Source organism: Eumetopias jubatus, unplaced genomic scaffold, assembly GCF_037043125.1.
Source record: "Eumetopias jubatus isolate StellerSeaLion01/CBP00866 unplaced genomic scaffold, mEumJub1_p1.0 scaffold_11, whole genome shotgun sequence".
NCBI classification, from domain to species: Eukaryota; Metazoa; Chordata; class Mammalia; order Carnivora; family Otariidae; genus Eumetopias; species Eumetopias jubatus.
Window position 1 is genome coordinate 114,296,428 of NW_028274817.1, and position 144,179 is coordinate 114,440,606.

The 144,179-nt window shown below is 43.2% G+C and overlaps 3 protein-coding genes, 1 non-coding gene and 2 pseudogenes across 8 annotated transcripts; 1 reads left to right on the plus strand and 5 right to left on the minus strand.

The window, feature by feature from the left end:
- Window positions 1-4,734: 4,734 nt before the first annotated feature.
- CTPS2 (CTP synthase 2) lies at window positions 4,735-105,560 on the plus strand. Of its 5 annotated transcripts, none has more exons than XM_028092576.2 (19): window positions 4,735-5,085; window positions 10,088-10,293; window positions 15,236-15,406; window positions 17,368-17,468; window positions 28,928-29,044; window positions 29,287-29,370; window positions 30,222-30,302; window positions 32,967-33,118; window positions 37,362-37,494; window positions 39,299-39,387; window positions 40,548-40,642; window positions 42,959-43,021; window positions 43,127-43,170; window positions 70,924-71,020; window positions 84,966-85,021; window positions 88,211-88,307; window positions 92,849-92,993; window positions 104,226-104,336; window positions 105,342-105,560. In XM_028092576.2, the coding sequence occupies exons 2-18, from the start codon at window positions 10,128-10,130 to the stop codon at window positions 104,293-104,295; spliced, it is 1,761 nt and encodes a 586-aa protein (XP_027948377.1). In that variant the 5' UTR covers window positions 4,735-5,085; window positions 10,088-10,127; the 3' UTR covers window positions 104,296-104,336; window positions 105,342-105,560. The 5 variants fall into 5 exon arrangements, with proteins under 5 accessions (XP_027948377.1, XP_087884985.1, XP_027948378.1 ...); XM_028092577.2 differs by lacking the exon at window positions 4,735-5,085 and adding an exon at window positions 5,888-5,921; XM_028092580.2 differs by lacking the exon at window positions 4,735-5,085 and adding an exon at window positions 5,954-6,077.
- On the minus strand, window positions 22,332-22,837 carry LOC148163138 (multiple coagulation factor deficiency protein 2 homolog pseudogene; annotated as a pseudogene).
- On the minus strand, window positions 27,280-27,411 carry LOC114200458 (small nucleolar RNA SNORA63). Its single transcript, XR_003607463.1, has one exon. It is a non-coding gene; the product is annotated as a small nucleolar RNA SNORA63 (small nucleolar RNA).
- Window positions 49,180-49,983, minus strand: LOC114200450 (mitochondrial fission factor pseudogene; annotated as a pseudogene).
- S100G (S100 calcium binding protein G) lies at window positions 56,751-61,125 on the minus strand. Its single transcript, XM_028092581.2, has 2 exons — window positions 60,991-61,125; window positions 56,751-56,855 (listed from the first exon to the last, which is right to left on the minus strand). The coding sequence occupies exons 1-2, from the start codon at window positions 61,123-61,125 to the stop codon at window positions 56,751-56,753; spliced, it is 240 nt and encodes a 79-aa protein (XP_027948382.1).
- Window positions 105,561-137,730: 32,170 nt separating the features above from the next.
- On the minus strand, window positions 137,731-138,662 carry LOC114200444 (protein SET-like). The gene has a single exon (XM_028092566.2). The coding sequence runs from the start codon at window positions 138,645-138,647 to the stop codon at window positions 137,814-137,816; it is 834 nt and encodes a 277-aa protein (XP_027948367.1). The 5' UTR covers window positions 138,648-138,662; the 3' UTR covers window positions 137,731-137,813.
- Window positions 138,663-144,179: the final 5,517 nt, after the last annotated feature.

Consider the following 144,179-nt stretch of genomic DNA (forward strand, 5'->3'; position numbering starts at 1 on the left):
TCCAACAACTAATTCACAGGGAATACAGAGGACTAAGGAAAGTGTTACAGGACACCATGGGATGCGGGCAGCAGAATTTAAGCTGTGAGAAACCACAGGACAAACGACCTTGTTTCTTTAAATAAATTGTAAGGAAGAGAGGGGAAGGGAAACCTATAGGTCAGAAAAGTTTTAAGAGCCATAATCCGTGGCAATCCGTGGATTTTACTTGGATCCTGATTCAAACAAACATTGGGGGGAAAAGTATGACGTTTATATTTGAGTACCGGATAGTTCATGAAATTAAGAAATTATTAAATTAAAATTTTAATTGTGGTAGAATACCCATAAAATTTAACATCTTAACCACTTCTAAGTGTACAGTTTAGTAGCGTTAAGTACATTCACATCGTGCAACCAATCTCCAGAAGTCTTTTCAAGTTGCAAAAATGAAACTGTACCCATTAAACAACTCCCCATTCTCTCCTCCCACCAGCCCTTGGCACTCACCATTTTACTTTATGTCTCTATGTCTCTATGAGTGTGACTACTCCAGGAACCTCATATAAGTGGAATCATACCACATTTGTCTTTTTGTGACTGGCTTATTTCACTTAGCAAATGTCCTTGATGTTCATCCATTCGTAGCATGTGTCAGAATTTTCTTAAAATTCTGCCTTTAAAAGGCTGTTAAAAAAGGCTGAATGATATTCTATTGCATGTATATACCACTTTTTGTTTATCCATTTATGTGTTGATGGACATAGGGATTGTTAATTTTTAAATTGTGGTGATGGTGTTGTGTGTACTTAAAGGAGTTCTTATCTTTTAGAGAGTAGTACTGAGATATTTACCAAAGAAATGATAGGATGTCTGTCATTTGCTTCAAATTAATACAGGAAGGGGGGCAGAAATGGGTAGGGATATAGATGAAACAAGCTTGGCCATGGTTTGACAGTTGTCCAAGCTGGTGGTTATACTTTTATATCTGCTGCTCTGTACCTTTAACTTTTTCCATAATAACATGAAAATGAAAAAAACAAAACAAAACAAAACTGGTCAAGTGAACAACTACCCCTCCAGAGCCAGGAGTACATGAACGGATTTCACAAGCACAGTCTTAAGCAATCTGTTGGCGAAGGACGCCCATTATTCCTCCTCCTCTCACCTAGTTCCAGTGTCCTGTGGGAGTATGTGGGGACAGATTATGACAGATTCTGATTCTGATTTCCCTGCTCTCCAGTTTTCCAGCCTGAGGTATATTCACAGTTCAGGTCCAGGATTTTGGCTTAATAAGGCCAAACAACTTTATTGAGATATGATTCACATACCACATAATTAACCTATTTAAAGTGTACAATTCAATAGTTTTTGGTATGTTACACTATGAATCTTTTAAATTGTGGTAAAATATATATGACATAAATCTGTTCTTTTAACTTTTTTTTTGTTTTTAAAGTAGGCTGCACGTCTGGTGTGGACCCCAGTGCGGGGCTTGAATTCACGACCCTGAGATCAAGACCTGAGCTGAGCTAAGAGTTGGATGCTTAACCGAGCATCCAGGTGCCCCCCATTTTAACTATTTTTAAGTGTTCAGTTCAGTGGCATCAATGATATTCCAACCTGTTTTTAGAGTCTGGGTATTGATTCAGCTTTGAAAGTCAGGAGACATCTTAGGACCAATATTTTCTGGGATTTATGTCAGTAAGAATCTAAAAGTGGTCAACACTACTGAAAAGGGATATTTGTTTCAAGTATGATTGGATTGAGACCAGAATTTCAGTCAGAAGCCTAGAGGAATGAAGGTTCTTAATGAGTTTTTTTTTTTTTAAGATTTTATTTATTTATTTGAGAGAGAGAGCGAGCACATGAGAGGGGATAGGGTCGGAGGGAGAAGCAGACTCCCTGCTGAGCAGGGAGCCCGATGTGGGACTCGATCCCGGGACTCCAGGATCATGACCTGAGCTGAAGGCAGTGGCTTAACCAGCTGAGCCACCCAGGCGCCCGAGGAATGAAGGTTCTAACATCACCATCTAATAGATAACCTTGACCTGTTATTTGTCCTTTCTGCCCTTCAAGTTTCTTCACTTGCATAAATATAGTGCAGAGGTGGGGCCCAGCCCGTTCAGCTCTACTTTTGCCTTATCTCCAGGAACACCCAAAACCACAGTAAAGGCTGTGTTCCCCAGGGAACAAACAGTTTTACAATGGTTCTGAAAGGTAGAATCCTTCAAAATAAAAGATTATAAGAGAGCACGAGCAATCAACTTAATGACAGACTTTGTTTTTATCTCTTTTTTTATTCTTATTGCGATGCTGGTAGTGGGCCATGAATAAACACTTGTTTATTCACGAGGATATTCCCGTCCCACCCAAATCAGTCAATCTGAATCCTGTTATCAAATTTGTTTTTCTGTTCAATTTTTTCCCCATTTTGGATTAATAATACAATAGTTATCATAATAATTCCTTTGTATTCACAAAATATCTTCCATCTGTTAGCTACATAGAGGAATAGAATAAGATAAGGATAAGGCCCCACATCCTGTGGTGAAGAATCTGGCTTTGGGGACAAACAATTTACACTGATGTCCTGGCTTTGCCACTCGTAATGTACCTTTGGTCAGGACACTTCACATCTCTAAGCCTCAGGTTCTTCATTATAGAAAGGGGATTATAGTAATTGTCCTGGCTGTGAAAAGGGAATGAAGTATTGAAATGTGGAAGGAACCCTTATATATGTGGCAGGGGAATATCACCATTGATGTCAGGCCATTTCATGAGTGTCCTTTCCATAGGATGCTCTGGAAGACTTGTCTCATAACAAACCTCTCCATGCCTCCAGCCTTCAAAGGTGTTTCCTTTTTTTTTAATTTTTAAAGATTTTATTTATTTATTTGAGAGAGAGAGAGAGAGAGAGAGAGAGAGAGAACGAGCAGGGGGAGGGGCAGAGGGAGAGGGAGAAGCTGACTCCCTGCTGAGCAGGGAACCCGTTGTGGGACTTGATCCCAGGACCCCGAGATCATGACCTGAGCTGAAGTCACATGCTTAAACTGACTGAGCCATCCAGGCACCCCAAAGTTGTTTCCTCCTTTTCAAAAAATTTATTTATTGGCCTTCATGAGACCTGGGGCTTCCATACACTTCCTGCTGAGTGGAGCCTCTGTTTATTTTCCCAGAAATTGACATCACTAACCCTAGTGCCTTCCTTCTTCTTCCATGACATTACTGTTGGTGGGGAGAAACTCCCCTTTGCTTTGAAACTCACTGAATTTTTGCCGTACAACCTCCACCCATCCTTGTTGCCGTCATCTATTAGCTTCAGAGTCACTCCTCCACATTCACTGATGATTTGGTTCCTTGGCCTCAAGATTTGGTTCCTTGGACTCCTCCAAGTTCCAGGGACCTCAGTGCCCCACACACTGGCCTAGTGGATGCTCAACCCACTCATTTGACTCTGTTTCAGATGTCAGACCCTAAACTGAATCATCCCCTGGAATTACTTCCCCTTTGAGGTCTCCAATGCTAACACCACAGCTGGTAACAGCATGCCAGCTCCCTTATTCCCATAGGCCTTTGTCTTTAGTTCTGTCTCTTTTCTTCCTAGTCTATCAGCTCCACACTGCTCTCAGTTCTTTCCTGTGTGGACTAGACGCCCAGTTCAATACCACAGTCACATTCTCCCAGACCCTCAACTGCCTCACTCACCTCCTTCTACTCAGCCCACAAACTGCTTTTATCATAAATATCCATATTTAGGGCGCCTGGGTGGCTCAGTTGGTTGGGCGACTGCCTTTGGCTCAGGTCATGATCCTGGAGTCCCGGGATCAAGTCCCACATCGGGCTCCCTGCTCAGTGGGGAGTCTGCTTCTCCCTCTGACCCTCCCCTCTCTCATGTGCTCTCTCTCTCTCTCTCTCTTTCTCTCCCTCAAATAAATAAATAAAATCTTTAAAAAAATAAATAAATACCCATATTTATATATCTACCTATAGATAGCTGGCAAAATCATAGCTGGGCATCATTACACACTATGGTTTCTAAACTCCCCTAGGTCTTCGATGACACTTGTCTAACTTGGTACTCTAGTGACTCACACTGGTTATTCAAAATTTTCACGATTTTCCTAACTCTTCCATCTCAACTTCAAACCCTTCTATTGTCCAGTTAGAGTCTTTCTCCTTCAGTGGTTTGTGGATGTTCTTCCCTTCCCCGAATAACCTGTGACCTCTCCCAGCACCAGCCATCCTCCAAATACTCTTAAAAATTCAGTGGGTGAAGCCCTGACTGCCCCCCGCCCCACTTTTTTTGTTGTTGTTGTTACACTAGTACTGTTTGAGGAACTGTACTAATTTTTTCTTTTAAGATTTTAAGGTATCTCTACACCCAACACAGGGCTTGAACCTACAATCAGGAGATCGAACTCCACCAACTGAGCCAGCCAGGCACCTCTGGGAACTTTACTGATTTCAATAGACGTGTAGACCTGCCTCTGGACTGTGAGCCCCTCAAAGGCAGGAGTCGAGTTCTATTTGAGTCCTTTTAGCGTTTCTGCGGTTCCTGGAGCGCAGTAAGGGATCCACAAACGTTTGTGGACAGTGTGAAGCTCTTTACAGTGGTGAGAACTGGACAGGAGGACCCGAGTGAGGATCTCGCCTTGCCAAGAGGCGGGGGCTCGCCGGGAACGTGGCGTTCACCCGCGCCCCCGAAGTGCCTCTGCTAAGTGAGCCACGGAGGGGAGGAGCAGTCCCCGGGCTGACCGAGGCCTGGGGCCAAGTGCATCCAGGGCGGAGGGTGGCGGGAAGCTGTCTGTGCCTGAGGAGTGACTTTTTAGGCGCTTGTTTTGGAGCACTGCACAAACGCGGGTGCAAACCCCAAGCTCACCAGCGTGAGTCAGCGGGGCCCGACGCAGCAGGAGAGGGAAAGGTGGGCGAGGAGGGCGCCGCGCACCCCGAGGCCCGCGCGGGCGGCGGGAAGGACCTGGTGGCGACAAGGGACACCCCTAGCGGCGGCCCCTTCCCCAGCCCTACAGGTGAGCGCGGGCCCGCCGCGGGGCGGAGCGCGCTGTCCCCACCGGCCACTCTCCCGGCGCCACCACCACCGCGCAGGTAACCACCCGCCCGGACCTTCCCCGGACCCCCAGGGCCTCCGCGCTGTGGCCACCCCGCGTCCCCAGGGCCTCCGCGCCCCCAGTCCAGGCGCGCACGTGGGGCCGGGCGCCTTTGTCCCCTCGCCGATGGCGCCCGCGCCGGGTCGGAGAGGGGCCGGCAACCGGCGCGTCCCCGCACCCGGCGCACGTAAACCGCCGGCGGACGGCAGACGGGCGGGGGCCGGGGCTGCCCTGCCGGCGCCCAGTGCCGTCGGAGCCCGCCCTGCGGCGGCCCACGATCGGGGCTTCGGAGCGTCGCGTTCCCGGGGTGCGCTTCTCCCCGCACGGGCCTCGGAAGGGGGCGCCAGGGCCGGCTGCACCCCGCTTCCCATTTCTCCCTGGCCTCGGGAGCCCAGGGAGCCCCGAGATGGCGTTGGCGGAAGTGAAGCCCCGCGCGGAGTGAAATGGCCTTTCTGTCCCCTCCCCCGCCCAGTGCACTCGTTGAACAACGACCCTAGCATTTCCCCCAGAATAGCTGCTTAGGGCGCACTGGGGCTAAGTACGCTGCTGTTACAAAACAGCTTTCTTTCGGCAACGGTTTTTACAGATTCGATGTATAATTTACATACAACAAAATGCCCCCATTTTAAGGGTGCAGATCAGGGATTTGACGAATTATACACCCGTGTAACCACTACCCCAACGTGGACGTACACCATCTCGTTTCCAGTGTCTCCAGGAAGTTCCATCGTGCCCCTTTCCAGTCAGTCCACACCCCCCCCCCCCGCCACCTGCCTGCTTTCTATCATAGCTTAGTTTTGCCTGCTTTAGAACTTAGTAAAATGGGATCATTCAGTAAGTACTCTTGTTTTTGACTAATATTACTTTTTAAACGGCCGTCATTTGAGAAGATGTCTCTTGGTGCTTCTGATGTTTTCAGTTGCCCTTGGGCCTGCGCTGTCCAGTGTGGTAGCCACTGGCCACACGTGGCTCTTGAGCATTGGAAATGTGGTGAGTCTGAATTGAGATGTGCTGAAGTAGACACACCGAATTTTGAAGACCTAGTACAAAAAAGGGGGGGGGACGTAAAATACCTCACTAATGAATTCTTATATTGATTGTGTGTTAAAATGATGGTATTTTGGGTACATTGGGTTGAATAAGATATTATTAAAATTAACTTCCTGTTTCTCTTTACTTTTTAAATATGGCTACTAGAAAATTTAAAATTACACAGGTAGTTCCTGTAATGTTTTTATTGGACAGCAGACAGAAGCAGCTCTACACATTCCTGTTTTACAAACAGCCGGTTCTGCTCACTGCATATAGGAGTAAATGAAAAACCGGTTTTCACAGGGGGAAAAACAACTCAATTCAAGGAAGTAGCTTTTTCCTGCAGTTTTAAAACTTGCTTCAAACTTACTTGTTTGCTTACAAGGGGTAGAAAGGAGTAGGTGTCTCCTTGGTATTAAGTTACTTTTTTTTTTTTTGATTTTATTTATTTGTCAGAGAGAAAGAGAGAGCTCACAAGCAGGGGGAGCTGCAGGCAGAGGGAGAAACAGGCTCCCTGCCAAGCAAGGAGCCCGATGTGGGACTCCATCTGAGGACCCTGGGATCACGACCTGAGCTGAAGGCAGACACCTAACCGGCTGAGCCACCCAGGCATTCCTTAAGTTAACATTTTGAAGAAGGACATTGTAAAATACCTGATGTGCTTAAAAAGGCATCTGTCAAATAAATAAATAAAATCTTAAAAAAAAAAGTATTTTAAAAAAAGTCATCTTGTGCTTTTTGAAAATATAGAAAAGTAGTAATTACCTACAGCCCAACCACCTAAGTATTAAAATTTAGCTTTTTGATGTACTTTTGATTAATCTTAATTTAAAAACATAGTTGAGATAATATTATATTCAATTTTATATCCTTCTATATAGGGGGATTTTCTCTGAAAAATTCTTAGGCTTTTTGACGACCACATACTGTGACTTCACATGAATGCACTCCAGTTTTCAATGACATTTTTCAATTTTGCTAATTTTTACAAATAGGAAGTCATTTTAATAGTGTGACAATGACAGCAGTGCTCATTTTGTAACCGAACCAAACGAGAGTTTGTCCACCCGATGCTCAAAAAGCCAATAAAAAGTGACACTGAGTTTTTGCAGTGAAGGAAGATCGGCTATTTATTGGTGTGGTGCTACCTAGGAGAACAGGAAGGTAATGCTCTAAAGTCCCAAACTACCCAATGGCTTGCAAGTAGGGGTTTTTAAGGGCAAGATTTGGGGCAGGGTCTCCTGAGAAGGTGGATGCCATTTATTGGAGGCTCATGAAATCATGCTAGTTAGCAGGTGCTCTGCTGAAGCTTCGTCTGGTGCCCTGGAGGTCTTTTCTATCGCAAGAGACTTGGAATCTGAAAAATATCTTTGTTCTTTATGTTGGAGATTTCGTTAGGTACATCTGGTAATTATATCTTAAAAAAAATTTTTTTTAAAGATGTTATTTATTTATTTGAGAGAGAGAGAAAGAGAGAACACGAGGGGGGTGAGGGGCAAGGGGAGAAACAGACTCTGCTGAGCGAGCCTGACGCGGGACTCGATCCTGGGACTCCGGGATCATGACCTGAGCTGAAGGTGGACACCTAACCGATTGAGCCACCCAGGCACCCTGGTAATTTTATCTTTACTTGTAAGTGAATGGAGTTGCATTCCTACAGGTTCTTTGGCCAGTCCAACTGTGCCTGGGGGCGATATGACCTCTAGTATTCATTCTTTCACCTCAACTAACAAAATGGATGCTGGCTTCAAATTGCCTCTTAATTCCACAGGGAAGGTGAAGTCCAAGAGGGCAGGGACCTTGACTTTTTGTCTACCCCTGTGTCCCCAGGACGTGGGAACATGTTAAGCATAATAGACCTATAATAAACATTTGTGAGCTGATTGAATGATGAGTAGATCGCTGTGAAAAATGATAACGGCTTTCACTAAGCACTTGGGCACTCCCTTTGTAAATGCCCACACGCCTCTATAAGGCAGGCAATGTTATGATCTCTGCGTACTGCACAGGTAGAGAAGTTTGAGGTTTAGAAAAGTTGAAGTTGCCCAGGGTCATAGCTGTAAATAACAGAATCAGCATTTGCACCCAGGCTGTCTGACTCTAGAGGAGGGGCACTTACTAAAATAGAAGAAATCAGCAGGGGGAGGGTAAGGGAGAGCTGTGAAGAGATTACCCCTATAATGACCGACTGGGCCAGTAGGAGTGGAAAGAGGTGAATATTCAGATACATTTTAGATCTACAGGAGGAGGTTTCTGGGTTTGAATTGGTGGTTCATCTTTTGGGCTAAATCTAGCTGGAGTGAATGGAATGCCAGGTGGCTAGGGAATAGGAACAATGGCATTGAATGTGATCACCTGGAGCGTGTAGAGAAAGGTAGGTCCAGGGACTTAGGGAAGCCATTTGGGATGGGACGTGTATGTTTTGGATGGCTACAGTTTACTCGCCTTGACCATGGTCGACTAGTTTAAATTGAACTCAGAGCTCTGCAGTGAGATAACCTTACACACCTTCAAGTGCTGATCGTTTGTTTTGAAAGTGGAGGAGACTGCAAAATCAGAATGGGCATCAGCTGACCTCTCCTGTATTCCTTAGTTCATTTAATCCTCACAACCACCTATGAGATTTTTTAAATGTTGGCATATTTGAAGACTGATTTAAAAAGAAAAGATTTTATTTTTTTAGAGGAATTTTAGGTTCACAGCAAAAATGAGCAGAAAGCACCGAGTTCTCATACACTCCCTGCCCCTACATGCACAGCCTTCCCCACTATCAACATCTGGAACCATTTGTTACAAATGATGAACCTACACTGATATATCATTATCATCCAAGCTCCATCGGTTACATTGGAGTTTGCTCTTGGCCTTGTACAGTCTGTGGCTTTGGACAAATGCATAATGACATGTATCCACCATTATAGTATCATACAGAATAGTTTCACTGCCCTAAAAATCCTCTGTGCTCTGCATATTCATCCCTCCCTCCCCCGAACCCCAGGCACCCACTGATCCTTTTATCGTCTCCATAGTTTTGCCTTTTCCAGAATGTCAAATAGTTGGAATCACACAGTATGTATGTAGCCTTTTCAGATTGACTTCTTTCACTTAGTAATATGCACTGCAGTTTCCCGCATGTCTTTTCATGGCTTGATAGCTCATTTCTTTTAAAAAGCATTTTTTTAAAAGATTTTATTTAGGGGCACCTGGGTGGCTCAGTCGTTAAGCGTCTGCCTTTGGCTCGGGTCGTGATCCCGGGATCCTGGGTTCGAGCCCCACATCGGGCTCCCTGCTCAGCAGGAAGCCTGCTTCTCCCTCTCTCATTCTCCCAGCTTGTGTTCCCTCTCTTGCTGTGTCTCTCTCTGTCAAATATGAGAACACAAGCAGGGGGAGTGGGAGAGGGAGAAGCAGACCTCCCGTGGAGCAGGGAGCCTGATGCGGGGCTCGATCCCAGGACCCCGGGATCACGACCCGCGCCAAAGGCAGACGCTTAACGACTGAGCCACCCAGGTGCCCCAGCTCATTTCTTTTTAGTGCTGAGTAATATTCCAAGGGACCGGTATTTTTTATTCCATTTCACAGATGAAGAAACAGGAACAGAAAGGATTAGTAACTTGCCCAGGTACAGCTTGTATAGATCAGTCTGATTCCAGATCATTTTCTCTTAAAATTTTACCATGCTTCTGAATCCCAGGGAAATTTGGTTTCTCATGATGAAGTTTGTCACATGATACAGTTGGGGTAAATGGAAAATCAGGGCAATGGAGCCAGCCACTTTGCTTGCAGATAGTGTCCACCGATTTCTGCATAGAGCCAAAAATGGAAAACCTAGAAAATAAGACTTTGTTTCAAAAATTTACTTTATATGGAAAAATGCTGTGTGCTTTTGAAAATCTGGTTTAACTCACTCCTGCTTTACTGCTTTGAGAATATGATTCTCTTCCCTGACTCTTATTTTTATTACCTTTCAGAATATTTCTGGGTGCTGGCGCCCAGCCACCTCCTCCGCCAATGAAGTACATTCTGGTCACTGGAGGGGTCATCTCAGGCATTGGTAAAGGGATCATTGCAAGCAGCATTGGGACGATTCTAAAATCATGTGGACTCCGAGTTACTGCCATCAAAATTGACCCCTATATTAACATCGATGCCGGCACTTTTTCACCTTATGAGCATGGTATGAAAGAGAATAACTTCCCCCTCTTATAAGGCACTAGGTTAAATTGCAGTTCTTTCTTGTATTTGGGGTAATTTCTTTTTTTTTTAAGATTTTATTTATTTATTCATGAGAGACAGAGGGGGAGAGAGAGAGAGAGAGAGAGAGAAGCAGAGAGAGAAGCAGGCTCCCAAGGAGCAGGGAGCCTGATGCGGGACTCGATCCCAGGACCCTGGGATCATGACCTGAGCCGAAGGCAGACGCTTAACCATCTGAGCCACCCAGGCGCCCCTGGGGTAATTTCTTTAAGATAGAGTTCCAGAAGTAGAGTCGCTGGATCATTCATTATGACCATGTGAATGTTCTCATGGTTGTTGATACATTTTTCAGATTGCTGATGGCATTCCAAATTAGTCCACCCTTTTGGAAAACAATGTATAAGGATACCATTTTCATTGTACTTTGTACAGTACAAATTATGTTTTGTTTTATTTTATCATAAAGGTAATACACTTTTCTTAACATTTCATTGTTAAGAAAAAAAGTCAGACAATATGGTATATACTGACAGTTATACTGACAGTATACAATGGCATGAAGAAAATAAAAGTCCTCCATTTCCCAACACTTTGAGTAACTATTATTAATGTTGACATTTTAATGTACATGCTAATTATTTTTAAAAAGGCATTAGCACTTACATACTTTCTTTTTAAACTTTTTACATACAAGCAGGAAAGTGCACAGATCATAAGTGTACCACTCGATAAAGTGAGCATGCTGTGTAACCAGCCCCCAGATCAAGAAACAGAAACCCCCCCTTATGCCCCTTCTAGTTTTTCCCCACTGAAACCACCAAGGTAACTGCTATCCTGTCTCCTAACACTGTAAGTTACTTTTGCTTATTTTTTTACTTTTTCATTTTGTTTTTATTATGCACTACATAATACACTGCATGCTGCATAATACACTGCATAACCTACTAGCAGGGACAGATGAGCATAACTGAGTTGTTTTTCAGCAATCAGGAAAATGCTTCCTTAATTAATGTTTTCTAAACTCTTTGACATATATTAACCATTAGTTCCAGAGATTACTTCTGCTTATTTTTGGACTTTAAATGAATTGAATCTTTTTTTTTTTTTAAAGATTTTATTTATTTACTTGACAGAGAGAGAGAGAGCCCATGCAGGGGGAGCAGCAGAGGGAGAGGGAGAAGCAGGCTCTCTGCTGAGCAGGGAGCCTGATGTGAGGGTCGATCCCAGGACCTGGGATTGTGGCCTGAGCTAAAGGCGGACGCCCAACCGACTGAGCCACCCAGGTGCCGCATGAATTGAATCTTCTAGTCACGTCAGTTTTTAATCTAATTTTTTAAAGATTTTATTTATTTTTCATTAATTTTTAAAACAATGTACTGTGGACATTTATGTATTTTTATACTCTTTTTGTTTGTTTTAATTTTTTTAAAGATTTTATTCATTCATTTGAGAGAGCAAAAGCATGAGCAGGGGGAAGGGAGAAGCAGGCTTCCCGCTGAGCAAAGAGCCGGATGCAGGGCTCGATCCCAAGACCCTGGGATCATGACCTGAGCTGAAGGCAGATGCCCAACCGCCTGAGCCACCCAGACACCCCTATATTTTATACTCTTAAAGGCTGCACAGAATTTATACAATAATGGGAAATAATTTCCAATGTATTGATATTATAAACAACACTGTGATGGAAATCTTTAAAATTTATTTTTTTTAAACATAAATGCCTACATGCAGAATTTCTGATTTCACAGGTAGGTATGCTTTTCAGGCTTTTGATGTATAATGCATATTACCAAAGGGTTTTAGATTCATGATCTCTTACCTATAAGTGTAAAATCCAGAAAGTTCTGAAAATTTAAATCTTCATAAGTTTGTGGCTATTTATAGTCTTTTTTCAAAAGTTTTGAAAATTGAAAAATCTTCATAAAGTCATGACTATTTCTAGCCTTTATTCCATTTGGAAAGTGTTTGCATTTGGGGTGTTTTCTAATATATGGCAAGTGTTTCTATATTACCTTTTCCATAATCTGAAAAACTTCAGATTTCAACATCCATCTTTTTTCCCAAGAATTCTCTGATAAGGGCTGTGGATTTGCACCAATTTATATACAGATCAACAGTGTATAAGAAGGCCTGTTTTTTTTATACCCCTGCTGAATAGTATTCTTTTTTTTAAATTTTATTATTTTATGTTAATCGCCATACATTACATCATTAGTTTTTGATGTGGTGTTCCATGATTCCTTGTTTGTGCATAACACCCAGTGCTCCACGCAGAACGTGCCCTCTTTAATACCCATCACCAGGCTAACCCATCCCCCACCCTCCTCCCCGAACATTATTCTTTTTAAACTTTACTAACCTGAGAGAAAACCAAAAAACAACAAAAAGGGTATCTCATTGTTCTAATTTAGATTTCTTTGGTTTTCATTTTGTCTGTGGAATGACTTATTCAAGTCGATGGGTAGATTGTATTTTTGTTTGAAACTGTTACCCAACTTCCTTCTGTGGAGTAAATTTCCTTGTCCCATTGACTTTGGACTGTGGTCATGTACGATGGTTAACGCGTCCTGGTTTGTTTGGAATTTTCCGGTTTTGAAACTGAAAGTCCAAATCCTGGGAATCCTATTAGTCCTGGGCAAACCCAAGAGGTTGGTGACCTTATTTGGTCATGTGGTTTGTTTTTCCCTAGGAGACATTAGTGAATGTGACATCTGTCTTGTTGAAGCAGAAATTTTCAGTGCAGTGGCATGATTTGGCTCTGTCTCTGGTTCTTCTGTTCTCTGCCATGAGAACGGCCTGCCCTGTAAAGGGATTTCTCCTTCAGTCTGGGTCCTGGAATGAGACCAAGTAGACTCACAATTGACCCACGGCCCCCACATGACACGTAACCCGAGGGAGAAATCAATAAACGTTTTGTAAATTGCTAAGATTTTAGGGTGCTTTGGTATGCAGTAAAGTTGACTAATCCCATGTGTTATGCCAGTTTTCCTTTGGATATTTTTTTAAACATTTTTTAAAGATTTATTTATTTGAGAGAGCGAGAGCCGGTGTGCAAGTGGGGGGAGGGGCAGAAGGAGAGAGACTCTCAACCAGACTCCCCACTGAGTGCAGAGCCCAAGGCCTCTCAAAGATTTCATCCTTTACCTCCTGATTTGAAATGCCACCTTTCATTATATACTACATTTCTGTCTATACTCGGGTCTGTCTTTGTACTCTGTTCTCTTCTGGATGTCTATGTTTATTCCTGCCTATGATTTTAAAAGCTGCAGCTTTTTATTATTAAATAGGTCAGAGCTTTCCACATTCCTTTTCTTCTTCCTTTGTTTTCTCTCTCTCTCTCTTTTTTTTTCTTTTGGTGCAGAAAGGTGTTTTTATTATTCCTCTAGCAAAGCGTTAACCTTTTTTTGTTGTTCCTTTGTTTTTTCTTAACCTCAAAGTGTTTGTCGTCTTCAGAATTAACTTAGGAATAATTTTGTCCAACTTTACAAGAAATTACATTGGAGTTTTTGACAAAAAGTTCTTTAAATTTATTAATTAATTTGGGGAAGAATTAAACACTGGAAAATATTGACTGGCTCATTCAGGAACTTTAGAAGTGATTTTCCTTTTATTCATACCTTCTTTTATGTCTCTGAAGTAAGCTTTTTAAGTGTTGTAAATATAGGTCTTACATTTCTTTGAAGTTTATTTCTGAGTGTTTTATGTACTTTGATTTGTGATGATACCCTTGGGTTTTTGTTTTTTTTCAAGTGATATATTAAATTCTTTTATGTAATAGGGATCTTTTTGTTTTTTTTGTTTTTTTAAAGATTTTATTATTGGGCGCCTGGGTGGCTCAGTTGGTTAAGCGACTGCCTTCGGCTCAGGTCATGATCCTGGAATCCCAGAATCGAGTCCCACATCAGGCTCCCTGCTCAGCAGGGAGTCTGCTTCTCCCTCTGACCCTCTTCCCTCTCGTGCTCTCTATCTCTCATTCTCTCTCTCTCAAATAAAAGATTTTATTTATTTTTTTTAAGATTTTTATTTATTGATTATTCATTTGAGAGAGTGAGAGAGCACAAGCAGGAGCAGCAGAGGCAGAGGGAGAAGCAGGCTCCCTCATGCACAGGGAGCCCGATGCGGGACTTGATCCCAGGACCCCGAGATCATGACCCGAGCCAAAGGCAGACGTTGAACCGACTGAGCCACCCAGGCGCCCCTTGTTGATACTATCTTATTCCATCTTTATATATATTGAGATATATGTATGCATATGTATTTCAATCTTCCTTCACTCACTCTTATTTGTTATAAGGGCTTTTTAATTTATTTTTTTTGTGTTTGTTTTGGTAATCACACCTGTTTTTCTAACAAATTAACTTTAGTGTCATCCTCAAGTTGAAAAACATCTGTTGGAATTTTTATTATAACTACATTAGATCTAAGAACCTGTTTAAAGACTTGTCATCTACAGTTTTTCTTTCTCTTCGAGGAATATAATGCATACATACTTTTTTTTTTAAGATTTTATTTATTGGGGCACCTGGGTGGCTCAGTTAGGGAAGCCTCTGCCTTTGGCTCAGGTCATGGGATGGAGCCCCATGTCCGGCTCCCTGTTCAGCGGGGAGTCTGCTTCTCCCTCTACCTCTCCCACTACCCTTCCCCCTGCTCCCGCTCTCTCTCTCTCAAATAAATAAATAAATAAGATTTTATTTATTTATTTTTAGAGAGAGCGTACGTGCTTGCAGCGGGGAGGGGCAGAGGGAGAGGAAGTGGGAGAGAAGCAGACTCCCCGCTGAGTGCAGGGAGCCTGTCTCCGGGGCTCGATCTCAGGATCCTGAGATCATGGCCTGATCCGAAATTAAGAGTTGGACGCTCCACCGTCTGAGCCAGCCAGGTGCCCCTGAAAGCAAATATTTAATATTTACATTGCCTTTTTACCTCAGGTGAAGTGTTTGTCTTAAATGATGGTGGAGAAGTTGATTTAGACCTTGGAAATTATGAACGGTTCTTGGATATTAACCTTTATAAAGACAACAACATCACCACTGGGAAGATATATCAGCATGTGATCAATAAAGAGAGGCGTGGCGATTACCTGGGGAAAACAGTACAAGGTATTGTATTCCGCAAAGGTTAGCGAGTCCTGTGTGTTGAGCACCCACACCCTGCTCAAAATAGACGTGAAGTGAGGGGCTCCCTGAGCTCTACAAGTTCTAATCCTTTTCAAATCCTTGCTTTCTTTCCCTTTTCATTTTCTTCAGAGGTGTCTTCACCCTCCATGTTCTCGATTGTATTTTCTACAGTCTTTTTTTTTATTACTAATGTTACTGTTTTCTCTAGTCCATATATCTGTTTGTCTTTAGCTTTTATTTATAAAATCCATGCAGAACCATTCATTCATCATTTTTACCTGATTGAGGTGCAGACTTTTTTGGTTTGTTTTTTGTCTGTCTTTTATTTTGTCTGTCTCCTTTCTTCTTGTATCTTTGCATGGATGTGGATCACTCCCCTTTGAAGGACAGTGTCGGGAGGGACTGGGGGATTGAACTGCAGTGGCTGGTAGTACGGTCAGACCCTTTTTCATCAACTCTTTTCCTGAGTGGTATGATTCTCTTTTGTCTTGGGAGAAACCCCTGCCCTCCCATGTCTCTCCCCCACCCCCAGCAAGCCTTGTTTTCATGTGTTCCCTCCTGGTAGGGTAAAGGTGATAATTCCCCATCTCCTTTAAATCGCATGTTGGATCCCGCTGAGAGGTAGACATGGGGGTCGAACAGATGGAGATCAAAAGATCAGCTGTGTAATTACTGAAACTGGTTGTGTGGCTTAGATCTCAGCTACAGCTGTGCTTTCTAATAGTTTCCCCCTGAGTGTAGATCTTGGGAAGACCCACAGGAGGGAGAATTGCTGCCTCACACCTGCCACGTCCCTATGATGGAGAGAGGTCGGGGCCCCATACCTGGGCTCTGACTCCTGATCCCTGGGCTGCCCACGTGGAGGCAGAGCCCGGCCAACCGCCCCCCACCCCCACCCCACCCCGGCTGCCAAAAGGGGCCAAACAGCGCATGTAATGTGGGTTGTTCCAAATGCACCAGTGGGTGACCACTTCCTCCCACTTTGAGGGAGCAGCAGGTGCGAGGTAGAGCAGGCAGCAGATGTTCCTTCTCCTCAGCTTCCCAGAGGGCCACGTTCCTGCTTCGTGTATCACATTAGGTTAGTTGACTGCACTGTGAGGATGTCCCCGTGCACCCACAAGGATGTCACCTTTCTGTCCCTTCAGCAGAGATCTGTAGCTGCAGGCCTACTCACCACCAAGGGGCCTCCGGGCCTCTAATGCTTGTGGAGTTGTCACCTTTCGGCTTCTTCAGCCGACATTAGCAGCCACAGGCCCCTGGTCAGCATGCAGGGCTCAGCTACACCCTCTGAAGGGACCCCCCTTCACTGGCTGGTGGGCTGCACAGAGTCTGCAGCGCTGGGCCACTCTGCGTCTTTTTTCCCCCAGGGAATCCAGCATGCAGCACGCCTGACAGCCCTCCTTGTGGTTTTTAGTTGGCATTATAGGTGTTTCTAGATGCCTCAAAGATGGCATTTCTGCTTTTTTTAAAAATTAATTAATTAATTTTTATTTTTTTTAAAGATTTTATTTATTTATTTGAGAGGGAGAGAATGAGAGATAGAGAGCACGAGAAGGAAGAGGGTCAGAGGGAGAAGCAGACTCCCTGCTGAGCAGGGAGCCCAATGCGGGACTCGATCCTGAGACTCCAGGATCATGACCTGAGCCACAGGCAGTCGCTTAACCAACTGAGCCACCCAGGCGCCCGCGTTTCTGCTTTCTGTTTCTTGTTCTCTGTGGTCGGGCAGTTTCAAAAGAAATGGTGTAACATTTAAATGATTAAACCTATATTGTGCCTATAATATTAATTTCAGTGAAATGGATAATAACATGAGCACTGTAGTTTGTCTCATTTGCCAAGTGGCTTTCAGGTTTTTTGGGAGGTCTAAAGACATGAACACATTCCTTTCTCATGACTGTGACCATGAAATAAGCTTTTGTGCTAATTATTACTTCTTTCTACAGTTGTCCCTCACATTACTGATGCTGTCCAGGAATGGGTTATGAATCAAGCTATGGTGCCCGTGGACGGTCATAAGGAAGAGCCCCAAATATGCGTTATTGAGGCAAGCATGGAATTTTTCTTTACAAACTTATATCCTTCTGGGTTTTTAAGCATCTACTTTTCATTCATTCAACCCGTATATATAGATGGCCTCCTATGTACTAGACACTGGGCTAGGAGGTCGGATTATAGCAGGGAAGGACATAGACGGTCCCTGCCCTTGGGGGTCACAAGTCATTGGGCCAGATTGGCATTAAACAGGGTGAGTACTCCTGGGACTGTGTACAGCAACCCGTGTGTGGGGACAGATCAGTTGCAGAATGCTTTCTAGTGAGTGCTGTTCTAGGGTTAAGGACGCTGACTTCTCTCTCACCCCCCAGTCAAAAATCCACATAACTACTAGCAGCCTGCTGTTGACCAGAAGCCTTACCAATAACATAGAGAGTGAATTAACACATACTTTGTATGTTATGGGTGTTACAGACTGTATTCTTACAATAAAGCCAGCTAGAGAAAAGAAAATGTTGTTAAGAAAATCATAAGAAAGAGAAAATAAATTTACGGTACTGTACTGTGTTTATAAAAAAAAAATCCATATATAAGTGGACCCACACAGTCCAAACCCATGTTGTTCAAGGGTCAACTGTATTTGCAAAATGCTTTGGAAGTAGAGAGAGACTGAGTTAGGGAAATCTGATGGTGGAGGCGATTTGGAGGTGAGAAATGAGTTTTAGCTGCTTAAAGAAAGAACATAGTATTTGAACTTGTGACTTATTTACTGTTTCCCTTCCTCTCAATGAATGAGAATAACGTGCATGTACTCCTTGTCTAAATGTCAGTTGACCTAATTGCTGGGCAGGACTGCAGAATAATGAACAGTTTAGCTCCTAGGTACTGCCTGCCCAAGTTCAGGTTTCTGCTGTGACTTCTGAGTGGTGTAGAGCTCCCTGGTTAAGAATCTGGAGCCAGATGGCTTGGGTTCTTAGCCAAGCTGTGTTACTTACCAGCTGGGTGACCTTAGCCCAGCGTGCCTCAGTTTACTCATCTGCTAAATGGGGATAATATTTTGAGGATTAAATAAGTCAGTACACTTAGTGCTTAGAATGGTGTCAGATCTATAGTAAGTACTCAAAACTTATTAGCCATTATTAAGATGCCTGTGTGACTTTTGGCAAATTACTTCTCAAAGCTTCAAGAAGTACTCAACTATAACAATATGATAACCATGTAATATCGTAATAAAAGCCAGATGATATTAACAGGGTTGCTGGGAGGAATAAGTGCAATTATATAAAGCACTTGGCATGTCTGGTATTCAGGAAGTGTTCAAAAACATGTGAGCTGTTCTTATTGTCATCATTGTCAGGGTCAGCAGACAGGTGTTAGGCTATCTGCAAGATCCATTTTGTTAACAGAGCTGATAAACTTAACATAAATGTGCTGTGCTATCATATATTAACTATGTATTGTACTACTGTAATAGTATGGTTGATAATATAAATGCGTAAATGTGCTACGCAAAATTTTCTCTCCCCTGCTATTTCTTTCTTTTTTTTTTTTTAAAGATTTTATTTATTTATTTGACAGAGGGAGAACACAAGCAGAGGGAGAGGGAGAAGCAGGCTCCCTCCTGAGCAGGGAGCCTGATGTGGGGCTCGATCCCAGGACCCTGGGATCATGACTTGAGCTGAAGGCTGATGCTTAACTGACTGAGCCACCCAGGCGCCCCTCCCTTGCTATTTCTTCTTTCACAATTTACAAGGAAAAGAGAGGGTGCTTCCTTCAGAATTTTTAAAAATTGGAGTATAACATAAACACAGGAAAGAGCACATATCACAAGTATACAGCTTAATGAAGTTTTATAAACTGAACACACCTGCATAACTAAGCTGGCTTCCTTTGAAACATATCTATATCTCATACAGTGAATAGTTTGCAAACAGATTGAGGCTAGGATAAAGACAAATAATTTAAGAAAAGAGAAAGGCAGGTAAAAGCTCCAGGAAGAATAACATCTGATATGAGAACCGGGCATAGCTTGCCCCTACAGTGAGGGAGACTTACGTGGTCACTCTGTTTATTGATTTTCGAGTTTCAGAATCAATCCCCAAGATGCATCAGAGAAAGCTTCAAAGCAGGGTTGTAAGTGTCAGCTTTGAGGTGGAGGTGTGGAGGGATGTTGGAGAGGGAGAGAGGGGGATAAGAACTTCATTTTCCACTGTGAGGCAGCTACAGACATTGGTAGTAGTTGGCAGAAAAAGAGGGAAAACCGTCTCAGATTAGTAAAGTAACCAATACGACTAACAATTGAGATTGGGATCTGGGGATGGGGCAGCAGAGAGCGCCAGCCTCATCTGTTACAGTAGGAAGTCAACTTTTGTGTTATTGTAGAAGGTATCTGAAATGGGCAAGTCAAGAAAGAGTTGAGAGAGATGGTGTTTAGAGATGTGATAGAAACCAGCAGAAGAAATCGTGAACAGAGGAGTTAAAACGCTTACCTTGAGGAATCTGGATTTGGAAGCGGAAGACGTGGGATACAGGACTCCTGCTTTTTACTTTTTTGTTGGGGAGCGAGAATTCCTGTCCCCTTCAAGGTCCTTCTAGCCAGACTAAGAATCAAACTGACAGGAGAGGGATTAATTGAAATGTGCTGTGAATTTTTTTTTAAAGTTTTTTTAAATTTATTTAATTGACAGAGAGAGAGACAGCGAGAGAGGGAACACAAGCAGGGGGCAGTGGGAGAGGGAGAAGCAGGCTTCCCGCTGAGCATCATGACCTGAGCCGAAGGCAGTCACTTAACCGACTGAGCCACCCAGGAGCCCCAAGATTTGCTGTGAAATTTAAATACACACTGAGCTTCAAAGATAGCATGAAAAAAAACCCAGAATGTAAAATACCTAATACTTTTTAAAAAATTGGTGATATGTCAAAATAACATTTTGGATATATTGGGCTATATAAAATATAATGTTAAAATTAATTTCTCCTGTTTACTTTTGTTCTTTTAAATGTGGCAACTAAAAACGTTAAGATTATATTTTTATTTTTATTGGACAGTGCTGGTCTAGCACTTTCACTGGTTTTTGCTGTTCTAGCAATCGGAAAGGTAAGGGATCCAAAATGTGTCCATTTTCCCTGAAGAACCAGTCTCTGGCCCAAAAGTAATGACCAATTTTCTGAACCTGAACGTTTGTATGACTTTCCCAGTAGTTTATTTTCTTTCTTTTAAAGGTTTTTGTAGGTGAAAGAATAGCCCCCCCCTTTTTAAGACAACCTTAATCACAGGAAAATTTCCAAATGGTCATGTGTATGGATGTTTTTGCCTCTGCTCTTCTTTTAAAAAAAAATACATTAAAAAATAATTACAAAAAAGGAGAAGGGGGAAATCTATTTTTTTGTTTCATCATTTTTATTTTTCATATATCCAGGATTCGGTATATAAATCTTTCAAAATAACTGGATATTACAAGAATAGTTTACAATTCAGCTCTGATTGCACAAATACTGGACACACGAAACCATTTTTACAAATACATGTTTTCTTATAGGAATACTTTAATAAAGAAAGTAAGTCTCTATACATCTTACAGCAAATCCTATGCAGTTTTTTCCCCATTCAACCATCATTTTGGGTTTTCCATCCCAGCACGTTCATCACATCCAATAAACCAAATTACAATTTGCAGCTGCTTCTCATTTTCAACCATTATTGAGATTTGCACTGTTAAGCGTTTTGGGCTTCTTTTTCTAATCTTTCCTAATCTGAAAGAATTCATGTATTTAAGGTAGAAGAGGTCATTTAAACACCATTCCTTCTGAAAATAGCTTGCCACAGTTGGTGCTTGGTGATCTCACTCCTCACTTAGGCAAGACCAGCTCGCAGCTTTACCCCCCATGGCACCAAGCAGGAGGAATACAGTCCTTGCATTCCTAATGGTTTCTCAACCGCAAAAACAGACCCTAGAAACAAGGGTTAAATTTACAAATATCAAGAAAGCTAAAACATTTGCTAATGATAAGAACAAAGAACACTTTCAAATTCAAGGTCTCTCCTAAATTGAAGAAGACATAAAAGAAAGGATGAGGCAGTAGTTCTATAAAATATTGAAACACTAAAAAATGGGGGCACCTGGGTGGCTCAGTTGGTTAGGCGACTGCCTTTGGCTCGGGTCGTGATCTCAGGGTCCTGGGATCAAGCCCCGCATCGGGCTCCCTGCTCAGCAGGAAGCCTGCTTCTCCCTCTCCCACTCCCCCTGCTTGTGTTCCCTCTCTCACTGTGTTTCTCTGTCAAACAAATAAATAAAATCTTAAAAAAAAAAGAAACACTAAAAAATGTTAATCACTTAGGTCAATGGTGTATCATTTCCAAAGTGCCAGAAGATACAGAATCTTAGATTCTAAGGTTAGCTGAACTCAAGATCTCGCAGCCTTCTTATGCAGTGGCTTTGAAATAGCCTAATATTCCCCTGCCCAAGGGCATGTCATCATTCAGGCTGGGGGAACTTTGCGGAATACTGATCATGTTTACCTGAAGAGACAGGATCCACCAGGGGAAACATTTGACATTTATGCTACTCCGTCCCTGATACTGAAAAGTGTGTCCACTTGGCAAAGCTTGTGTTACTTTTCAGGTAGCATGAATGAAAACCTAGAGACTAGCGATATTCTACAGCCAAGTTCCTGAGTACTTGATGCTCCAATTATCCAATATTCTTAAAAGGATTCTTTAATCAAGCCCTTGTCCAGTAAGAGATTGAGCAGTACTTGGGGACTACAGTATGTCCCATTTCTCTTATATTTCTCTTGATTTCTCTTTCTCACCCCAGTGTAATAAACTGCTGCGGGTTTTTACCAAAAATACTGTCCCAGTAGTTGGAAATGAGTTATTCTGCATTACCCAAAGTGTTCGATCCCATTATAACGGTCACATGTACATATAACTAGATGGCCAAACAATGTCTGCTGCAGTAATTTGGCAAATTTCAGCACAGCCAACGTATCCATCATTGTTCTTGTCATCGGCTCTCAGAACATCATCTATTAAGTTGATCAGTTCAGCTTCACTCATTGGTGGGGCCTGTTCATTCCCCTCCTCCTTATGGATGTGAGTGATGGCTGTGGAGAGTTCTAGACCATCAGGGAAATTACTGCCGTCCTAATCATGCATTTTGAAATAATGGAGCTGCAGTTCTTGTGGGGACATCTCTGCTTCTGGTATGTTGATGACACCATCTAAGATGCTCCATGATACGCTCTTGGTTGTGCACTGTATTCTTATCCAGGCCCACACTGCCAGGATGGCAGAAGCTGGCCCCAGGTTCCTCAGCCCCGGCACCTGGAGCACAAAAGGCCCAGAGCAGGCCACACAGGAAGGGGGTTCTGAGCAGCCGCAGAGATCTCATGGTCGCCAGTACCCTCACTGCCCTGTTTCCAAGCTGTTTTCCTCAAACACGAAGCCTCCCAGCATGAGCCTCGCCAGCATCCCCCCGCCCCCAGACCACTTCTCCTTGGCTCCGTCCCCCCCACTTGAGGGAAATCTATTTTTTTAGTGTAATTGAGCTGCCTTTGAATGATATTAAAATATAAGCCCAATTTGACCTTAGGATGAGCCTTCTTAACACTTCTTTTTCATGTTCTCAGTTTTTTAGCTATTTTTTTTAAAAAGATTTTATTTATTTGACAGAGAGAGACAGCGAGAGAGGGAACACAAGCAGGGGGAGTGGGAGAGGGAGAAGCAGGCTTCCCGCGGAGCAGGGAGCCCGATGCGGGGCTTGATCCCAGGACCCTGGGACCATGACCTGAGCCGAAGGCAGACGCTTAACGACTGAGCCACCCAGGTGCCCCTTAGCTATTATTTTTTGAGGCTCATCCTTGAAGAAAGCTTTTATGTTTCTTTCTGGGGTCAGTGCATCTGATTCTCTTTGTCATCATTTTACAAAGATGTATACTATAGATTCAGACCCTGATTGTTGAAGATTCCACTTGTACAATAAAATCCAGAATTCTCAATGACATCTCAAAAATTTTTCTAAAGATTTTATTTATTTATTTGAGAGAGAGAGTGCACACAAGCAGGGGGAGTGGCAGGCAGAGGGAGAGGGAGAAGCAGGCTCCCTCCTGAGCAGGGAGCCCGATGCGGGGCTCGATCCCAGGACCCTGGGATCATGACCTGAGCTGAAGGCAGACGCTTAACCGACTGAGCCACCCAGGCACCCCAAGGACATCTCAAATTAAACTGAAATTTCCATCCCAAGAAACAACAGGCAAACATTTTAGGTCTGTACTTGCATATTATTCTTTTATGTCTATGCTCTTTATTATTATTTTTCCATCCTGCTCTTAAATTGACTTCTTTGGCTTAAAAAACATTAATTTAGTATTTAATATGCACTAGCCCCGTTGATAGCTGCTAGGCATATAAAGGCAAATGTGATATGACTCCTCTTCTCGGGGACTCATGGTCTTCATTTTTAATTTCATGGAAACAAACTGACAAGTTGTCCCCAGCATAACTCCTTCTTCATATAACCCTAATGTTTATATTGGCTTATTGGACACTAAGTCAGGCATCCTTCTGGGTTCGTTTTAAGTTCTGCTCAACATTTGTGTTCGTGCATGATTTAAGCTTTTGAAGAAGGACCACCAAGCTACTTTTCAGTTTTACCACATGGAAGTGGTTGAAATGTCTCCAAAGCCTTTTTGTGAGGCTCTTACTTTTCAGACTAGTGGAGCTAACAGGCTTTATTTGTTAAGTCCAGGTCATCTCCACATAAACCTGAAATAATTTATGCCTGGCTTAAAGAAATAAATTCTTTCTTTTTCTGTCTCTCTTTTTATTTCAAAAAAGAATCCTTTCCTTAAAGGCAAAGCAGACATTGCACATCTCATAAATTTGCTGTTGCTTTGATTTCAACTTTGGATAAATCTTAAAATATTGTTATAGGTGTTATTTTCTTTGTTGTGTGGGGAAATAATTAACTTAGGTGTATTCTAGTAATAATACTGAAGGTTTCTGATCCCGGTAATACGACCTTCCAAATTGGCTGAGAGAGTACAGTACCACTGTAAGCCATGTGAGGGCAGAAGTGGATAATGTTTAAAGTTTTTTGCCTCTTTTTCAGATTGCCTGTTGATTACCAGAGTACACCTATGAAAAAAACAGATGTCCCCATATGGTTTAGTTTAAGTGCAGACCTTTTTTTTCCTAAAAATTTTTCTCATTAGATTCTGGTATATTGTAGTTGGTGAGCACTTCAGCCCCTCACCCCCTGCCAATTTCCTGATTGCATGTGATATTTCTAGGATTTTCATAATTAAGTTTGTCATTCTCCTACAGAAAGGTCACATATTTCTATCTATTCCATACCCAGGAAGCTTGAATTTTTTTTTTTTAAAGATTTTATCTATTTATTTGACAGAAAGAGACACAGCGAGAGAGGGAACACAAGCAGGGGGAGTGGGAGAGGGAGAAGCAGGCTTCCCGCGGAGCAGGGAGCCCGATGTGGGGCTCGACCCCAGGACCCCGGGATCATGACCTGAGCCGAAGGCAGACGCTTAACGACTGAGCCACCCAGGTGCCCCTGGAAGCTTGAACTTTAATTATGTTTTGTTATCTGACTTAAAATTAATGAAGAATAATTTTTTTTTCTGTACCAATGTAGTCCCGAGATTTCTTAGTTTGATTCCATTGTAATTATGGTAACAGGTACTAGAATGCTGTTACCTAGGGCCTATAATTGAATTCTGAGACCCTTCTGTCTTGGGATGAGCACTAAGCTAAACCCTGTTGGAGAGGGAAAATTTTACTTTTACCCTTCAAGGTTCTTCTGGCTGGTCTAAGAATCAAACTAACCTGAAAGAGATTAATAGGAGAAAATCAAACAAAGGTTTAATTACATATGTACAGAAAGTCCGTATAAACATGAGAGATTCCAAAGCAGCCAGGCAAAATGAGGCTTATATGATATCCTGAAGCAAGGAGAGGGGTAGAGGCCTAGAGGATACAAAGGGGAGGAAGGCCATTTGCAGAGAGGCAGAGGAGATGTTTGGAAAACGAAGACTTCCCTGTTATGCAGCTAAGTTTCTTAGGTAAAGAGGAGCCTCTGGCCATGGCTCTCTTCCTGGTATGGGATTCCTCACTTTCCAATGTAAATATAGGCAGCTGAATCTGCTGGGTTTTGGTTGCTTTTAAGTCAAAACAATCTTCATGGCAAAGTGGCATATTTCTGTGAGACCTATCCTGAACCCCTTCAACTGCAGTGCCATGTACAGGGAGCTGGGCTTGTGCCAGCAATAGGGTGGGGAGCAGGGCAGGCATGTTCCTATTCTCATGGGGCTTATCACTTCACGCAGGAAATGAGAACACACAGGAAATAATGGCACCTGGTGCTGAGTTAGTAGGAAAGGCACAGACACAGGGCTGTGATAGGGAGCGGTCGGAGGGAGGCTGGCTTTCAGAGAAAGACCTAGCTTTTCAGGCTGAAGGATAAGGAGGAGATAGATATACATAAGAAGGAGGGTAGGAGGGCTTAAGGGGTAGGAAAGAAGAGAGCGGCCCATCTGAGGACCTGCAAAGCCAGTGGGGCTGAAGTACAGGGAGTGTGTGTGGGGAGTAGGGGGGGAGTGTGTGGTGAGCAGGGGCATGAGATGACATTAGAAACATATGCAAGGGGCACCTGGGTGGCTCAGTTGGTTAAGCGACTGCCTTCGGCTCAGGTCATGATCCTGGAGTCCCGGGATCGAGTCCCGCGTCGGGCTCCCTGCTCAGCGGGGAGTCTGCTTCTCCCTCTGACCTTCCCCCCTCTCCTGCGCTCTTTCTCTCATTCTCTCTCTCGAATAAATAAATAAAATCTTAAAAAAAAAAAAAAGAAACATATGCAAGGGCCAGATCCTCAAGGAATTTAGATTTCATTTTTAGTGAAGCAGTGAGCCACTGAGGGTAGAAACACAGGAGAGATATATTCTGAGGTTTTTGTTTTTTAATATTCTGAGTTTTCATAAGGTCACTCTGCTGGTGTGTGGCAAATGATTTGATGGTAGGACAGGAGAGGGTAGAAGCTCGGAGGCCATTTAGATGAGGGGGTCAGCCAACTTTTTCTGTAAAGGGCCAGATAGTAGATATGTCTAGCCTTGCGGGTCAGAGAGTCAACTCTGCCGTTGTAGTGTGAAAGCAGCCGTAGGCAATATGTAAGTGAATGCCATAGCTCTGTGCCAATCAGTACAACTTTATATAGAAAAACAAGCAGCAGGCCATTGTCACCACCCCCTGCTTTAGATTACTGCAATCATCCTGGCCAAAGGTGGTGTTGGCGTGGGTGTCTAAGGTGGTGGCACTGGATATAGAGAGCACTGGACTGGATCAGGTGACGAAAAGGGAGGGATCAAGGATGGTTTCCAGACTGCCAGCTTGAACTAGTTAGTGGGAAGAGATGCTTTTGCTAAGATGAGGGGCTACTCAGAGAAATGGGCCCAGGGAGAGTTCGGTTTGGGCCGTGCGAAGTTTGAGTAATTGTTGAGTCATCCAGGATGTCAAGGACATGTTGGCTCCAAAATCCAGTTGTGCTGGGAAGACAGGCTGGGGCTTGTAGTAGATTTTGGACCTACTTAGGTAGCTGAAGCCAAAGAATATTTTTTTAAGTTTTATTTATTTTATTTTTTTTTTAAAGATTTTATTTATTTGACAGAGAGAGACACAGCAAGAGAGGGAACACAAGCAGGGGGAGTGGGAGAGGGAGAAGTGGGCTTTCCGCCGAGCAGGGAGCCCAATGCGGGGCTCTATCCCAGGACCCTGGGATCATGACCTGAGCCGGAGGCAGACACTTAACGACTGAGCCACCCAGGTGCCCCTCAAGTCAGTGTTTTACTTGGTAAACATGTCTGAGACCGTGCATCCCTGGCTGCTAAGCACCATGACGGGACAGGGCTAGAAAGGTAACAGCTTTATTTTGAGCAGGGGGCAAAGACAAGGCAGCACTTTACAGCTACATTGTAACTAGATCCTGCATTAAGTTTTATTTATTTAAATACTGTCTACACCCAAAGTGGGGCTTGAACCCATGACCCCAACATCAAGAGTCTCACACTTTTCTGACCGAGCCAGCCGGGTGCCCCAAGTTTTATTCTTGATTATTGTTCTTTATCTCTGCCTAATTTTCCTAGATAAATTCTGAGCTCCTTAGGAGCACTGTTGTCTTAAATTCTTCTCAGCACCTCATTTATAGTGTTGAGCATGCGGTAGATCCTCAAATGCTAGAGAATTAATTTTAAAATCCATGTGATAGCCTTTAAGTATTTAGATATAGTGAGGATGAGTAGGTTAAGGCTAATTTTATCCTAAAGTAAATGCTTACTTTAAAATGCCTTACTTGTTGGAAGCACACTGTAAATTAACATTTATCAAAGGATTATGCTGTCAGGAATATTATAGGGGCTTTCGGTAGGACTCGTTTCAGAAAGCCAGCATGTTTTAATAGTAGTTAATTCTAGTAATACCACCATTGCAAAGAGACTGTTGAGAAGAATGCAGGAGTGTGTGTGTGTGTGTGTGTGTGTGTGTGTGTGTGTGTGTCTGTGTGTGTACATGGAGATGGGGAGAGAGAGAGAAAGAAGAGAGAGTGAGAGAGCACTATTGCTCACCAGGCAGAGCCAGGTGGCTCCCACCTTTCTCATATAGTCACTGGATTTGTGTTCTACCTTCCAAGTGGACCACTGGTGGAAACTACCTGATCTCACTCCTCAGTGGCCTATACTCCGGATCTTTTTGTCTGCTTATGAATTCCCTTCTATTAAAGCCTTCCTTTTGGGGCGCCTGGGTGGCTCAGTCAGTTAAGCGTCTGCCTTCGGCTCAGGTCATGATCCCGGGGTCTTGGGATGGAGCCCCGCATCAGGCTCCCTGCTCAGCGGGGAGCCTGCTTCTCCCTCTCCCACTCCCCCTGCTTGTGCTCTCTTACTCTCTGTCAAATAAATAAAATCTTAAAAAAAATAAAGATTGATTTATTTTGGGGGGCAGTGGCAGAGGGAGAGGGAGAGAGAATCTCAAGCAGACTCCCCGCTGAGCATGGAGACTGATGTGGGGCTCGATCCCACGACCCTGAGATCATGACTTGAGACAAAACCAGGAGTCGGACGCTTAACGGACTGAGCCACCCAGGCGCCCCTAGGCACCCCTTAAAGCCCTCCTTGACCTCTGTTTCTTTTCCCTTCTTGATGTTCCGCTTATTCCCTTACCTGCTTACCTGGCTACATTATCCTGCATCCTTTCTTCTTGGAATCCTTTCTAGCCTCCCATCTCTCTCTCCTTTGCTTCCTGCCATTCTTAAATGTACAGTGCTTTTCTGTTTCATGTCGAACAGCTTAGGAGGTTTAATGTATCTATCCTAAATTTCACCTGCTTTAAGTATACAATTCCATGATTTTTAGTATATTTATAAACTTCTGTTCTTGTGCTCTGTTTCTTAATAATGTTTCTATTAGTCTGTATACTGTGGAAGGTCACTTGTGTCTTTTTTTTTCCGTTCCCAGTTGGGTGGTACCATTGGAGACATTGAAGGGATGCCATTTGTGGAAGCATTCAGACAATTCCAGTTTAAAGCAAAAAAAGAGAATTTCTGTAATATCCATGTTAGCCTTGTGCCACAGGTGAGCTTTCCAGATAAGTATGTAGACAGCAACTTCTATAAATCTTCCTGTGATATTCTGTTTATTCCACATTTTTTAAAAAGGAGATAGAAGTTTATTGAATACACTGCAAGGGCGCAGCAGACAGGACAGCAGAGGAGAGACTGTCTGCCTGTTTTTTTCCACATTTTAAACTAGGGAGCCCTTCATTATCCGGAAGAGCTAAATATCCAATATACTGACAGTGACCCATTTCTTTTCAGCCCAGTGCTACCGGAGAACAAAAAACCAAGCCCACACAGAACAGTGTCCGTGCGCTGAGGGGGTTAGGCCTGTCTCCTGATCTGGTGAGTTACGGAGAATGGGTAAATTTCTTGGAATAGGACCTCCATTTCTTGATCTATAACATCATCTAAGTCTTTTCTATCTCTCAAGTGGTTCCTATGACATTGAGCTCTTTGTATCCGGGGGCCAGGGAAGGCTTATTCCCATATCCTCAAGGGCAACTTCATACATTTCTAAACTGACCATCTGTTCTCCTCCAGGTCCTCATGTGATTGGCCACATTGACAGCTGGGCAAGTGCAATGTCCTATCACTTTTTTGGTCCCTGGGTCTTTTAGTGTGAGGTGGGACCTTGGGGATTTTCCTGATACCCACTAGGGTGGGCTGTCACTGCTCTTATTTATAACAGGTAATCCAGTTATCACTAACAGTCTAGATCAGAGGTTGGCAGATAAGGGCCTGCAGGCCTGCTGCCTATAAATAAAGTTTTATTAGAACATGGTACCGTCTATTGCTTACATTTGTCCACAGTTGCCTTTGTACTGCAGTGATACAATTGAGTAATTGAGCTTCCTGACTTGCAAAACCTACAATGTTTACTGTTTGGCCCTTTAGAGAAAAAGCGTGCCAAGCCTCTAAAGAGGGAACATTTGTGAGCCTTCACTCTTGTTTATTTGAGATGCCTTGACATTTTGAGCTCTTACTGGTAGATTTGTGTTGAGTTTGATTATACTTGCTTATATTAGCACTCAGGTGTTTCTAATAGTCCAGTGGCATGCCCAGAATGAACAGGTACCTAGTTGGTCAAGTCTCTGGTTGTAAGAAGAAATTAATATAGCCTCCTCCTGAAAATGAATGGTGGCATGAATAGCCGGATTCCTGCTTGCTGACCTGTGCACACCTGACTTTGACAGATTGTCTGCCGAAGTTCAACGCCCATCGAAATGGCTGTGAAGGAAAAGATTTCTATGTTTTGTCACGTGAAACCCGAACAGGTGAGTGCTGCTCTTTAGCTTTTAGTGCTTTGCGGGCAGGCACTTCTACGGATGCTGATGTTTGGCCTCTCTTAAATTACTGTATCACTTTTCATGGCATTTATGAAAGCTTTGGGAGATTCATATCCAGCCAGCCACGGCTTCCTTGCCTTGACGTGAACAATCTGAGACTCCTGATTCCTTAGGTAGATCACATATTTCTTTGCATCATCATTCCTTAAGTCACAGGGACAAAACTTAACAGTCGAACCTGCAGGGACAAACCTGTTTGTCTTGTCTTTCCAGGACACTGACTGCTTTCACTGCGATTTCTCCTTTGTACACGTTACAGCGTAACTTTGCCCAGACCCCATTCACACCATTGCTGCTGAGTGTATCAGTGGCCTCAGTTCAGTTCCTTGCTAAAGAAACTGTACTGTGATTTGGGCTCAAGTCCTCTGTACTGCAGGACTTTCCACCTGGGTATCTGAGAGCTTTTTCCTTTTTCTTTCATTCTGTTATCTGTCTCTTGTTTGTCCTAAGGCTTAGGTGTAAGGGATTGGAGTTGGCTGGAGTTGAAGAGGTGATATGAATGGTGCTCAGGAAAAGGGTGAAGTTTAGCAGAAACCCTTTGTTTTCTTCAGATTAGCCCTGGGTTCTTTGAAGCCTAAAAACCATCTCCTCGGATTTCTGTATCTCGGGAGGCAGCCTAGCACACAGCCTCCCACCTGATACGTTTTTCAGAGTTGGGTTACTGAGGGCTCTGAGAAGGGAAGAGTGCACATTTCCGACCATACAGAGCCTGTTTTCAATAGAACTATAGATTCTGAAGGATGTTCTATCCCAGCAGTCCACAGGCTAGCTTATTAGCTATTTTTCAGCATATCGTTTTTTCTGATGTGAGTTAACGCTCCCGTTTCTTGGTTCCTGGTGAACTGGCATTTAAAGATCCTCTCCTCTCATTTCCTGAGGAAGGGATGGAGGGTCAGAGGCATCTCTATGGATGTGGTCATTACCATGACACTTGAAAAAAATCTCTCTCTGGCCTGGAGGATAAATGAGTAAATAGTTCCGCATTCCACATCTTCCACTGTGGGAGTTTGGGCTGCCCAGAGATTTAGTTTTAATTAGTAGTTGGGCTGGAGCTCATATAGGTGACATCTTGGCACTTTGAATTGCTTTGGTGAATGAACAAGTGAGGCATAATAGTCATAGGTGTCAAGTTGGTGATGTCCAAACAGCTTAAGAACCTTTGAGTGGATTTGGCTATGGATTTGGGAAGACTGAACGCATAGAGTTAGCAGAACATTTCTTGGCATTGATTTAGAATGTGGCAGATCCTTAAATGCCTGCCGGTAGTCCCTTGGATGTACTTGACAGGGTGGTGAAAGCTCGTTAGAGTAAGTGTGAAAAACAACCATACCACCTGGCATTTAAAGGAGCCGTTCTCCTCTAACAGGTGTAATAATTAATTTGACTGGGTTCAGTGTGTGCTTGAAATTTTTCCACAAGAAGGGAGGAGACGAAAACACTCCAGCAGCAGCAACAGCAACAAATGAATACACACACACACACACACACACACACACACGAACCACACACCCATATTTAGAAGACACAGTGTACATATTCAATGTAGCCTGGACTTAGGTGATGCCTTGGGCCATGTGTCTTGGATATGGACACATAGACCATCCATGTTTCAACACCAATTCTCTGACACCAGCTGGGGTCCTGTAATTCAACTCTGACACTAACTACCTGGAATGAGCGTCAGATCCTGCAAATTTGAGGGCTGAGTTCTTTACAAGACTGCCCCCCACTTCAGTCACCAGCCACAAGTTTCCAGTGTCCCTGAGCCACTTATACTTCTGTCTGGCTGACTACAAATTTGGGGCTTCCCATAACCCCTTCAGGTTTGATAATTCTCTAGAATGACTCATGGAACTCAGGAAAATGTTATACTTACTATCACCATTTTATCATAAAGAGTGCAAATGAACAGCCAGATAAAGAGATACATAGGGCAAGGCCTGGGAGGATCCCAAGCTCAGGAGCTTTTGTCCCCATGGAGTCAGGTGTTGCCACCCTCCTAGTACATTTGTAGATTTACCAACCAGAATACTCCCCTGAGGCTTGGTGTCTAGAGATTTTTTTTAATGGGAGTTTCATTATATAGGGATGATTGAGTCAACCATTGGTCACTTAATTGAACTCATTCTCCAGCCCCCTTATTATCCTTGGAGGTCAGGTGGCTGAAAGTTCCAGTATAACTTCGTGGGTTTTCTAGTGACCAACTCCCGTCCTGAGGCCATCTAGGGGCCACCATAAGTCACCTCATAAGCATAATAAAGATACTCCTGTCACTCAGGAATTTCCAAAGGTTTTTGAAGCTTTGTACCAGGAATTGAGAACAAAGACCAGATATATATATATATGTATAATTATTCTACCATGGTATCCATGTTTCCAGAATTGGAATAATGAGTTCAAAGAGTTTTATAATTAGATCAAAGTAAGCTTGTGTTAATTCTGCCTCTTGTTTGGGTCACCGGGCTCTTGCTTTTCTTCAATCAGTATAAATGAACTGCCATATCTCTCGAATTTTGGCTCATTCTTGAGCTCATTCTTGTGACATATTTGAGGTGTTCCATTTAAATATGGTGTTTTATCATCATTAATCAGGTCATATGTATCCATGATGTTTCATCCACATACCGAGTGCCTGTGCTTCTGGAGGAACAAGGCATTGTTAAATATTTTAAAGAGAGGTTGGATCTGCCCATTGGTGATTCTGCAAGTAATTTGCTTTTCAAGTGGAGAAATATGGCTGACAGGTACGTGAAAGGAATTACTAATGTAATCTTTAATAATTCTTGGGTTTGGGGGTAGGATTGAGACATACCTTGAAGTATACCTATGTCACATTGACTTTCTGTATGTATATATTTTGGTCTGGATTTATCTGAAGCTTTAATACATTGGTCGAGTGTTTTGCTGTATTCTTTGAAGATTTCTGGAGCTTTTGATTTTGTTCTACTTAAATGAAAATGAGTTGAAGGAATTTGGATTCTGGAATGATTTTTTTTTTTAAATTCTGGAAGCATTTTGATTGATTGATTGATTTCTCAGTTTCCGAACATTTTAAACTTGCTTAAATGTCAGATTTTTGCTGTTTGTTTTGCTTGTTTTTTTTTAAGCTTATTTATTTTTTAGTAGTCTCTACACCCAATGTGGGGCTCAGACTCAACGACCCTGCGATCAAGAGTCGCATGCTCTTCCAACTGAGCCAGCCAGGAGCCCCTGTTTTGCTTGTCTTTAAAGACTTGGCTAGGGGCGCCTGGGTAGCTAAGTCTTAAGCATCTGCCTTCGGCGTAAGTCATGATTCCCTGGGATCGAGCCCCGCGTCGGGCTCCCTGCTCGGCATGAAGCTTGCTTCTCCTTCTCCCACTCCCCCTGCTTGTGTTCCTTCTCTCGCTGTGTCTCTGTCAAATAAATAAATAAAATCTTTAAAAAAAAAAAAAACGACGACTAACATTTCCTAAAGAAAATCCCCTTTGAATGAGAGGTTCAGGCTCTATCATTATTGCTCCATCCTGCGGTTATTAACTGGCAGCATTGTTATTAAAACCTCAGACAGGTTCTAGCTTTAAGACCACGATATTAATTTCAGCGAGGCTTGTCTCATTTGAAGTCATATGGAAATTAAATTCCTGTCACCTATTTTCTTTTACTACATTTAGTAAAAGAAAGGCATCACTCCATAAAGTCCTGACTGCCTGGCTTTTCACGCAGCTTAGGTAAGAGGCAGTGGTTACCAATGTCGGCTCTGGTGTTGCTAAGGAGTAGATCTTATTGTGGTGATCTTTTCGTGATACATACAAACATTGAATCATTATGTTGTATCCCTGAAACTAATACAATGTTATTTGTCACTTGTATTTCAATTAAAAAAAAAAGTAAGCTCTGGTATCAGGTGCTCTGGACTGAGATCCCAGCTTCTCCTCTCACTAGCTGTGTGAGTTTGGGTGGATTACTTAACCTCTCTGGACTTGTTCTCCCATCCATATGTAACAGGGAGATACTAGTACCCACATTGTGATAATTATGAGAGAAAACACTTAAGACCTTAATCTCACATTGGGCGCTGAGTATTGGTTACTGAGGTTGGTAACAATAATTAAAATGGTTTGAAGATGACAAAGTCACTGACCTTGGTAGATGATCAGTAGATTGATCACTTATAAGTCTGTCACTTAAAAATTTAAAAAGTGTCTTAGAATTTCTGGGACAAGTAAAATCAGGAACAAAGTGCAGTTTCTGAACTTAGGTACTTTCTTGCATGATGATACAGTTAAGCCCCTGCCCTCCAGAATGCTTAAGGAATCAGTCGCTTTGGGGGAACTTTCTGAGTAGCTTGGGGCTGATCCTCTTTAAACACTAGAAATTTTAATATATAACTCCTTTTACTGGAAATAGCTCTAAATTATACTCTGAGCTGCTGTGCTTTTAAAAGCCAGTGTTTGTTTGTCTGTTTTTTAAGATTTTATTTATTTATTTGAGAGAGTGAGTGAGCGAGCCAGAGAGAGAGCATAGAGGTAGAGTGGGAGGGAGAAGCACACTCCCTGCTGAGCGGAGAGCCCGACGCAGGGCTTGGTCCCAGGACCCCGGGATCATGACCCGAGCCGAAGGCAGACGCTTAACCGACTGAGCCACCCAGGCGCCCCCAGTGTTTGGTCTTCATGTTAGTTTCCTTGGCCGCTGTAACAAATGACTGCAAACTGAGTGGCAGAAAATATCAGAAATGTACTCTCTTGCAGTTGTGGAGGTCAGAAGTTCAAAATCAAGGCATCAGCAGGATTGGTTTCTTCCAGAGTCTCTGAGGGAGAGACCATTCCAGCTTCCGGGGCTGCCGGCAATCCTTGGTATCCTCAGTTTCTGCCTCTGTCATTGCATGGCCTTCTCTGTGTCTCTCCTCTTCTCTTCTTTTCTCTCTCTCTCTTTTTTTTCCTCCTCTTCTCTTTTTGTATAAGGATGCTTGTCTTTGGATTTAGGACCCATCCTAATACAGGATGACCTCATCTCGAGATCCTTAATTGTATCTGCAAAGACCCTTCTTCCAGATATGGTCACATCCACAGGTTCTGGGGGACATAGGTTTTTGGGGGCCACCATTCAGCTCACCACAGTCTTCAAGCAAAAGGGATATTGAGCATTGGTCCCTCGTGGTGATGTTGGTTTATTGGTAATGACGGTATGTACTGTCCCCTCAGTACAGCCTGTAGAGAGATGCAAGAAGGCAAGCAGAGGGAGAGAGAGAGAGAGGGAGAATCTCCAGCAGACTCCCTGCTGAGCAAGGAGCCAGATGTGGGGCTTGATCTCACAACCCTGAGATCATGACCTGAGCCGAAATCAAGAGCCTGACGCTTAACCAGGGTAGCCTTGCTCATGGAGATCCAGTGCTGTTCAGAGGCCAGGGGTCCCTGGTTGAACGGGATGACAGAGGTTGCCTGGGACCCCAGGCCAAAGTGGAGACGGCTCGCCTCCCTGGGGACCTGCGTGTGGGGTGGGCCTGCAAAGTGGCTCACAGCAGCCTCAGTGGCTGACCCCCTCAGCTGATGGCTAGGTGCAGAGCAGGTGAGAGCTCGGCTGGTCTGGACAGGGCCCCCTGAGCCTCGCCTGCAGGCCCGAGGGTGAAAAAGAGCACGAGGGGAGTGCACTCAGGATACATATCCTTCCTGGACGGCAGCCCCTTTCCCTGGGATGTGTGGCCTGTCTCCCCCGGCTGCTGAGTGACTCCTCCTCTCCCCTGGATAGATCAGACTGAGTGAGTAGGAGGAGCTGGTGGTGTTGACCCCAGTCCTTCTTCCTTCCTGGGAACAGAGTGGACATCCCTCCTTCAGTGGAGGAGTGAGAATAGGCGGGAAGGGCTCAGCCCAGGGGGTCAGCTCAGATGTGGTTGTGATCACCAGTTCTCCAGGCCCAAACCTGACATGGGAAGCATTTCCCTCTGACGTTGTATCGGAATCTTGCCTGGATACCAACTTGCTTTGTCACCTGTGTCCTTTGTGTAGGGATGGGGTGAAGTATGAGCAGCCATGCAATCTCCTGAGCGACGTAAAATTCAGTAGCGATCGAAAGGCTTAGCAGCTTTCTCTGAGGTTCTTCAGTCACCTTCGTAGAAAGTCTCCTTTCCTGTCAGTTTGAACTTCTTAGCTGCTTACGCATTTTTCGCCTCGCAGCCTGTGTGCAATCATTCTTGTCTGGCACCCTTTGCAGATGCTGGTATGAAAGAGGAGTGTTCCCACTCACGGTAACCTTTCTGTTCTAAGGTGTTTGGTGACGGGTTTGCTTTCAGGCCCTAAAACATCTTTAGCTCCAAGATGACGTTTCTACATACTTAGTACCAGACCAGACAATTCAGACAATTTTCATGTACAGGTTTCCTAACAAAGCAACAATAAACATTGTGTCTTTAGTGGTAAAATGTGATTGGGCATCTTATGTAGAATGGAATTTTCTCATAAAAATGATCCAAATGGCTTGTAATATTTTCTGTAGTTCTCTTAGTGCCATTCTTCAGGCATGCCATGAATAACCTGCCTTTGTGGGCCAGCTGGGACTGTAACCATTTTTAAGGTAGACAGTTTGATTGCATTTTCTTATATAATGTCACCTTACAAAGTTAATATTGAAGTGTTTCCTGTTGACATTCAGAATGCATTTTCTTATACAGTGTCACCTTATAAATGAATTTAAAGACAGCTCATGTTTATGAGACGGGGAGACCTTTTTTATTTTTAATGCTTTTAACTGTTTCTCTGATACACTTTCCTTGGATTTATGTCTGTGCCTGCTTATGTCAGCCAACATTGGGGTTGCTTATGATTTTGCAATCTGTCGACACACAGATTTTCATTCACTGGGGGTGGAGTGGGGATTTGAGTCAAGTACATCAGGTTCGAGGCTCATCTGCCCTTAAGGTTTTAAGAAGTGCCTTGGGATAAGAACAGTGGCTCTCATTATATTTGTGATGTTATATTACATGCATATAACCCTTAAACTTGTCTTTCATCTCAGGTATGAAAGGCTGCAGAAAACGTGCTCCATAGCCTTGGTTGGCAAATACACCAAGCTCAGGGACTGCTACGCCTCTGTGTTCAAAGCCCTGGAACATTCAGCCTTGGCCATCAACCACAAATTGAATCTGATGGTGAGCCCCTGCTGGTCTTCCGCATATTTCAGTCACTCACTGCGGTATCTCCTGTTGTGTTGAAGGGTCCCCAAGACTTCCGCCAGGATTGATGTCACCAGGAGGACTCACAGTACTCCGCATATTGCCTGCCTTGTGGCTAAGATTTAATACAGTGAGAGGATACAAAGCAAAGTCAGCAAAGGGAAAAAGTGTATGGGATGAAGTCTGGGGGACCTTATATATATAGCTTGAGTATATTCTTTGTCTTTGTTAGATATAGAAGTAGTACATGCTCAGTGTAGGAAATTTACACAAAGCATCGTGTAAGATGCAGAAAGCCAAAGATCCCTCCTCCCTGAAATCCTACTTCTCTGCTATACCTGTCGCTCCCAGTTTGATGCGTATCTTTCTAGACATACGTATATATGTTATGTTTAATGATATTCTATATAGGTATGCCATGGTTTAAGCCAGACTTATTATCTTGATTTAAATGTTGAAGTATTTATATAATGAGCAAAAGGATACATGTATGCATCTAAGAAATTTAGTAACTTCCAACTTAGGACCTATCTGAATTTTCTTTCACCTTTTCTAGCCTCCTCCCGTCCTAATTGCTTTTTTAAAAAAGATTTATTTTTGAGAGCTAGAGAGCACGAGGGAAGGGGCAGGGTGGGGGGAATCTCCAGCAGACTCCCTGCTGAGCAAGGAGCCAAATGCGGGGCTTGACTTCACAACCGTGAGATCATGACCTGAGCCAAAATCAAGAGCCTGACGCTTAACCAGCTGAGCCACCCAGGCGCCCCTGTAATCACTTTTTATTTGTGCCTTTCCAAGGAACACTTCACTTCCTGCTCTTCCTGCTCCTCCAAGTCCCCCAGCCCCTTGTAGAGAAAAGAAAAGAGGAATAGAAAAATTGTTAGATTACCAATTTCATAAAGCCTTAAAAGTCTGTATGTTAAGATGTATTCAGATAATAATTTTTACAAAATAAACACTAAAATAATACAGGTCAATAGGAACTGTTATGTACATAGGAGTCGTCATATATGATTTTTCAGTTGACAGAATTTGTTGACATTTGCTTCCACGAAGTACTATTTGAACATGGTCTCATCATATTCTTTTTAGACCACTTTGCTCCTGTGTTTACCTCGCCTGGCTTACTGCAGCAGCTTCCTGACTGGTTTGCTGTCTTCCCTCCATTTTCCACCTCATAGCACCGTGATCCTTCTAAAATCTTTCTCTGTTCTCTCTGTTCCTTAAGACCTTCCAGTGGCTTCAAGTGTAAACTTCTCCTCTCCTTTGGTGGAGTCTGCTTTGAGGGCCCCCGAGTGACCACCCCTTTGTCTCTTTCCTCTGAGGTTTCATACAAGCTGTTCCTTTGCTCCCCTCCTCCCTGTGTCTCCCACACGCCTTCCCGCCAGCCTCCCAACATGCACACACAGGCTCATCCTCGAGGGGCTGAGCTGCTCGGACATTACCTCCCTAGAGACCTTCCCCGATGGTGCTTCTTCCCATCTTTCCTGCCATGTCAAGGTCTAGATTAAGTGTGGCTCCTACTTATTTCCACAGCATTCTCTTTGCCCATCATAGCCACTACCGTGCTATGGTGTGTGTGCCTGTGTATTTGGTTCTGTAGTCTTCCTGGAAGATAAGAGCCCCAAGCCCGAGATTGTGCTTTTCTATCCTAAGTGACCAGTGCAGTGTTTGCAAAATGAGTAGTTATTGAATAGTTGGGTCAGAGTGTTAGATGCCTCGAGTATTTTTGAGTATCTACTTTTCTTAAATGTTCTTTTAATCTATTGGATATTTTTTTTAGTACATAGACTCCATTGATCTGGAGCAGACCACCGAAACTGAGGACCCTGTGAAATTCCATGAAGCTTGGCAGAAGCTGTGCAAAGCTGAGTGAGTGCCGAGGACTGTCCATGGCAATTAGGAGAATGCCATTGTGCTTTTCCCATAACGATTTGATTGACCCCAATTCCTAATTTTTGTGCATTTTTGAAAGGTAGTCTACCGTAGTCATGGTCATTAAGGGTGGACATGCTGCGTCCTCACCTCATTTACTTTGATACGTGCCACATTCATGTTCATGGCATGTGCAGTGGAAATGGGTTTTATTTCAGGGGACTATGGGGATCCTGTACGGGGAGAAAGTGGGTTGATTCTGCTGAAAGATAGAGAAATAGATCTTACAGATGCACAATTAAAGTACAAGGATGCAACACTTCCTTCTTGGTTATATTTTCTTTTTTACATCATTTGAGTCTAGGTTTTATTTTATAAGTAGTCAACAGAACTTTGGGGGGCAACACCATGTTGTGAGGGTAGAATGACCCTCCCAGTTAGTTCTTGAAGTCTTGTCTTTTTCAATGAGTGTTTGCCTAAAATGTCTCTAAAGTGTCTCCTAGCCAGGAGACTTTCATGTGCCACTATTTAATTAGCAATTGAAATCTTAGGCTGATTTTACCAGTTTACCTCTTTCTGATTATGCAAGAGATCTTAACGTTTTTCTAATAGTGCTTTTAAAAGAACCTTAACCTTTTTTTATTCAGATACTTCAGTGGCATTTGTAATCGAATTGAGTTTCTCAGTCACTATGCTCACATACCACAAAGACCTATCGGAAAATATATATATCGAAGTCAGTTGTGAAAAAGTATTGTCTCTTCTTCATAACATTGGGAGGATTTCAGGAAGAAAGTTCAGGATGTGAAATCATGTGGTCAATTCTGAAAATAGACCTCAAGCATATTCTCTAGCAAGCATGCCAAGTGTTGGGCTTGGGGTCAGTAAGCCTGACTGGCTGAAAATAAGAGTTGTTTTTTTTTAAGATTTTATTTATTTGAGAGAGAGACAGAGCATGAGGGGGGGAAGGGCCGGAGGGAGTAGCAGACTCCCTGCTGAGCTGGGAGCCCGACGTGGGACTCGATCCCGGGACTCCAGAATCACAGCCTGAGCTGAAGACAGCCGCCTAACCAACTGAACCACCCAGGCGCCCTGAAAATAAGAGTTTTAAAAAGAAAAACGATGTCAAATTCACCCTCGTCTTGTGTTGATTGCAGTGGTGTTCTTGTGCCGGGAGGCTTCGGAATCCGAGGAACGTTGGGAAAACTCCAGGCCATTTCTTGGGCACGGGCAAAGAAGATCCCTTTCCTGGGTAAAACTCATGTTTATGCATCCTAACTATGAGTTGATTGGATTGTTGATATGTAGTAGGGGTAACACTTCATAGGGTTTGTTAACATGAAAGGTGTGAACTCAGATTTGCATATTCAGGTGCCAAATAGTCCACCACAGGGGCCAGCAAACTCTGTCCTGTTTTTGTAAATAAGATTTTATTGGAGTGACACCAATCTGTTTACATATTGTCTGTGGCTGCTTTTATGGTGCAGTGGCAGAGTTCGAGGCCTACAGCCTGCAAAGCCTAAAATCTTTACTGTCTGGCCCTTTGTAGAAAAGGCTGTTGACCTGGGAGAACTTAGCACCGTTCTGGTTGGGTAGCAAGAGGCTGGGAGAAGTCGCTGTGTACACCTGCCCTTACCTTCTCCCATTTTCACCCGAATACATCTTTTCACCACTTCGAGCTAGAAGAGACCATCCTACATCACAGGAAGAGTTCTGCTAAAATTTGGTAGAGCCAGGTCTTTTTGTAATGTCTTTGTTCAAATTTTATTTATTTATGTGTGTATGTATTTATTTATTTATTTATAAAAGATTTTATTTATTTGTTCAAGGGAGAGAGAGCATGAGTGAGAGAGCAGTGCAGTGGGGAGGGGCAGGGGGAGAAGCAGACTCCCCACTGAACAGGGAGCCTGACGTGGGGCTCGATGTGGGGCTCGATCCCAGGACCCGGGGACCATAACCTGAGCTGAAGGCAGATGCTGAACGCACTGAGCCACTCAGGCGCCCCTTTCGTTCAAACTTTAAAGCATTGCTTCTGGACCAGTGAACCAGATGAAACGGCCCCTCAGTGGGGGAAAGGCAGCTCTGCAGCTGGGGATTCGGGCAGGGGTGGTGGTGTGGGAAGGGAAGTGGGGGAGAGGCTGTGTTTCTCACTGTGCTGGTGGGTTTATGACCGAATGGACTGGCTTCTGTGGCTTTTACAATATCAGCAGATTGTTCATTTTCCCCACTGCCTCCTGTCCTCTGAATAGCTTCCTACACGCTCTCCACTTGGGATCCATTTTCAAAAGAGAAGCGGGGAGTAGTTAGATACCTGGATACGTTGCTTTGTTTTACCCATGTAAGCTCCTCTGGGCCGCTGTTTTCTTCTGAAGTAATCTTGTTTGGTTTTTGTCTAAACGTGGTTAGTGTTCTTCAGATAGTTTTCGCCATATAGAATAGTTTGAAACTCTTCAGCTTTCTCTTATTTAACACAGCATCTCTTTATGTCTTAGCCATTTGGAACTTGCTGAAGTTCCTCCCCCAAAGCACTCAGCTGTTTCGTGCTCACCAACTTTTGCTCTAGTGTGCCAACTGTACTGATTGCCCTTTTCTGATGAGTCCCTTGTATACCTTAGCTATGTCTATAAAAACATCTGGAATGTTCCTTGGCATCTGTTGAGTGGAGAGAACGGGTGGATGTGGAGATGGGTGAAGGGCCCATCCCTGTGGCAGCAGCTGGGGGCTACACAGGTGTTTGTTTTCCTCCTTATTGAGTTCTCTGTTCCGTTCCATCTTGCACCCCCGTTCCCTGCTTGCCAGCATGCTCAAGCCCGCAGTGGAGATGCCAACTTCCCCCAGCTGCTGCCGTTCTCCTGCAGTGAGGTTGGAGGGCTGTCCTGCGCCTAGCAGCCTGGCACAGACTTCGCACTCCTTTGATCCCAGCCTGCTGGCTAGCCTCAGGCTGCCGTCTGAGAGGAGGGAGTATCAAGTCTCCCTCTTTTTTTTTTTTTAAGATTTTATTTATTTATTTGAGACAGAGAGAATGAGAGAGAGAGAGCACACGAGAGGGGGGAGGGTCAGAGGGAGAAGCAGACTCCCCGCTGAGCGGGGAGCCCGATGCGAGACTCGATCCAGGGACTCCAGGACCATGACCTGAGCCGAAGGCAGTCGCTTAACCAACTGAGCCACCCAGGCGCCCTCAAGTCTCCCTCTTGAGTCGGGGTGTTGGTAGACGTTCTTGGAAGGAATCACGTGCTCTGGGTCAGGCCTGCATCCCATGCATACGCCTCGAGTTAGAGGCAAATTTGGAAGGAGGCAGATTTGCCTTTGGGACCTTTGCCCTGTCTTCTCTTGCCCTTTTCTGACCTCGAATTCCTTCTTCCTCAAGTCCAGGTGGTCTAATCTCCCCTCCTGCCCCCGGCCACCGGTGTTCTGAGTGCAGAGGGCACAGCAGTGAACCCGGCAGGCAGTCTTGCTCTCTCCAAGCCTGCGTTCTAGAGGAAGGAGATGGGCAGTAAACAAATGAACAGGAAATACGAAGTCATACAAAATATGTTCATTTGCTTTATACATATGCTTTTTCAAACAGGAGTTTGCCTTGGGATGCAACTAGCTGTGATAGAATTTGCAAGAAACTGCCTTAACTTGAAAGGTAGGCCTGCTATTTGCTAATACCCTTTTATTTAAAAAATTCTTATTACTTAAACTATTTTTCAGCAATACTGGTGAATTATTGACCTCATTTCCTCATCCTCAGGTGCCGGTTCCACAGAATTTGAGCCAAATGCCCGTGTTCCTGTGGTAAGTGGCTTATCTTTCTGGGTTGGGTCATTGTCATTTTTTTTTTTAAAGATTTTATTTATTTATTTATTTGACAGAGAGAGACGCAGCAAGAGAGGGAACACAAGCAGGGGGCGTGGGAGAGGGAGAAGCAGACTCCGTGCTGAGCAGGGAGCCCGATGCGGGGCTCGATCCCAGGACCCTGGGATCATGACCTGAGCCAAAGGCAGACGCTTAACGACTGAGCCACCCAGGTGCCCCGGGTCATTGTCATTTTGTTTCTAGCTCTGGCCTAAACGCATAAGGGGAAATTATTGTTATGTTTTCCTTACCACATCAGGACATTTTAAATTGGATATGATTTTATTACTATTATTAATACTGCTACTATTATTTTTATATGAAACAGCTCTGCTCTCAATAGTCCCTCTTGTCAGCTGTGCCTTGAAGAAACACAGTCCCGGACTGATTCCTTTTTGCAGCAGTTCTCAAGCCTCATGTTTAGGAAAGGATTAACTGCACTGTGACAATACTTTATAACCAACCGCTCACGTAAATAAATGGGCTGTCCTGTCTCCAGACTCGTCTCCTGCCTGTCTAGTTTTCACATTGACGGTCATCTGCCTTTCTAAAACAAAGGTGACGACCTTTCTTGTGCTGCTCCTCATCTTTCACTGATTCTTTTTCCTAGAAAATATTCAGTCCAAGGTTCTTGGCTGGGACTGAAGGCCACTGTGCTCGGTCACCTGTGGCTTTGCTACAGTAGGTCCCCTTACCTGTGGGGAAGACGTGCCAAGACCCCCAGTGGATGCCCGAAAGTGTGGGTGGTACCCAACCATATATATACTCTATTTTTTCCTACCCGTCCATACCTATGATAGAGTTTAATTCATAAATGTGGCACAACAAGAGATGAACAACAATAAGTAATAATAAAATAGGGCAATTATAATTATACTCTATAATAAAAGTTATGTGAGTGTGGTCTCTCACTATCTCTCAGAATGTCTTACTGGGCTGCACTCACCCTTCTCGTGATGATGAGGGCTGTGTGGTGAGGTGAAGTGGGGGAGTGCCACAGGCACCGTGATGTAGTGGCATCAGGCTATCCTGACCCTCCGACAGTATGAAACCATGGATAAGGGGGGGCTACTGTAATTCAAGTTGAGGTGTCCCTGTCCCTCCCATGCTTAGGGTTTATATTTGCACAATCTGAACGGTATTTTTAGATGTATCCTGAGATTCCCTATACCTGACATATCCCCCTTCCTGCAGTCTCCCTTCCCCTGGAATGTCAATGAAACCAGTGAAGAATTTAATTAAAAAAGTAAACCAAACCGATGACTGACAACTTCCTATTCATCCTGGGAAGGCTGTCCTGATCTCCGGTCTTTCCTTGCCTCTGCCTTCTGTGCCTCGTGCCCACCTCTGTCAGAGTGCATACCTCTCCCTTGTGATCGTTTTTTTTTCTTAAGTTTATTTATTATTATTTTTTTTGTAATGTCAACACCCAGTGTGGGGCTCGAACTCACAACCCCGAGATCAACAGTCGCATGTTCTTCTTACTGAACCAGCTAGGTGCCGTGTGATCACTTTTTTTTTTTTTTAAAGATTTTATTTATTTGAGAGAGAGAGAGCATGAGCTGGGGCAGAGGGAGAGGGAGAAGCAGACTCCCCGCTGAGCAGGGAGCCCAATGCGGGGCTTGATCCAGGACCTTGGGATCATGACCTGAGCTGAGGGCAGACGTTCAACTGACTGAGTCACCCAGGTACCCCCCCCCCCGCCCCGTGATCACTTTTCTTTAAACAGTTTTATTGAGATATAATTTACATACCATAAAATTTAGCCATTTGGAAGTCCATAATTCAATGGCTTTTAGCATATTCACAGATCTCTGCCACCATCATCACAATCCATTTCGGACCATTCTCATTATGTCAGAAGAAACCTCACACCCCTTAGCTGACACCCCCAACCTACTCTCACCCCCAGCTCTAGGTAACCATTAATCTGTTCTGGGTCTCTATGGATTTGCCTATTCTGGGCATTTCATGTAAATGAAATCATACAATACGTGGCTTTTTGTGACTGACTTCTTTCACTTAGTATAATGGTGTCAAGGTTGTCTATGTTATAGCATCTATAAGTACTTTGTTTCTTTTCATTGCTGAATCATATTCCATTAGATGGAACACAACACATTTTATTAATTCCTTCATCCATTGATGGACATTTCAGTTATTTCTACTTTTTGACACTTATGAATAATGCTGCTATGATCACTGGTATACAAGTTGTGCTGTGGACATATCTTTATTTCATTTGGGTATATACACCTAGGAGTGGAATTGTAAGTCGTACGGTGACTGTATGTTTAAGCTTCTGAGGAACCGTCCCACTGTTTTCTACAGCGGCTGCAACAACTTATATTCCCACCAGCAGTATGTGAGGATCCCAGTTTCTTCACATCCTCAACACTTGTTTTGTCTCTCTCTCTCTCTCTCTTTTTTTAAGATTTTATTTTTAAGGGGCGCCTGGGTGGCTCAGTTGGTTAAGCGACTGCCTTGGGCTCAGGTCGTGATCCTGGAGTCCCGGGATCGAGTCCCGCGTCGGGCTCCCTGCTCGGCGGGGAGTCTGCTTCTCCCTCCGACCCTCTTCCCTCTCGTGCTCTCTGTCTCTCATTCTCTCTCTCTCTGAAATAAATAAATAAAATCTTAAAAAAAAAAAGATTTTATTTTTAAGTAATCTTTACACCCAACATGGAGCTCGAACTTACAACCCTGCGATCCAGAGTTGTGTGCTGTACTGACTGAGCCAGCCAAAGGCCCCATTACTATTTGACTTTTTGCTTATAGCCATCCCAGTGGGTGTGAAGTTGTGTCTCTCTGTGGCTTTGATTTGCATTTCCCTGATGGCTGAGGATATTGAGCATCTTTTCATGTGATTATTGGCCACTTGTATATCATCTTTGGGGAAATGTCTATTCAGGTCCTTTGCCTGTTTTTGAGCTGGGTTATTTGTCTTTGTATTATTAGGTTGTAAGAGTTCTTTATGTATTCTAAATACAAGTCCCCCATTAGATATACAGTTTGCACTATGGGCATCTGGGGCCGGATTATTTTTTGTGGTGGGGTGCTGTCCTGTGCACTGTAGAATATTCAGGAGCATCCTTGGCCTCTACCCACTAGGTGTCAGTAGTACACTCCTCCCAACCCCCCGTTGTGACACTAAAAATTCCAGCCAAACATCCCGTGGGGGTGCGGGCAAAACCGGAGAACCGCTGATTTTAAGAAACCCACTTCCGTTCTTCTCTCCTCCATCCTGTTCCTTCCCTTCCTTTATGGTAGTCATTAATTCTGTTTTTTAATAGGTTGTCTTTCTTTCTTTTTTTAACAGGTTATCTTTCCATTTAAAAAATATAAGCAAACCTATATATCTACTTGTAACCCGCTCTCCTTCTTAGATAAATGGTAGCATGCTCTGCACGCTTTTTTCTTTCTTGCTTTTTTAACTTAACATTATACGCTGGAGATCACTCCGTGGACGGATATAGAGATATTCCTCACTCTTTTTATAGCTTGCAATTCAGACCATAATGAACCATAACTTCCCAGCCAGATGGTACTTTTAAGTTCTATGCTCAGAAGACCTAATACTAGTGAAGAGTTCCTTATGAAGCTTTATTATAAACATATTTCTTGACTAATGGCTGAAATGGCTGTGCAGGCAAATCATGGGTTTTCTTTCCTAAGATAATACTTTGGGATAGGAAGTGATTTGGGGGGGCGGGGGTAGTGTGTGCTAGGAAGTGCTTTGACCAGTAGGTGCCACTGTTAGATAGCTTTGGCAAGGTTAATTCTTTGCGGACTATTCTTTGCACTGTGTGTGTGTGTGTGTGTGTGTGTGTGTGTGTTTGCCCGTGTGCGCGCGGGCACACGTATATGGATATCTGTTTCCTTTTTAACAAATACATTGGCTAGCATGCTTGAGACACTGTGCCCCCTGGCTTTTTTTTTTTTTTTTGCCCCCTTGCTTTTTGTGCGCATCACTCCCTGTCAGTGCACAGGGAACTTCCACATGCTTCCCTGCTGTATGCATCATTTATTTAACCAGTCTCACACTGATGAATACGTGTCCATTATTTTGCAACTTTAAATCATGTTGCAAATTAGTATCCCTGTGCATATGTCCTTGCGGCCCATGCATGCGCATTTCTACGGCATGCGTTCCTAGAAGGGGAATTACTAAGTCTGAGGATCTGTGCATTTTGCATTTTGATAGCTTCTATACTCATAAGTGAGATGGGAACAATAAAACCTAATTGCTACTGAACATCTTTATGGCCTGTGATCAGTTTGTTGGAGAAAAATAGCCTTAAGAGGCAGCATTTGTGCTGATTGTGAGAAGTCCTCTTAAGGAGAAGGGCTAAGCGAAGAGACTCATCAGGCAGCCGATACCAGGTAGCCTGGGGAAATCAGTTAAACTTGAGCAAGTAACAATGACTTACAGTGGGTAATGGTCATTCTGGCCTTTCCAGCTAAAAAAGTAAATGATTTGGAAACCAGGAGCCTCCTTTGGGTATATTTGCTGCTAAAATCTGTTTCATAGGTGTGGAGGAGGAAAAATAATTTTTACTCCCCCCCTTCTAGGTTCTTGGCTGAGACCCCTCCGTCATAAAAGATTAACAGGACAAAAACAAAGAAAGCTTAATAACCTGTTTACCTCCTGCGTACATGGGAGAAGCCCAGGAAAACCAAATGGCCCAAACCATCATGTTAAATAACCTCTCCAGCTAAAGACAAAAGATGATGTTGGGAGTGGGGAGCAAGTTTTGGGGGGGTTACCTGGAAAAACACAGGAAACAAGGGTATGATTGTGATGCAGATTTAAATCCTTGCTTTCTACATTCATGTGAGTTTCTAGAGATTTAGTCATCCTCTTCCTGGTACAGAGTGGGAGATAACCCTTACAGATGGAGATTTGCCTTTTACCATGTAAATGTCTCTTCCAGCAGTAGACACAAGGGCATCTGGGAGAGAGCTCTAAGAGGAGGTATCTCTTGTACACACAAAAGGAGAAATAGATTTTTTTTCTTTAGTTGACAGTTTATTAAATATACTACATTTGTACCTTATTCTGTAGTTTTTTAAATCATTCACACAGGGACTTAGTAAAAACATACTTTATAGAAAACCATCTGCAAAACTAAAATAAAAATAAGAACACACATTTTACACACATATTAGATAAACTGCTGGAAATGTTAGGAATTACTGTAATGAAGGTGACTGGAAAACATGAAGTGCCTTGACTTTATCAAATCTGACACCAGACCATGACTTCAGAAGTGTTAATGTTGAAACGTCGATGCAAAAGTGTCTATTAACAAAACTGTTCAATCTAATGGTGTTTGAGAAACAGGACAAAATAAAGTACCATTTTTCTTCTACAGATACTTTTCTTTTCTTTTCTTTTTTTTTTTAAGTTTTTATTTATTTATTTGAGAGAGAGAGAATGAGAGACAGAGAGCACAAGAGGAAAGAGGGTCAGAGGGAGAAGCAGACTCCCCGCCGAGCAGGGAGCCCGATACGGGGCTCGATCCTGGGGCTCCGGGATCATGACCTGAGCCGAAGGCAGTCGCTTAACCAACTGAGCCACCCAGGCGCCCTACAGATACTTTTCTAAATCCATTTCCTATGCACTCTCTCTCCCATTCAAAGAATTAATTGTGTGAGCTGATGAGGCAAAAATTGCTTTCAAAAAACAAACTAGAGCCTATTTACAAAACATGCAAAGGGAGAATTTTAAGGTGTTTGTTACTGCAGATCTGCTTAAAAGTGACTACAGCTGAGTGAGAGAAATATACCTTGACTTCTGCAAATATCAGTCCTTCCGCCCTCCTTTCTGGAAGAAATACATGTTCAGGGCATGGCCTATAAAACGGCATACAATGCAAAGACAGAAACAAGTTTGCAAATTCTTTATACTTGCAGCTGTTGAGACAATATTTTTGAGAGCTGAGGTTACCTCTAGCGGCGAAACCAGAGCCAGCTGTTAAGCAGCCAGAACGCTGCAGTAATCAAATACATGACCATTTCTCTTTTAGCACGCTCTTTGTTCTCCTCTTCTAGAAGCTGTAGACGTCTATTTAGTTTGATTATCTGCCGTCTTAACGAAGCTGCATCTACAACAGTCATGTCGTCTGAAGTTCCTTCAATTGTTGTATCTATATGTGACATGCCATGCATGGAGTCAGCTCTGACCAGCTGTCCGTTTTGGCGAACAGCATTTTCACTCATAGAGCGCGCTCTTTTTAGCCTGCCAACTGCACGGATTTCTTCATTTTGAGGGGTTGGAGGAGGTCTTTCTAAATCCAGAAAATCTAGTGGTCTTTCACTTAATGTAAGTACACGAGGTGGTGTTTTTAGTGCCAGAGGTTTAAAGGGAGTTGACTGAATAAGGTCAAGATCTGCTGGTCTTGAAAATGGAATGTCTTCACTATCTCCCGCTACAACAATCCTCTCTGGAACCTGCATAATGACACTAGCGTTTGGAACTCCTTCTTGGAATCCTTGTTCCAGGTCAGCATTTGGTGGTGCTACCTTTAATTTCTCCGGGACCCTCATTTGCTGACTAATACCTTCGGTGTATTCCATTTCATACTGAATTCGACTAATCTCCGCCATCTCAGCAGCAGTGGGAGAAGGAAATGCTGCCCCACTCACTAAATGTGTACCAACTACAGCTTGCTATTTGGCACTATCTATCTGCTTCTGTGCTTCATATTAAATCCTTTAACTTGCTTCAATGTGCCTGTGCTACATTTAGAGCCACTTTGTCCCCCTGGGCCCGCTGAAGGGTCCCCGGCGAGGGCCGCCACCCGCCGGCTTCCCGAGGCGTTTGGCTGGGCGCTCGTAGAGGCAGTTGGCCGATCGCACTGCGGCGCTGGGGCAAACCACCGGCCGGAGCGGCCGAGAAATAGATTTTTCTCTAAGAGTGAAGGTAGTAGACTCTGGGACTACCAGGAGAGAGTGAATAGAATTTATTTTATTGTGTCATTTCTCTGCTTAATCCACAAGGCGAAATAGAAGGCTCTGGGAATTTGCTGAATATTTAGGGTTCTATAGCGAGTCTGATTTTTTGGCTTGTGTTAAAGTAGGCTTACCTGCTTTCTGGACAAGGCTTACCAGGAGCACAGCTGTGGGTGACTTGCATTCTGACTCTTTATCAATCACGTGGCTGCTGCTGACACCCTTGACTTTGATTTTCAGATCTTTCCAGTTCGTGTGGAGGATAGTTCACGGCATTGTGTACTTTCTATTTAGAATATTTTTGGGTTTTGAGACATATATAGGAAGAATGATCTCAATCCAATATTTAGATATGTGGATATGCTTAATTTTTAGCATTTCTTTTCTGTTTATTGAGAATAGTAACTAAAAAAACCCTGGATTTCCATAAGACACAACACTTGGAAAACAAAATCTGTCTTCCACCTTCATACACATCAGTACACACATGTATACTTGGGTAAACGTATTGGTAAGGAAAAGTGAGGAATTTGAAGCATTTTAAGCAAATGCAAATGGACATTTGAGATTGTGGTATTTGATACTATTTCAATTTTAGTTATCATAGATATGACTTCTTTTATCCCTTTTTGATCCAGGGATTTTCAAAGTCAAAATTAATTTCACATTTGACACAGTGGATTTGTGGCATAGTTACATCTAATTAAAAGTCGATTCAGGTGAAGGGTAATTTCTGTTATACATTAAGCATAATTAATGCATGACATTTTCCTACCTCTAGATGAAGCTGTTTGAAATATTTTTTCTCCCATGTTATTTTTCAACAACTTTATATGGAAAGCAAATTAAGAGGCATTAAAACAAACCCGGACAGCCATTCAGCATAACCTTTCAGGTGACTTTTTATTACTTTGAAGACTGCTTTGCATTTAGGACATTGAGTGAGCATCTCCCAGCTAACAAAATGGTCTTATAGAAGTCCTTTGGAGCTTCGTTTGGGCTAAAGAACTTTTCTTCCCATCAAAGCAGCTGCCAAGAAGACAGCTAAGGCTAAAATAGCCTTTTATGGACCAGTTTGGGAGCCTAATAGTCATTTAGTCCTGTCTCCGTGGGGGCAGTAGGTTCAGAGTTGATATTAGGCTGTTGGCCATAGAAACTGCTTTCTATCTGGAGAAAGAACAATTCTTCAGGCATGATGGCTGCTGTCTAATGGCTAGGGCATGTTCTCCACCCAAACCTCCGCCTTATGCCGGCCTACTTTTTGGAAGGAGACGGCGCGCCATGCTTGGAATGAGCCTCCATTAGTGAATCACAAGGGTAGTCTATAATTTTAACAATAAATGACTAAATGAGTACTTCAAAGCTAATGTATTTGAAGGCTTTTGTACCTTGAGCTCAAAGGGAAATGCCTTAGGAATAGGTATTTCAACCACTTGAAAGATTTTTCTGCAGTAGAAATAACTGGATGCTAGTGGAAAGAGATTATTAAAAAGAAAAAAATCACTCTACATTTAGAGCTTGTCTCCTTAAGTGCAGTTCCAAATAGAGTGTATTACAAATGAACTGCTATGACAACCCTGCTTGCAGTTTAGTTGGGGATTTGAGACATACACTGGTGAAACATATAACCAAATATACAGGCAGTACGTGCGTTGTGCCCACATTAATGCTAGCAGGGTTGTCAACTAGGACTTCCTGCTGTGATAGAATGCTCTGTATTTGTGCCATCCAATATGATAGCCACTAGCCACGTGGGGCTGTGGAACGCTTGAAATGTTGCTAGTGTGGCCAAGAAACTGAACGTTAAATGTTATTTAATTTTAATTGATTTAAATGTCCATGACCACCTGATCTAATGGCCACAGTATTGCCCAGCGCAGGTAGACCTTAGATACTTAAGAATCCAGAATCTGGAAAAAATACTGTGGGTTAGAGTAAGAAGAGAAGGTTGTCAAAGCCTGGGAGACTTCATAGAGAGGAGGGGAGGCATCAGCTAGATCGGAATGTCCAAGATTTGCTCATAAAATACAGAGTGGCTTGGCTGAAGCATGCGGCTCCTGTAGAGAAGTGGAGGGAAATAAGGGAGATTGGTACGGATTTGTGGGGGGTCCTTGAGTATTAGTGTCAAAATTAATCCTGAAGGCCCTAGGGAACCAATAAGATAATACCTGTCAACTGTGATATATTATGCAAATACCGTACTCATTGCCAAAGACTTTGCAATAGAATGAGTGCTTTAGGAAGATTCAGCTGGCATGGGATCAAGAGAGCTGAGAGGGGAGAGAAGACTCCGGGCACAGCACTCGGTTGAGTCTTAAGGCAGCCTCAGTCTGCGATCTAAGGAGCTGGGTTGGAGCAGGAGTTAGAGTAGAAAGATCTGGCTGGCAGAGCAGCTTTATGGAATGATTCACTGACTGGATAGTCAAGAATCATTCATACAGCAAATAGCACTTGAACCTGTCTCATGTGCCAGGCTCTGAGCTAGACTTGGGGGTACATCAGTGAAAGACCAGAGATCTTTCAGAAACACACATACTACATTTTGGGTGGAAAGCCAGCTACAGGGAATAAAGAGGGCACACTGGCTTCAGATCATAAAAGTCCTTGGTTGCCATGATAAGCCAAGGTCAGAAAGGGAGTAGAGGGGTGCCTGGGTGGCTCAGTTGTTAAGCATCTGCCTTCGGCTCGGGTCATGATCCCAGGGTCCTTGCCCTGGCGGAGCCTGCAGTGTAGTGAGGATTGAAGTTTTGTGGTTGACAAAGTGCTGGTACTGTTGATTCTAGAGGAAATTCAGGCGAATCCTGTTGGATGTGGGAGATGAGATCAACGTTGGAAGCTAGGCCAAGAAAGCCAGCGAAGTAGACATGTACATACACCCCTACTACATACGACACTCCATACGTTTTCACCCTTCTTGAAGGTCCTCAAATGGTAATTTGTCCAAGTCAGTAAATCTTAGCCAGGTGGAGAAGGTATCTCTCCCATGGGTTTCCTGTGCATTGCCACCATTCCTTTGAGGCCTTCCCAGTTTGCCCCGCTTGCAGTGGAGGCCTCCTGCCTAGCCCCAGCCTCCACTCTGTGACCAGTCCCCACCCCTTGCAACCTCTTTATTGGTGCCACCTCATCTTCCCGCAACACATTCACATCACCTTATGACTCCTACACCTTTCTACTCCCTTTCTTTCTTTTTTTTTTTTTAAGATTTTATTTATTTATTTGACAGAGAGAGACACGGCGAGAGAGGGAACACAAGCAGGGGGGAGTGGGAGAGGGAGAAGCAGGGGGAGTGGGAGAGGGAGAAGCAGGGGGAGTGGGAGAGGGAGAAGCAGGCTTCCCGGGGCGCAGGGAGCCCGATGCAGGGCTCGATCCCAGGACCCTGGGATCATGACCTGAGCCAAAGGCAGACGCTTAACGACTGAGCCACCCAGGCGGCCCTCTACTCCCTTTCTGACCTTGGCTTATCATGGCAACCAAGGACTTTTATGATCTGAAGCCAGCGTGCCCTCTTTATTCCCTGTAGCTGCCTTTCCACCCAACATGTAGTATGTGTGTTTCTGAACTGCCTTGTACTTACACATGTGTTTACTTGGGGTGTTTTCTCTATCTTTTTAAAAAATATTTATTTATTTAGGTGATCTCTACACCCAACGTGGGGCTTAAACTCACAACCCCGAGATCAAGAATTGCATGCTCTTCTGACTGAGCCAGCCAGACATCCCGTGTTTTCTCTCTTTTAGATAGCCCAGTGCTGCCGCTTCCCGGCAGGTTCCCCTGAAGTCTCTTCCTACAAATCCCAGTTGGAAATACTACCTTTGCGATTAAGCCTTTCCCTGACCTGATCCCAGACTTGCTGACTTAGGATCTCAGAGGTCTAGAAATTTCTATTTCTTGTGGCATCTTTTCTTTTTTTTTAAAGATTTTATTTATTCATTTGAGACACACAGAGAGAGAGAGAGAGAGAGAGAGAGAGAGAAAGAGAGAGCATGAGCAGGGGGAGAGGCAGGCTCCCTGCCAAGCCAGGAGCCCGATGTGGGCCTCGATCCCAGGACCCTGGGATCATGACCTGAGCTAAAGGCAGACGCTTAACCATCTGAGCCACCCAGGCGCCCTCTCTTATGGCATCTTGTGTAAAGCCTTGCCCATAGTAGTTGCTTTATACATGGTGGAGTTGAAAGAGATAATGTATATTTATACTGCGAGGGGCCAATTGAGAGCCAGAACATAGGCTAAAATGGGAAGCTAGCATGACCTAGATATTAGAACTCAGCAAACACCCGCAAACAAAAAATAAAACCTAAAACTATAGACTAATATTGGTTATTAATAAAGATGTAAAAATCTTAAATTTAAAAAGATTTGATTTATTTATTTGACAGAGAGGAAGAGGGAGCACAAGCAAGGGGAGGAGCAGAGGGAGAGGGAGAAGCAGGCTCCCCACTGAGCAGGGAGCCCAATGTGGGGCTTGATCCCAGGAGCCTGGGATCATGACCTGAGTCAAAGGCAGATGCTTAACCAACTGAGCCGCCTAGGCACTCCAAAGATGTAAAAATCTTAAATAAAATATTAGAATGCCTAATTTAACAGCATTAAGGAATAATCGATCATGACTGGACAATGTGTTTGTCCTGGGGATTGAATCAATTGATGCATTATATTGATCAGACAAAAGAAAGAACCCCCATATCACCATAGATGCTCAGTAGGCAATCTACAGAACCTAAACCCTCCTGCTCACAATCTTATAACAAGCTAGGAAGAGAAGGGGAGTTTTTTTTTTTTTTTAAGATTTTATTTTATTTATGTATTTGAGAGAGAAAGAGAGAGCATGAGTGGGAGGAGGGGTGGAGGGAGAGGGACATGTGGACTCCGTACTGAGCACAGAGCTCTATGTGGGGCTCGATCTCATGACCCTGAGGTCATGACCTGAGCCAAAAACAAGAGTTGGATTTGGATGCTTAACCGACTGAGCCACCCAGGTGCCTGGAGAAGGGGAGTTCTTCTTCTTCTTATTTTTTTTAAAAGATTTTATTTATTTATTCATGAGAGACAAAGAGGCAGAGGCAGAGGGAGAAGCAGGCTCCCTGTGGAGCAGGGAGTCCGATGTGGGGCTCGATCCCAGGACCCTGGGATCATGACCCGAGCCGAAGGCAGACGCTTAACCAACTGAGCCACCCAGGCGCTCCTGAAGGGGACTTCTTAAACAAGAGAAAAATTACCTTTTATAAACCAATATCAGACAGTAAACTCAATGGGGAAATAGTGGGGGATTCCTATTAAGACTAGAAATGAATAAAAGATGTGCACTGTTTTGACTAATAAAGTTGTTAAAATGAGACCAACTAATGCTGTCTAGAGAGTGCAGCTGGTGTTCTCCTGCCTGTTTGTAGATTTTTGAATCAATACAATCTTTCAGAGAATCAGTTAGGTGGTCTCTTTCACAAACCCCATAAAATTACTCATACCCTCTGACCCAGACATTTACTTCTCAGAAATTCTCCTAAGGAAATGTGGTATGTTGACGGAGATATGAACAGGTACTCATTATAGCATTATTTAGAAGAATCAGAACTGGCAACAATCGAAATGTCTCACAATGGGCAAATAGTTAAGACTATTATGGGGTATCCGTGCAGTGGAGTAGAACTAGTCATTAGAAATGTTTAAGGTTTTTGACTCAATAAGAATGCTCTTGTATCGAATTAGAATGATACAGATTGCATTTAAACATTTCCTCACTGTGTATAAAAATTTCCTTTGTTTCTTGGTGGTGGGGTTCGAAGTAATTTTTCTTTTCTTTGGTTAAATTCCTCTCCAACACTCCCCCTCCCTCCTTCCCCCAAGCTGGACTCAGTAAGTGGAACTTGAGGGCTAGCTGTTTCTCAGATCCTGAGAGTCCCAGCAGCCCTAGATGCCAGAGCTGGGAGGGCTCTATGTCTTCCTGTCCCTTTTCTTTTAAATATTACTTGCCAGAACCAAGGCCACCCCCTCAGTGATGGAGAGAACTGACTCTTGGTCCCATAATGCTTTTACCTCCTGAGAGGGTCATTGATTCAAAAAACACAGTGAGTGCTGGAGGTGACTTTAAAGACAAGTATCTGTGCTTTGAAGTCCGCTCCTCACTAGCTGTTGACTAGTGTTGAAATTGGAAATGACGTGAGCACTGAGTGGCTGGGGAGGGGCAGCAGGAACAGGGCTATTTTGATGGAAGACCGGAGTAAGGACGTTGGTTGGGCAAGTCAGAATTCTTTCTAAGCCTCTGACACTATCTTTGCAGTCTTGGTGAAGATCATGGAACTATTCTCAGCCTTTCTTAAAAAAAAAAGGGTATACAATTAAATGCATTAACCAAGGTTACTTTCAAGTCTATTAAGCCATGGGGGTCAGACTTGACAAGGAGAGACATGTCTAAGAATTCCTTTATTAACAGTGATTGGACCTCACTGCCAGATCATTATAATTGCCAAGAATTAAACAGAGACATTAGCAGTTGCATATAGAATGGGGGCCACATCCCAGGCGCTCTTCTTTTGGTGCTTGGAATAATGATATGTTGTTTTGGTTTTTTTCCTTCACTGGGATATCTTCTTCACTAACACCTGGAATTCTTCAAAACTAACTTCTCCGTCTCCATTCTTGTCCAGTTCTTGAAAGAGTTCATCTAGGGTGCTGGGACCCTGGTTTTAGATGAGAAGGATGGGAAAGGGGAGAGGAGAGAAAAATGAATCAGTTACCGCTACCCATTTTCTGAAAGTAGAGACGCTGGGTCTGTGTTCCAACAAGGCAGCTGAGGTTTCAGTTACATGCCACTGATGGTTGAGGGTGGAAAGCCCAACTTTAGCTCCATGTCACCAAACTGGCTACCTGGTTTTTTCTGTATCATGCATTTATCTTTTTTTTAAAAAAAGATTTCATTTATTTCAAGAGAGAAAGAGAGAGAGTGTGTGCATGGGCAAGCAGGGACAGGGGCAGAGGCTGAGGGAGAGAGAGAATCTGAAGCAGACTCCCCGCTGAGCACGGAGTCCTAGAGGGGGCTGGATCCCAGGACCCTGAGATCATGACCTGAGCCAAAATCAAGAGTTAGATGCTCAACCAACTGAGCCACCCGGGCGCCCCACACATTTATCATTTTAATACTGCTAATGTGTATTTTAATATACAGTTGACCCTTGAACAGTGCAGGGGTTACAGGCACCCACCCCCCACAGAGTCGAAAATATGGGGACAACTTTTGCCTCCCCCCAAATGTAATGACTAAGAGCCTACTGTTGGCTGGAAGCCTTCCTGATGACACATACAGTTGATTAACACAGATTCTGTATGTTTTATGTATTAGATGCTGTATCTTACAATCAATCAAGCTAGAGAAAAGTGTTATTATGGAAATCATAAGGAAGAAAAAATACATTCATCGTACTGTAAAAAATCCGCATATAAGAGGACCCATGCAGTTCAAACCCATGTTATGTAAGGGTCAACTGTAATTGGTTTTCTGTGTAACCTTAAGTATTTTTCTTTTCTTTCTTTTTTTTTTTAAGATTTTATTTTTTTATTTGACAGAGAGAGCGAGAGACAGAGAACAAGCGCAAGCAGGGGGAATGGCAGGCAGGGGAGAAGCAGGCTTCCCACTGAACATGGAGCCTGATGTGGGGCTTGATCCCAGGACCCTGGGATCATGACCTGAGCCGAAGGCAGCCGATTAACCGACTGAGCCACCCAGGCGCCCCAGTATTTTTCTTTATGTCTCCAAAAACGGAGAAGGAATCTTGGGGCTTCACTGGACTGCCGAGGAGCCCATGGCTCACCAGTTGACAATGCTTGCCCCAAGGTTTTCCTGGGAGCTGGTTCTATGTAACCCAAGGCAGCACGGTGCCGTGGGCTCTCCGTAGCCTGCGCACTGCCCCCAACTGCCCTGTGGGGGGGAGATCCACTTCACAGAGGAGGGAACTGTGCTCTGGGACAGCTGCTAACTGGCTCCAGGGCCCACAGCTGGTATACAAAGGGTTCGAGGTTCAAACATTGACTCTAGAGCTCAAGCCCTTAACTAGGATCCACACCAGTTTTTCCCAAGCCCCTGGGTTGCAGCCCCCCTCTACACCCTGCAGGGTGACAGGATCAGTGGTTCTCACACTTTGGCGTGCAGCACGGTCACCAGATGGGCTTGCTGACCTTAGGAGATACAGAGTGACAGGTCCTACTCCCAGAATTTTTGAGTCACTAGGCCTGGGGCAGGGCCTGAGAATCTGTATTTCCAACAGGTTCCCAACAGGTTCCCAGGTGATGTTGATGCTGCTGGGCCAGGACCCATCACACTTGGAGAACCAAGAGATGTTGCAAGAGATCATGTTAGGCTTGACTCCCTTTTGACTATTACTACTCCTAAAGTGTCTTAAGCAGACTTAAGTTTTGCCTCTGGCCTAAGACTCAAATCTTAAAGCCGTTACAGCTCTGCCTTTCAGGTAGGAGTTTATCTGTGGCAAAATAGTACCTAGGAAACTCACTGAAATAATGGTTTAGTTTATAAGTCAGCGTCAATACTTAAAAAAAATTGTGGTAACATTTACCATCTTAACTATTTTTAAGTGTAGAGTTCAGTACTGTTAAGTATGTTGACATTGTTGTACAACTGATCTCCACATCAAGATATGTTTTAACCCTTAAGATTCCTCTAAAGACATTTGATACGTTGCTGTGATCAGAAGACAAAACTAAGTTAGTTACTCAGCGTTTGTTGTATAAATATCAAACACTTTTCCTGAAGCGTTTATGAGATTCTCAGCCATACAAGGCGATGATGGAAAACCTTAGTAATCCTTAAGAAAATATAATCCAGTACGTGATATGGTAAGTAGATTTTTCAAAACTTACCATCAGTATTCTTACCTTTATTCAAATTGTAAGTCATCATACCTGCTTTTTGTAGGAAATACCTAAACCATAGGAAAATATAGAAAAATTCCCCAGTCTTACCTTTTAAAACAACTTGTTTGAGTAGACTGCCTAGGCTTTCCTGTCAGATTATTATTTTTCTTTCTTTTATTATGATTATTCCTTCCTATTATTATTTTTCTTCCTTTTGAAAAAATCTCAGAGTGTTTTTTAGAATTTAATCTTTCTCAGAAAACTTTGTCTTAATTTTTAATTAAAAAAGTCTCTTTTTCTGGGGCGCCTGGCTGGCTCATTTGGTAGAGCACATGACTCTTGATCTCAGGGTCGTGAGTTCAAGTCCCACGTTGGGCTTAGGGCTTACTTAAAAGTAAGTAAATAAAATAAAAATCAGGAAAGGTGGTTTTTTTTTTTAAAGATTTTATTTATTTATTTGACAGAGAGACACAGTGAGAGAGGGAACACAAGCAGGAGGAGTGGGAGAGGGAGAAGCAGGCCCCCTGCCAAGCAGGGAGCCCAATGCAGGGCTCGATCCCAGGACCCTGGGATCACGACCTGAGCTGAAGGCAGACGCTTAACGACTGAGCCACCCAGTCGCCCCTAGTTTTTTTTTTTTTTTTAAGTCTCCTTTTCTGCTAGCGCCTTTAACTGTTTTTAAAAGTTATTTTATATTTTAACTGTAAGCAAATGAGGAGAGATTGGATTATATCATTGAATTCGGCCACTTCTTTTTAGTACTAAAACCAGAAACCTCAACAGCTATAACCAGAAACCTCCTCATGTGTCATACTGGCAGAAGGGACATTTCTGGTTAAAACCTGGGAAGCCAATGCTTTCTTCTGAAGTTACAGCTAAATAGTGACCAAGTTGGATGAAAGGGTTGCACAGTCACTTCCATTTTGAAAATGGCTTTTTTAGTTGTGAAGTAGAGAAAATGTATTGGAGCAAGGAGATCAGCCCGCCTCTCTTTCCCATGATTGCCTCAAGATGCACTTTGTTGGTTTTTTTTTTAAGATTTTATTTATTTATTTGACAGAGAGAGAGATAGCGAGAGCAGGGCACAAGCACGGGGAGCGGGAGAGGGAGAAGCAGGCTCCCCACCCACCAAGCAGGGAGCCTGATGCAGGGCTCGATCCCAGGACCCTGGGATCATGACCTGAGCTGAAGGCAGACGCTTAACGACTGAGCCACCCAGGCGCCCTCAAGATGCACTTTGATTTAGACAACTCTGGGATAGTTTTGAAGAGAAACTATCTGGCTAGAGATTTAATCCCTTCCTGGAAGTTGTTTAGAAATGCGGGGCTGCCTCATTAACACAGATTTAGGTGCTTAACACAAATTTAAATGCTTTTGAAATATAAATGGATGTCACCAGATGGCAATTTGTCAGCGCAAAGTGGGTTTTCTCTGCAGATTGCCTAGTAAGTCTTCTTGACTTGGTCTTCTTGACAGGTCCTACCTATAACGATGAAGCACGTCCAAGGTCAGCTAATATTATTTTGCACACCTCTTTGTTTTCCTAAGAGCCTGGCCCGGAGATGCTGAATCCAGGCTGAAGGCCTTAGCGTGTTGGCTTGGTGACCTATGGGTCTTCTAGACCTAGCTTCATTAAAAGGGCAATCATTGCTTCCTTTTACTCTGGCTGGTCATGGAGAGTTCTGTGCCCAGGCTGTGGGGCATAGAAGGCTTGGCCCCTGCTTTCTAGGTGCTTGCCATCTGAGATGTGGCCTGCCACCAGGGAAGAAAACACACGTTCAAGAGCCCTTAGTCAAGGAATGCCCTCGCCTTGGCTGCTGTGTGCTCTGCCCCAGAAGGAGCCCTGATCAGTACTGCATTCTTCCGCCTCCCCTGCATCCTCTCCTCTTCCCACCCCTCCCTCCTCACCCTCAGAGGCCCCGTTTATGGGCTCTGCGGTGGTGCACTCACTTTCAGTAAACTGGGGAATTCCATCTGAATCAATAGCTTCAGCTCCTCCTTCGACAGCTGGTCTGGATCACCTTCTTTGGCTGCGTATTTTTCAAAAATGCTCTTCAGTTCTTCAGGAGACTTTTTTACGCTCATCGTGGTGGCCTGTCAATTGGGAAAGAAATGAACTCACCAAAAAGCTGAAGCGGAGTTTTATATTGATGGTTTTGCCAGCAGTTCAGTGCCTTTGGGCTCTTTCCTTGGTGTAGTAAAAATAATCATCTTAGTATGTTAAATGTCTGTTCTCAGAGTCCATCTGTGAGGAGATGGTCCCTGGAGCCAAACCCCTTTTTTTAGTAATCATGACATTCTCCACTTTTTATGCACCTGGTCTGTGCTCTGTAGGCTGTGGTCTCCAAGAAAGCTGACTACAGCTTCTAGCTTCTAAATTACTGGAAATATATTTAGATGGCACCAATCCACTTTTTCTCCTGACCACTATCTTTCATACCGTTCTGGAAGGAAGCAGAAGAAGCACCAGGTTGTACTAAAATCACACTTACCTGGTTGCCCAGCAGCAAGACAGCTAGAGGAAATCAAGAAGTAGGAGTGTGAAGAGTTGAGCAGGATCATGACTTTTATAGTCTTCACAGACACACCACCCTGATTATAACATTTTCCTTTTGTTTGCCATTTAAGGGTAATTATTAATGGTTTTTGAAACCCAAGCTTAAGACTGCATGAACCTCATAACTAAGGGCAAGAGCCAATAAACGGCCACCTCAACAGTTGCTTAATGGTTCAGAGTCCCAAGAGTAAACTTGGATTTTTTTTTCCCCCTTACATTGTATTTTCCCTCCAATGTGGCATTACGATATTTGCTCACTGCTCACATTTTCAGAAAGCTTAACTATGGAGGGTTGGATATTTTTCAGTTTAATTGCATATTTAGGCTTGAAACAATAACTTTCTTCACATCCAGAAAAAAAAAGAATGCTATAATGGATGGTCAATCCTGTAGAGTTTAAGAAATTGCAATATGGCCGTTGAAGTCCCTCTGATGTTTTGTACAGATTAGGTGCTTAAATATTTGAATAATTGAATGAGTGAATGAACAGAAGTATCATTGAGAAGTAGGCTTAAGGAGTGGGGAGAAGATACATAATAATTTGTGATTTTATTTAGCAAAGCAAGATTACCAACTAGCGTGGTAATTTTTCAACTTTTTCATTATTTGTTGCTCCCATATCTGCTTTTTTATTTCTCATTACCCCTTTCCTTACCACATATATGTATATATAAATTTTTTTTATTGAAGTATAGTTGACACACAATTTTCTATTTTCAGGTGTACAACATCCCCCCATATATATATATTTAAGATTTTATTTATTTGACAGAGAGAGACACAGCGAGAGAGGGAACACAAGCAGGGGGAGTGGGAGAGGGAGAAGCAGGCCCCCCCCGCTGAGCAGGGAGCCCGATGTGGGGCTCGATCCCAGGACACCTGGGATCATGACCTGAGCCGAAGGCAGACGCTTAAAGACTGAGCCACCCAGGCGCCCCCCAAATATATTTTGTTAATCATTCTAAAAACTTGCAAAAACACTTGACTTACTTTTATTCTGTTGGAAATACTTCAAACTTATGGAACTGCCAGGATTTAAAGTTGGAGACTAAATTTATTTCTATTGGAAAGAGTTCCATGAAAGAACAAGGACATTTCCAGAGGACATTAATCTGATACTGATGTAACTCACAATAAAGGTTTCCAGATTGACTTTAAGAGATCTTATCAGCTTTTAAATACTTGCACGCTTCCACACTTGTATAATTTTTTCTGACCCTTCATTATATCATGTATAAATTGAGCGTTGTACTATTGAACTGTATTTTTCTGTGACACTTTTTAGTTCTAAACTTCTAGGGTCTTATTTACCTTGGAGAACAAATGTGAAATCTTATAGTTTCTTAAAAACTTCCCACCCATCCTGAGCATTTATCATTCCGTGTGCCTTCACTGTCCTTGTATATGTTATTCTTGCTTTTATTACAGATTCTTTGACTTTGCTATTCACCAATGTTGAATATATAGGAACTCACTTCTTGGAGTAAAGATAAGCATTTTGGGTTTAGCTTAAGATTTTATGCAAAAAGATTCTGATTTTGGCAATGCATTTTAATCAAGATTTTAGAGAATTTCTGGTGTTTTTATACATATGCTCTGTTTTACTTGGGAGGAAGTTAGCTTTTGTTGAACAACTGTAGCAAAAAATACCTTTTTCTTCCAAAACCTTTAAAAAATTTTTCCAATCTACAGAAAAGTTGCAATAGTGGGTGAATACAAACCTACCTTTGGCCCAGATTCATTTATGAATCAGTTGCCAACTGATTTTCCCCCTTAATACCTTAGCATCTTATGTCCTAAGGACAAGGACATTCTTCTATACAACCACAATGCCATTATCAGAGGCCAAATTCACATCTCTCCAAGTGTGGAAATAGCATCTTAAGTCGTCTGTTCTCTCGAATTACCACTTGTGAGCTAAACTCAACATGGCAGTTGTTGTATTTCTTGAGTCTATATTGAAGAAATGGTTTTAATAACTATATAATGTATAACTATAATTTTAATAACTGTATATTATAGGACAGATATATGTTATGTATAACACATGGCATATTTTGTATATATGGGGTGTGTGTGTGTGTGTGTGTGTGTGTGTGTGTATGTGTGTATGATATTAAGTCTAAGAGAAACATTTGGGACAGTTTTAGTTAACAGTCTTTCAAGCTACACATCTTTAGTTTCAAGGGAGGACCTCTGATTAAAAGAGGCCCAGTGCTGGGGCACCTGGCTGGCTCAGTTGGTAGAGCAAGCAACTTTTCATCTCGGGGTTGTAGTTGTCTACAGCCCCCGTTGGGTGTAGAGATTGCTTAAAAATAAAATCTTTTAAAAACATAAAAAATAAAAGAGGTCCAATGCTATTTGTTGTCAGAACTTAGGCTTGTAGTAAACACTGACAGAGCTTGAAAAACGACCCATGGGTTTTAAATGTTCCCTTGCTCTCCTGTGCCAGGCACATCTCTCATCTCTTATGTTTCTCTTTACCTATGGGCTCAAGTGTGAGGATAAAGCTGCAGTGGGAACCACGAAATCCACCAATAGATATTCTCATGAAACATTAACTAAAAATATATGGAGACAGGTGATAAACACAGGGTGTGTTCAAAAGAGTGCATTTTGAGACTAGAGAAGGGGGAAAATGACAGGCATAAGATTGGGCATGGAAAAATGGAGAGGCAAAGGTTATTTATCACCTCACCATTCAATTGCTTGATCTTTGGACAGGCTTAAGTTTTTCTCAGGGAAGCCGAGAGTAACTTATTTGCAAAGCTCCGATACCACAGGGTTCCATGGGGGTGTTATTCGATTTGAAGTCTACAGCGGGCAGTGCCTTGAAAAGCATCTTTGGAAGGGGGTCAGTGTCAGGCCCTGCAAAACGAAGTGGGCAGGCAGTGCTATCCTGGGTTCGTGTTGTCTTTGATCCTGAGGTTCAGAAAAGAGCCTGATCACTAAGGCACAGTTATCCCTAAATGCTGTGTGACAGCTTCCCTTTGCCTGCCTACTCTGTGCCCTACCACCGACTTCACCTTCTTCTGATCGAGGGCTGGCTCTTCCCATGGCTGAGTGCCGCCCTTGGCCACAGCACCGTCTGTGGAGTGGATACTGCTGTTATCCCCAGTCTACAGAGACGTTCAAAGACCAGCTCAAGGTCACAGCTCTGGGCAGTGCTAGAGCTGGGATTCTGGTCCAGGCCCAGGCTGCTCCCTCAGCCGCCATGCTGCCTGCCCCTCTCAGGAGGAGGGCTTCTGTGAGGAGGGCTACTCAAGGTTAGCGTGAGGCCCAGAGGTAGGACTTATGCGTTACATTCACACCTGAAGGCATAAGAATGTTCTTTTTCTGACGGAAGTAACTTAGGCCTTCTTTTATTGGTGGAAAATGAGTTGAAAAGATTGGAAAATACATACGTATTTATGGGCGTGCTCAGTGCCTTCACCATTGTGGATTCCATCATCCCACTGCTGGTGATGAGGCAGGCTGGGGAGACAGACAGGGAAGTAACAGTCCTGTATCAGGTGAGAGGCTCAGCGGGGCCCGTGCCTCAGAGCAGGGCCCGTGCCTCAGAGCGCAGCACTCTTCCCCCCCCCCCGCCGCCTCCATGCTGAAACGATCCGCCTGTTAGCTCAGGACAATCCACAGCCTCTCAAAGACCCCATCCATTGCTTCTCGGCTGTCCACCAGTCCCTTAGTCCGCTCTGCTCGTTTCTGATAAAAATCCAGGGAGATTTAATTATGGAGCACTTGATTGGAACCTGACATTGTGTTGAACTCTGATGGAAACAGAGAAGAAGATCCAGTCCTTGTGCTCGAGGAGCCCCCCCTTTAGGCAATGAGCCGAGGCATGTAAAGGAAATGATGGAGGGGGTTAAGGTTGTATACAGTGAAGGACTACATTAGTTTCCTGTGGCTTCTGTAACAAATTACCACAAACTTAGTGGCTTAAAACAACACAATTTTTTTTTTTTTCTTACAGTCCTGGAACTCAGAAGTGTAAAGTGGGTAGGCAGGGCTACCATTGCTTCTGGAAGCTTTAGGGGAGAATCTGTTTCTTTGCCTTTTCCAGCTTCTGGAGGCTGCCTGTTTAAGGCCCCTTCCTCCATCTTCAAAGCCAGCAAGGTAGCACCTTCCAATCTCTCTCTTTCTTTTCTCTCTGACCACCACTTTGTCATCTGTCTCCTTCTCTGATTCGTACTCACCTGCCTCTGTCTTATAAAGACCCTGTGGTTAAAAGGGCGTCTGGGTGGTTCAGTCGGTTAAGCGTCCGACTCTTGATTTCAGCTCAGGTCATGATCTCAGGGTTGTGAGATAGAGCCCCTCATCGGGCTTTGCGCTCTGTGGAGTCTGCTTGAGATTCTCTCTCTCACTCTCCCTCTGCCCCTCCCCACACTCACGTACTCTCTCGCTCTCTCTCAAATAAATAAATCAATCTTAAAAAAAATTTGAAATAAAGACCGTGTGGTTACATTGGGCCCACCCAGTTAACCCAGGATAGCCTTCCCGTCTCCAGAGCCTTAATTTACTCATGTCTGCAAAATCTCTTTTGCCATGTAAAGTAACCTTTTCACAGGTTTTGGGGACTAGGGCATGGATCTCTTTGTGGGGTCATTATTCAGCCTACCACAAGGACTAGTTCAAGATGAATTCACAGCATATAGGTGATTTATTTGGTAGGGTGAGCATACTAACACGGTGTTAATTATGGGTCAGTAAGGAGAACAAGAGGGTGCCCCGAAAACATGGGCCCATATGGAATGGTGGGGAGAAGCCATTTTAGAAAAAGTAGTGAAGAGGCAATATATATGTAGAGGGGCTGGGGGCGGCGGGGGGAGCAGAGGAGGCATCAGCAATGGACCTGTCTGGCCAAGGTGGAAACCACAGGTTAGAATACGTGAGGAGAGCATAGCCAGACTGGGTTCCTGAATGAGGTGTGGAACCTGAGTGCCACATGCGGAAGAGTGTCGAGTTGATCTGTAGTGATGGAGGCTACTAGAGCTAGCAGTGTAACACAGAATGAGTTCATACTTTATGGGCACCACTTGGTTCATACTTTGTGCACAACTGGAATATGACTCATCAAGAATTGAAATCAGAAGCAGGCTTGAAAAAAAATGAGCAGAAAAAACTAATGGACAGGAGGAAAGGAATGGGTTGGGGAAATCCTTGTAAAGAATACTTGAGGAATATACTAGAAAGTCTGAGAAAAATCACTGTGTGTTGCCTAAGAGACTGGAAACAGCCTGCTGCGGGGTAGGCTCCTTCAGCGTCCCCAAATGAAATGTCCAAAGGCAAGGGACGGGAGGGAAGCCGACATACCTCACACACTGGAATTTCATCTTTGATAAGAGAACCTAACTTCCCTAGACTTTGTTTTTAAGGCACGTGGGACGCATGAACCCAGGCTTGAACCCATTACACTTTCATCGTGGGCTGCAGAAACTTCAGTAAAGGTTAATTAGTGCTGTATTTATCCTTATGTGGTACTTTTACATCTAAAGCTTTATCACCACCAACATTTGTTACTCATTGATCCTTTTTTATTTTTCTTATGCTATATGGCTGGCTCCGTTCCAAGAAAGGACAGCTCTGTGGTGGGGATCAGACAACAGGCAAAATCAGAGCAGGCCAAGGCAATCCTTTTGTAATGGAAGAGGCATTTTCCTCCTACCTGCAAATCTAGGGTATTTTGGAAATGTCGGGATTAAAACTAAAGCACATTTGGGTTTTTTTTTTTTATTTTATTTATTTATTTGAGAGAGAGAATAAACGGGGGTGGGGAGGGGCAGCCCACCCTAAGGTGGGCTTCATCCCAGGACCCTGGGATCATGACCTGAGCCGAAGGCAGACGCTTAACCGACTGAGCCACCCAGGCGCCCCGAGGGTTTTTTTTTTAACTACCCCAGTAATGATAAAGTATATGTTTTGAAACTGACGTCTCTCAGGCTTTTCGTGGAAGGAATACCAGGCACAAAGATGTTTTCCTTGATTTTGTTGCTGAATCAGGTTGCTTATAACCCGAGAGGCAGTCGGTCGTACTGCCAACTTCAGAGGTCATGGGAGGTACCTGTAACTGGAGGCAGCTGATTGGGCCCGGCTCGGCCAGAAATGCACTGTGTTCTCTACCTTCCGCAACCTTCCCCTTCCAGTGTGTTTGGATTGCACCAGCTTGTGTCTGGTCTGGGGGGTCCTTTGACTGAGGGTCTGATGAGCATCCCCAGATGAGGCCTCCTGAGCCAGACCAGAGAGAACAGCAAGTCTCCTGCCAGTTCTCACTCTGCTTTTGGCCTTTCACTAACATCTGGGGCATCACTCAGCATCAGAAAGCCACTTGCCTCTGCTCCCTCATCTTTTCTCTAGCATTTTCTTTGCCTTCTCCACTGGTTTCTGTGCTAACACGTTTTAATCAGGGGATCACTGTGGCTGCCATTCCTTGGGATTTCATTCTGTCTTATCATTTCAGGAGAAGGTTATAGTTATTGCTTCTGAAAACAGCAGGGATAATGTGAACTAACAGCCTAGTGGAAGGTCGAAATAAGTTATTTCACTGTTTGGGCTTTAAATTTGTATTCTCATTAAAATAATACTGTGTACAAAGCTTACAAAGCCAACATGTTCCAAAAGGCCTATAATGAAAATATTTAGTAATCCTCACACCCTCTCTGCACCCTCAAGTCTTCTAGCTGTTTCTCCTGATATTTACCTCCACCTTTTTTTATTTTTATGTATGCATGTAAACTCTGCCCCCAACATGGGGCTCAAACTCACCACCCCAAGATCAAGAGTCACATGTTCTACTGACTGAGCCAGCCAGGTGCCTCCTACCTCCATGTGTTTAAGTAATATTCTCATCAGGCTCTCTCAGAGATTTCCAGATTTCCATTTATGTTAGAGGAGTACTTAATGCCCTCAGGCCACCCCTGTGCCCACTGCATTTTTCTTTCGGAAATATGTTCTAGTCTTGTGTTTGTCAAGTTCATCTCAAGTGAGCGGTAAGGCAGGTTTCCTGTCCTCAGGTGGGTCATTTGAGTTTTCTTAGTGGTTCATAGCAGAACATTTCTTAAACACCGAGCATGCCAATAACTGCACAAACTACGTTCAGAGACTCTTCCTGGGCAGAAGAACCCAACGCAGGAAGTAAGGATGGATTGAACAATCACAGAACTTCTAAGAAGCCAGGGGGGAGTTTATCATTGTGCTCTTCCTCCATGGTTCAGGTTGTCTTAAACTTAAGCGAAAATTGAGGCTGTGGTGGGTAGTGCAGTCTTATCTGCCCTTTCCTAGAAAATGCATAAGGGGCTGGGCATTTATAAGCAGCTCAGCTTTGAGAACTAGAAGCTAATGCCCTCTCTCACCTCACTCCAGTAATACTTAATCTAGCCATAATTAGCCAACCAAAGAAGATAGCAAATAGATGCCAAGGCCAAGAGCACTTCAGAACTGAGCACTCCATCAAACAAGCGGAGTAATCAAGCTTTTTCTCCACCCCTTCCCCTCAGTGACTCTTGGAGTGTACTTGGGACACAGGGTTCAGACGGCTCGGAAAGTTCTGGGGCGCTGATAAGATCATACAAGTTCTGGGAAAATTTTGACCTCAGGAAGTTCCAGTTGTCCAGGCTTCCTATAGAGTAATACGTGGCAGTTAAGATATGGGGGAAGAAACCGAACGAAAGGTTTTATGAGAGGGAAACCTGAGCAGTTCCATTAGAGCAGGTTACCTTGCCTAACTATGGTCTAACAGCTTAAAATAACAATAGATGAAACAAAACCATGAGATCATAGCGACTAGAGGTGGGAAAACAGAGCAATGACTTACGAGAATGGGCTTTTCATAAAAATCACGTGTTTCTGAATTTCTGTGAGGTAATCATAAAGATAAATCTGAAATTATTTGGTCTGAGTTCATTCCTTCCTTCCGTCGTGGATTCATTCAGTGTACACCCTGGGCCAGTTCCATAGGTGCAAGGGGCCGGGAATGCCATGTAAGGAAAAACAGCACTGGCTCAGCTCTCAAGGATGTACAGTCTGACACACAAAGCACTCTACAGACAGGAACTGAGGGAAGCACAGTGGGCGGGGGGAGGGCAGGGATAGGTGGTCCTGACTAGGCTATGGCGCCTGGGAGTATCCGCTCCCCATAGGAGTTCATATTGATTGTTGAGCTAAGATCTCAAGGTTGAGGCTGGTTTACTTTAGGAAAAGAAGGTAGGGGAATGGGAGATGTTCTGGGCCGAGGAAACAGCATGTGCAAAGTCCCCGTGTGGGGAGGAAAGAAGATGCCTTGGAGGAACGGAAGAAAGGCCACACTGACCAGAACTCAGGGGACAGTCATGGGATGTGAGGCTGGAGGGCTAGGCCAGGCTGATAACACTCAGTCAAATTTCAAGCTGGGGAAATACAGCTACTTTGCCTGCAGTGTGCAGGGTAGACTGGGACCATGTGAACGCGGGGCAGCCGTTTGGTAAGCTCTGGCTATAGCCCGGGTGAGGGGCTGTGGTTTGGGTGGTGGTTGGAGCCATGGACGGATGCCACAAGTCTGGAGGGGGGTGAGGACTGGACACATTGGAGATGAGGGATGAAGAAGAGGGAGAGATCCAGGGTGGCCCTTAAGTTTACAACATACAGAATGTGCTAGAATGGATGACATTACCCCCCTTTTTGTTTAAAGGAATCCTTCTAAGGTTTTCTACAAAAAAGTATCTTCGGTGTACTTTTCCACAAGGGTTGGCAGATTTGCTTATGGAAAATCTGTAGGGAGTGAAGTGGGCAGTCGGGGAGGGATGTGAATAGCAAAGTGAGAGGTCCCAGAAGGCCGGAACTTGAAGTGTGAACGTTGCCTGGAACTGACAGCTTGAGTAATGACAGGAGGAAGGTCATAAAGAAGCTCCTGATAAATTTTTTACAAGTGATCTGAATGAAAGATGAGAAGGAGACGAAAAGAAAGCATACCGTGAGGGCTGTGTAAAGCATGGCTGTATTTGAATAAGAAAATTGGAAGGAACGATCAGATTTTACTGTTTAGGGAACATCCTTACTCCAGTGATCATTACTCTAAAAGTAAAGCTTGGGGGCGCCTGGGTGGCTCAGTTGGTTGGGCATCTGCCTTCAGCTCCGGTCATGATCCCAGGGTCCAGGTCCTGGGATCGAACCGTGCATCGGGCTCCCTGCTCAGTGGGGAGTCTGCTTCTCCCTCTCCCTCTGCCTGCTGTGTGCTTGTGTGCTCTCTCCGTCAAATAAATAAATAAAATCTTAAAAAAAAAATAAAAGTAAAGCTTGAAATGTGGGAAATGACATTTGTATGAGATGGCAAAACCTGACTTGTTTTGTTTTCTAAGGTGATTGATATGCCCGAACACAATCCCGGCAATTTGGGAGGAACGATGAGGCTGGGAATCCGAAGAACTGTTTTCAAAACGGAAAATTCAATATTAAGTAAGTTTGTCCGATCATTGGTTTTACGACAGCGGGTGTGGTTAGCATGGCTCTGCGCAGCCCGAGCCTAACCCTACCCCCGCTTCCACCTCGCCAGCTTCCCCTTCCAGTAGCCCCTCGTGCTGCGCCTCTTCCTCCCACCTGCATCAGCCCCCACCCTCGCCAAGCCCTTGCTGGTCCTCCTGCTTCTGGATTCCTCTCCCTGGCAGGGTTGGGAACCTGTGAATGCCCCTTCTCATTCGATGTCCATGACACCCTGCCCAGGGAGCTGCTTTGTGATTTACCGCCGCTCCTGGAGATGACCTTGCCCCCGGGAGCAAGTTCTCTCCAACCCACCATTCTCTCCACTACACTGAAACCAGCTCCCTGTTTAATTGGTTCATGTCTGACTGGTTTTAGCCACTAATTTACGAACTTCGTGGAGGAGGAGAGCAGTTATGTCTGAGAAGTAGATTTCTCTGCTCCCCCAGTAGCTTGGGCGTAGGGAGAGCAAAATATGATGTGGCTTGCCGTCTGCTATTTGCCCATCTTCTACTCCCAATAAGGTTATTCGAATTTTTGTGGCACTTTTCTTTCATAGATGAACATTTTATTTTATTTTTTTAAAGATTTTATTTATTTGACAGAGAGAGACACAGTGAGAGAGGGAACACAAGGAGGGGGAGTGGGAGAGGGAGAGGCAGGCTTCCCGCGGAGCAGGGAGCCCGATGCGGGGCTCGATCCCAGGACCCTGGGACCATGACCTGAGCCGAAGGCAGACGCTTAACGACTGAGCCACCCAGGCGCCCCTTATAGATGAACATTTTATATGAGACTAACTTAAAGTGAGAAAACCCCCAAAGCCCTGAATTCAATTTAATAAATATATTTTGAGTGCCTACTCTGAGCCATAGGCACCGTGCTAGATGCTGCACATCCAGCTGTGCCTGGGACAGCTGTTAGCCCTGCCAGCCTCAAGGCAGGTGGAAAGAGTGTGATGAAAGGGAATGTGCGAGGTGCCGAAAAGCTGGAAGGGGAGAAAGGGAACCAGGTTTCTTGGGTGTCCAGCATCATTCCCGTGAAATTATAAGCATATCTTAGAAAAATGCCTTCTTGAAGAAGAATAAGACCAGGAATATGGGTTTCTCCTTTATGGGTGAGAAACAGCTTCTAAGGAATATAAAGCTTCCTAGTAAGAATGAAATTTATTTTTTTATTTTTTTATTTTTTTTTAAAGATTTTATTTATTTATTTGAGAGAGACTGAGAGATAGAGAGCACGAGAGGGAAGAGGGTCAGAGGGAGAAGCAGACTCCCTGCTGAGCAGGGAGCCGGATGTGGGACTCGATCCCGGGACTCCAGGATCATGACCTGAGCCGAAGGCAGTCGCTTAACCAACTGAGCCACCCAGGCGCCCAAGAATGAAATTTAAAAAGGAAAAGTTTCAAGGCACACACATGTCTCTACTTTCTCTGGATAAGAAACCATTGCTCTCTAAGTGACTTTTTTTTGTTAAGAATAGAAGAATTTTTTTCTCTTCTTGGATATTAGCAGTGATTCCGCAGCTTTCTGATGTTTTCAGATCCTTTGAAACTTGGTTTGAATAGTTGTCTAAGAGACAAAAAATGGTTAGTGAGAAATGTAATGTTTTAAAATTGTATCTTCTGTAAAGAGTTCAGTGCTTAACAAACTAAGCTTTTATAAAAGAGCATAGTGTTCAAAATATTGAAAATTTGCGTCTGTCTTGATAGAAATAAGACTGATTTAGGGTTTGTTTTTCTTTACGGTAGACATAAAAGTGATGTCGATTTTTATGAATCTTAAACACACTAAGAGCTTGTTGCTTAATTAATACCTTTGGCCTGCTTTGAAAAAACATTTTTAAATAGCTTTATTGCGATATAATTCATATACCATACAATTCATCTGTTAGAAGTATACAATTCACTGTTTTTTATTGTATCCAGAGTTGTGCAACTATCACCACAGTCACTTTTTGAACATTTTTGTCACTCCAAAAAGAATCTCTGTTTCCTTTAGCTTTCACTGCCCCCCTCAACCAGTTCTCAGCCACCATTAATCTACTGTCTCTGATTTGTCTGTTTTGAACATTTCATATAAATGGAACCATATGCTATATTTTGTGTTTGGCTTCTTTCCTTTAGCATCATGTTTCAAGGTATATGCACATTGTAGCATGTACCAGTACTTCATTCCTTTTTGTGGCTGAATAATAGTTCACTATATGGTTGGACTACATTTTGTTTATGCGTTCATTACTTGATGGGCATTTGGGTTATTTCCCGGCCTGCCTTAAATTTAAACTGTGCTTCCTACTTTGCAAAAGTCATGTGCATATATGAACCTATGATCCCCAGGAGGCATAAGTTTTGCCCTCCCATTTGCGCCAGATCTTCCACGGTTCTCCAAAAGGGTTGTGTTGGAGATAAGAGATAAGAATATGACCACTGTGCATGGCTCTATTGAGTGTCATAAAAATATAAAAACAAATAGCACCATAGTATTTTGTGGGTTTCTTCCCCTAGTTGGTGTATTTCTTCTGTAGGATTTTTTTTTCGCTAGTCAGCTCATTACTTTTGTAGGCTTTTTTTTTTTTCCCTATTCACATTTCTGCAAGATGCTAGGAACAAAATACATTTGCTTACATAGCTTCTGAAAATAATGTATAGTTTTGATGGAAAGCATTTGATGCTATTCATTATTTAAATTTGATTTATGGGCCGGTGATTGCAATGCTCTGGATTAAATGGAAAAACAGAAAAGTAAAGGGTTTTTTTTTTTTTTCTTTTAGTAAAAGAGAATACTTTGAAATAGGACCAAAGCCTAAAGATATTGGCAGACACAATGGCTGGATTACTAAAGTGATTCTAATTTTTATATTCATCAGGAACAAATTCCTCTTTTTTTCTTAGTCACCTGGTCGTTCCTTGAGGTTCATGAAAACTAGGCATTTGTTTTTTTCTTTTGTCTTCGTTTTCAACCACTTTACTGAGGCATCATTGACATATAGACGGCTATATATATTTCACGTATGCAATGAGATGAGCTGAATTTGAGTTTTCTAAAGTGGAGATTACAGGTATAAATTGAGTTGGACCAAAGTACTAATCATCATTTGCTCTGTTTGTAAGAAACATGTTCCCAGAGGCTTACTCCTGTCCTGCATTCTGGATGTATGTGCTGTCCTTGCCTACAGAGGCTTTTTCTTATTAAAGGACTAAGGGCAGTGTGTGGGGAATTGTCAAAGCTGGTTCACAGGTCTTCACCAATAAGATATTTTTTCTGTAACACTTCACCTTGGTATTAATTGCACATTCATGATGTTTTCGAAACTTTGTCTATCATGCTTAGTTTTTATATAGCCTTTTGTTGTAGAATAATGTTTTATGTACCTAGTCTTTGTGTTTATTACTTGGGCATAAAATATTTCATTGAATTAAGGAAGCATAATCTACTGATTCATTTCTTATTGCTAAACACTGCAGGTTGTTTCCAACATTTTTTTTTTTAAAGATTTTATTTATTTATTTGACAGAGAGAGACACAGTGAGAGAGGGAACACAAACAGGGGGAGTGGGAGAGGGAGAAGCAGGCTCCCCGCGGAGCAGGGAGCCCGATGCGGGGCTCCATCCCAGGACCCTGGAACCATGACCCGAGCCGAAGGCAGACGCTTACCCGACTGAGCCACCCAGGCGCCCCTGCAACCTTTTGTTAGAAAAATGCTGATGCAAACATCTTGACATCGTGTTTATATTCTTTTGATTGTTTCCTTAGGATAGATTTCCAGGAGTCAGACTATTCGGTCAAAGGGTATAAACACTTTTATGACTGATAATTCTGCCAGATTGTTTGAAGGAAGAGGTGAACCAGTTCATAGTGATGTTAACTCTACTGTACTTTTCTTGCTTTCTCTAGTCTTTTTATTATTTTTCTTTTTGCTCTCCTAGCAAAAACAAAAAGGGCCTCTATTAGAGTACTCTATTTTCCATTTCTTTTCATTACCACAAAGTGGAAGGTGCCCCCCACCCCAAAATGTTGGTTTACTTGTGTATATACTGCCCATGTTCCTACTGACACTTAAACATGTGAAGGGGGAGATCTACCAGCCCAGAGTCTATAACCTACATGGCCTAAACCAGGGCTTGGTAAACGTTTTCTGTAAAAGCCCACACAGTACATATTTTCAGCTTTGGGGGCCACACGGTCTTTGATGCCAACAGCTCAACTCTGCCATTGTAGTGTAAACAAGCAGCTGTAGGCAAATATGTAAGTGAACGAGTGTGGCTACGTTCCAATTTATGTTCCTTTATTTATGGACACTGAAATGTGAATTTCATGTAATTTTTGGGCGTCATGAAATATTATTCTTCTTTTGATTTTTTTTTCAACCATTTGAAAATGTAAAAATCATTCTAAGTTCAAGGGCTGAACAAAAACAGGGGAATCCTGTTTTGCCTCAGAGTTGCCATGGCTTGCTTGCCAAACCCTGGTCTACACAAAAGAAGCACAGGCTGAATGAAGGGTAAGGCCCAGGCAGTGAGGCTGTTACCCTCCTGGGGAGCGTTCAAGGACATCTCCCAGCTTGTCCACTTGCCGGCCTAAATATCCTATTTAGTGTCAGAATAAGGTCAAGAGGGCTTTCGGAAGCCATCTGACCCAATCAATATTTTTCAGCAAGGAAATGGGCACGGAGGGGAAGTGGCTTATGGTCAGTGGGGTGGTCAGAACAGGCCCGGATCACTCTTCTTGCATAGTTCCTAGTCTTCTACTCCAACAGATGGCCCTGGCTCCACAGCCCACAGTTATAATCACTCTCCAAAATGCAACTCTTAAAACACTACTATTGTTAAACTCCTTCAACAGCTCTACCCTTCAGATATGTATATTTCATTGCGTGTAAATTACACCTCAATTTTCCAAAACAACATTTTATCTGGATACATAGATGGCAGGACTTGTCTCATAGTGAGACCATTACTTGGTTGATTAACTCATTAGATGACATCTGAAAAGCAGGGAGAAATGGTGCAGAGCAGGTTAAGTATTAAATGGGGTGCTTTGAAGAGTCAGAAATCTAGAAAGAGATATGGGTGGCTCAGTTGGTTAAGCGGCTGCCTTCGGCTCAGGTCATGATCCTGGAGTCCCAGGATCGAGTCCCATGTCGGGCTCCCTGCTCAGCGGGGAGTCTGCTTCTCCCTCTGACCCTCTTCCCTCTTATGCTCTCTCTCATGCTCGCTCTCTCAAATAAATAAATAAATAACATCTTAAAAAAAAAAAAAAGAGGTATGTTTAGAGATGGAGTGGGTCGGGCTCAGGTGAGAGAGGAGCCAGGGAAAGCACCAGGGAGCTTTGTTATGAGAGGGTTTTGAGACTCCAAAAATAAACTTTATCAGTTTGCTTGTGGCTCTCCACCGAGTGTGAGACATGGGAACGTAGTAAAGTACAAAGCAATTCAGACACGGTTCAGAGCTCATTACGGGGATGGCTGACAACTTGTTTGATGGTTATTGTTTCCAAAATATTACAGTCCTCAGGCTTAAATTTTTTGGTCAGATCCCAGACATGTTGCTGAGAGATCCAGGAAACGATACATGTCTTTGTCTGTGCTGAGTGTGGTTTTCCAACCTAACGCCACCTACCAGAAAGAATATGCTTTTTGGACCATGCAGGTAGCATGTTTTAATGCTGCTCAATCTGGTGTGTATATGCACTGGTAGGAATGCTAGAGTCAACTCAGTTTAAAGCAATCCCATATTTGGTATGCAGTTTGAGAAACTCTGTCCTCTAAACCAACACCCAAATGGTTAGGGAGCCCTTGCATTTAGAAACAGGAATCCTGCCGGGGTGGAAAGGTGCAGAGTAGACCTGAGTGCCTGGGGTAGGGGTGGGAGGTGGGGGGGTTGGGCAGAGGAGGGAAAGGGCCACCCCATGAGCATAGCACTGGGCTGTGGGGTTGTTAAAAGTGAATGGGTGCCATTTTGCCCTCTAGGGGTGTCCAGTCCAGTGGAGAACGTGGCATAACATTTTAGAAGGAATTAGAAGCCCTCTTCAGTGCAGTGTATGCAACTGGAGACCAGGCCCTGGTGACTTCCCATCAGAGTTCTGAGAAGATGACCCCTATCCTCAGGGCAGACAACCAGGGGACAAACGTCAGCTGGCAATGGAGGCTGGGGAGAGCTCCTCAGGATGATGCTGGCAGGGAGTGTGCCAGAGTCTAGGCTGGAGGAGGCCATGGCAAATGGAAATTGAATGCTTTAGGAGAAGACTTAATTCCTTTTTGGGATCTTCTCTGCATTTCCTCATAATAAGGGGGGAGGACTTGGCTAAAACACTTGGTTCTGCCTTACTGTAAGAGAAAAAGGGTTTTGTTCTGAGAGAACAGGCAACAGGCCAATTAGGGAGGTATGGAGTGAGTCCCAGTGTTAAGATCTGGGTTAAATTCATGGCGTTGGAAATGCAGATTGGTCAATCTCGAATTTGAAGGGACTGAAGGAAAGGGGGATATGGTGGAACAAATTTTCACTGGCTAGAAAAATTGCTCTTGCTTTCTTATCTTTTATCAGGGCATGGGTAGAGAAAAACAGCTTCTAGTTCCTGGTGTGATTAGATTGTTAGGAAGTTTAAGAAAATAATCATGCCATACAAAAAGCCTAGGTTCGGTTAATGAGGTGATTTACAAAACAGTTTAAAAGAGGCCACCAGGGATTTTTGGACGCTGAAAGTCCATGCCACGGTGAATTTGTCGTGCCGAGACCTATGGGAAGGGAGCGCGGTGGGCCTCCTGAGCGGAGTGTGCCCGCTGGCCAGCCTCCTGGCCTCCCTGCTGATGGGCCACGCTGCAGGGTAGCTGTCTGCCCTGCTCCTTCTTGCCTTTTGCTGGGGAAACCCTTCTCTAAGGTGTATTTGTGGATATGGGGGCTTACAGGTCTGGGACATGACGTAGCTCCTTTAATCATGACAACAGGAGGCATGTCCCTTACTGAACCGGCTCTGTGCCAAGCATCTCCCCCGTGGGAACTAGTGGAGTGGTTAACAGCCCAGCCTCATTGCCCCATTCATTGGAGGCCCCCTCCAGTCCCAGCTCTCAGTCCCTTGCTGCGTAGCTACTTACCGCATGACACTGAGGTTTCTGCATCTGGAAAACGGACATCAGAATGCCTCCTGCCTCATGGGGTTCTTGTGAGCGTTAAATCAGTTATACATGTGAGTCCTTCAGTGCCTGGCACAGAAAAAGCACTGTTTGAGTGTCGCTGTTAGGATCCTTAATGTGAAGGGTATATTCCAATACAATGAGACCTGTGAGTCTCTCAAAGCTCTGGGTATGACCTAGTATTAAAATACCATGTGATGATGAACAAACAATGAATCATGGAACACTACCCCAAAACAAATTATGTAATATATGGTGATTAACATAACAATAAAAAATTTAAAAAAAAATACCATGTGATGGGGCGCCTGGGTGGCTCATTCAGTTAAGCGTCTGCCTTCAGCTCAGGTCATGATCCCAGTGTCCTGGGATCGAGCCCCACATCGGGCTCCCTGCTCAGCGGGGAGCCTGCTTCTCCCTCTCCCTCTGCCTGCCTGCCTGTCTGCCTACTTGTGATCTGTCTCTCTCTGTCAAATAAATACATAAAATCTTAAAAAAATAATAATAATAAATAAAATACCATGTGATTCAGTAATTCCACTACTGGGAATTTACCCAAAGAAAATGAAAACACTAATTTAAAAAATATATATGCACCCCTATGTTTATGGCAGCCAAGATATGTAAGCAACCTAAGTGTCCATCGATAGATGAATGCTTCAAGAAGCTGTGGTACACACACACACACACACACACACACACACACACACACACACACAGAGGAATATTACTCAGCCACAAAAAAAGGACAAGATCTTACCATTTACAATAACATGGATGGACCTAGAGGGTATTATGCTAAGTTATGTAAGTCAGACTGAAAAAGACAAATACCATTTGATTTCACTCATAATGTGGAATCTAAAAAAACAAATGAATGAATAAATGAAAAGCGGAATTGTATAGATAAATACAGAGAACAAACCGATGGTTGCCGGGGGGGGACAGTGATGGGCAAAATGGGTGAAGGGAAGTGGGAGATACAGGCTTCCAGTTATGGAATAAATAAGTATGGGACTAAAGACGGGAGCTACACTCGTGGGGAGCACAGCATAACATAGTATAGTCGTCAAATCACTATGTTGTACACCTGAAACTAATGGAACATTGTGGGTGAGCTACACTCAAATAAAAACGTTTTAAAAAAAGAATATAGTAAAAAAAGAATGGGGTCTGCTAGGACAGGGGGAGGGGAGAAGGGGGTGAGCCTGAGGAGGAGGGGAGCAGGCATCCTCCTTGCGTTACACGTTCTCTCCAGTCCCTCTGTTCTAGTCTCCTTGCTCCCTACCTGCTAATATGGACTAGCCGAAGCATACAAAAAAGTCTAAGAAAAGAGATGTTAAAAATGGGATAAGAATACGAAGTCGGGGTGGGGGGAAAGAGACACAAGCAATGAAAAAACATGTAACGCTGTAATGTGGCGTTAAAGGCAAGGATTCACATTTTAAAAATAGAAAGGGAGCATTTTTATACTAGCAAGTTGAGATAAAAGCAGATCACGAAAAATAAAATTAGAGAAAGAGGAAGAGTTTAGATGCTCAAAAGAAATGAGATGGTTTATAAAAACTGAAGAAATGGTATAGCAAAATCCAAAAGTAATAAATAAGGAAGGAGAAAGATAGTCGCTGGCCCCGCTTGCACACTTTCTAAGCATCAGTAACGAGGACGTTCTGTGCATCGTTTCGGTTATTCCTTTAAACACCCCAGGACCCGGTCGGATTTTGCACGAGACAGAAAGGCATCTTAGCCAGCTTAAGTCATCTGTTAGAAAGTCACTCAGCTGATTTCTGAGCCTGAACTCTTGACCACCTCACTCTATCAAATAGCTGGACCTTAATTAAAGAGGGAATAAAAAGACCGAAACAGCTCACAGAACTGAAAGCTGCCTTGTGCTGAGAGCCCCCAAGACAGGGTTCCACAGGTCTCGGGGGGGTGTCTTGTGGGAGAAGAGCAGGGAGTGCAGAAAGTGAAGACCCCACCTCTGGCTTCTGAAAGCCAGTCTGAAACCACATGCTTGGCTTGAGGAGGGACACAGGCACTGAGTCAACAAAGGACTGAGCCGGAATGCAAACGCGTCCAACAGCCAGGTGTAAGAAATGCCACAGCTTAAGCTCAACAATCAGTGGCAGCTACATCAGGCCTCAGCGTTGGAGAGGAGGTAGGGAATGGTGGGGACTGGGGCAAAGTGACAAGCACTTGACCCCTCAAAGGAGTAACCGCTAAAACTGATAGTTGCATGAAGAACTGTGGATTCACTGTTGCCAGTCTTCTAAATTTTCAAGAGAATCTGGAAATCTGGAGTTTTATGAGAAATCTCCTGGTTTCTAAATGTTGGCAACTTATTCATTTTTAAAACACTGTGTGTTTGCCAACACCATGCAAACCAAATACACCAAATATTCTATACCCTGGGCAGCCTCTTGGGATCTCTGAATTAGACAAACACCAGGAGACCCTTGCACATACACAGAGAACTCTAGCCCCTTGTAGTGCCTAATTAGCACAGGGCACGGGTCCGGGCAGTCTTAAAAGTGAGTCAAATTAAGGCGTTGGTACAGCAGTTAAAAGATGTTTGGGCAAAGGCAAGGCAGTTCTGCCTAGAGGGAAGAGGTGACGAAGCCCATCGGGTAATGATTTTACCTTTTGGACGTGCCATGGGTGATTTCTTCTAGCCCCCTGGAAATAGGAAATGTGGAGCCCAGGTGGAAGATAAGGTTCAGAAGATACAGAATGGGGGTCAAGAGCATAGGGGGGATGGCTTTCAGGAGTGAAAGTGGGGGAAGAAGCGAGGGTACGGTTCTGGGCAGGTGTCCCCAGTTGAGGATGAAGAGCTAGTAAATGGGGAAGGAGTAAAGGTCACAGATGGGGAAAGGGGGGGTTACTCACGTCCCAGCTGAAGACACATCTGCTGCATTTTTTTCTGAGAGCAGTTCAGTAAAATAACAGGAACAAAAAACCAAGTTGCAAAGGATGGGGATGGGAGGTTTGGATAAAGGGTAAGTTAGGGGAAGAGTGAGCAGTGGGGACAAGAATGGGGCTGTATAGCCTTTTACTTTTTCAAATTTTAATTGTGGTAGAATACACGTAACATCAAATTTACCATCTTAACCATTTTTTAAAAAAGACTTGATTTATTTATTTGTCAGAGAGAGAGAGAGAGAGCGAGCGCACAAGCAGAGGGAGGGGCAGAGGGAGAGGGAGAAGCAGGCTCCCTGCCGAGCAAGGAGCCCGGGGTGGGACTCAATAGCAGGACCCCGGAATCCTGACCTGGGCTGAGGGCAGACGCTTAACCGACTGAGCCACCCAGGCGTCCCCTGTCTTAACCATTTAAGTGTACAGTTCAAAAAGAGAGCGAGAGAGAGTGTGTGTGTGCACACAAGCAGGGGGAAGAGGCCCAGAAGAGGGAGAAGCAGACTCCCAACTGAGCAGGGAGCTGGATGCTGGGGGGGCTCCATCCCAGGACCCCCGGATCAGGACCCGACCCGAGCCCAAGGCAGACGCTTAGCTGACTGAGCCACCCAGACACCGCGTCCCCCCCACTTGCTTCTTAAGGGAGCATGAAGCTTATGTGCAGTTAATCTCTGCTGCATTTGATTTTGCCTCCAGAAAGACTAGGATAGAAAAGAAGACTGTGTTGCTTTGTTGAGGATTTCCCCCTGTGCCTAAGATCATCGTAGGGCACGAGTGCTTGATAAATCCATCCAGAGAACTGCTCCTCACAACATGGTGTATGTACCCCTCAGTCTTTTCACTCCACGCCCAGATACACTCTGCAGTCAGCCGCAGCTAGTGGCTTGCCTTGTCACTGATGGTCATTGATTGTCCTCCTACAGCACTTTCAGCAACAGTATGGATCAGCGGTGCCTAATCCGGAATGCACCCGGAGTCGCTCGTGGTGCTTTGTAAAAACCCACATGCCCAGGACCTCTCCTGAGAGTAACCAAATCAGAATCCCTGGGGCCAAGGCCCCGAATGAGCAGTCTTGGTTTTATTTTGATTTTTTTTTTTTTTTCAAATAGAACTGGACTGGTAACATTCTGAGTTGACTCTCAACATATAGTTATAAAGGAAATTTTAATTTTTTTCATGGATATGGCAATGGATTAGTTTTATAAATTCATTCTTGACAGATTTGTAGGTGATCAGGGAAGAATTGGAGTGCATGAAACAATATTTCCAAAGTCCTAAAAACATGTTTTGTTATATACCATATATGTATATATAGAGAGAATGAGCCATTCATTAAACAAATATTTATTTATTTATATATTTAAAGATTTTATTTATCTTTATAAGATAAATATATCTTATAAAGATATATTTTTTATATCTTTATATAAGCAAGAGAATACAAGCAGGGGGAGTGGGAGAGGGAGACGCAGGCTCCCCACGGAGCAGGGAGCCCAACACAGGGCTCAATCCCAGGACCCTGGGATCATGACCTGAACCGAAGGCAGACGCTTAGCCGACTGAGCCACCCAGGCGCGCCTAAACAAATATTTATTAAGTACCTGCTTCTGTGCTAGACACCAGTTGACTGGTTGCAGGAATTGAGGGGATGGGTCCTTATCTTGTCCATTATCATTATCTTGTAGAGCGTAGGTTCTGGCTTCCATTCTTCCTACTTGGATTTCATAGTCTAGAGATAACACTAGCAGTCACATGGTTTGCTTACAGTTCCAAGCGCTTTATTTCATCCTCACAACAACCCTATGAAATAGGACTATCACAATCCCCATTTTACAGATGAAGAAGCTGAGGCAGAGGGGTGAAATAATTTGCCCAAGCCACACATCCATTCAATGGTGTAGTGCAATTTAGAGCCAGGTGGCCTGGTTCCAGAGTCACTACACAGCCCTGTCTTCCTGTCACTTTTGTGATACCTTCGCAAACCCAAAATTTGCCTTAAGCCAGGCAGTATGTGCCGGCCATCTCGCTTCAAAAGGTTGCGCTATATCCTGCTAGTCCTGATGACTCGAAGATATAATTCCTTATATCCTAACTTGGAGATGTTTGCCATTTTCTTCACCATCTGTTAGTATTTTGGCTCTATTATTGGATTTCGAAGTCATCTGTTGTAATGGAGAAAGCAGAGAAGAAATTTTGGACCATAGGAAGAAAAGATCAATCACAAAGTCAGAGGTCCTAAGGGAATCAGGATCCTCTCGAAGTTAGGTCCAGAGCTTTCAAATGATTTTTCTTGTAACTTCACAATGACATATATGCTTCTATTTTTTCCAGCTGGTCATCATTGTGCTATTAGTTTCCATTTTTCCTTTCATTTTTATGAACCGATAGTTTGAGTACAAAGGCTCTGTCTTGAATGACTGCACTCTTGGTGGCATGTTGGAGTTCTCTCAAAGTAGCTCCCTGTCCCCACAATTTCCAATTTTTCTAGAATGCCTGTGGTAAATATTCACTATGACTAACATCATCTCCAGGGAGCTGAGTCTACGTGGACAAAATTGCAAAATAGAAGTTCAGTTGTGATAGATGTTCATACCAAGTCATAGGAGAATGCAACCAATTTGTGCTTTCTTTATCCAAGTCAAAAGCTCAGAGGAGACACGAGGCATTTGGTCTCTCTTGGTTCTCTGCTCTGCAGCCTTATGGTGTCTCAGAGAGTCTGACAATCCCCTGCCTGTGGAACTGAGCCCTGCTCCCGACTCTGTTGGAGTTGGGCGATGTGTTCCAGCACTGGCGGCAGGTCTTCTCCTCCCTTGGCTGTGTGCCAGGGGCCTGCGGCACGAGGGCTGGCTCTGAGGGAGGCGTGGTTGGTCCCCTCCCAATGCTCCAGGGCTATCACCCACTTGGTGGTAGTGCGTCCTGCTGCTCCACATGATCGGGGCGGGGGGGGGGGGCTCTTCTTGAGAGGGGTCTGGTGACGGATGCCATTGCCATCCACCTGACACCGCAGTCACTGGACCCCCCCCCAATTGTGCCCGTTGCTGAATAGGTCATGCCCAACGTGCTGCTCGGGCCTGCGGCAACCACGGCGACACAGGCACATTTTAGCGACACATGACCGCCAGCCGCGCACTCCTGGTTAAGAGCTGTTGGTATAGATGTGCTCTCATTTAATCCAGCACTCCTCTGCGCCTGGTGCTCAGCTTGTTTCCAGTTGTTCACTGTTAAAGAACGAGGCAGTGCACATCTTCGTGGTGAACGCTTGTCTTCGTTTCTATTTTCAGGGGTAAATTCTTAGAGGCTGACTTTTTAGAGTCAAAGGACAGGCATATTTTTAAGGTGGGGTGTAAACCAATTATTTGGCCAGTACACAGAGGCAGCTGGTATGGTGGAGCAAGTGCGGACCAGGTGTGAGGGGGCCTGGGCTCAAGATCGGACTGTGCTGCCAGTGGGGCGGGGCTTTGGGCAAGTCCTTCGGTTTCATTTCCATTCCTTCGGTGTCATTTTCTTCTTTTGTAAAATGAGCCCTGTTAGGAGTCTGCACAGGAGCAATGGTGCTCAGATGTTACTCCGCCTCTCAGTACTTAGGGCAGGCAGGTGTGGAAAGGCAGGACATCCATCTGTTGGACGTCACGGTGGACTCGTATAACAGAGGGCTTCCCTTTGTGCGATGCCGATGGCTTACTTGAGAATTGCTGCAGGGTTTCCGAAAGCTATTGCTGTTCTGTACTGGAAGAGAAGAAAATCTAGATGACTATCTGGAGTCCAGGTAATTTTGAGGCCTCTGATCTATGGCTAGAGGTCAAAGAGACATCCTCCACACATATGCTCTGGATGTGGTTCCAAAGCTGATTACTTTGATCTTAATTTCACTCTTGTATCTTTACAGGGAAACTTTATGGTGATGTCCCTTTTATAGAAGAAAGACACAGACACCGGTATGAGGTACGGCCTACAACTGAATGACTGCGGGGTGTAGGTGCCTAGGTCGGAGACCTCCAGTGATTACACTCGGGCCTCCGGGAAAGGCGTCCGGCTCGGTGCTGTCCATCGGGCTCAGGGGACTCATGCCAGATTTACCAGAGGAGGGCAGTTGGGACGGGGACACTGCCCTTCTTGGCTTTTCAAAGGCAAAGTCTTACCCATCTGCACACAGGACACATCAGTGTTCTAGGTTCCCCTAACTGTTGTCTCCTAGACCGAGAGAAGGGCATCGTCCTTCTCCTTAGTCCTTTATTTTGGCAGGTTTGGGAAAAAAGAACTTACATCTTCTGAACCATATACCTCTCGGGATAAGGAGGCATCTCTGGCTATCCCATAACGGATTCTTCATTTGGGAACCTCTTCGGAAGTCTCCATTGAGCATGCGGCTTAGTGTCACATGATTAATAAGAGTTATCATTGAGATTGTCACATTAGAAGCATAGGTTCCTCAAAATGCGGGCTGTCTATACCAGGGTTATTGGAGTATCAATTATGATGCTTTTGGTTAGTTAGAATCAAAAACCCTGCTCATTATTCACTCAGACCAGCCTCAACAATAAGGAAATTTGTTATATCAGGTAATACGTAGTTCAGAGGCTGAGTAGGCTCCAGGCGTGGTATGATCAGGGCTTCTACTAGTTCTGGGATTCTATTGGCCTTACCTTTTCTCTGTGTGTTTGCTTTGCCCTTAGGCTGGTCTCTCTCCTAGCTGCAAGGTGGTTACCAGCAGCAGCTGAGGCAACACGCATCTCTCTTAGACATGGAAGTTTTTCTTCAGTCTGACTGGATCAGTATAGATTACCTGCCCACCTGTGAACTAGTAACCATCGCAAGGGCAAAGCTAAACCAGAGTTAAACCTGGGTTCTTGCATCATTCATCAGCCAACAGGGATAGCTTTATCATGTTTGGCTTAGACTAGTCAGGGCCAACTTCTAGAATGGGGGAGATGGAGTCCCATGGGTCCTGTGGGGGTGGCGTAGATGCCGGAAAAAGTCAAGGGTTCTGTTTGGAGGGAGGACCAATGGGAATCGATGTCGGGTAGGCTACCAACAGTGTCACTACAATTAGGGAGCAGTTTGCTGAGTATAGGCCATTTTTGGTCTTCTTTCCACTGGGAACAGGCCCAACTGGTGGGACCAGAAACTATTGAGCTGCTTTGCCTAGGTGGTAGCCAGAAGGTGTAAGAAATACTGTGCACACATTGGTGTGGCCATCCATTCCTGCATACTTATTTCGTATCTGATATGCACTAGAGATGGAAGGGGGAAAGACACACAGTCTCTCTCCTGTTAGGGAGCTTACATTCTAATGGACAGGACACAAAATAAAATAACAGATAAAATAAGTACAGATGAAATCAGATATCAGATAAGGTACTTCTCTCTAGACTATATAAAGAATTCTTACAACTGAATATTAAATAATGGCAAAGATTCTGAACAGACATCTCTCCAAAAAAGATACACAAATGGCCAATAAGCAAATGAAGAGGTGAGGTGTTCAACATCATTTATCATCAGGGAAATGCAAATCAAAACCACAAAGAGAAACCACCTCCTACCCACTAGGCTGGCTATAATCAAAAGACAGATAATAGGGGCACCTGGGTGGCTCAGTCATTAAGCGTCTGCCTTTGGCTCAGGTCCTGATCCCGGGGTCCTGGGATCGAGCCCCGCATCGGGCTCCCTGCTCAGTGGGGAGTCTGCTTCTCCTTCTCCCTCTGCCTGCCTCTCCCCCTGCTTGTGCTCTCTCTCTGTTAAATAAATAAAAATCTTAGAAAAAAGATAATAACAAGTATTGGTGATGACACATTGTTGGTAGGAATGTAAAATGGTGTGGCCACTTTGGAAAATCATCTGGCAGCTCCTCGAAAAGTTAAACACAGAGTTATCATATGACCCAGTAATTCCATCCTTAGGTATATAACCCAAGACAAAAGAAAACGTGCATGCATATAACAACTGTATACAAACGGTCAAAGCAGCATTATCCATAATAGCTAAAAAAGACAAAGTAGAAACACCCCAAATGTCCATCAACTGATGAATGGGTAAATGAAATGTGGTCTATCCATATGATGGAATTATTTGATAATAAAAGGAAATGAAATATTGATACATGCTCCTATAGACACGAACCTAAAACACATGATCCTTCACGAAAGAAGCCAGTTACAAAAGACCACATACTGTATGGTTCCATTAACATGAAATGCCCAGAACAGACAAATCTAAAGAGACAGAATGTCAATTAGTTGTTGCCTAGGACTAGTGGGGAGGTGATGATGGGATTAGGGGGGATGATGGTGAGAGGGCCTATTCTTGGATTCACTATGGCGATGGCTAAAATCCTCTGTGAATGTGTTAAAAACCATTGAGTTGTACACTGTTAGTGGGTGAATTGTATGGTATGTGAATTATTTCTCAATAAAGCTGTTAAAAAAAAGGAAAAATAATTACAAATTATGAGAACTAGCCTAATGTTAAAAAATAAAATAAAAACATATACGGTTAAGGTTGAGGAGGACAGGTGGGGCCCCACTTTGGTTTTAGATGAGTTAGTGATTTCTGTGAAGAAGAGGCTGAAAAGTTTGGGAAAGGACTAGGGATGCAAAGAAGGAGGGAAGGGGCTGAGCACCAGGCCGTCGGGTTGTCATCTATAACCAGTATTCTAGCAGAAAAACTGCTTCAAGCTTCTAATCCTTGGAGCTTTTATGTAACTATATGTGAAGAAAGCACTGGGGTTAGTCACAAGGGAAATAAGGTCGTTTCAGTCCTCAAGCAGATTTGTGATTTGGGGAGAAACAGTTAATTACACATAACTCAAGGGAAGAAGCAAATATGGTGATGGCTATAAGTAGCTAATCTCAAGGTTCCAAGTCGGAATATCTGTGTCACAGTCCTACTTTTTGAATTTCATCTTTGAGCAACAGAAGGTGGGCCTCTCAGGTTTCGGGGCTGTGACTAGACTGTTTCTCAGGTTCATCATGAGTTTAAAAATAGGCTTTGGGGGTGGGATATAGAAATTAACCACTAGTTAAGAGCATCACTGAAATAGAAAACCCACCCCATTGATGGAGGGCATTTTCATAGGCTGATATGTCTCTATGGCTCTGCTGCCCAAAGGCACTTAATTTCTTGTTTTTCCAGGTGAACCCAAGCCTGATCAGTCAGTTGGAGCAGAATGACTTAAGTTTTGTAGGTCAGGATGTCGATGGACAGAGGATGGAAATCATCGAACTGGCAAGTAAGTGGCTCTTTGTTTTTGAAAATTTTCATGGTAACCTAACGTCTTTTTGTTGTTATATAGGAAGGTATAGTTTGTCGTTATATGTGAAGCCAGAAGGTGAGACTCGTTTTGTTTGCTCGCCTTCTTTTCCTCTCTCCTTTGAAATAATATGCAACTAAATAGAAATAATATGACTAAATATAAAGCACATGAAGAAACCAGACCACTTATAATCCTAATCATTTTGGGGCCCACTGTTAAAAAAAGGAAAAATAATTAATCTACCCGAAAATGATACATTGTTCCGTGTCTACCAGTTCTACTAGCAGTATGCTTCCTCACCATCCCTGCCCCCTTTCTGGGCCTCCTCCTGTTGCTAGCCTCTAGGTTAGTTGCTCTGGGAAAGGCCGGCGGCCCACGGTTGAGTAGCACTCTGCTTTCTCCCTCTTTTGAGGAAAAATGGCCCAGTGCCCTCATCCCTCCTCGTGACTGGTTTTGACATCTGTTGTGTGTGGGACCTGGCCCCTCATTCTACCTGGAGTCTGCCTTTCCGTACCACTTGTGCTCCATGGTCAAGTGTGGACCAGTCGTTTGACTTTTGAACACTAGTCCCTGCACCCACAGAAGTTCTTAGTGAGACCAGACACGGCACAATGGGTTAGGGACTTCTGTTGAGGAAGGTCGCTGAAGAAGTTGTTTGTGTGGAGGCTGGGACACCCTCAAGAGCCTAGGCACAAACCATACACCATTACTGGTGAGACAGAGGACACTATTCTCATTCAGAGCTGCAAATACATAGTAAGCCCATGCTTACCGCTGGTCCCAGCTCTTTCTCTAACGTTACTTACTACCTGGCCCTTAACAGAGTGTTTGCCAACCCCTGATGTAGACCCACACATATATACTTCATTTAACTGACTTGAACTTAACATGTTCCGGTGCCTGCTTGACCTGTTTGTCTATCTGAATGTTCTCCTAGCAATCCCAGCTCAACTTATTTAAACCTGAATTACATGCTTTCCAAACTAGCTGTTCTTCCTGACTATTTCTGCTAAGTCATGCTCAATCTCCTTGTTCAGGGTTTCTCACCCTCGCCACCATTGGCATTGGGAGGGGGATCATTCTTTGTGGTGGGGGCGGTCCTGTGCACTGTAAGATATTGGGCAGCATCCCTGGCCTCTACCTACTGGATGCCAGTAGCCTCGTCCCCGCCTCCCAATGTCACAACACCCCAAACCATCTCCAGACATTGCCGAATGTCCTTGAGGGGCACATTCGCCCCTGGGTGGGAACCACTGTCCTAGACCATCAGGCTTAAAATTGGCCTTATTTAGTTCTTCTTCCCCTCTATACCCCCAACTTATAATCGGTTGTCAAGTCCTGTAGATTCTTGTCTCTAGAAAGATCGAGCTGGGATTGCATTCCCATCCCTCTCACCCTCATCCCCAGCGCGTGGTGACTCCAACCCAGGGTCCTCCTAAAGCTCCTTCCTGCCTCCAGGCTCTCCCCTCGGCAGCACCTCCTAACGAGGACAGGGCTCTGAGTGTGCAGTGCATGTGACACGAATTCGGTGGATAAACCACGCTCATTTATCAAGTGCTTAGTTTGTACAGGATACTGTAAAAACGGTAACATGATTTCCTAGAACCTACCTTTTTAACCTGTCTTCTTTAGGCTACAGGTATTCTGGACTTACTCTTCTAAATCTCCTACTTCTTTTACCATCTGAGCCCATGTCACCATCCTCTACTTCAAAGTCCTTTTCTCTGCCCCTTTCCTTTTCTGTCTGGAATCTGTTCAGGTACTTCGGGAGTCCCGAGCAGGGAGCAGAATTGAAGTTGGCAAGGGCTTCTCTGAATGCAGTGACATGTTACCTGGACCCTCAAAGAAGGAAAGCAGTGGACACTGAGTGCACACTCGCTAGATGCTTCTCCCTAGACCCCTTGCTAGGGACTGTGCGTGCCTTATGTAACTTTGAAGACAGGTGATGTTATTCCCACTTTACAGAGATGTCCAGCTCATCACAGGTGGGGCTGGAGCCAAAGCTGGTCCCACCACCCCCTCGGTGGATGTTACCGTTCCTCTTGTTTGCACTGGACACGCCACCTAAGATTATCAGTCCATGCCCGAAGTTTTGAATTAGGAGATGAGGATGTATTTCCCGTAGTCTTTCTGATGCAAATGCCCGTCTTTTAGAATTTTTATAGTGTGGATCACTGGTCAGGGTTGAAGTCTCTTAAATCTTTCTGGTGTGTGAGGGGGCAGAGAATTTCATAAGCAGATTGCTGTTTGTTTACTTCATTCAAGTACTTACTCTCTTTTATTTCTCCTGGCTCTCGTTATTGTGAGCAAATACTTAGATGCCTCTTTCATCGCACGGATTTAGATTCCCATTGACACTTTTAAATGCGGGTTGGAAAGGAAACGAGAGATGCTGTAAAATCCTGCCATTTTTTTTAAAAAGCCAATTGCAAGGAAATTCGTTTTATTAAGGAAAATTCCCCAGAAGATTCTGATCTCAGCTACCCCTTAGAAGCATTTCCGTGAATGTCTACATTTCCTAAAGGAGTTCTAAAGGGAACAACAAAGTTTGAGATTAGTATGATGTCAGAATGTGATTCAAAGCAATTAAGAGCACTATTTAAAAGATACTTTATCTGACTAATAGAACACCATCAAAATAAAAACTTTTTCATTTCTTTCCTCATATTGGCATAGGGGATTCTCTTGGAGAAAGCGATTCAGAACAGTGGTCCATTCGTTCAAATATTTTTTGTCCCTGGCCATGACACAATTGTTTGTGTAGCTTCTGTCTGCAGTTGTACAAAAGCACAATTACTGTCTGTGTCTTTCAAAGACATCCCTAGATGCTCTGCTATAAGATTCATTGCATCTGAAATTTAAAGCTACATTGCTTCATTTCTTTTCTAAGAGTGGATGATTGCTTTTCTTCTTTTCTTGAGGGGACACATTCCTGGGAGAAGGTGGCATTCTCTTCACCAGGCTTTCATACCTGAGTGTCCCTCTCATTCAAGGAGGCTTCTTCCTAGATGCGATGGTACAAGATTTCTGCACTGGATTTTTCTGGACTCAGAGCTGTCCAGTGAAACTTGCTGCAGTGATGGACTATTCTGCCCTGTTCAGTATGGTAGCTACTAGCCATGTGTGGCTATTGAACACTTGATATGTGCTCAATTAATGTGAATGAATTTAAATAGCCACATGTGGCTAAGAGCTACCATTTTGTATAGCAAAGCTTTCAATGATAACCTTACGAGAGTGGACATTTCCGTTCAGTCCTCATTTCCTTACTATCGTAGTAGGAGCTTTGGGTCTCCAGCGGTAAGTGATGGGGATTTGTGATTTTGAATTCCACACTAGATTTTTAGATCATTTGATAAAGCATCTCGTTGAAAGCTTTAAAGTTATATTACTCCCCCCTATAAAACTTATATTCTGTCATCTTCAGTTTGATATACATAGCAATTAAGATGATTTTTAAAGTAGGGAATACAGCAACAACCATGCTCTGTACTATAGTAATTATGGGATTAGAGATTTGCCTGATTTCTAATTAGAAGTTGCTTCCTAATCTGGGGGTCGGGGGGCGGGGAAGCCAACATAGTTTTTGAGAGTTCTGATTGGGGGAAGGAATTTGCACTCCTGTAAAATTTCTACCCAGATTTGGAAATGTTGCCCATTTAATGTTTTCCAATCCAAAAGGGGATTTGTGTGTTTAAAAGTAGCTGGGTAAAGCTACTTCTCTGTTCCATTCCATCTAGGAGAACTTGAATTTCTCCTGTACGAGCTTTTTACAACCTTCAATTTGGAAATTGCTTAATTTCCCCCCGATAATGTAAATTACATATGCTCATGGAAAAGTTTCACACAGTAGGGAAAAGTATAAGGAAGAGAACAAAAGTATCTTGACCTCTTACCACCTGGAGCTACAACCACCATTAACATGTTGAAAGGCCATCCCTTTATCACTCCGGGACTCATCCTCACAGGCAATAAGTTGGCAGAGGCTGAAATAGGGGTACAAGGTCAGTTTCATGGTGCCACCTCTGATTAATATCCATTGTAAAGCTGTGATGAGAAAAGCGGTCGTACTTGCTGCATTCCCAGGGGACTTTTCCCTTGGGAAAGGAAACGACCTTGTGGGAACTGGCCGGAAGCCAGCTAAGAGACGGAAGGCCCTACAGCTAGCCTCTAGTGTGAGGGATACTGTGGGAATGGAGCCAACATACGTCTACGAAGGGCCTTCAAAAAGCAGGCAGACTTTGGGCAAAGCAGAATTCATCTTGCCATTCAAAAATGTTGCTTGGTTTTTCTCCCTCTAACACCTTGCACAGATAAAATGCCAGATCTCTCATTAAGTGAGATGTGTTTTGCCGTTTGAGATTCTGCCTTGAAGATGGTTGGTGAGAGTAGCTGCCAGGGATGGTAACAGGTTAATTGCCTCACCATTTGATGCGTTTTCTTATTCAAAGATAAGACCTTTAAAGCAGCTCTCATGTTTGTCTGCTTCAGTCACATCATGATTATTCTCATTTCAGATCACCCCTATTTTGTTGGTGTCCAATTCCATCCTGAGTTTTCTTCTAGGCCGATGAAGCCTTCCCCTCCGTACCTGGGCCTGTTACTTGCGGCAACCGGGAGCCTCCATGCCTACTTGCAACAGGGATGCAAGCTGTCTTCTAGGTAACCAGCTTACTGCTCTCAGCGCCAACCCCAGCTGCACTTATATCAACATTTTAGGGTTCTTGTGAAATTTAATATCATTACAGGACATTTTTAAAATGAAGAGTAATTTTTTTCTTTCTTACCGATCCTCATTTTTTTTCTCTGAATGAAAATGATTTCTTCACGTCCAAGGCAGTAACATGTTAGCTTTCCGAATCACGCTAATGCTGGGTGTTATTTTAGAAGTTTGTGTCATTTTGATAAGTGAAAAGTGGGATTTGCTTTTGGTGACTCTCTGATTAATGAATATATATAAATATTTTATATATTTATTTGTTTTTTAAGGACTAGCCTGTTCATACCCTCTGCACTATTTTTCCTTTTGCTATTGTATCCTTTATCTTACTGATTGGTAAGCTCTTTATATATAAAGGACATTAATCCTTTGTTAGGTTGCAAATAATTTTTCAAAGTGGGTTTGTTTATCTTTTAAGTTGGTAATCATGGTTTTCATTTTCCCTAGATCTTTAAAGAAAGACTTTATGCAGTCCTCATGGTTTTTTTTTTTTAAGATTTTACGTATTTATTTATTTGACAGAGAGAGACACAGTGAGAGCGGGAACACAAGCAGGGGGAGTGGGAGAGGGAGAAGCAGGCTCCCCGCAGAGCAGGGGGCTGGACGCGGGACTCGATCCCAGGACGCCGGGATCATGACCTGAGCCGAAGGCAGACGCTTAACAAGTGAACCACCCAGGGGCCCCATCTTTGTGTGTGTGTGTTTTTTTTTTTAAGATTTTATTTTGCAGTAATCTCTACACCCAATGTGGGGCTCAAACTCACAACCCTGAGGTCGAGTCACATGCTCCACCGATTGAGCCAGCCAGGCGCCAATATTTATGTATTTTTAGTTTATGTGGTCAGATCTTTAACTTTTATGGATTCTGCCTTTAGTATCATGCCTAAAATCTTTCCCTATCAAAAATATTATATAAAAAAATAGCCCATTTGTTTTCCATTAGGACTTTTATGGTCTCAATTTTATAGTTTAAATCTGTAACATACATATACTTGATAACTGGCATAGTGTGTAAGGTAGGATCTGCATCCCCCCACCCCCATGGTTAGTAAGTTGAGTAGTTCAGATTTGTTGTAAAGATTTCTGTTTTGTTCCGTTGATGATTTCATGTCTTATTGCTGAACCCTTACCACCCTTTTCATTATCATAGCATTACTGTTAATCAAGCCCTTATCTACCCTATGCCCATTATTTTTTATTTTTTTTTAAGTTTTTATTTATTTATTTGACAGAGAGAGAGAGAGAGAGAGAGAGACAGCAAGCGAGGGAACATAAGCAGGGCGAGTGGGAGAGGGAGAAGAAGCGGGGAGCCCGACATAGTGCTCAATCCCAGGATCCTGGGATCATGACCTGAGCTGAAGGCAGACGCTTAATGATTGAGCCCCCCAGGAGCCCCCCTACGCCCATTATTTAACTTTTTAAAAAATATATTTTGCTATTCTTCCAGATGAATTATGCAACGACTTTTAAAATTGGGTTCAAATGAAAAATCCCTTAGGGATTTTCATTAAAATTTCTTTACATTTAAATATTAGTTTGGGGAGAATTTCTCTCTTTACTTCTTCTCCTGCAAGAATATTGGATGCAATAACTTTAAAAGTGGAGGGAACTAGCCAGAATCATAGAGGGGTTATGAAGGGTTATTACCGCAGTAACCGGATATATGTCATTTAGAAGATTACCTTTGCTGACCCCCATCCCAGCAAATAACCCTGGTGATGTTGCAGTCGAGAGCTGCCAGGATCTGTGTCTGGTGTGTGTGCGTGTGCTTGTGTTACACAAGCCTGCTTATTCGTGACATTACCTGCGGGGAGAAGCTCACAGCTCTCTCATTTCTTGTAGCCAGTTTTCAAACGGGAACAGCTTTACGAATTTCCCTGTCAGGTGTCTTACTGACTCAATGATCACTGCTTGCTCCGCCAGTGCATTTGAGCCAGTGCACTGGTTACCCAGCTGGGGCCTGCGGAGCCGCAGTCTGGGCGGCGGTGAGGAGCAGGCCGCGGGGGCCCCGGGCTTTCCCCCCGCTTCGGCCGAGCAGCTGCTCTTTACCAGGCTCGCGTGGCGAAGTTCCGCACGAGACTGCACGTGAAGAGAGCTTCTGTGTTGTGACACGGCGCGGCATTGCAAATGCCAGGGTGGTCGCGGGTCGCACGCGTGCCGTGACCCTTTCTCCGCCACTGTATAGTCTCCGTTATTTCCGGTGCTCGCCCGTAAGAGGAGGGTGGCGGCAGCGATAGCTGGGCGAAATAATGTCGGGCTGTTTGCCAGCAACGGCTAAGAACGAGTGTTCTCTAATTTGTGTGGACTGCGCACCTGTGTGCTAGATGGCCCGCTGCTTCCCGCGGGGGGCGGGGAGGGGGGATGGCGGTTTCTGGGCAAAGCTTACCGGCAGTTTCTGAGAAAAATGCTTGCTTGCTAGGGCCTCCTGAGCAAGACTCAGTATGTCTCGAGGACAAGGCAAGACTTCTTAATGTAACTCCGAGGCTGGTATTGGAGTACAGCTGCCTAGCAGGCTTCCGCGGTGGTCAGAGAACTCCTGCGCGTCAGCCATAAACCGGTGCGTTTCTTAAGGGCAGCCGACACCTTATTTGTGGTGATCTCCCTGGCTCCCTAGCGCACGGGGTACTTAAGTACCCATTAAAGTACTAACTGTAGGTAGCAGGGGAGGATGGGTATAGTCTAGCCTAATTTTGACACCTCGCGGTGTGGGGGGGGGGTGTCCAACTAAGAATGGTGACCATGAGTTAACCCAGTGACAGACACCCGGATTCCAGAGGGACCTTGCACTTCAACTCCTCTCTGCCCAGCTCTGTGGCGTGAGTGAACGATGAAAAGCGAACGAGTGCTTTGATGGCCAGGCTCTAACGTGAGCTGAGTTGGTACTGTATTTCTGTCAAACCAGACTACTGTCTGTAATCCATCACAAACAAACGTAACAAGGAATATGAACACCAGCATAGTGACTTCCTTCCCCAGAAATTGGCTGACTGTATGTAATTATATGGCACATGCGCAGCTGACATCTTTAAAGCCCAGAATACAAAAATCTTTGGCTTTGAGCGAGTACCCCTGAACTATAACCTCTGCGTTCTGGCCTGTGGAGAACAGTTATCTTTTAGTGCCTGGGAAGTTGCGGTGAGAATGGTATTTTGGGATCTAGAGCTGGTGAGCTAAATTCTTGGCTACTCTGCTGTCTATAGAGTGGAAGCCCAGTTATGAGGACCAATTCCACCTGGTTTTCAACTTGCAGTCTTCGGTTCGAGAAAGGCATAACAGTTTTAGGGTAGTATTTTTTAGGTTTTTATAAGCTGCTCAGGAAGTACATGCAAAATCAAACGGAAAGCCTTTGTTTTGGGGGTCCCCCCAGGACGACCCACACATTTGATGATTAACTAGAAGGAAATCAGAATATAGTGGTACTCATGGTTAAAACTTCAGTGACGGAGTAAAGCACACCCAGCTGGCTCAGTAAGCGAAAACGATGTAAGTGGGGTGTGGGGAAACCTATCTGCAGGTTTCCTATGCCCTCCCCCCCCATGAGAGCTCACACAGAGCTCACCTTCCCTTCAGCAGGGAACATGCAGCAACATGTGTCTGATGTTTGTGCCCAGAGGAGCTCGTTTGAGACTCAGAGTTTAGGGTTTTTATTGGGGCTGGTTACATAGGCATTCTCTACCTAGCAACCACTCAAATTCCAGACTCTCAGAAGGAAAGCAAGCATTCACCATAAAGCGCATCAGCCTACACCCAGTGAAAGGACCTTATCGGTTAGTCATGGAGAACACATTCTGAAAGCCAAGTTCCTGAGTCGTTCTCCCATCCCACGCCACTAAGCAAGCCCTTCTAATGATAGCAGCCTCACGCCTGCTGTGTTAACTCTTTTTTTGCACAAGTCTAATAAGCCAGTTTTAGAAAAAACAAATCCGGTGGGAAATTATTGTAATCCTCTGCTGAGATCTCTCCTCTGGTGTCAAAACACGTGTCCCATGTACGAAAGATAACCGCACATTTGCCTGGTTTTGCTGGCATATCATGTAATAGGATGGGACTGTTTCATGTGATTGTAAGAAGGCAATCTTAGGGGACTTATACTAAATACACTATACAAAGGTGCTTGTAATTGTGAGCTCTTGAGTATCTAGAAACAAAGCATATCATCTCTGTTCAGAATTGCATTTTTAAGCACCTGGAAACAGAAGAGGGATCGGAGTCTAAAGTGGTTCAGAGGTTGTTTTCCAGCATGTGGATCTCTGGGGCTGCCCTGCAGAACTCTTAGGCTCACTCACTACACACCAAGTGGAGAAATAGCTTCCAGTTTGGATGACGCTGCCATTTATCACACCCGTGTGTCAGGTCAGAGTAAACCTCTCGTGCTTACACAGTGCTCGTTCCATGTTGGAAAGCAAGAACCTAGATGGGGCTCGGTCAGCAGTTCACAGACACGCAGCTCTTGGAGGTAGCATGTCTTTAAAGTATAAAACCAGAATCTTAAGACATTTGAGCAGCATTGTATTCTAGGTTTTAGGATCCTGGATTCCATGCCTCCACCCAACATATACTACCTTTTGTGCAGAGAAATCATCTTCTTTGGCAAAACAGGAAGCGATCTGGTACAGAAACAACAGGAGGGAAATTACTCAGTGATTCCCTCTATTTGCTTGACTTTTTCAGACCGAACTCAAAAGTTGAAACTACTGTATAATCAAAGGGCCCTTAGAGGAAGTTCACACCCAGAACCGGGTCTTTCCATTTCCCGATACCTCGTGTGCTCCCAGGATCTGAGTCCCTTCTCTCCTTCATGCTTATCCTCATCTCTTCATTTTTTTTTTTTTTTTACCTGTGAATCCTGGCAGCAGTCAGGGAGAGAAGGCACCCATTTTCATTCACCATTGTCTCTAGTCTCTCTGCCATGACTCTCTTCTGGGTTTCCTTCTAAGTGACACGCCGGCTTCAAGCTTGGGAAGATTTTGTTTTCTGTTGACTTCTAGATGTAGCATGACAGAAAATTTTGAAAATAGAAAAAAAGGACCCATAAACCCACCAGCCTAACACACTGTGCTCATTTTTGAGTATTTCCTTCTAACCTTTATAAGCATATAGGGCTCATTTCATGGTTATAATCACTGTTCTGTGACCTCGCTCTTCTCTGCATCAGTTTATAAAGGGGCACGGTAATGGTACCCTCTTGACATGGTACCCACTTAATGAAGATTAAGTTTCATACTAAATGTAAAGCACTTAGCACAGTGTCTGGCCTATGGTGGGAAATTAAATGGAAATTGTTTTTTTATTTTTAAAGGAAGCTCTACACCTTAAGTGGGGCCTGAACTCACAACCCTGAGATCAAGAGTCACGCACTCTACTGATTGAGCCAGCTAGGTGCTCCTAAATGGGAACTATTATTATTAATTTTACCTTAGTTCTGGTCTTCTTCATCTCTTGCCTACTACAGAACTTCCTATCTGGTCTCTATACCTCCAGCTTTCCTCTTCTCAGTCCATCTTCCTACATTATTTTGGAGTTTAAAACTCTCAGTGGCTTCCCTTGACTTAGAGAATAAAATGCACACAGATCCTTAGGGAACAGCTTGCAGCCCCTTGATCTCCCTAGAAGCTTTTAATGCCTTTGCCTCAGCTCACACCACTTTTGAGGCCCTTGATATACATTCCTGAACTGCTTAGTGAGAGGTGAATGCCAATCTGTGTCCTGTTAGGATGCTACTTCCTGACAGTGGGCATGGGAGGTGGATGTGACCTCTCTATTGATTGTAGTGTGTGCATTTCTCCCTCTAAGGCATACTTATCCCCCCTTGGGTACCTCTTTCTCTTTGACTAGGAGGGTGAGATACTTTTTTCCCCCCCTGCATGAATCTGATGCGCATTTTCCAGCACTATTTTAAACTTGGGATCACCTTGCCTATTTTTTTTTTAACCTTTGGGCTGCATGGTTGATGTTGCCAAGGGCCATTCTTGCAGTCTGTGGTGTGTAGGGGCCAAGGGCTGGCCATCCCAAGATGGCCCAGTTTGGCATAAAGATTATTTCAAGTTTGAAGGGGCTGGGGACAGGTCTTCTCAAAATATGCCACTTCTGCACGTGGACTGTTTTGAGTTGAAGGCAATCAAGACACTGCGGGCTCAAGAGAAACTTTAGTCCCTCCAATTTTCTTCTGTTAATCTGTCTCATGTCACTTTGATTCTTAGTCCAGCTAGGAGTACCTTAAAGGGGACAGGAAATTCTTGCTCCCCGACAGGTGCAAATCGTTTGTTTCTTTGGGGACGGTGTGAACGAGTAGAGCAGGGGCTATGGATTTGGTTTCTGGGTTTGCTGCTTACTGGGTGATTTTTCCCAAGTCTCTACTCCTAAACTTCAGGATCTTCATCCTTTTGGGCTGCTGTAAAGACTAGTTGAGATGGTGCTTTGTATATTTTAAACTGATATAAAAATACTACTTTTTCCCATTTGTTACATTTCAAGCAAAAGTGAACTGGAAAAAGAAAATGATTCTATTTTAACAGTTTTTTAAACACCTTTTAAATCAGCGCCGCCCCCTGTGCCCCCATTGTTTGTCACCAACTGCATACCTTGAGACTTTTTGGTCAAGTGCTGCTAATAAACCACATTTGAATACACCTTCCCTTAGGGATTAAATGTTGATTAAGAGGTACTCTTTACTGATGGTGGTTCACTGCAGTGCTGATGATATGGTACCAGCCAGGGATGGAGTTAATAGTGATAGAGACTACTGTGCTTTTAATGCCCTGCTGGGGTCGTATTCTACCATTTACTATTCAATGCAAAACTCATCAAAGCATACTAAGTTTTTATTCCATTGCTCTCACATTTTATGGCTTCCAGGGGCTCTTTGAAAAGGAAGTAAGTAAAGCAGTAACAATGCTTTGGAGAAAACTGTGTGCATGGCGACCTGTTTTAAAACAACGCTTTTTCCACATGAAATGGATTTTGATACAAAGTATTGTAGGAACTCATGCATGCTGGGAATCCTAAGTTGGCCATCAAGATTTTTTAAAATTCCAACCACCTCTTTCTGTTATTGGAGAAGAAGTGGCTTAATGGCCGCCCCTGGGATGGCATAAAAAAGTGGGATATATGAGGCATTACTATATCTTGTCCTAGTGCCTCGAAATATATATTTTCTTATATTGGGAATTTACTAGGAACCAGGAATTTTTGACGAACAAATGACGATGACCAACCTTTTGTTTGTCAAAGAACCACACGTAGATTGTTGCAGTCAAGTCTCCTAGGTCAAGCCAGTGTTGTAAGGATAGCGATTCCCATGAATCACTGCTGGCGATTCTGATTTTGTCTTGTAAAAAGTCATATAGGGGGCATCTGGCTGGCTCAGTCGGTAGAGCATGTGACTCTTGACCTTGGGGTTGTGGGTTCAGGTCCCACATTGGGCTTGGAGCCTACTTAAAAAAAAAAAAAAAAAGAAAGTGTATATATACATATATATTAAAACTTTTTAAAAAAGAGTGCTTCTGTTATCTGGGGGACACATGGATGCATGAGAGACATTTGCCACTTGCCATGATTTTCATTAACTGTAGATAGCCGGACCTTAAAAAAAATTTTTTAGGAAGTGACAAGGAGAACCATTGCATGGTGATTATAGTTTTTGATATGGTGATATATTGTTGTTGCTGTTTTTAATCATTATTCATTTGTTTTAAAATCAGTGCTATCCAACAGAACTTTCGGCAATGATGGAACTGTTCTATAATCTGCACCGCCCAATATGACAGTCGCCAGCCCCACAGGACTATTTGTTGGGCGGTTAGTTGGACCCTGAGGGAGGAGGGATAAAGCAGATGCTGGTCACACCCTTGGAGCCAGCCCTGACGGTTAACAGCCACACCTTCAGAGCCACCTCTAAGAGCTAAGAGAACAGGAAAGGCCTCGCCACAGAGCTGGCTCAGAAGCCACAAGGGGACTTCCACGTGCTGAGCATGTGCACAAAAGGCGCAACGTGTCCTTAAGGTCACAGCAAAAGCTCCTTAGAAACTCATAAATATACAATACATAGATAAATACAATTGTAACAGAATGCATCATGGGTAGGCGCATGCGCAGAAGCCAAAATGTTATATAACCCGCTGTCACTTGACCATATCTGTCAAAGCCAAATTTAGGGCGGAAAACCGGCTTAAAAGGATGCAGCTAGAGCTTCTTGGGGCCATTGCCACTCTTGCTCTAGTAGTGGCTCATTTTCGCTCTTGAAAGTGTAGGTACTATGCTTATCTACTTAATGAACTCTATCTCCCCATTCTGGTCTCGGGTTTCGGGTTTCCAATTCTTCGGTGCATCTGGGGCAAGAACCGAGCAACCCGGTAGCATATGGAGCACTTGAACTGCACTTAATATGTGTGAGTGAGGCATGGAATTTTCAATTCAGTTCGGCTTTAATTGATTTAAATGTAGATAGCGTCCTGTGGCTTGTGGCTACCATATTGGGCACTGCAGGTTTAAAACTTCCCCTCCTCAAATATATCAAGATACACACAAATGGGTCTGTATTCTGTGGCATTTCACAAAGTTTAACATGTAAGACCTTAATATCTAATAATTTTCCCTACTGAGAAATGTGTGTACAGAGAAGATGATTTTAAAAGATGGGTTAGTCTTAAGATAGAGCTGAGATGTCACGAATTTAGTGAAAATACACTCAGACAAGTATATCTTATGACTTCTTTAAGTTTGTTCTGTGTGAAACTCAAATGAACCCCTAAGTCAGACGCAGCACAGAGTAGCATTCACGTTTTATTGAACGTGCAGGAGCCGCTGCTGTTCCGTGTGTGGTGATGATCCGTATTTTATTTCTAGCGCTTGCTTTTTGCTGGCACGCGGACGCCCTGACGTCAGCACGTTGAACAGCAATGCCTATTTTAATGATTCTGTTCTTGAGTGCCATGGTTTATTTCATTGTCCTACTTCTGGCCCCTGACACATAGGAAGAAGAATCAGTGAACCCGCTCATTTGCCTTAGAAATGACTAAACTCAAGCCGAGTCTCCCCATGCCATTTTGATGTGTTGTCAGAGTTTGGGGGAGCCAGCCATCAGACAGAAATGAGGACCGTTAGGTTAGAAACAGACCCACCCTGCTCTGCTGGCTAATGTGGGCAGGGAATTATTTGGGACAAGAAGCAATTCTGGGGCGCCTTGGTGGCTCAGTTGGTTAAGCAACTGCCTTCGGCTCAGGTCATGATCCTGGAGTCGCGGGATTGAGTCCCTCATCGGGCTCCCTGCTCAGCCGGGAGTCTGCTTCTCCCTCTGACCCTCCCCCCTCTCATGCTCTCTCTGTCTATCTCATTCTCTCTCAAACAAATAAAGTCTTAAAAAAAAAAAGCAATTCTGAAAAGCATGCAATTGGCAGTTTTTGTGACTTCTTTATATTTCCATGACTTCTTGAGAGATGCCATGTTATAAATATGTAACTCTCATAAACAACGACGGCTTACATTTTTATGTAGTCTTCAGAGCACATTTAGACATTCCCTTTTGGCCTTCATAACATTTTGGTGAGGTTGTAGGTATTGTTACTATTTTTCTAGACTCTCAGGAGTCAAGTGACCAGTCCAAAAGTATGTGGCTAATAAATAGTACAACCAGGAGTGTGAGGGGGGAGATGTGGGCCCACCTTACTCTTCCCTGGGCTCCGAGGTTGGGAAGGAAGCAGGTGTAACATCTGATGCCTGAGAAAATGGGAGTTCCTTGGTTCTTTTGGCCTTCTCGCTTGTGGAGTCAGGGGACATGCCCCAAGGTGCCTACTGGCACATTGCAGCCCAGCTTAGACTTGAGCTTGTGGCCTGGGTTGGCATGATGGGGATGCTGACCCCGCCTTGAATGAGCTGTGTGCTGGGTGAATCACCTGAACACCCTAACCTTCATTTCTTCTCCCAGAGGAAGTTGAGTGCAACTTCCAATTCCCTTTTTGTCGCACAGAACCAGGAAGGATTCGACATTTGTGTAATGAGAGTGCATGGATAAGGAAGGACATACCAACTTTTGGGGACAGTTTAAAAAAAAAAATTCTTTAGTTATTCCTGTATTTTCTTTATTGGAAACCCTTTTGTAACAGAAGTGATTTTCCTGCTCTAAAATCTAAGTAGGAGGTATCTTCTCCTTGATTGTTTTGAGGATCTGTTGATTTATATGTTTATCTAACATGTCTTTTCTGCCAATTCTCAATCCTCGTCTATCTCCTCTCCATACTCGAGCCCCGCCCCCACAGCCTTTCCAGTATTTTGTTCAAAAGTCAGGGAGGAGAGTGAGGCTGTTGACCTATTTTTGTTGACCTATTTATTGATACACACTCAATATGTTTAGAGTAAACCTTTGCTTCCTAACGTGTTAGCAGAGGGTTTCTTCAGTTCCCTTTCCTCCTTTAAAAAAAAAAAAAAAAGAAAGAAAAAAAATGGATTTTCACGTGTTATGGAAATCAGACTTCTATTGCTGTAAGTCAGCAAACAGTTGGTCAAGGCTAGGAATGGGTCAGGCATAAAACACTTACTTCCTGGCAACGTCATCTCCATAGATCAGTAGAACTCCTGTGAAGTTGATCTACTTGCTGATTGATTTGGAACCGAGCAAGAGGAACCCCAAGCTGAGCCCATGGCTCAAAGCAAAACTCCAGTTGCAGGGCTCTGTCATGGAGAAGGTGTACTTCTGAGGGAACCCAACATGGCAGCATCTACGTCAGTCATTGGTCCTATTTTGAATACTACATGTGACTCGAGGTAGTCGGAGCATCCCATAAAGCTTCTAATGTGAGAATAGCATAATTGTGCAAATTATTTCTGAAGCCCTTGGACGTATGAGAATGTTTGTTGGAATGGAAAACTTTCATGCTGCTGGCCTATATTAGTGGCCTTCAGAAGATTATAAATTTTAATCTAAATTGAAATGCTTTTATAAATTTTCTGAATAAGTTGCTTCCAACTTAAGATGAAAGCAAGTGATCAGCTCCTCTGACGAAAGATCATTGTGTGTGGTTGGACTAACCTCTTTTTGCCGTGACTAGAAAGTGGTGGTAGAACATCGCTTAGCATTTTCTCTGAGTGGAGATTAATTATGGAATGTGTTTGGAAGTGTAAATAGGATAACGGTCCAGGGTTTTTTACACCTTGCTAAATTAGTTCCTCTTTTGATCTAGTGATAGATACAGCGATGCCAGTGATGACAGCTTTTCAGAGCCAAGAATAGCCGAATTGGAAATAAGCTGAAACTAATACAGGACTGGGACGAATCAGGACTGCCTGAGAAGGTAAGATGGAAGCCTCAAGTAGTCTCTGTTTGTCTGACAGCCAAGCTGTTGTCCTGCTGGAGAAGGGACCATTATAGGACTTGCCTTGCATGATTTTGCTCTCGCGGGATGCTCCCATTTGCCTGGCATAGGTAGCAAATATGAGCAGCCCGGGGCATAGTTAGGACGGACCTGACAGCCGATCGTGCTTTTGGGAAACTGGAATGCACCGGAGAAAGCTCACAGTTAGCATGGGGGAACTGGAATGCACCTGAGGCCAGGAATAAATATGTAAGTGCACCTCTAAATGTGTATCTGGAGGCTAGAGTGGTTAGAGTTGTCATAGATCAGCAAAATTTGCTCTGTAAAGGGCCAGATAGTAAATATTTTAGGATTTGCAAGCCGTGCAGTCTCTGTTGCAACTATTCTACTTTGCCATTATAGGGGGAAAGCAGGCGTAGCCAATACATACGTGAATGGGTGTGGCTGTGTCCCAATAAAACTTTATTTACAAAAGCAGCTTGCTGACCCCTGGTTTAGGTCATTCATGGAGAAACAGATTTCCATGGATTTGTGTAAAATAAAATGGTATTTTATTTCTTTGTAGGGAGATGCCAGAGACTGGCTCAGCTTCTGAGGGCACCTTATTTTCTCCACGGCTCTTTTAGGCTTTAGGAGGGAGGACAGCAGCCTGGATAACTTTATTGAATTCGAGCTCAGAGGCTGATGCTGCCTGGGATAACTCTAGTGTTATGGCAGGCCTTGAAGTGGATGAGCAGCTCTCTTTTCTGGAAAATGTATAAAGAGTTAATTGCTCCAGTATGAGCTCTCTTCGTTTCACTTAGAAGTAGGATATTCATGTTCACCAGGGAATGCATACCTCTCTCTATTTCGGTTTGCCTCAAACATGGAGACCTTTAGGAGCAAACCAAAATGGTGCAAAGACTAGCTGGAGGTACTTGAAAGACTTACATTATTCAGTTTCTGATGTTGCTAATACTTATATTCTTCTTCTGTTTTTTTAAGGCTCTGAAATAACTGAAGCCAGGATGAAGGAACTGTCTGAGGAGATCACCACACTCTTAAAGAATCACTCTATTTTCCACCAAACATGGATGTAAAGCCTCGAAGGGGATCTAATAATAGATAAACCAGAACCAAAGGGCTACTTTCCTTTTCAGTCCAGAGGTGGGCTTTGGTTCTCACAAATTTCTGTAGCCAATTAAACTTTTCCCAGAAACCTCACGGGGGAGAAAGCGTGTTTGTGTTTTGTCCGGCATATGGTGATGTCCCGGCAGTGAGCAAGGATCCGGGTAACTGAGGCTTCACTGTGCTGTATGAGAAAGGTGGCAGGGCACATGCCACAGTGAATTTTGAGTCAAACAGGAGTCGTTCTGTGACCTGGAGCTCAACCACAGATTTGTGTGCGGCCCAAGCTTCTTTCAGTTTGTCATCCTGTTTATTTTTATTTTTTATTTATTTTTTTAAAGATTTTATTTATTTATTTGAGAGAGAGAGAGAATGAGAGAGAAAGCACATGAGATGGGGGGAGGGTCGGAGGGAGAAGCAGACTCCCTGCTGAGCAGGGAGCCCGATGCGGGACTCGATCCAGGCACTCCAGGATCATGACCTGAGCCGAAGGCAGTCGCTCAACCAACTGAGCCACCCAGGCGCCCCGTCATCCTGTTTATTTTTAGCTAAAAATAAAATTAAACATGTCCAAGACGGGGGGGGGGGCGGCAAGTAAGACCCTCGCTGCAGGTGGGCAGAATGTAAGGGGGCATAAATATATATATAATATATGTATATTCATTGAGGCAGAATTCACATAATTAACCATTTTATTTTTATTTTTATTTTTTTAGAATTAACCATTTTAGTTTTTTAAAAGATTTTATTTATTTATTTATTTGAGACAGAGAGAGCACGAGGGGGAGAGGGGCAGAGGGAGAGGGAGAAGCAGACTCCCCACTGGGCAGGGAGCCCAACGAGGGGCTTGATCCCAGGACCCCAGGATCATGACTAGAGCCAAAGGCAGACGTTTGACTGACTGAGCCACCCAGGCATCCCGGGAATTAACCATTTTATTTAATTAATTTATTTATTTTTAAAAGATTTTTATTTACTTATTTGAGAGAGAGTGAGAGAGAGCACAGAGGGAGAAGGAGAAGCAGGCTCCCCGCTGAGCAGAGAGCTCGATGCGGGGCTCCATCCAGGACCCTGGGATCATGACCTGAGCCAAAGGTAGACGCTTAACCACCTGAGCCACCCAGGCACCCCTAGACTTAACCATTTTAAAGTGAATGGTTCAGGGGCATCAGGTACATTCGCAACATTGTGCAACCAACACCTGTCTCCAGTGGGCTTCCTGATGTCCCCGTTGAATGAGCTTGAGAGGAGAGTTGTTGCTCACATCTGAGCTTCCCGACTTTAACTTAAATATTTTAACTGCTCAGTTAATTGTTTTGAGTGTGTTGTCTTTGGCCTTTTAAGTTTTTTTTTTTTTTAAGATTTTATTTATTTATTTGAGAGAGAGAGAATTGAGAGACAGAGAGCACGAGAGGGAAGAGGGTCAGAGGGAGAAGCAGACTCCCTGCTGAGCAGGGAGCCCAATGCAGGACTCGATCCCGGGACTCCAGGATCATGACCTGAGCCGAAGGCAGTCACTTAACCAACTGAGCCACCCAGGCGCCCTGCCTTTTAACTTTTTTCACTTAAGTCTGTAAGGTGTTACAGCGTTATTTTTGTAAGACGCTACAGAAAATTCATCTACCAAACACAGGCAGAAGTGAAATGAGTAATTCTGGTAAACAAAAATATTACAGAGCTTTAGAGCTCCACTTGTGAAAATTATAACTTGGAGATCACAAGAGGCTCCAAATGAAAAGCCCACGAGGTAGGTTAAAAGCTGGAATAGGCCTCATAGAGAGAGGGACTTAAGCACTGGGGGCATACTTTACCATCACAAAGGGGTAGTGTGGCTTAAATGGAAGTTTTCGATTGTGATGATTATGATTTCTCAAGTCACTTATACCAGAGTGCTTTCACTGTGGGCTGATGATGCATGTAAATAGGACCAGAAGAAGGGCACTTAAAAACAATAAACCAGCCCTTTTGTTGTTACTACATGAGGTTTTCCTCTTTTGGAGACACCCCCTGAACTTGGAATCCACTGAAGGCTTAATGGTAGTAGCGTGGCTGCTCAGGATAGTGGAGCAGCCGTGGGACAGGAACACATGGAAAGTTATTATAAATCATTCATTCAAGAAATGTATCTTGAGCCCTCAGCAGGAGCCACACATGGTATCAGGTGCTGGGGGAAACGAAGAGGAGCAAAATTTGCCCTTGTAGGGGTCCGGGGCAGGCTGCCCCAAGACGGGCCACTTTGGCATAAAGATGAGTTAAAAGTCATCGAAACCTAGCAGATGCAGGAAAAGCTCTCCGCCTCCCCTTCAACTGCCTAATTTTACATGGGAAAGGAGAGCCTGTACCAGGAAGAAAGCTATTAACAGAGACTCCCTTTTATCTAAGAACCTTGTCTGCATAACAGGGCAATCTCGTTTTTCAAAACATCTCCTTTCACCTTCCTGCTAATGAGCTCTCTCCCCTCTGTGTCCTCACACCCCTCCACCTCTCCTTAGCTCCTATAAGCTTCCCTGGTGCCTCCTTGTCTTTGGAATTTCCCTGTCTGTGTCGATTCCCGTAAGTATGCTATTAAATTTTATTTTCTCCTGTCAATCTGTCTCATGTCAATTCGATTCTTAGTCCTGCTAGAGGGACCTTGAAGAGCAGAGGAAGGTCTTCCTCCCCAACACCCCCAAAATATGTCTCTTTGGTATAAGAATTCGTTTAGGCTGATTTTAAAGAAATAGCAGACATAGGGAGAGCTCTGAAAACTGAGTAGAAGTTACCGTTTGTGTACAGGTCATTAAACTGCTGTTTGTTTTTCTCCCGTTAATCTGTTTTTTAGGTAAGGGGGTATCTTCTATCCCAGGCTTTGATGGAAATAGAACATGAACTTGGTGAGCTGCTTTTTGCCATGCAGCTTTGGTCTTTAAGGTTCATGTCCATGAAGATCTCTAAAACACGGTGGTAAATCTATGGATGCCATTCAGTTTTCTCTCTCTGGGATGGGGCTCACTTTCCATCCTGGTAGCTTCCTTGGTACTACTGATATGGGAAACAAAGGCAGAAGAAAAATTATTAAGTTTCCTTACTACCTAGGGCCCCCTGACAAGTCCTTGAAACAGGCAGAATGACATTCCTCTAGGGACTCAGCTGCCTCGATGTTAATACTTTGCTAAGGACAAAAGGCAATCCTAGCCCGCCCCCTCCCCCCAGGATCCTATAAGTCTGCTTTCATGTATAAAAATTCCTTTGGAAACTTCCTTTATCTCTAACCCCTCCAAGATACATGTTGGCAAGCATCCCCCAAGCATATGACCCGCTGATATCCATCTGAAGGGTCTCATGACACAGGTTTTATTAGACAGTAATAAATGACCCTTTCCCAACAACAGCTAGCCCCCTCGAAGTCCTGGAAACCTTGCTCCCAAAATTCCTTAGAGATTTACGCTCTCCCTAACCCCCTCCCAACCTGAAAGTATATAACGGGCCACTGCTCATGACCCCGGTGCGGCTCTGTCTGCCCACGGGTCCCGTCCCCGGGCTTTAATAAAACCACCTTTTCGCACCAAAGACGTCTCAAGAATTCTTTCTTGGCTGTCGGCCTCGAACCCTAACATCACTACCTTCTCTCAGAAGAATACTGGTGAAAAGCTGGGGAATCCACGTGGCACTGTGTGATTACATAGTTCATTTTTAAGCCTCACTGTCAAGTTTTAAACTTCCCATTTTTCCTTGAACAAGAAATTGTTTGAAAATAGACGTATTGCTTTGATTTGTTTTCCCTGGGGGAGACTATGCTTTCAGTTAATATGCTGAGAGTATTCGATATTGAGAGTAAGATAAAAGCCTCGAACCTGGGGGCTGGTGTCGGTCTACCAGGAAACTACACTTTTCCATGCTGAATCACCTTCTCAAGGGGTTTCTGTGAACTAGAGAAACCTCATCACATGCCACAGGCCAGGATGATGAGACTACTTGTTACAATGGCCACTTACGTAGAGAATTTAATGGCAAGAGATTAATATTATTTGAAACTATATAAATTTCTGGAGTAGCAATTTCTGAATTTATTTGCACAAGCATATATACATATATATATGAATTATTTATTTATTAAAGATTTTATTTATTTGACAGAGAGAGACGCAGTGAGAGAGGGAACACAAGCAGGGGGAGTGGGAGAGGGAGAAGCAGGCTTCCCGCCGAGCAGGGAGCCCGATGCGGGGCTCGATCCCAGGACCCTGGGACCATGACCCGAGCCGAAGGCAGACACTTAACGACTGAGCCACACAGGCGCCCCTATTTATTTATTTTTAGAACGAGAGCGAGCACGAGCGGGAGGGGCAGAGGGAGAGGGAGAGAGACTCTCAAGCAGACTTTGCACTGAGGAGAACCCATTATGGGTCTCGATCTCACAACCCTGAGATCATAACCTGAGCTGAAACCAAGAGTTAACCAACTGTGCACCCCTGCACAAGTATACATTGTTTAAATGTCAAACTTGAGAAGCTTGAAGACACAGAAATAATTTTCTTTTTTCTTTCTTTTTTTTTTTAAGATTCTATTTGAGAGAGAGACAGAGAGAGAGAGAAACTGCGCGACAGAGAGAGAGAGAGAGAAACCACGTGAGCAAGCACAGAGGGACAGTGAGAGGGAGAAGCAGACTCCCCAGTGAGCAGGGAGCCCAATGCAGGGCTTGATCCCAGGACCCTGGGATCATGACCGGAGCTGAAGGCAGACGCTTAACCAGCTGAGCCACCCAGGTGCTCCCAGAAGTAATTTTCCACCCAGAATGTGACTTCTTTGTTGCCACCATTGATTCATACCAGGAAAATATCTGATAGGATGAGAGTTTTTCATGGCTTTTGAAACACTTATTCTTTTTATTCTTTCTTTCTTTTAAAGATTTCTTTATTTATTAGAGCGAGCAAGAGAGAAAGCATGAGCGAGGGGAGGGGCAGAGGGAGAGGGAAAGATGCAGACTTCCTGGTGAGCACAGGGCCCAACTTGGGGCTCAATCCCAAGAGCCTGAGATCATGACCTGAGCAGAAACCAAGAGTGGAATGCTTAACTGACTGAACCACCCAACACTTTTGCTCTTCTGAGTGAATTATCACAACTCCGTGGTTTTATCCCATAAACTCAGTGTTGTTTTTCTTCTGCTCTCTATTATCTTTCCTTTGTTTCAACCTTCCTAAGCATAACTCTTTCAACCTGGGTTGAAGGGAGATCTGTTTTAACCTGCTTAAGAATGAAGAAGTAGGGGCGCCTGGGTGGCTCAGTCATTAAGTGTCTGCTTTCGGCTCGGGTCATGGTCCCAGGGTCCTGGGATCGTGTCCCGCTTCAAGCTCCTTGCTCGGTGGGGAGTCTGCTTCTCCCTCTCCCACTCCCCCGGCTTGGATTCCCTCTCTCGCTGTGTCTCTCTCTGTCAAATCAATCAATCAATCAATCAATCAATCTTAAAAAAAAGAATGAAGAAGTACAAAGCATGATTGTACTTGATTGTTCGAAGGAGGCACTATCTAAAGCAGGGGGTGGCACACTGTAGCCACAGGCTAAATCCCACCTATTTTTGTCAGTGAAGTTCCATTGGCACACAGCTGCGTACACTTTTTTTTTTTTTTTTTTTTGCTATTGTCTATGGCTGCTTTCATGCCACCAGGGCAGAGCTGAATAGTTGTCGGAGACCCACAAAGCCTAAAACATTACTCTCTGGTGCTTCGCAGAATAAGTTTGTTGACTGTTACCCAAAAGGAGCGTGGCAAGAAAACTGTGCAAGTTTCTGACGGGGTCTCAGTTTTCAAAATCTTTCTTTCTTTCTTTCTTTTTTAAAGATTTTATTTATTTATTTGACAGAGGGAGACACAGCCAGAGAAGGAACACAAGCAGAGGGCGTGGGAGAGGGAAAAGCAGACTCCCGCTGAGCAGGGAGCCCGATGTGGGGCTCGATCCCAGGACCCTGGGACCATGACCCGAGCCGAAGGCAGACGCTTAACGACTGAGCCACCCAAGTGCCCCCAAAATCTTTTTTTCTATATAGTGAAGACTGCTCTTTAAAAGGTTCTAGAAGATCATGGAACACTACATCAAAAACTAATGATGTAATGTATGGTGATTAACATAACAATAAAAAATTAAAAAAAAAAAGGTTCTAGAAGAATTCCTGACATGAGGTCCCACATTGAAAGACTACAGAAAAGTCTCTCTTCAACTTCTTTCTTCAGCCACCTTGTTCCCTTCCCTGGAGGCTGTTTTATCAAATTGTTCTGGGTCCTGCCTGCTATATACCATGCAAAGGTGACTGTTTTATCATTATGTTTAAGCAGTGTTCTTATTTCAGATGAAATTATATTTCTCTCTTTAGTGAGAAAAGAATAATTATGGACTACTAAGAAAAAATGTACAGGGGAAAGGTTCAGCTTGTGACAGATATTGTGCACACGCTGTGGGTCCAGCCCTCAACTGATGCAGCAGAGAATATGGAAGACCTGCAGGATGTGGTCTAGCTGGGGGAGGGCCCAATACGATGCTTGAACTGAATCCTAAAGGATGAGTAGGAGTAGAGTAGATGCATCTTTATGTTAGAAACACTGGCAGGACCAGTCATTGGCTACTCCAAACATTTCCCAAGGATGCACTCGAAACATAGTGAGCCCACTTCCTCAAATAACACTGCCCAGATCTGGAGCATCCTGAAAATTGTGAGTCATTGTGAGGGCTCTCTGTATTCTCACTAACAGGCAGAGAGGCTTTGGTGGTGAGAAACCCAGCTTCCCACCCTAGACTTTAGAATAGCTCCACGATCTTTTTTCTCTTCCCTGCTCTACCCCAGCTGCTCTCTAGACCAGTGCTATCCAAAGAATAAAACGTAAAATAAAATAAAATAAAATGTGAGCCACAAGTATCACTTGACATTTCCTAGTGGCCATATTAAAAAGTAGAAAGAAACAGATGAAATTAATTTTAGTAGTATAATATTATATATTAACTTTAGTAGTATAATGTTATATTATACTACCAAATATTATAGCAATTATACAGCACAGCTCTAATTCTGTATAAAGAGGATGTACAGATCTACCACTTGCTCATGGCAGAATCCCTGGGCATGTGTCACAGAGCACAAGTATATATATTAATATCTCAATGCATCTCACATTGGGTTATGAATATTTTTGTGTTTGAGATGTGAAGGGATTCAGGACAGGCACCCCGCCCCCCAGAATGTGCCACTTTGGCATGTGGATTATTTTGAGCTGAAGGCACTTGAAACTCTGCGGGAGTCTCAAGAGAAACTTGTCCCTTCCTTAACCACACAGAAGAATCTAAATTGGGGGTTTTCCCAGAATAAGGGTTACTAACAGAGATAAATTTTATCTGAGTGACCCATCTGGATGGTAGGGCAAACATATAATTACCAAACCTCTGCTCTCCTTACCATCCTGTGAAGTGCATTCCTTTCCTCTGAACTCCCAGACCCCTACCCCCATTTCCTTGGTTCAGAATGACATATAGACCTCATTTTGCCTGACTGTTTTTGGAATTTCCATGTCTTTGTGGATTCCCCGTATGTATGCCTGTTAAATTTGCTTTTCTTCTGTTAATCTGCCTCATGTCAATATGATTCTTAGTCCAGCCAGAAGGACCTTTGAGGGGACAGGAATTCTTGCTCCCCAACAAGCTGAAAGCAGTATAGTGCAGTCATGTATGAGGCTTGCTATTGGATTTGGCAGTCGGCCTTCTTGCTGTTTTTTTCTGGTGGCTGTCCAGGTCCTCAAGCCCTACCTTTGCCTCTGGATATTGAGAAAGTACGTCCTTCTTTCTTCCTTAGAATTCTCCAGATGCTGCATTGCGTTCTTAAACAGAGAAAAGATGTCAGTTAGTTGGGTTTACTGTTCTAGCATTTGTCACTCTCTACCCAGGACCGTTGTAGGGGAAATTTACTTGGCAGGTCCTTTCAGATTCTCCTTAAGAACATTTGCAAGTGGGGCGCCTGGATGGCTCAGTCATTAAGCGTCTGCCTTCGGCTCGGGTCATGATCCCAGGGTCCTGGGATCGAGGCCTGCATCGGGCTCCCTGCTCCCCGGAAAGCCTGCTCCCTCTCCCACTCCCCCTGCTTGTGTTCCCTCTCTCGCTGTCTCTCTCTCTGTCAAATAAATAAGTAAAAATCTTTTAAAAAAACAAAAAACATTTGCAAGTAATGAGCAATTTTTGCGTTCAAAGGAGAATAACATTGACAGTAAAATCTACTAATTGCCAGTGTTGTACTTCTACATTCTGTCTTTAAAAAAATTATCTGAGTATAGTTGTTACATAGTGTTACATTAGTTTCACATGTACAACACAGTGATTCAAAGATTTTGTCCTTGATATGGATATAGTTTATAAAATAGCAGACCTCCTTGCAAATTTCAGGTAGAAGTTACTGGTGATTAGCAAATTTGGCCCTTCTCATCATTAGAAGGGAAGAAAATGGAACTTTTATTTTAATTTTTTTTTTTAATTTTTAAAGATTTTACTTATTTATTTGTCAGAGAGAGAGAGGGAGAGAGAGAGAGAGAGAGCACAAGCAGGTGGAGCAGCAGGCTCCCAGCTGAGCAAGGATCCTGACGTGGAACTCCATTCCAGGGTCCCGGGATCATGACCTGAGCCGAAGGCAGATGCTTAACTGACTGAGCCACCCAGGTGCCCCAATCAAACATTTTTTTTTGACTCAACTTTGCTAATAGGGTGGGCGCTAGACAGTGACTTGGAGTCCTGTATTCAGAGAATTCAATCTGATATTGGGGCAATTAGGAAGAGATTCACAGCCAAGTAACATCTGATTCTTTCGAGGGCTTCAATGGCGAGATAGAATAATGTCATGGCATCTTACTGGGGAGGTGATGACATGGATGCAAGGCTTTCTATGTTACCGAGAGAAGCTGCCCACACATGTGGATATGCACAAGAATGATTTGCTCCAACCTAGAATAGAGTTGGGTAGATTTCTGGAATTGTGACATGTTTTATGAAGGGATTCTATAATAGCAATAATGGGACTTTCAGCTGTTGAATGAACAGTGGAAAATGCTATGCAGATGGGAATTTATTAAATTCGTAAATTGCACTAGCCTCCCTTTCTGCAGCTCTCTTGATTCCTGGCCATTTCCGGCTTGATAATAAATAATTGTATATTAGGGCAGTTCTTTTCTAATCTAAAAGAGAATAATGGCCTGTAGCAGGTGGGGAGCCTTTAATGCTAATGACCCAATCAAAGTTGTTTTAAAATGTCAGTTAACAAAGGCAAACCATAATATTGGAGCAGAAAATCCTTTAAGTGGCTACATAAAGGATGCCTTTCTAATGGCTATGTAAATGATGTTTTCCTTAATTTAGGAGTGAGATTTAATGTTTATTGGACATTTGTTTTAAATTTAGCATGTCGTCTAGTCTGTTGATCTCAACAGTGCATTTCCATTCAGACTAACCCCATTTTAAGTGCTCAATAGTGGTTCTCTCTGGCATGCCAGGCTCTGTGGCTGGGGGCACAGAAGTAGGAAGCTTTGGTGTCCAGAACACATCCTTAATAAGAGTTTATATATAATGTTACTTCTGTCCTTAGTGATTAGGGGAATATGAGGGTGGGGCTAACCTTAACCTATGGTTTGTATCTTGCAAAGCTGGGACTCACCAAAGCCAAAGCTCCCTTCATGGAGAAAATGGAGCTGAATTCTCAGAGCAAACTGCCTGGTCAGAGGTGGCCTCTCTGTAAAACTACTGACCTGAATTAGATAGAAGGCAGCCTCCCCTATAACAGCATCCTCTCAATCAGAGTGTGGTAGTGTTTCTCTGCGTCTGTTTTCTCTGTGTTTAATCTGGAGCCAGACAATATGGTTTGGCTAATTTTGGAATAGCAGTTATTTGCTTTTGGTATCTTTTGGGTCTTGCAGAAACAGCCCAGCTTAACCCAATTCAGCTCAGGCAGAAAGAATTCAGAAAGAGCATCAAAGGAAAAATAACATATAACCTAGAATATCACATGGAAATACAGCACAGCTCAGGTAAATGATTGAGGTATTTTTATTTTGTTTTATCTTGCTTTCTTTGATTCCTCGATTGCAACTTTATTCTTAGGCCACCCATAGAAACTCAGGAAGACAACCATCATAGCTACTAACTAACTAAACATGATAACTACTAACTTCAGGGGTTAAGCTACTTCGAATTTACATCCTAGAAATAAGGCTTATTATGAAGGCCAAACTGCCCTTGGTGGGATCCCGCAGCTGTGAGAAAATGCAGCCGACCCAGTCAAGGTAATGTATTTTTTGTCCACGCCAGAGGTTTTCTTCAGCAAAGAAGTAGGTAAATATGGTGGCATATACTTATCACATAACTGAAAATCTTTTTTTTTTATAAGACATCTCTTTTTTTCACCCAGAGACACACCCGGAAGTGACTTACCATGCAAGGGAGCATATGTGTTGCCAAAAACTTTTTAAGCCCTTTTGCCATACCTTATTTAACTTAAGAAATCCTATTTTATGATAGTCATCAAAGACAAAGTGGCAAAATTATAAATCACTTATAGGTAATGCAGCTATATGGAAAACAGTAAGAGTATAAGTCATTTACGTGCAAAATAGCTATATGAAATCACATTAAAAAGTAACTCACCAAGGGGCGCCTGGCTGGCTCAGTCGGTAGAGCATGCAACTCTTGATCTTGGGGTCGTGAGTTTGAGCCCCACGTTGGGTGTGGAGCCTCCTTTTAAAAAAAAGTAATTCATTGAAAAAACATTGGGAATATAAATGGTTCTCTTTAGGTGGTGGGGAATATGGGGAAGGTTTTTTTTTTTTCCTTGTTCTAATTGCTTTTATTTTTTAGGAGTCGTCCAGAACGAGTCAGTAAAACACTTAACTTTTGTTATTTATTTAAATAAAAATTTTTTCTGACACAGAGATCTCAGTTCGCCACGCATCTTCGTTCATGGCTCACTACCTTCCATGGTCAGTCTCAGGCACCTGATTTTTTTTAATCCCACCCCAAATATGTTCTTAAAAAGGTATAATAAATCCCAAAACATTGACAGTGCTGTTTTGTGCATGTGTTTGTGACAAATTTATACAGATGGCATTGTGCCACAATTCTTATTCTATATTTTCCTGCTGTTGTTCAACACCGTGTTTTTAAAGTCTATCCCCACTGCTGTATGTACATTTAGTTCATTGCTTTGGGCTGCTGAGTAGTAGTCTTTTGTCTGCATCCATGCCATTTACTTACATATTTCTTGAGTTGCACTCACCTTCCTGCTGCCACAAACAAGGCTGCATAGAATATCCCTGAACATGTACCCTAATGGAACTCTAGGTGAGTATTTCTGGAATACACATATCCAGGAGTGGAATTGCTGGACCATAGGAAATAGGCACACTTAATTTAGCCAAAACTGGCCAGGTTGCTTTTCTGGAGAGTGGCCGTCACAGCCTGTCCACATTTGCATCAGCAGGTGAGGAGTGTGCCAGTTCCCATTGTACTTGTCAAATATTAGTCACCTTTTTTATTTTTGTCCATCTGATGAGTGCAAAGTGGTATCTCAATGTCGTTTTGACATTTCTCTGATTGCTGGTGATGGTGACCATCCTGGTTTCCTCCTTTGTGGATTGTCTCTTTTTAATCTGTGGGGGTTTTTTTTCTCTTTGACTTCCCGACTTAAAAAAAATATATGTGTGTGTGTGTGTGTGTGTGTGTGTGTGTGTGTATACACACACACATAAAGATTTACTGAGATAAAAAGTTTCTGCTTTCCATAGCATGGCTCAGGTTCCCTTGGAGTGTGTGAGCTTCCTCAGTGTCCTGCCCACAAATTCTTCCACGGCCCATGCCCTCACTTCGTGCTTGTTGCCAGCATTGGTTTCTGTTTGCCTGCAATCAAAAGAACCTAAACTAAGTCAGAAATTTGTACCTAGAAGAAGGATTTTGCAAGCAATAGACCCTAGAATGTGGAATTGATAGAGTTGCAGTAGATGGCAGAGCCCCCCGTCCTTTCTATAACAAAGGGCAGCAAAACTGTTGATCAGACTATGATTCGTTTCCTCCTGGGACTGTGTACCTACCTGTAAAATGTCTAAATGTTTCCCAGGGTGAGCTGCTTTTTTGCCTTTCTTGAGGTGCTCTGAGAGAGAGAGAGAGCTAAGTTTTGGTTCAAGATGATCCAGCTGAAAGAAGAGAACAAGGCTGGTGCAGAGCTTTATTAAGAAAGCATACAGCCTGGGGCACCTGGGTGGCTCAGTCGTTAAGCGTCTGCCTTCCGCTCAGGTCATGATCCCAGGGTCCTGGGATCGAGCCCCACATCAGGCCCCCTGCTCAGCCAGGAGCCTGCTTCTCCCTCTCCTGCTCCCCCTGCTTGTATTCCGTCTCTAGCTGTCTTTCTCTCTGTCAAATAAATAAATAAAATCTTAAAAAAAAAAGAAAAGAAAAGAAAGCATACAGCCTGGCCAATGATCTGATATATCAAAGGTCTGTCTGCCATGCCCCCCTAGGAAGTGGGCTGCTAAGATGGTACGGTGCTCAGCAAGGGAATCCTCTTAGCACCTTTCTCAGGTGGGGCTTTGGAAGACACTGGGTGAAGGAAATCCAATGGGCACAACCTCAGTTAATCAAGGACCTCTTGTCACTGCCAGAGGAGCCAGTTGACAAGTGGACATTTACAAAAGATGGTCCAGGAGGATTGTGTCCATGCTTGAGATGTTGCTTTACTTTTTGCCTTTTTATTAAACATTTATGGTCTCTCTCTCCTCATGTAGTATATCAGGTATCATTCAGGCCACAAATTGCAAGACCACCAGATGCCACATCTCATCCTGCCTAAGTCATGGACATCACCAAGAGATACTTGACTTGGCAGCTCGATGGGGAGACTAGCTATAATTTTTAATTGTCTCATAATAGGGAAGGGGGTGGGGGTTCAGTCCATTCTTGGTTGTATGTGGAGTAGCTGTATTATGTTAGGTGGTAGGATTTAAAAAAACGTGTGCATAGGATTAAAAACATGCGCAGACATGCGTGTGTGTGTGTGTGTGTGTGTGTGTGTGTGTGTATGCACCCAAACTACCAAAGATAGACTATGGTATACGTTTATTTTTTGCTTTCCCAGAGCAGAGAAGAAGACTGTATTAGTCAGGTTTCTGCTGTGATAATGCTACATAACAATTAACACCCCCCATCCCCCACCATCTCAGTGGCTTTACAAAAACAAGCACTTATTTCTTACTCATGGGTCTGTAAGTGGTTATGGCTTTGCAGGACTTGGGCTTCTAGCTGCAGGTTGGTTTCTGGTCTGCTCTATGTATCACTAGTGGCTACTCAAGGCACGTTCTTCTCATTGCCAATGGCAGAAGTACAATAGAGGTCAAACCAAACTCTGTGAACACAATTAAAGCCTCTGCTTCAGTTCCATTAGTTAAATCATTGAGGACTGGGATTTATTCTCTGCCCACAGTAAGCCCTAGTAGAGAAGGGGAAGGAATGAAGAATTGAGAATAAATAAATCATTCTACCACACTCCCTCTTCTTCTAAGAAATTAGGCATGGGGTTTAAATGTGTTTTCTCTCTCAGCAGATTACATTATTACTCATTGAGTTGCTCATGTTAGAAGCCTATGATATAAGAGAGAGTCCAGATTGGGAAGGGAGGAGCATTTGTTTAATTTCAGATATATTGAGTTTGAGGTGGGTATGGGATAGAGAGATGACAAGACTGTTGGCTATATAGATCCAGAGCCAAACCATTCTTGTTGTTTATGTTCTACTCAAGCTCCTACAGGTTTTATAAGTGGGGCTACTGATGAGTGTTACTAGTTTCTTAGAATCCTCTCCACTAAGATGTCCTTATGATGTAACTCTCATGAAATTATTCTGGATTTTGAACCAAAACTAGTCCCGGTCCTGGCCTTTCAGATATAACTCTGTGAATTGCTAAATGTCAATATCAAGGTTTCTATGTGAAATTCCCACGCAGATATTTATTACTTCAGAGAACTTTTATGACTGAAGGGCATTAGCAAGTAATATTTTTCAATCCAGAACTGCTTTAGTCCACCATTTGTAAAGATTCTCCTGAAAAAGAATTTTCTGCGCTTGTGTAAATACACTTGAGTCATCATATCTTGTGCCAATTGTCTGTATTGATTAATGGTCTCTTGTTTGCTTCCTTTTGCTTGTTGTATTTATAGCTCACATTACTTATAATTGTTGGCCAACATAATATGGACCAGATGGCTTCATTATTCTGTGTTTCACATTTTGAATTTTAAATGTTGTGTTGTACTGCCCGTCAGTGGAAAGCTGTGTCCTGGAGGAGATATGAGGCCAAAGCATAGTTCAAAGATCCCAGGCCAGAAACCATGGACAGTAAGTGCTGTTGAGGTATTACATTTGAGGTTTCCTCTGGCCCCTCTGCCCTTGGAAATCCAGACTGGAAGGTCAAGGGGGGAGAGAGAGAGACTGTGTGTCAAAGCCCTCTGAAGCACTCAGCTGGCCCATGATTGCATTGTGTTTGAAAATGCTCTTTCCCAATAAGCTCACAAAATTTATTATGTGTTAGGAATTTTAAGTATAGCTACTAATATTTTAAAATAAGTGTATCAGTCAGGGGCCTAGCAGGAAACAGATGATATACTCAAATAGGATAATTAAAGAGTGGTGACTTAAGGGACTCTTTACAGTAGTATGGGTTAAGGAAAACAAGGTACAGTGAAGTAACAACAGTCTTTTCTGGTCTCGACTTCAGACTAAAACACTGGCTCTTCTTGGGTCATGAGCCTACTGGCTTTTGTACTGGAACTTACCTCATTAGCTCTCCTGGTTCTCCGGTCTTCAGACTCAGACTAGAACTATACATTAGCTTTTATGGGTCTCCAGCATCTCCAGCTTGCTGACTCATCTGGCAAATCATGAGACTTACTCCCCATAGTATTATAAGCCAATTCCTTATAGTGAAGTGTGCGCTCTCTCTCTCTTTCTCCCTCCTTCTCTCACTCTCTCTCTCTCTCTCTCTCACACACACATATACACACACACACACACACACACACACACATTGGAAAACCCTGACTAACACAGAGGGCAAGGCAACAGGTGCTGTGACCTTTCTTAGAGGGACACATAGACAATCCTAACCACCAGGCAGTGGGGGGAGCGGGGAGAATAAATACCTAAATCTCACCTTTCTCCCTGGTGCCTCCACTTGGTTGAACTCACCTGGAAGTTATAGAGCAAGGGAACCAGTTGATTGAGTCTTTAAAGAGTTTGAGCTATAAAGCAGGATGGAGGGTGAACAGTGAGTCTAGAGAGGCAAATGGAGCCTTTCCAGATTAAGTTTCTATTACAACTATTGTTACCATATTCTTGTATATCCTCCGGAGATATGCTATGCATACAAAAGCGTATATAGAGATCTTGGTAATTTTCATGATATTTCAAATTCTTCCAAAAATATCACTTTGATGCCTACGTAATATTAGCAAGCCTTTTATTATGAAATAGTGTTACATAGAATAAATGTAACATTTATATAATATACAAATATAGTAATGAATTCCTGTGTATCTGTGATGTTGCTTAAGAACTAGAATACTTGGGGGAGCCTGATTGGTTAAGCTCAGTTGGTTAAGCATCTGCCTCCAGCTCAGGTCATGATCCCAGGGTCCTGAGATGGAGCCCCGCTTCAGGCTCTCTGCTCAGCGGGGAGCCTGCTTCTCCCTCTGCCTCTTCCTGCTGCTTTGTCACCTTGTGTGCTCTCTCTATATATATCAAATAAATAAATAAAATCTTAAAACAACAACAACAACAACAAAAAGAACTAGAATACTTGAGTGCCTGGGTGGCTCAGTCAGTTAAGCACCTGCCTTCAGCTTGGGTCATGGTCCCAGGGTCCTGGGATAGAGTCCTGAGTTGGGCTTCCTGCTCAGTGGGGAGTCTGCTCCTCCCTCTCCCTTTGCCCCCCCACCCAGCTTGTGCTCTCTCTCACTCACTCTCTCTCTCAAATAAATAAATAAAATCCTAAAAAAAAAAGAGCAAGAATACTACCAAAACTTCTCAAGACCACTGTGGGCACCTTCCCAATTATATTCCTTCCCATAAAGGGTAAACTGTGATAATAATTTCATTATCGTATTTCTGAATATATATGTGTCCCCAAACAATATATTGTCAAACTTTGTATGGTTTTGACATTTATGTAGTTTCAAACTTCATGTTGACTTCTGAGAATCAATTTTTATCCTTAACATTATAATTTTGAAATTCATCCAAGTTGATGTTTATTATTTTAATTTTTGCACTGTGTATTGTTCTATTATATGCATATGCTATAATTTATTTGTTTTACCATCAATGGACATTAGTTATTTCTACCTTTTTATGATATTGCTATAGAATTTCTGGGTATGTATGTGTATGAATTTCTCTAGGATAGGTACCTGGGAGAAAAAAACCTGGGTGATGAGGATTATCTTCAAGTTTACAAGGTAATACCATATTTTAGTACAAAATTGTTGTTCCAATTTTCACCCTCCACTGCCAGTCTATTAGTTTTATGGCTTCATATTCTCACCAAACAATTTTTGTCAGTCTGACAGGTATAAAATGGAAGTAACTGTTCATGTCTTTTGCCCATATTTAAATCACTTACTTCTTCCTTTTTGATTTGTAAAAATTCTTTATATATCCTAAGCATCCATCTTTTGTCAGTTGTATTGCAAACACCACAAATTAGACTTCATCAACACTAAAGACTTTTGATCATGAAAACATAACATTAAGAGAGTGAAAAGGCAAGGTACATAATATGAGAAAAAAATTTCAATGCATATATTGAACAAAGGACTGATATTCATTTTATTAAAAACTCCTTCAGGGCAGTGAGAGAAATACAGACATCTCAATTTTTAAAACATGGGCAAAACCTTTGACCAGGTACTTCATAAAAGATGATCTCTGAGTTGCCAATAAACATAGGAGAAGGTGCTCAACTCATTGATTCTCATTAAGACACAATAAGAAGCCACTCTGTACTCTCCAAATCCTAGTGCTAGAAAAACTAGTGTTTGCAATGATTGGAGTACCAAAAACTTTTATTCTATACTGGTGGTCCATGTATCTTGGTGCAATTGCATTGGAAAATAGTATCTAGTTTCTAGTAGTATGATAGCATATAGTAAAGTTGAACCTAGGCATAGTTATAATACACAGCTCCATTCCTAGGTATATACCCAACAGAAATGCCTACACATGTTAATAATAGCACTATTCATCAGAATCAAACACTGAAAACAGCCTAAATGTTTATCAGGAGTTGTTTATCTATGCAACAAAGTGAATGAATCTTACAACTATGGGGAAGAATGAAAGATACTAGATACAAAAGAGCATACTATATGATTCTGTTTATATAAAATACAAAAGTCTGCAAAACAAATTGATGGTAATAGAAGTAAAAATAGTTACCTTCAAGGACGGTGATGAGTTGGAGTGAATAAACTGGGGGTATCTGGGAGTAAAAGCATTATCTTGTTCTGAGAGTGAGTATATGGGTAAATTCAGTTTGTGGAAATTCGTTGAGGTGTATACTTGAGATTTCTGTACTTTTCGTATTTATGTAACACTTTAGTAAGAACTATCTTGAAAATGCCATGTGTTTGGAAATCAACAAAAACATGTCTAAATAAATAATCATGAGTAAAAAAAATCATGATGGAAATGTAACTTAATGACAATACTGCATATTAAAACAGGTTAAGTGGTACTGTAAGGGAAATTTATAGTATTAAATGTTTACATGGGAAAAGAAGAGAAGCTTAAAAATATGAGCCAAGTGTCCAAATATAGCACTAAAACTTTTTTTTTAAAAGGACAAAAAAGCAACAATAAAAATAAATGAAATAGAAAATAAAGATACAATTTTAAAAATTCAACAAAAAAAGTTGATTCAAGGAAAGAAAAAAGAGAGAAAGGCACAAACAATGTTTAAGGGTGAAAAGAAGGACATAACTACAGGAAGTCCAACTATACCCAGCTGTACAGTGTTGGCTTTTTGTTTTAAAATATTTTATTTTTAAGTAATCTCTGTGCCCAGTGTGGGACCTGAACCCACAACCCGGAGATAAAGAGCCGCAGGCTCTACCAACTGAGCCGGCCAGGTGCCCCCAGTTCTTGTTTTCTAAAGACCTAAAGATTACCCTACTTGGGGAATATAGTGTAAAGGAACTTGAATGGATGCAAGCGGGCTAGTTAAGAGGTCATTGCTGTAATCCAGATGAGATGTAATGGTAGCTTTTATTGGGACTAGTGTCTTCTTAGGAAGGATGCTCACATTCTAAAGTTATCTATTTACTCTCTTAACTTTTCTAACAATATGTTCATTGTTTGGTGTTTACTCTTAAAACTGTAATCTTTAAAAAAATATACAGTATGAAATAGAGCTATGACTTTTTTCTCAGATGGAGAACCATTTATATTAATGCACCTCACTCAAAAATAAATTGAAACAACTACCCTTGTTGTATATTAGGTTTCCACATTTACTTGAATCTATGTCTTAATTCTCCATTTTTTGTTCTACCATCTATTTGTCTCTTTCTTTGCATATACTATATAATAGGTTTTACAGTAAGTTTTAATACCTGGAAAGATAAATTACTCCCCTCACTATTTTTCTTTAATTTTTCCTTGGCTTAATTTTCTTACATTTATTCTTCTATATGAACTTTAAAATCATTTCACCTATTAAAAATCCCCATTTTTATGCTGATTGGATGGCATTTATATATTATTTTTAGAAGAATTGACACTTGTCTTCCATTCCAGAAACATGTTCTAACTTTCCATTTATTCAAAACACCTTTTCTTTTCCATGAGTATAGATAATCAAAAGGTAACTGCTGTTATGTTTAGTATTTTATGCCTTTTATTTGAATATCTGAAAGTACTATTCATTTTATTATGTAACTTAAGGAGCAAATAGTGCCCATTTAGTTAATCACTTAATAGTCTAAACATTTCCAACATTTCAAGTGTGTCATTTTGAATATGGAAATTCTTCTGGCTCTGAGAATTACTGAAAACCTCTGATTCGTGATTAGGTTGAAGACAAGGAAAAGTATTAAAATTAGACTAATCAATTTTATATGCAACATGTAACAGACATGTGTAACTTTTTTTTTTTTTAAAGATTTTATTTATTTATTTGACAGAGAGAGAGAGACAGAGAGAGAGAGCACAAGCCAGGGGAGAGGCAGGCGGAGGGAGAAGCAGGCTTCTCCCTGAGCAGGGAGCCTGATGGAGGACTCGATCCCAGGACCCTGGGATCATGGATCATGACCTGAACTGAAGGCAGACACTTAACCGACTGAGCCACGCAGGCGTCCCTCATGGGTAAGTTATGAATTTGTTATGCACCATTGTCTCTTTTACAGATACTTCTTTTCAGCTTTTGATTTCATCCTGTAGCAAAGATATGGGGGACAGGTTTGGGATTTGAATGAAATTAGCTTCATAATTTCTGGGTGAATCAGGATTAGATGTTCATCCAGAATTACTTAACAGTCAGTAATGAAGCTGCTTGGATATCTAATATCCTCCACCACGTTTTCCCCCACACCCCAGTGATTACAGAGGAAAAAGACTACTTTCAAATAGTAAGGCTCCCAATGAGTAAGAATGATCAAAAATGTTATTGACATTATTTTTTTTTCATGTTTTAGTGAGGTTTTGGTCTAGTGGAATAAGATGACAGATGTAGCTCCTATTTATTACCTGGGCTTCCCCAGAGATGGTTCTGGAAACACCAACAGGTTTGCACCCTTACCTGAGCCAGAGGATGTTTGGAGATCAATCTTGCTGGTGAGAGAAGGGGAAGGAAAGAGTGTTGATTAGTTTTCTCTGTCTCCAGTCTGGTTCAACAGTCAACTGCTCCTCTCTGTTTTAACCTCTCCTCTCTCTTGCAAAGATGAATCTGGTTTTATTTAGAGAAGACAGAGGCCAAACCAGAAACTGCATAACTGTGGAAGGTAACTATTTGGGGAAATTATTTTTCTTGATACCTATATCTAAAATGAAGCAGATATGAGACTGTGAGGGGAAAGTCTAAATGTGGTATGTTTGGGGGAAGGGATAACAGAATTAATTTTCAGTATATTTTAATTTAAGCAAGACGTGAGTTTGCTCTAGTCACACAGATGGAATGGGGCTCCTTTGTGGCAGTGGGTACAACTCGAGGTACATGTTAGAATCACCTGGGTTAACATGGAAAATGCTAGTGCTTCGGCCCAACCCTCAAAAAGTTCTTACTCAATTGGTCCGAGATTGGGCCTGGGCTTGGGCCTTTTAAAAAGCTCCTTAGTGATTCTAATGTGCAGCTAATATTGTGAACACTGTTTTGGGGAAATCACCAAGGGTCTAGGAGGATCAGATTTTTTAACAATGTGTGAAACACAATCAGCAGGATTTGGCAAGGGATTGCAATATGATGTATCAACAAAAAGTAGTAGACATTTATTTTAATTCATCTTGTTAGGGAACAACCAGTGTCCGACTAGTTAAGTTTATGGGGTTAATTTTTCTAAATTGACCTTTTCATACCAAAATAATATTTCCATCAAATGAAGAAGAGTGCCATTATGTAGCATGTGTTATTATTTGAAGTCATATCTTGACCTTCCAAGATATAACTGTTTAGGAAGACCCGACATAGCATGATCAGCTTTTAGATCGTGGAGCTATGCACGCCTGTTACTATTATAAGGTGATTTCTGCAAAATGCTTCATGAAAAAAATCTTTGGGTCTTATTTCAGCCTTGAAGTTATAATTCATATTGGAAAACTAAGGTCATTAAACCTTTGGAATTTATTCAGTTGTTCGTTCATAGGGTACAGGGGATTACAGATATTTTCAGTGCCTGCTAGGCCTTTCATTTTCCCCAGCTTCCAAAACAGTTCTGCTTAATAATGTGCAGATAAAGCCAGGATTAAACTCATCCTTCTGATTATTCTTTATTATTGTTTTTTAACTGACAAGTTATTACATTGGCTTTATTCTTGTCACTTTCCTCTGATGCTCCAATTATCTAGGCATCAAAGATCATAATGAAATAACAAGAAAGGAGAATGTTAAAAAAATCATCTGTATAACACTAGGATGTTGACATATGTGATAAAACTAGCTTTCCAACCCAGGAATGAGTCTGCATGAGTCATAGATCCTTCTTTCCTATGAGAAGTTGAGTCAAAAAAAAAAAAAAAAAAGATTGTGGGGGGTGCCTGGCTGGTTCAGTCGGTAGAGCATACAACTCTTCATTTGGGGGTTCAAATTTGAGCCCCATGTTGGGTGTAGACATTACTTAAAATTAAATCTTAAAAAAAAATAAAAAGCATTGTGCATCAGTTGGGATTAGTTTGACTGTAACGGAAGCTCCCAATCGAGCTTTGCGCTTCTCACTTTGAAGCCCTGGAGGTGGGCCTTCCAGGGCTCGTGTGGTGGTTCTGTTCCACAAAATCTTCAGAGGCCCTGGCTACCTCCAGCTCTTCTCTCTGCTTTCCCAGGGGTATGGACCTTATCCTAACAGTTCAAGATGCAACTAGAGCCATCATATGAACATGTTTAGCAGCAGAATGAAGGGAGAGGTGACAGGAGGCAGGGTGGGGGAAAGAAGGAGCAAAGTTGAGCTCTTGCTCTTAAGATCTTCAGATAAGGTCACACGATGAGATCACATTTATAGCTCATTAGCTAGAACTTAGTCATATGGCAGCCTAAATGAACAAGAGTCTGGGAAATGTAGACTTTACCTGGTGATCATGTGCCCAGCTGAAAATCATGAGTTATAAGAGGGAGAAATGGACATTAGGGGTTAACCAACAATCTGTGCCATAAGTGGCATATGTTGGATTGGATAGTCACTGGAAAATTATATTTTGAGGTTGAATTCTGCTCCACAAACTTTTATTTTCTATCAGAGACTCATCTGTACACACCATTACTATTCAATTACTCTTCAGGAGTTCTTCGCTCTCTGCTTTTCTGTGGGACCACCATGGGATAAACAAATAGAACTCTATAGAAACTGAACTTAAAAGGGAGAGGAGTGTACATTTTCACTTCATCCTGCAGAGAAGTGTACATTTTCATTCTAACCTATTCCTTCTTCACATAGATAATTTATTTAGTTGTCTTACAATATTTTCATTGGAATCTTTCGAGGACTGATATCACAAGATGGAAAAGGGGGTAACCCAAACGGAGGGATTTGAGAAATGTCACTAAAGGCCTTCCTACAAAAAAATAATCCCACAACTTTTCCAACACGTCACCTAAGAGCACACCATTAATAACACATTGCTTTCTAAAATACAAAGTATTTTGGGGGAATTATAAAGCACTGAGCTCTTTTTGGCTAAATTCGTTCATTATATACATGAGATCAGGGTGGAATAGGAATTTTGAGAGGTGAGACGAAAGGGAAATATAAATTTGGAACATGACAGGAAGACCTGGGTGAGGCCACAAAGTTTCCCCACCCATATTTCCTAAGCATCCCCCATTCCAGTGTAGACCACTGCTTTCTACGGAAATACAAGGCCAGGGTGGGAATGTTAAAGAGGATTGCCAAAAGAATGGGAGACGGCAGAGCAAAAAAGACAAATACCACTACTTCAGGCTCCAGGTGAAAAAGACGTTTGTACACTTAGTTTTATTTGGAGGAAATCATTATTTCATGATCTAACATTCATATACACTTAAATAGGAGTAAATCATGTTTTGAGACCAAAATTTTGCGACAAAAAAGATCATACTGCTTTACCGGAGACTCTCATTTTGCCCGAAGCCACGGTGTCTGAATCCAATATCACTTTCACAGACATTTCCTTTCCTGATAATGGATTTTTCCTTTACTTCTGATGATCAATGGGAATTTGTTTGTTAGCCCAGACTGAAAGTGATACAGTTCATTGAGATAAGTAAGCTGTCAAAATGGTGGGAAGAAGCATTGGAACTAAATGTCATCTACCATGTCGGCAAATAGGGACAATTATGCATTTCACTGACATGTTTACCCTTTGCCTTCTCTCCTTATGTTCACTAGGTTATAAGGATCCTTCTGAAACTGTTCCCAGAGAACAGAAGAAGCCATGTCAACCATGTTGGGTAATTTGAGAGCAAGTTAGTTGTCTTATGCCAGTTGGATATTATATAGGAATAGCGCCACCAGGGGCTAGTGCAGAACAGTGTAGGCCTAAGAGGTCTAGGCTATTGTCATAGCAGATGAAGTTAGTGCACCCACCTACACCCCCAGGTACTTGCCATTCCAGTACCCACCAGTGTGAATGGCTTCTTAGTAGGAGTGGGTTTGTGCTTTAGCCCTGTGCAGGGCAGGCCAGAAGTGGCAGGGACCCAAGGCCCCTGGGAGCTACCCTCAACCAGTGATGTATAGGGTTGATGGATAAATGTCTCGACTTCCCCATCTCTTGAGACGCCTGTTCAATATTATCTCCCTGAGATCCTCAGTAGGATTAAGCCCCTTTTGCTCACAGTAATGAGCTGCTCATGAATGCATTCTATATTGGCTTCCTTCCCTTTTCTCTTTCATCTTCCCACTCCCCTACCAGACCTTCCTAGGATCACCTCCCAAATTAGCTACTCCCATTCAAATCCCTGTCTCAGTGCTTGCTTCTGGAGGATTCCCACCTGAGGCATAGGCAAGAAAAGTAATAGAAAGCTGAAGAAGACATAAAGCATATCAGCGGTAGAAACTGGACTTCAGTATGTAGAAACCAGGTGTTGCTTTACATAACTTACTCTCTCTCAGGAATTTCAGTGAAGGATTGTGAGAACAGTAGTAAGAAACATTTACTCTAAGTTCAGAAATGATCTTGCTTAGATCGATGGACTGAGAGATAATGTTAGGCATCAAAGTTCTTCACAAGAGCACTACAGTTATTGGGCAGTCTTGCTCGCTTGTGGTAGTTGCTGAGCCTTTTTTTTTTTTTTTTTTGAGACATTCTTGATTACTGTGCGAGACAGAGAGAGAAAGAGAGAGACTTCTATATGAATAAATTGAAATTTGGAGCCGGGGAGTGGGGAGATCATCCATTTAAGATGAAGAGGAGACAATCCCATGGACACACAAGAGACAGAGGAAGAGAGTAAGGAGATGGGAGAGGTCCTGGCACTCTTATGTATGACCTCTCCCTGCAAGCTCTTCAACCTTGAAAACATTATATTAAAACAGAAAATGCTCGAGATGAGTGGGTTCCTTGTGGGAAGTGGTGGTGAAGGGACCACGCATCTAGGGACACTTGGGACGGATCAGAGATGGTATAGCTGAACATCACAGCCTGGACACAGAAGGGCAACTGTGGGAATAAGCAGAAATCACTGGGGGAATTTAGGGCTGTCCAGGCAATGACACTGGCTGGGGTCCGTGCCCCTTTCTCTCTGGTCTCCTGGGTGTCAGGGGGCCACAGCTGGCGTCTTTGAGATGAGTTGAGCATCAGAAAGGGAAACTGAGGAGGTGGTAGGAGTTCCTCAAAACTTTTCAAAAAGTCTTCAAAATTTTTCTTTTGAGTCAGTTAAGCATTGTTCCTTCCTGGAACAGATAATTGGTTTAAATGGTTTTTGGAATTTCCTCTGGCTTGATTTATAACTCTGTGAAAGGAACCTGAAATTGTGCAGTTGTTGGTTACTTGAAAGTTTTTATTGAAAAATTCTAAAGAGGTTTTAGCCGACTCGGTGTTCTGTTTTTAGCACTTCATCCAGCAACTGTCTAACTCTATTTTATCTTCTGTATAATTGTTAAATATTCATTTTCTGCCCGTATCTGAAATTCATGAGTCATATTCTTTTCTTCTGCATTTTCCCTGATAGATCCTTATTTTCAGCCTGAAGAGTCTCCTTCTTTCTTGTTTTTAATTTCCCAAGTGCCTTCTTAGAACTCAAGTTTTATCCACCCCCGACATCCTAGCAATTTCCGTGGGTCCTTCTAAGACCCTGGTTATAGGACTCCACGGTGTTCCTGGTGGGCACGGTCGTCCTCCGTCACCTCGGTTCCGCTCTGCGCGCTGTCACTCAGCGACCGCCCACCACGCCTTCCGCAAGCAGATGCTCCTCCTTCTGACGCATCCTCGGAGCGTTCATACAGCCTGACGCTGCGTCACAGCGTCTACGCCTGCGTCACTCACCCCACTTCCTTTCGTGGCGCAGGCTTCGTGTCGCAGGCGCTGTGTCAGTCCCCTCATCCCATCTCATCGCAGGAGGCAGAGGGGTGAGTACAGTAAGGACGTTTTGAGAGAGAGGCCGCATTCACGTAGCTTTTGTTAAAGTACATTGTTATAATTGTTCGATTTTATTCGTTATTATTTATTTGTCATCAGTTACTGTTGTTCTTATCTTACTGGACCTGATTGATAAATTAAACTCTATCCTATGTATGTAATAGGACAAAACATAGTATATACGGGGTTGGGCACTATCCATGGTTTCAGGCACCCCTGCGGGACGGGGCTCTTGGCACGTATGCGCCACGAGTAAGGAGGGACTACTGTATTTCTGCTTGATTTGATTCTGGACTCCGAGAAAAAGCATTTCTGTTCAGAGATGTAGAGATTTCCTGATGCTGGTTTTCGCCTGACCCAGAGTACGCAAAGTCCTAAGTGCTCGTCCCGAGGACCCCCGTGCCCCGCCCCCATGGCTGGAGAGAGCAGGCTTTTCTCAGAGCACCCTCCGTCTGTGCCCTCTCTCAGTCCTGGTTGCAGGCTGCCTCGGAGCTTGAGCTGGGATGTACAGAAGGAGAAAAAAAAGAAAAAAACCGGAGAACTCACTTGCACGTCGTCCCTTAAGACCTGGGTTCCTTACCCAGTCCCCTTGCTCTTTTATCCACTGTAGTAGGTAGGTGGACTAATGTCCCCCTTCCCCATGTCCATGTTCAAAGACCTGGAACCTGTGAATATGTTACCTCACATGGCAAAAAGGATTTTGCAAACCCGATTAAGTGAATGATCTTGTGATGGGGGAGATTATCCTGGATTATCTGGGTGGGTCTAATGTGATCACCAGGGCCCTTGTAGGAGGGAGGCAGGAAGAGTGCGAGATGTGATGACGGAAGCAAAAGTCAGAGTGATGTGAGGAAGGGACCCTGAGCCAGGGAGTTTGGGCAGCATCTAGAAACTGGAAAGGGAAGGAAATAGATTCTCCTCTAGAGCTTCCAGAAGGAACACAGCCTTGCAGACCCATTTTAGGTTTCTGACCTCTAGGACTATATGATAATGTATTTGTTTTGTTTTGAACCACTAAATTTGTGATAATCTGTTTCAGCAGCAAAAGCAAACTAATATCTCCACCTTGCTGCCAGAGCCTCTGGTAGTTGCTTTATATATCGTGTCTAGGGTTTTTTTGTTGTTGTTGTTAAAATCAAAGGGAGAGATGGCGTGGAGTGTCCTTACTGCATCTTGAGTGGAACCAGAGTCCATTATTCTTAATTTTCAAAATGTTATGACTCTGGACAGTAGGAGCTAACTTTTGTGTCCTGTAGACCCTACCTATTAAACTTGGAAAACTTCCGTACTTTCTGATTTAACATGATGTCCTGTTTCAGACCTTTTCTGTTTCAGACCTCGGACAGCCATTTCTCTGAGGAAAATGTTTAAATTAGTGAGAAAAATGGACATTAAAATGTGTTCTCAAATTCTTAAAAAATCATCACTGAAGCCAGCACTGTCCTGGTTCCGGTTCTCTTCTCCTTTTAACCACAGGGCAGTGTGGGGCTCCACCATCCACATCACTGACCCACCGGCTTGGAGACACCGCCCTCCCTCCTTGCCTCTACTTAGGTACCAGCTGAGGGCGTTCTGGGGGTTTTCCCTCAACAGCCACCCATTCCCTCCCCCAGGTGCAGGCATCCTCTGTGAGGCTCAGTGAAAGCTCGGTTGGGCAGAAGTAACCCGGGTGAGAGACAGGGACAAAGCCTGTCCCCAGGTTCCTAGCGTCCCCCTGACCCAGCACAATGCTTAGCCTGCAGAAAGGGCTAAATGCACAGGCATCTCATCAAAGCTGACGGTTCACAACCAGCAGTTCAAAAATACGCAGATGTTGCAGAGTGGAGCTTGAGGATGAATGCAGCTAAGTAAACAAAGAGGCTTGAATGAGCAGATGCCAGTCAACAATCATGGTAAACACACACACAGCTCCTACAGCGCAGCTCTCTGGCTGCAGACCCTGCCCGGTGAGGTGTTATCAAGTCTATGTAGTGGGAGATGCAAGGAATAATGGGAACTGGTTTAGCACTGGCAGGCAGCCTTTTTCATATTCTGTGATGTGGGGTGCAGAATTTGTCTTGGGGAAAGACTACTCTTGTTTAGGAAGACATTTTGAGGGGCTTTTTGGTTGTGCAAACCAAAGACCTAGAGGTGGGTCTGGTGAGAGAGGTTGAGAAAATGGGGAACTAGATTACCCCTTAGAAGTCTGTCTCGTTAAGGAAAGGCATGTGTCCATGAAAAGCAATTTTTTTTTTTTCTTTTTTTGGTCTGAAAGAATTTTTTGTGAAACGTGAGTCCTTAGGGGGCTGAAACTAGGGATGAGGGGAGATGGGAAAAGATGTTAGGTTCTTTTTTTTTTCTTTAAAGATCTTATTTACTTGAGAGAGAGAGAGAGCATGAGTCGGGGGGAGGAGTAGGAGAGGGAGAAGCAGACCCACACTGAACAGGGAGTCCAACGCGGGGCTTGATCCCAGGACCCCAGGATCATGACCCGAGCCACCCAAGTGCCCTAGATATTATGTTCTGAGGAGGTAGAAGTATGAAGGCAGTTCAGAGTGACAGGCAGGACATGTAAACATTCCCTGAGAATATTCAGACATATTCTGGACATATCTGGACCTCCGGTGATGGAAAAGTGCTAAATTCTCCAGCCCGGGCATGCTCTCTATATAAAGGTGGAGGAAGAATATGGTGATGGAGGAATAATGGCAGCATCTAGCTCAGTGCTGTCGAAGAGAAATATAATGTGAGTTACATATGTGTTTTTTACATTTTCTATTAGTCCCGTTAAAAAAAAGTAAAAAGAAACAGGTGAAATAAAACTTAGTGCTATATTTTATTTAGCCCAATATATCCACATAGTTATTTCACCATTTAATGAACATAAAATATTACTAATAAGACATTTTACATTTTTCTTATATTAAATCTTTGAAATCCGGTTTATGTTTTACATTTAAAGCACATCTCAACCCAGACTCGCCCCCATTTAAAGTGCTCAATAGCCTTAATTGGTTAATGGCCACCATAGTGAACAGTACAGTTCTAACTTTTTATACTCTGTGATTACTAATTTCAAAGCCTTAAAAAAAAAAAACAACAGAACTTGCTGTAAGAGTCTGCTTATCTCGGCAACTACATTTACCTTTGCCATAAAAACAAAAACAAAAAACTGTTATAGCAAACACAGTCTCTTTATTTCAGAAGACTCTTTACAAAAGGCTCATGAACTGCTTATGGCCATGGGTGACTTCTGAGTGGGCGGACAGAATTAAGTCCATAGATGAAAAATAGGTTGATGTAATCATGAGTGAATTAAAAAATAAAAATATTACAGCCACATCAGTATGATGGTTACTTAGGTGATAAATCTCTGCAGGAGCTAGCTTAAAAATGCACCTCCTACTTAATTCATTTTCAGGAGTCTTCTGAGAAAATGCCATGTTGTAAGAAAGGAGGTATTAATTTATTGGAATGAAAGGAAAAAATGCTTTTTTTTGTTGATTAGAATGGCTGTATGACTCACCAGCTTCTTTGTCTCTGCTGTTTATATAACCCAAGCATCCCAGCCACACCAGCCTGGAGTTTGACTAGGTCAGAGCAACAGTGACAAAACTTACACACCTTATATAATTGGAAATCCATGAATATTCTAATAGGAACATTATTTCTGTTTAATGGCTAACGTGGCCGTGCCATGTGAAAATAGGATCAACTCAGTATGAAATTCACTTGGTTATGCTTTGGAATTACGAGATTCTTGAATTAAAATCATGGATGAATTATTCACATTTCACACATAAAGTTGGACTTCATTAATCTTCTCACACTGCAACATTACAAACCTGCTTAATACAAACTGGCAGAAAATGAGCACACACTTAGAGTCCCAGGCTCTGCTTCTACCTCCAGCACTCTCTTGGAACTCTTGGTCTCTCAGATTCCTTTCAGATGGTCTTGGGAGTCTCAAAGAGGTATCTCATGAAGACTCCAAAAATTAATTCCGCTGGCTGCCCTGTGGCACCCATGTTATTTGTTTGTTTGTTTGTTTGTTTTTTAAGATTTATTTATTTGACAGAGAGAGACACAGCAAGAGAGGGAACACAAGCAGGGGGAGTGGGAGAGGGAGAAGCAGGCTTCCCCGTGGAGCAGGGAGCCCGATGTGGGGCTCGATCCCAGGACCCTGGGATCATGACCTGAGCTGAAGGCAGACGCTTAACGACTGAGCCACCCAGGTGCCCTGTTTGTTTAAAAGTAATCTCTGTGCCCAACATGCGGCTCGAACTCATGACCCTGAGATCAAGAGTTGCATGCTCTACTGACTGAGCCATCCAGGTGCCCTGTGTGGCACCCATGTTTATCTCCTCCCCTGTTCCAGACTTTTATAAGAAAGTCTCTTTATACTGCTAATCCCCAAGATGGCTGCTGGTCCTCTGTTGGTGGTTTCCAGAGATGAGACCAGACCTAATGTTTGTCCTGAAGCTGCACAAGTCCCATGAGGAGGGCACTGATGGCTGCTTGCAAGGCACAGTGTCCCTTTGCTGCACGAGCCATGGGCAGTGGGTTCTGTTGCCCATGAGTGGAACTGCCGCAGTCGACACCTGGTGATTCAGTTTTTCTGGGCTTTGCTGGCTTCTTTTGCTTCAGACTCCTGGTTCTGGGACTGTATCATCAATCCAGACAATCTGAAGACCTAGCTCTTTCTTTGACCTTGTCCACTCTTCTGGTGCCCAAGTAATTCTTTATGATTCTCTTCCTTTAGACTGAGTTTCTTTGAAAATTATGCTTCCATAAATGCTCAGGGATTTTCTATTCCACTGTCCAAGCTCCTAAGTTAACCTGATTTCTGTGGTGAACAAAAATCTAGATTCAAGCTGAGTTCCCTGCTATACTTAAGGAGAATATTCTAAATTACATTTTTTTCCTTTATTTTGTCCACCTTAATATAGTGGTAAGTTACCCAATGAGCATCCATCTCAATTTTATTTTTTTTAAAGATTTTATTTATTTATTTGATAGAGAGCAGGAGATAGACTGAGAGAAAGCACAAGTAGGGGGAGAGGCATGCTGGGCTTGATCCCAGGACCCTGAGATCATGACCTGAGCTGAAGGCAGACGCTTAACCGACTGAGTCACCCAGGAGCCCGTCAATTTTAATTTAATAATCAGCTCCTAGAGAAAGGTCTGGTACAAAATAGATATTCAATGGATATTTGTTGAGTGAATGAGAGTTTTTATTTGCAAGGAAATCTTCATTTTGAGAACAAGGCTGAGTCTTTTTTTCTGGTATCCTAATCAGGGGCAAATTTCAACCTTTGTTCCTTTTGGCATTTGTATCTGATGTCTAAATAGGAAGAAGGCACAAGTCAACATAGCAGAATAGTTAGAGTCAGGCAAACCTAAAGCACCATAGTGATTGGACAAGTTAACCTTTCAAATTCTCTTTCCTTATTGTGTAAAGGGAAAAATATCTAAGCATAGAATTTTGTGAGGATTAAATGAAGCAACAAATTTTTAGCATTATACCTGTCACATATTTGCCAACAGATGGTAGCTATTAAAAATATTACTGATAGTTTTAGAGAAGGAAAAAGAATCCCAAGTGTTTGAACATCAGTTGAGTTTGTCACTGTTCTCTGAAACCATGAAACTTCAAATCTTATGCAAAGGCAGTAAAAATGTTCCCCCAATTCAGTTCCCTTTATTTACACACACACACACACACACACACACACACACACACACACACACACACACACATTTGGATAGGAATAATATTGAAGCAAAATAGTTTGTAGTTCATTGTATAGAGGGGTTGGTGTTTTCTCTGAGTCATTGATATTTCTGCTTATGTTATTATTACCTATCTGTCTTCTTGAGGACAGAGTCTTTTTAGTTTTCTTGATCTCTATGCCATGTGTGTGAATACAATGCCAAGAACTTAATAAATGTCTGGGCAATGCATACAACAAGGCACTCCCATTTCTGAGATACTGTTTTGCCTATTAATTGTAGATGAGGAACAAATAAAAGTCACTGCAAACTTACTGTTCAGGAGAGACAATAGTTTGGCGGTTGTACTATATAAAAACTGCTCAGCAATAAAGTTTGTGTTATTTTTCAAAGATAGTTACACTAATATTTGAGTGTCAAAAAGTTACATTTAAAAAAGATTTTATTTATTTACTTTTAAAGATTTATTTATTTTTTTCCTTCGTGTACACATTTAGTTTTATTGTACCAAAGCAACTTGTACACTTTTAACGTTTAAAACTGAGCATCATCTTTCCTTTCCAGTGAAACAAAAAGAAAATTTAAAAATAAACAGGAACAAAATTACAATAGAGAATGTCAATTCCAAATAAGATCCTACAGGTTCTGCTGATTCTCCCATCGAGTGGCAGGGCTCAAGTCATCGTTAGGAGAGAGTTTTATTTTAAAAGTGTCATCTTAAACTGCAAGGATGTCCGTTAAACATCACAATTAAACATACCAAAGGAGAAGCCATGTTGTCAAAATGCCCACTTAACCCACCCAAACATCTCAAACCCACCCTTTGCTGCCCTTCTATAACCCCATTTTTTAAAGTTTTTTTCTTTTTTTTTAAACAAAAGAAAGTAGACGGGTACATGTTGGTAAATGCTAACTGTCCATATTCACATAGAGACACAGTGTAATCTCTGAGCCCAATATACAGAGAAAGGAGGAAAAAAGCTAGAATTCTATGCACTACTACACAGGGGCCTCGCACCCTCCAGCTTCCAGCAGAGCTAAGGGAGCAGAAGGTTTTTCTTTTTTCCCGCAGAGCACGGTGGTGGTGATTCCATAAAGTTTTTGTTGAGACAGGAAGGGATAAAAATGAATTTGGAACAGAAAGGGGTAGAGATTCTTTTCCCACTGTATTCTGCTCAAGGTATTTCCCCCCAAAATAAGTTGAGAACCATGGTATAAAGGGAGAGGAAAGAGACTTCAAAAAACAGGGCGAATGAGCACAAGAGGAGAAAAAAAAAAAAAAAGATGGCAACTTGCTCCCAGGGACTGAAGAAAATTAAAAAAGGAAGGTTGGAATCCATCAGTGTTCCATTAGTCATCTTCTCCTTCATCCTCCTCTCCTTCCTCCCCCTCATCATCGTCTTCATCTTCTTCACCTTCATCCTCATCTCCTTCTTCATCGATATCTTCCAATCCTTCTTCTTCATCATCATCATCATCGTCTTCTTCTCCTTCCCCTTCTTCATCATCCATATCCGGAACCAAGTAGTACTGTAACGGATTTGGCCAAATATCATCTTTGATGACCTCTCCTAACTCATCTGCACCTGCATCAGAATGGTCAGTAAACCAGGTGAAGAAGCTCTCTGGTTCCTCATGCTGTCTCTTCCTGCTGGCTTTATTCTGTGTTTGACTTGAACGTTTCGTCAAATCCTTTCCAAATTTCCATTTGATTTCCGTGGACTTTGAAGATGGATCACCACTCTCATTCAGATGAAATTCTTTGGAGAGAACTTTATTTTCGAAGTAAGGGCTTTCATCAAAATAAAAATCTATTCTGTAACCTGATTTAATATCTTCAAATTCTGTCACTTCAACTCTTGTCAAATAATGCAGCGCCTCTTCATCCTCCTCCCCAAGCAGTGCAGACACTTGTGGATGGTTGACAAATGTTGTTACCCAAAAATTGGGGATTTTGGCGATCAATTCCGACCTCTTCTGAAAAAATGGTTGGCGGAGTTTGTTATATTTCTGTTCTACTTTCAAAATCTCCTCACTGGCTTGTTCATTAAGTCTGTCTATTTCATTTTGTACTTCATCAGTATGTTCAATTACTTCTTGCTGTTCTTTTTCTGAGGTCTCGTCGGCCCCGTCGTGGTTGGAGTTGAGCTCCTTTTTACTGACTTTGGCCGCCGGCGCCGACATGGTGCTGCTGTGCGGTCGGGGCGGGGGTGGGGGGTGGGAAGGGAAGGCGAAGGGGGTTGGGCAGCAGCTTCCCCTCACGCCACACGCACGGGCACTCACTCGGTCCGGCCGCCTCCTCCCAGCGCTCGCTCTCTCGCTTGCTCTCCCTCCCCTGCTCACTCTCCCTCTCCCTGGCTTGCGCATGCGCTGCCCTCCCGGCCTGACGACGAGGGAGGGGCTGGGGCGGTGTGCCGGCCCGACCCGGGCTCCTGCTTATGGAGGGGAGGCGGCGACGGGCAGGCAGGCGGCTCGGCTCCCTCACTCACGCTCCGCGGTCCAGCTCGCTGCTCAAGGTTTATTTATTTTAGAGAGGGGGGAGGGGCAGAGGGCGAGGGAGAAACAATCTCAAGGAGACTCCCAGCTGAGCAAGGAGCCCGATGCTGGGCTCGATCCCACGACCCTGAGATCACGACCTGAGTCGAAACCAGGAGATGGATGCCCAACCGACTGAGCCACCCAGGCACCCCACAAATTAAGATTTTTTTTTAAGATTTTATTTATTTATTTGACAGGGGTGGGGAGAGAAAGCGAGAGAGAGAAAGAGAGAAAAAGAGAGAACACAAGCAGGGGGAGTGGCAGGCAGAGGGAGAAGCAGACTCCCTGTTGAGCAAGGAGCCTGATGCAGGGCTCAAGCCCAGGACCCTGAGATCATGACCTGAGCCGAAGGCAGATGCTTAACTGACTGAGCCACCAGGTGCCCCCCCCCCCCCCATTTAAGATCTTACTTTTAAGTAATCGCTATACCCAATATGGGGCTCGTATTCACAACCCTGACATCAAGAGTCACATGCTCCACCAACTGAGCCAGCCAGGCGCCTCCAAAAAGCTACATTTTTAAGTACATTAGATATAGAGTTAATATAACCAGAAGAACTCAAGTTATAGTTGTACCAGATTAATGTGATGGTTCAATAAATTTTCCAGATGGCCAGTCTCTCAAATACTTGACTCAAGTGTACAACCCAGTACCTATTCTTGACTTTCCCTTAGATGCAAAGCTATTTTGAAGGTAGAGGAATATTGTTTGGACCAAGTCCAGTGTGAATAAATTTTGTTTTATTCTTCAGACAAATATTACAATTGAAGAAAGTGTAGAAATAGCATAGAAGAGAAAGCACAAAATAACAGGCTAGAAATAAACCCAAATAATGGTGTTTCTGCCATAATATAGCATATGTTCTTGAAATACCTTACATTCTATGAAACCAGACATTAAAAATTAGACAGTTAAGGGAAAAATAAGGGGAAAGATTATAATATTTAGCCATAGTCTACAACAGCCAATAATACCCAACCAGAGAGAATTATGGAGAGAGGCGAAAGGATCACATAAACATATAATTACTTAAATCTGTGTGGCACACTATCTTTAATAAAACTAGCTTGGTCCTAATCAAATATTTGATGGCTTATTGTTCATGCCATTCTTCTTACCTCTAAAAATATATATAATGAAACGGACTTTTTCTTCACGGCATTGCAGCCAGTGCAACATGGGCGAAGTGGAGGACGGATAAAGAGAACTCAGAGAACCAAATTGCTCATGCGCAGTTTTCCCTCACTGTGAATGTGTGTGTGTGTGTGTGTGTGTGTGTATGTATTTTTTTTAATCTCAGCTTTATTGTGGTATAATTGGCAACCAAAATTGTAATATGCATTTTCTTCTTTTTGACGGGGCACATGCCCAAGTTCATCTTATTTGAAATGCAAGCATAGGGAAGAACTTCAGGGAGACGGGAAGCAATTTCAGATGTTTCTGTGGAATCAGCCATTTCAGAAAGTTCATGTGGACTTTTCGTCTTGAGATGAGGGAATGAGGAAGCTTGTTTTCTTGAGGAAAACAGAGTATTTAATAAAAAACAGTTTTAAGAAAATAGCATAGTTTCAATCTGAGGTGGTGTTCAAAAGATCAAATAACCTTTTTGGTACCTCGCTGTTTTATTAGGTGGCACTGGCAGCTCCAGAGGAGTATGAGCCTATGATGATGGGCCACAGCCTCAGGGACCAGATGGGCATTGGGCATCTGTCCACTGGGTGCCAACACTGCCGAATGGAGTGGCATCTTCCCAGCGGAGGACTGGGCCTTCTCTGTCTGGGAGGACACATAAAGATGGGCACTGGTATATGGGAGTTGTGGTGGGCTGGCTGGAAGGCCACTGGGTACCAAGAGCCTAGGCAACACCCACTTGGGGCTCTCCAGCCCTGGGTGGTTCAGTCAGTGTGGGAGGGAGGACTCAACAGGCTTGGGGTAGCAGTTATTTACCAATGGGCAGGGGAGCATTTCTGAATTTAACAACCTGGTTTCAAGATCTTCCTAGTAAAATTGGCTTTTTGATGAAATTCCTAATTTCTTTAGGGAGATATCAATTAGAACAACGAACAAAGAAATTAATAAATAGGGCAAGGGGATTATAGGTCAGGGGCTAATACAGAGTTAATCACACAGGTGGAGCCCCAATCATTTCGTGCAGATGGCAACTTCCTCCAGTGCTTCTCATAGTCCCTTTATCCTTGAATTAGTGTAAATTGGTTTCTTTGGTTCTTTTCATTTCTTTTCTTTGTTGACAGTTTGACATATCTCCTCACTCCCAGGTTGCTTTGCTCCCACAGAAGATTAAAATTCTCTCCCAGAGAGCAAAAATGCCCACTAACCAAGATAAATTGTAGTTGCAAGCATAAGTGTGTCTCGTTTAGGTTAGCCTTCGCGGGGGGGGGGGGGGTGTGCGAAAAATTGTCTGCAAAATTAATTTATGTAAAGAGATAAATTTCTTGCAGCTGATTATGTTTTCAGAGATAACACTTCGGAAAATGAGATCATGATTCCGTGAATGCTCAGTAAAAGATACTGTGCTCCAAACAAAATGTACTGCTGCAAAGAGTTCCTAGTTCAGACAGGCAATGAAAAGTAGTGCTTCTTATCATACACTGTGAAATTGGCTAATTTATAGGGTGGAATTGATTTGGATTTGAGCTTTCCAAGTCTTTTTTTTTTTTTTTTGACATAGAATTATCTGCCCCCTGAAGTTTCTGTCAGCCGAGCAATTATTTATGTTGGCAAGACATCACAGTTCAACTCAGCTCTAAGCTTCATGCCATCATGTAGGACCTACAAATGAGCCCTAGACTGAGAGCCATAACCCTTGACTTCTAGGCCCAGCTCAGCCACCGGGTAGTTGTGGGTGTTTGTGGCCTTTGTGTTTCAGTACATTCATTCAAATGGCCTTGTACACCTAGTACACTTGCTCTCTTGACCTGCCTGGGCTTTTCTAATTTTATAGGATGGGATTTCCAAGGTAAAAGTCTGCAAACTATTTCATGTAGGAAATCACCACATACATGTTCTTCAGTGTTGATGGGGGAGATTAGCATGTCTCAAACATGCCAGCCTTATCAAATTACAATTTCCTTTTGGTATCTGCAGAGATACCAGGTGGTAGGGAATCATAAAAATTCAGTGGATATACATTTAAATGTCCATTTATTGGAACATTATGGGCCCCAATACTGTGGCTGCAGAATATTTCACTACTACTACAGAGTTAGCCAAACAGTTCTTTTCAAATTAAATTGATGTTGATGAACCTAAATAGTAATTTATAACTCAAGAGCAAGAACAACAGCAATAAAAAAATCTCACCGACCTTGAGACACTCTGATAATATACCAAAACAAAGTATCCTTCCTCAAAGTTGGGGGCATGTCATCAGCATGTGCAGAGGGATTTTCTGTGTTCCTGGGGTGGGGACAAGGCCTGTATAGGAGAGGTTTCAAGTTGCCACGAAAGTCAGGTAAAGGATGAGTATTAGGGTATGAACACCAGATTTTTTAAAAAAGATTTTATTTGGGGCACCTGGGTGGCTCGGTTGTTAAGTGTCTGCCTTTGGCTCAGGTCATGATCCCAGGGTCCTGGGATCGAGCCCCGCATCGGGCTCCCTGCTCAGCGGGAAGCCGGCTTCTTCCTCTCCCACTCCCCCTGCTTGTGTTCCCTCTCTCGCTGTGTCTTTCTCTGTCAAATAAATAAATAAGACCTTTTAAAAAAAAGGATTTTATTTATTTATCTGAGAGAGAGAGCGAGCACGAGAGTGAGCGAGCAAGCATGAGTGCACGAGCGGAGAGGGAGAGGGAGAAACAGACTCCCTGCCTGCTGAGCAGGGAACCCGATGTGGGGCTTGATCTCGGGACTCCGGGATCATGACCTGAGCCAAAGGCAGACACTTAGACGCTTAACCCACTGAGCCACCCAGGCACCCCTGAACACCAGATTTTTTTTTTTTTTTAAGATTTATTTATTTTTTAGAGATGGAGATAGAAGGGGGGAGGAGCAGAGGGAGAGGGATAGAGAGAATCTCAAATAGATTCCGTGCTGAGCATGGAGCCTGATGCCAAAAACCAAGAGGCAGACTCTTAACCAACTGAGCCACCCAGGCGCCCCTCCCCCTGTCTTTCTATCTTGCCTGCCCTACGAAGCCCAGGCTAGGATAAATGCAGCCCTTATTCTCTGCATCCCTCCACGGGGGTTGTTGAGGGCTTCTGAAGAAAACCATCTAACTCTGCAGATTAGCACCATAAAGGGACCACTAGAATGCCAGCAGTAAGGCCTCAAGGCCCACTCCACCTCCCTACAGTGTTGGTTAAAAAGGCATAATTTCAGGGGCGCCTGGGTGGCTCAGTCGTTGAGTGTCTGCCTTCGGCTCAGGTCATGGTCCCAGGTCCTGGGATCGAGCCCCACATCGGGCTCCCTGCTCCGCGGGAAGCCTGCTTCTCCCTCTTGCGCTCCCCCTGCTTGTGTTCCTTCTCTTGCTGTGTCTCTCTCTGTCAAATAAATAAATAAAATCTTAAAAAAAAACCACATAATTTCAGAACTGAACTGGAAATAAGAAAGGGAAGTCACCAACAGCTGCCAGAAAGAAAGAAAGAGGAAACTCAAAGCATTCACACTGATGTTCTGGTGGCCCAAAAGGCTGCATGTAAACCCATTTATAGGGGCTAAAGTTTAACATCCACAACTTAGAAAAAGATCCAGGTTCCTATGCCATTGTTGCCATCACAAAGAATGTAGATAGCCCTATGCTAGGGCCACAGAAGGCTAGGACTGTCCACCCAAGAGAGGTGTCCTTGGCTCTGTGTGAGGTGGGGAGCTGGAATTGGAATGGTAGACTAAAGCTGTTCACCAGGAAAGGCTGCCCCAATGTGTAAGAGTAATTAGAAGCCTCTGCCCATGGGTCTAGGAAAGAAGCAGTCTTGTCCCAGGTGTGGTCTGGGGTGAGGAAAAATAAGTGTCCTGGAGAAATTAAAACCCTAAACCTGTATCATAAAGGTGTGGAGCCTGAATTTATAGGCTCAACATGGTGTGGGAATCGCTGGCCAAAGAATTAATGTAAGCCCAGCAGTAGCCAGTGCTGTAAGGCAGGTAAAATAAAAAAGAGGCACAGCTTTTATAAAAGCAAAATAAAACTTACTACTTGTAGGTTTCAAGATCGTGGATCTAGAAAA

Excerpts from the sequence above, each read along its gene's own strand:
- CTPS2 (XM_028092576.2), top strand. The coding sequence starts at position 10,128 with ATGAAGTACATTCTGGTCACTGGAGGGGTCATCTCAGGCATTGGTAAA. Across the intron at positions 15,407-17,367 it reads CCTGGGGAAAACAGTACAAG|TTGTCCCTCACATTACTGAT; the intron begins GTATTGTATTCC and ends TTCTTTCTACAG. Across the intron at positions 33,119-37,361 it reads TGGAGAAATATGGCTGACAG|GTATGAAAGGCTGCAGAAAA; the intron begins GTACGTGAAAGG and ends CTTTCATCTCAG.
- S100G (XM_028092581.2), bottom strand. The coding sequence starts at position 61,125 with ATGAGCGTAAAAAAGTCTCCTGAAGAACTGAAGAGCATTTTTGAAAAA. Across the intron at positions 56,856-60,990 it reads AATTCCCCAGTTTACTGAAA|GGTCCCAGCACCCTAGATGA; the intron begins GTGAGTGCACCA and ends ATCTAAAACCAG.
- LOC114200444 (XM_028092566.2), bottom strand. The coding sequence starts at position 138,647 with ATGTCGGCGCCGGCGGCCAAAGTCAGTAAAAAGGAGCTCAACTCCAAC.